Raw genomic sequence first — 144179 nt, 5'->3', positions numbered from 1 at the left:
TCTCCACGATGAGCATCCTGAATCCCCCTGTTACACGTTCTAAACCCAGTCCGTCTTCAGCTCTCCCTCCCTCCTCCCCACCCCTTACCTGCCCCTCACCTCCGTGAGATCGGCAAGCACTTAGTAGACTCCCGCTAGGCTTCACAGCTCTTCACGCAAGCTTTCCTCCCTCTCACGGTATCTTCCACCACCTTGCCCCTCTGTAATCGTATTCAACCCCCCAAATCCCCAGTTCTGAAGGAATCCAAGTGTCTGCTCCACTGTGCCCACCTCCCCGTGGCTGAGAGCTTCTGGGGAACGTCCCACAATCTCTGGCTGGCAGCATATAACCCCATGGATGCAACTCAGCTGGGTCCTCAATGCCGCAGGAATTCTGCCCCCAAAGTGCCACAGCAGGTCTTTGTAAACCTCTCCAAGCTCCAGCCCCGCCCCTCCCCTCACACTCTCAGCAGGTGACTTTGCCCCCACTTCTAAGGGGGGGGGAGGTCTTTCAGCATCCTGCCGACACATCATCAAATGTTAACCCCCTTCCTACATTCACTCTAAGATTGTCTGCACATACCTGGGGGCTCATATCCCCCCGTCCCTTCTGGCCCTGAGTGCCTGCCTCAGTGGACCCCTCAGCCTTACTCCCATCCCTCCTGCTGGCTGCCCCCTCCTCCCTACTCCATACCTCCCCTTTTTTGATGCCCACATAAAACCACTGTTGGGAAGAAGACTTTTCCTCTTCCAACTTGTGTCCTATGATTGGGGGCCTGCAAATTAACTGAGAAAAGCCAGACTAACAGGAGAAAAGACAAGGTTTATTTTCACACGTGAAAGCAGGAGCTCCCAGTAAAGGAAAAACTCACAAAATAGTTCAAACTAAAAGTTTATATATATATACTTAACAGAAGTGGGAGCTAGTGCTTCAGTGGGAGAGTATGGTGGGAAATTCTTCTTGGCTTTTTTTTTTTTTTGCCGTGCCGGGCAGCATGCAGGATCTTAATTCCCTGGCCAGGGATCGAACCTGTGCCCCCTGCAGTGGAAGCACGGAGTCTTAACCATTGGACCTCCAGGGAAGTCCCTCTACTGGGCTTTTTGATGCTATGGGGAATGGGCAGTTGGTCTTCTAGGCAGCTGTATATTCGTAAGAAACTCCCTGGGAGGGGATTCAGCAGCTGTGTTTTGGGGAGGCTCTACTTTAGTCAGATAAGGTTTCTTTCTACATCTTCTGTAGCTCAAATGTTTTCAATTTAAAATAATCTTTATACCAACTCTGGGGATCTGAGAGGGAAGTCATACCACTCATACAAAGCATCATGGGTATGGTGGATTTTACTGATCATTTTGGCCACCAGTGGAGTTTAGATCATAGAAGTACAAACAACCTAAAATTGAACGTTAGAATTTCCTGTTTGTAAAATTCCCTCAGTCTAATTGACTTTTGCCAATTAGAGTACGTCTCTGGGGCGCCACTCTCCCTTGCCCTCTTCTTCGCTTTTGTTCACAGCCCAGCAATGGCAACACTCCTCCCCCACTTCTTTTTCAGGGCACTGTTGCCCTCCCCAGCCTCTACACTTAAATCACCCCAGACCTCCTTTTATGTGGCCAAAGACCACATATTCAGCTAAGCAATGGGCACCTCCTGTGAGACTCTGCAGTACCCCAGTCTCTGCCAAGCTCAGGAGAAGGAGAGAAATTCCTTCCCCCTCTGACCCTCTGGTATGAGAGAGTGGTGGTGGGGAAGAAGACACAGCTGGTTTTGACTTTATTTATTAATTTATTTATTTATAACATCTTTATTGGACTATAATTGCTTTACAATGGTGTGTTAGTTTCTGCTGTATAACAAAGTGAATCAGCTATACATATACATATATCTCCATATCTCCTCCCTCTTGGGTCTCCCTCCCACCCTCCCTATCCCACCCCTCTAGGTGGTCACAAAGCACCGAGCTGATCTCCCTGTGCTATGCGGCTGCTTCCCACTAGCTATGTATTTTACATTTGGTAGTGTATATATGTCAGTGCCACTCTCTCACTTCGTCCCAGCTTACCCTTCCCCATCCCTGTGTCCTCAAGTCCATTCTCTACATCTGCGTTTTTATTCCTCTCATGCCCCTAGGTTCATCAGAACCATTTCTTTTTTTTTTTTTTTTTAGATTCCATACATGTACGTTAGCATACGGTATTTGTTTTTCTCTTTCTGACTCACTTCAATCTGTATGACGGACTCTAGGTCCATCCACCTCACTACAAATAACTCAATTTCGTTTCTTTTTATGGCTGAGTAATATTCCATTGTATATATGTACCATATCTTCTTTATCCATTCGTCTGTCGATGGACACTCAGGTGGCTTCCATGTCCTGGCTATTGTAAATAGTGCTGCAATGAACATTGTGGTACATGTCTCTTTTTGAATTATGGTATTCTCAGGGTATATGCCCAGTAGTGGGATTGCTAGGTCGTATGATAGTTCTATTTTTAGTTTTTTAAGGAACCTCCATACTGTTCTCCATAGTGGCTGTATCAATTTACATTCCCACCAACAGTGCAAGAAAGTTCCCTTTTCTCCACACCCTCTCCAGCATTTATTGTTTGTAGATTTTTTGATGGTGGCCATTCTGACTGGTGTGGGGTGATACCTTATTGTAGTTTTGATTTGCATTTCTCTGATGATTAGTAATGTTGAGCATCCTTTCATGTGTTTGTTGGCAATCTGTATATCTTCTTTGGAGAAGTGTCTATTTAGGTCTTCTGCTTATTTTTGGATTGGGTTGTTTGTTTTTCTGATATTGAGCTGCATGAGCTGCTTGCATATTTTGGAGATTAATCCTTTATCAGTTGCTTCGTTTACAAATATTTTCTCTCATTCTGAGGGTTGTTTCTTCGTCTGTTTATGGTTTCCTGTGCTGTGCAAAAGCTTTTAAGTTTCATTAGGTCCCATTTGTTTATTTTTGTTTTTATTTCCATTTCTCTAGGAGGTGGGTCAAAAAGGATCTTGCTGTGATGTATGTCATAGAGTGTTCTGCCTATGTTTTCCTCTAAGAGTTTTATAGTGTCTGGCCTTATGTTTAGGTCTTTAATCCATTTTGAGTTTATTTTTGTGTATGGTGTTAGGGAGTATTCTAGTTTCATCCTTTTACATGTAGCTGTCCAGTTTTCCCAGCCCCACTTACTGAAGAGGCTGTCTTTTTCTCCATTGCATATTCTTGCCTCCTTTATCAAAGATAAGGTGACCATATGTGCATGGGTTTATCTCTGGGCTTTCTATCCTGTTCCATTGATCTATATTTCTGTTTTTGTGCCAGTACCATACAGTCTTGATTACTGTAGCTTTGTAGTATAGTCTGAAGTCAGGGAGCCTGATTCCTCCAGCTCTGTTTTTCTTTCTCAAGACTGCTTTGACTATTCAGGGTCTTCTGTATTTCCATACAGATTGTGACATTTTTTGTTCTAGTTCTGTGAAAAATGCCATTGGTAGTTTGATAGGGATTGCATTGAATCTGTAGATTGTTTTGGGTAGTATAGTCATTTTCACAATGTTGATTCTTCCAATCCAAGAACATGGTATATCTCTCCATCTGTTTGTATTGTTTTTAATTTCTTTCATCAGTGTCTTATAGTTTTCTGCATACAGGTCTTTTGTCTCCTTAGGTAGGTTTATTCCTAGGTATTTTATTCTTTTTGTTGCAGTGGTAAATGTGAGTGTTTCCTTTATTTCTCTTTCAGCTTTTTCATCATTAGTGTATAGGAGTGTAAGTGATTTCTCTGCATTAATTTTGTATACTGCTACTTTACCAAATTCATTGATTAGGGGCTTCCCTGGTGGCGCAGTGGTTGAGAATCTGCCTGCTAATGCAGGGGACACAGGTTGGAGCCCTGGTCTGGGAAGATCCCACATGCCGTGGAGCAACTAGGCCCGTGAGCCACAACTACTGAGCCTGTGCGTCTGCAGCCTGTGCTCCACAATAAGAGAGGCCACGATAGTGAGAGGCCCGTGCACCGCGATGAAGAGTGGCTCCCACTTGCCGCAACTAGAGAAAGCCCTCGCACAGAAATGAAGACCCAACACAGCCAAAAATAAATAAATTAATTAATTAATTTAAAAAATTCATTGATTAGCTCTAGTAGTTTTCTGGTAGCATCTTTAGGATTCTCTATGTATAGTATCATGTCATCTGCAAACAGTGACAGTTTTTTTTTTTTAATTTTTATTTATTTATATTTATTTTTGGCTGTGTTGGGTCTTCGTTTCTGTGCGAGGGCCCTCTCTAGCTGCAGCAAGCGGGGGCCACTCTTCATCGCGGTGCGCGGGCCTCTCACCTTCGTGGCCTCTCCTGTTGCGGAGCACAAGCTCCAGACACGCAGGCTCAGCAATTGTGGCTCACGGGCCCAGTTGCTCCGCGGCATGTGGGATCCTCCCAGACCAGGGCTCGAACCCGTGTTCCCTGTATCGGCAGGCAGATTCTCAACCGCTGCGCCACCAGGGAAGCCCAACAGTGACAGTTTTACTTCTTCTTTTCCTATTTGGATTCCCTGTATTTCTTTTTCTTCTCTGATTGCTGTGGCTAAAACTTCCAAAACTATGTTGAATAATAGCAGTGAAAGTGGGCAACCTTGTCTTGTTCCTGATCTTAGAGGAAATGGTTTCAGTTTTTCACCATTGAGAATGATGTTGGCTGTGGGTTTGTCATATATGGCCTTTATCATGTTGAGGTAAGTTCCCTCTATACCTACCTTCTGGAGAGTTTTTATCATAAATGGGTGTTGAATTTTGTCAAAAACTTTTTCTGCATCTGTTGAGATTATCATATGGTTTTTATCCTTCAATTTGTTAATATGGTGTATCACATTGATTGATTAGCATATATTGAAGAATCCTTACATTCCTGGGATAAACGCCACTTGATCATGATGTATGATCCTTTTAATGTGCTGTTGGCTTCTGTTTCCTAGTATTTTGTTGAGGATTTTTGCATCTATGTTCATCAGTGATATTGGTCTGTAGTTTTCTTTCTTTGTGACATCTTTGTCTGGTTTTGGTATCAGGGTGATGGTGGCCTTGTAGAATGAGTTTAGGAGTGTTCCTCTCTCTGCTGTATTTTGGAAGAGTTTGAGAAGGATAGGTGTTAGCTCTTCTCTAAATGTTTGATAGAACTCACCTGTGAAGCCATCTGGTCCTGAGCATTTGTTTGTTGGAAGATTTTTAATCACAGTTTCAATTCCAGTGTTTCTGACTGGTCTGTTTTTATTTTCTATTTCTTCCTAGTTCAGTCTCAGAAGGTTGTGCTTTTCTAAGAATTTGTCCATTTCTTCCAGGTTGTCCATTTTATTGGCATATAGTTGCCTGTAGTAATCTCTCATGATCCTTTGTATTTCTGCAGTGTCACTTGTTACTTCTCCATTTTCATTTCTAATTCTGTTGATTTGAGTCTTCTCCCTTTTTTCTTGATGAGTCTGGCTAATGGTTTATCAATTTTGTTTACCTTCTCAAAGAACCAGCTTTTACTTTTATTGATCTTTGCTATTGTTTCCTTCATTTCTGTTTCACTGATTTCTGATCTGATCTTTATGATTTCTTTCCTTCTGCTAACTTTGGGGGTTTTATTGTTCTTCTTTCTCTAATTGCTTTAGGTGTAAAGTTAGGTTGTTTATTTGAGATTTTTCTTGTTTCTTGAGGTAGGATAGCATTGCTATAAACTTCCTTCTTAGAACTGCTTTTGCTGCATCCCATAGGTTTTGGGTCGTCGTGTTTTCATTGTCATTTGTTTCTAGGTATTTTTTGATTTCCTCTTTGATTTCTTCAGTAATCTCTTGGTTATTTAGCAGTGTATTGTTTAGCCTTCATGTGTTTGTATTTTTTACAGGTTTTTTTTCCCTGTAATTGATGTCTACTCTCATAGTGTTGTCGTCGGAAAAGATACTTGATACGATTTCAGTTTTCTTAAATTTACCAAGGCTTGATTTGTGACCCAAGATATGATCTATCCTGGAGAATGTTCCATGAGAGCTTGAGAAGAAAGTGTATTCTGTTGTTTTTGGTTGGAATGTCATATAAATATCAATGAAGTCCATCTTGTTTAATGTGTCATTTAAAGTTTGTGTTTCCTTATTTATTTTCATTCTGGATGATCTGTCCATTGGTGAAAGTGGGGTGTTAAAGTCCCCTACTATGATTGTGTTCCTGTCAATTTCCCCTTTTATGGCTGTTAGCATTTGCCTTATGTATCGAGGTGTTTCTATGTTGGGTGCATAAATATTTACAATTGTTATATCTTCTTCTTGGATCAATCCCTTGATCATTATGTAATGTCCTTCTTTGTCTCTTGAAATAGTCTATTTTAAAGTTTATTTTGTCTGATACGAGATTTGCTACTCCAACTTTCTTTTGATTTCCATTTGCATGGAATATCTTTTTCCATCCCCTCCCTTTCAGTCTGTATGTGTCCCTAATTCTGAAGTGGGTCTCTTGTAGACAGCATATATACGGGTCTTGTTTTTGTATCCATTCAGCCAGTCTATGTATTTTGGTTGGAGCATTTAATCCATTTACATTTAAGGTAGTTATCGATATGTATGTTCCTATTACCATTTTCATAATTGTTTTGCGTTTGTTATTGCAGGTCTTATCCTTCGCTTGTGTTTCCTGCCTAAAGAAGTTCCTTTAGCATTTGTTGTAAAGCTGGTTTGGTGGTATTGAATTCTCTTAACTTTTCCTTGTCTGTAAAGGTTTTAATTTCTCCATCTAATCTGAATGAGATCCTTGCTGGTAGAGTAATCTTGGTTGCAGGTTTTTCCGTTTCATCACTTTAAATATGTCCTGCCGCTCCCTTCTGGCTTGCAGAGTTTCTGCTGAAAGAGCAGCTGTTAACCTTATGGGGATTCCCTTGTATGCTATTTGTTGTTTTCCCTTTGCTGCTTTTAATATTTTTTCTTTGTAATTAATTTTCAGTAGTTTGATTAATATGTGTCTTGGAGTGTTTCTCCTTGGATCTATCCTGTATGGGACTCTCTGTGCTTCCTGGACTTGATTGACTATTTCCTTTCCCATGTTAGGGAAGTTTTCAACTATAATCTCTTCAAATATTTTCTCAGACCCTTTCTTTTTCTCTTCTTCTTCTGGGATCCCTATAATTTGAATGTTGGTGCATTTAATGTTGTCCCAGAGGTCTCTGAGACTGTCCTCAATTCTTTTCATTCTTTTTTCTTTATTCTGCTCTGCAGTAGTCATTTCCACTATTTTATCTTCCAGGTCATTTATCCATTCTTCTGCCTCAGTTATTCTGCTATTGATGCCTTCTAGAGAATTTTAAATTTCATTTATTGTGCTGTTCATCATTGTTTGCTCTTTAGTTCTTCCAGGTCCTTATTAAATGTTTCTTGTATTTTCTCCATTCTATTTCCAAGATTTTGGATCAAAATATTTACTATCATTACTCTGAATTCTTTTTCAGGTAGACTGCCTATTTCCTCTTCATTTGTTTGGTCTGGTGGGTTTTTGCCTTGCTCCTTCATCTGCTGCGTATTTCTCTGTCTTCTCATTTTGCTTAACTTACTGTGTTTGGGGTCTCCTTTTCACAGGCTGCAGGTTTGTAGTTCCCGTTGTTTTTGGTGTCTTCCCCCAGTGGGTAAGGTTGGTTCAGTGGGTTGTATAGGCTTCCTGGTGGAGGGGGCTGGTGTCTGTGTTCTGGTGGATGAGGCTGGATCTTGTCTTTCTGGGGGGCAGGACCACGTCCGGTGGTTTGTTTTGGGGTGTCTGTGAACTTAGTATGATTTTAGGCAGCCTCTCTGCTAATGGGGGGGGGGTTTGTTCCTGTCTTGCTGGTTGTTTGGCATGGGGCATCCAGCACTGGAGCTTGCCAGCCATTGGGTGGAGCTGGGTCTTAGCATTGAGACAGAGCTCTCTGGGAGAGCTCTCGCTGATTGATATTACATGGGGCCAGGAGGTCTCTGGTTGTCCAATGTCCTGAACTTGGCTCTCCCACCTCAGAGGCTCAGGCCTGTCACCAGGCGGGAGCACCAAGACCCTGTCAGCCACATGGTTCAACAAGGCCAATTCGAATCCTTCTCAGGGATGGATAAGGCTGCTGAAGAAGAGATGTTTTCCTCCCTTTCTGTGAGATCATATTATTTGAGGACCAGCTTATTCTACAGCTTCCAGGAGCCACTGACACCACCTGGAGATAGTCAGAGAATCGCACTTGCAGAAGAATTTTCATTAGCAAAAAATAAACGCTAGGAAAAACTGACATGACATCTTCAAAGAGCTGAAGGAATTCTATACTAGTTCAACCATCCTCCAAGAGTAAGTGTGGGGGTTCTCCATCTGGCAGTGTGGCAGACTCCAGTTTTGATTTTAGAAACCACTCCTTTCCCTGGGACACCAGTTTCCCATGTCCCGCTCCCCCAACACGCCCGCCCCCTCCCCCAGTCAGTCCCCCTCAATGGAAGAGATGCTTTTCTCCCTAGAATCAAACCACCTGAGTCTGCTGTTCTCACCCCTCCTGCCTGCTCCCTCCTCCCTCATCTATTTTTCTCCTCTTTCTCTGCGTTTGAACTACTATCTCCATTGGCTTCTTTCCATCTGGATTTAATGACTCTCAATTCTCTTTCAGTCTTTGGGGGAGAAAAAAAAAGAAAATTCCCAAACCCTCTTTAAATCTCATCTTCCATCTCCAGCTGCTGCCCTACTTTTCACCCCTAGTTCTCAGCCAAGATCTGGAAAAGTCGTCTCTGCTCACGGGACAGGCATCCCCAGTCCCAGGTCTCCCATCAGGGCGCCGCTCTCTCCAGTCCACAGAAACCTGCTCCGTTTACACCGCGGGCGACTTCTCTGCTGCGAAATCCAGCAGCCACCCCGCAGCCCCGCTCCTCTCTCTCAGCTGTGTTCCATGCTGGGAACGTGCCCTACGCTACAGACCCGGGTCCTCCGGCTCTGGGACCGTACCCTCGCCCCGCTGGCTTCCCTCCTGCGTCTCAGCTCCGGCTGCCCCTCCTCGTGGTCCTCCCTCGCCCACCCCTGAAAAGGTAGTTCTGCCCGGCTTCGTCTTCAGGAATCTTCCCACTCTGGGTGCTCTCGCTGAGCAAGGCTGGTGTCATAACCATCATTTGTCACACCACGCCTCTCCCTGGAAAGTTCTGGTTTCTTGGGGATGATGATTATAGCAGGATTGCGGGTTGCATCTATTCTCCCCTTTTTACCTAGTAACGGATACCCGATATTTACCTGGGTACGTGGTGGTCCGCAATAAAGACGGTATTTCCCAGCCTCCCCTGCATGAGGTTGTGGCCATGTGACTCGGTCCAGCTGATGTGAACGTGTTATGCGGGATTTCTAAGAAGACTACTTCAAAAAAACTCACTTCACTCGGGGTCACCTCCCGCTTTCCTCCTTTTCACAGACTGGAAGGAGATTTCATGCCTGACTCCACTGCCATCTTGGATCATGAGGCGATTTTAAGGATGGCAGTCCCGAGTGGTAGATTAAAAAGATGGGAGCAGTCTGGATAACTTGGTAGAGCCTCAACACCTGCCCTGCATGCCCACCGGGACTTCTTTTATGGGAGAGGGAAACAAACACACAGAACAGAACACTTGTGCAGTGTGTTTAAGTCCCTGTTGAATCTGTTGAGATTGGGAGTCAACAGGAATCTTGATACATCTCTCCTCCTCTTGCCCATTAAGTTGATGACCTTCTCCTATCCCAGACTTGCTCCTCCTCCTGTGTGTGTCCTCCCACCCTCCCTCCCAGCTCCCTTCCTGGCTCACCCTTTGTCCAGACTAGAAACCGTGGTGTCACGTTCAATTCCCTCCTATCTCCTTAGACCCACCCAGTGATCAAATCCTGTCATACCTGCCTTGCCAGTGCGTCTCAGGATGCACACTGCTTCTAGGCCCTGTTTCAGGCCACCGTAAACCACAGCTCCACGACCACCCACAGCTCTCGGAGTCCTGGGATGCTGGGAAACTGCTGAAGGCAGGCAGTGATCCTGGGAGCTAAGCCTGAGACGAAAGGGGAGACGGGGAGGTGAGAGTGCCTGCGAGCTACGAGGGTAGAATATATTAAAAATTACAAAAATTTGTATAGGCAAACCATTTCCTTAAGTTGATGGCCAAATGTTAAAATGTTATTTTTCATATCATTTATAATCTTGTCATAGTCTACTTAACGAAGTTTGGTTAGATTTCAGTGAAAATTATCTTGCAGAGTAGTTTTCCCCTCCCCAGGAAGCGGGGTGGTAACTTTACTATGATTAGCATATACGGTGCAGAATTCATGCAAATGAGGTGTGCCAGCAGTGTGATAATTTAAATGCATTTAAACAAAAACAAAAAAAAGGACGAATGCACAAACTTGCATGGTTGAGGGTGCCTGGAAGCTAGGCCTGGCCCGCCTGAGACAAAAGGGAGGAGGAGCCCCTGAAGGGACGTGAGGTCCCAGGGACAAGCCCCGTCTGCCCCACCACTTCTTCCAGCGCCAGCCGGCTGGGATGGTGTCACAGGCAAAGGAAGAGCCAGGCCAAATCTCAGCACTGGCTTTTTAGCTCTGCTGCAGCAGGCCCTTGCTGGGGACTTCCCTCTTTCACCCCAAAGTCACTTCCAGCCACTTCTTCCTCGGGAGACTTATTATCAACTCACAGGCTGAGTGTGTGGAGTCGGTAAAGGCAATCAAGGCCCCCGGCATTCCCGGGTTTAATCTTCCATCTACGAAGCACCTGCTGTGAGCCTGGCAGCATGCTGACAACCTCCACCACCCTTTGGGGGAGTTTTTCATGCCTATTTTGTAGGTGGGACACTGGGACTCACAGTGGTGAAGTGACTTGCCCAGGGCAGCCAGGGCAGCACAGCTCGAAAGGAATGGGCCTGAGATTGGCCCCTGGGACTGTCTGACTCCAAACCACTCCTCTTGTCCCGCTCACCAATTATCCTAAGCCTGGGTAAGGATCTCCATCACCTGCAGAGCTATTAAGAATTCTGATTCTGGAGCCAAACCCCAGAGATTCTGCTTCAGCTGTTTTAGGCTGGAGCTGGGGAGTTTGTGTTTTCACCAGGGCACCAGGTCTCCCAGGTGATCCTGACACTCAGCAGGCCCAGGACTGGCCCTGCATCAGGTCCCGCTGCCTCTAGGTGATAGAAGCTGCTGCTTCCCCAGTGCAGCAGGGAGGGGAAGCCACTTGGTTGGCCTTGATGAGGCAGCTGCTGCCCTGCACAGGGGTCTGGCCAAGTATGAAAGAAGTGTACTCAGCAGTAGGCCCAGCAGAGCCTGCTGAAAAGTGCAGGGGCCAGGAGACAGCTGTGTCCCTTTGTTATTCCTCCCCAGTACCGGGCTCAGGGATCGTTGCTTTGAGTTCTTTGTGCATCTGACCAAATCTTGTCTTTCTTCTTTCTATCCCCCCTACACAGAGATGCCAAGTTAAGCTGCTGGGCACAGCAACTGCCCATGTCAGCCCGTTTGAACATTTTCACGGGCTCCTCCCCATCCAGAGGATCCAGGTGAAGCTCCTGGCCCCCAGGTGGTCTGACCTGACCTCCTGCTCCTGCCTTCTCTCTGGCTGGTCTCCTTCAGGAAGATGCTGGACCCTTTGCTCTGCTTCCCCCTTCTCCCCCTCCCTGGCCTGGAATACCCCCTAGAACCCTTCTTCACTCTCTAGATCCCCCTCCAGCTTGAATATCCCCTCCTCCAGGGAACCCTTCATGACTGCCCTGGCCCATATTCCTTCCTGGAAGACTTGCTGTCATTTATGCCTCGGGTTCTGCTGTGTCCTGTGATCTCTACATGTTTGTGTCCTAACAACACAAGCAGAGGTCACTTATCAAGGTCATTGGCTGGATCTTGAATGTCTTCTCGACTCTGCACCTGCACTCCCCAGCTGTGCCCCAAGCCCTGGATTTTCCTAACAATCTCCTTTTCCCTCCTTCCCCGGTCCTCAAAACTGACCTTCCCTGTGGCCCTTTGTCATAAAATCAATAAGCCAGTTTGTGATAATTCAATCATATATTTAATTTTTTCTTTTTATTAGAAGAGCTAAACTTTACAGCACATCTGCCCTTTTCTAGGTGTTTGGCCTCAGTTATTTATTCATCACAAAAACTCTCTGAGGTAGGTGTAGTACCCAATTTATTGATGCAGAAAGTAACGTTCGGGAAAGCTAAACGATGTGCCCAAGGTCTCACAGCGAGTGAGAGATGGAGCCCGGGAGTGAGGTCCAGGCAAGGCCTGTTCAATCATTTCCATAACAGCACAAACTCCTTTACCGCTCTGCAGTGTTAACAAAAGCCGCTAGGTGGCGTCGCGAGGCAGTCTCGAGCTTGGCTGGCCTGCATGGCACGTTGGTGGCATGCCGAACCTGTGGTGCCCACATTTACCACTAGGGGGCAGGAGGGGGAAAGAAATGGCACATAGGGCCACACAACGGGGCGGCTTAGCCCCTAGACTATAGAACCCCCTTATCAAATGACTAGTGAACCCCATTACCTTAGGACTGGGGAAGGCCACAGGAGCTTATTGATTATTTTAGTTATTACAAACATTACAAGTTTAAAAATGTGTTAACTGAAATCTTCCTTACATATAATTGAAGCACCATAGCCTAAGCAGAACTGTAATCTTTTTTGTTGACTTAAAGGCATCAGCATGGTTGGTAGAAAGAACAGAATTCCGTCTCTGCAACTTCCTGGCTTGGCCAACAAAGGGAGTCACCATTAATTGTCTCCTGTGTGCCGGGCGCTTTACATGCTTTATCTCATTTTATCTTCACATCTTTGAGGGGTTCTGAGAGGTGAAGTAACTTGCCCAAGTTTACACAGCAGAGCCAGAATTTCAACCTCAGTGGATCCACGTTCAAAGTTTCTTAACCTCTCTGAGCCTTAATCACCTCATCTGTTAAAGGGGCATAATTATAATACCTATCCCAGTGTTGAATAAGGTAATGTACGTGAAGTGCTTCAGAGAGGGCAAAGATGTGGAGTGCTAACATGGGTGAAGTAAAAGATGCTGATTACCTGAGGTCTGTCACGTGGTGAATTCTAAAACAGGTACCCAAGCACAGTCTCCCTTCTCTAGCACCAATAGCATTAGAAATTCCAGTGGCAGGTGTTTTCATATCTGATTTACACAAAAAACTGAGGCCAAAAGGGGGATGAGATTTGGCTGAACTCTGTGAACTGGCTGGTGTTCATTAATTCTCATTGATTCACATACTTGACAATCATTTATTGAATACTTATCACGTATCAGGCCTGTGCTAGGCAGTAAGATATTGCCCCAAACTTCAGGTATTCACATTCTAGGGAAATCAGGACTATGCTCTCATCCCCACTGCATTCTGTGAAGTCACCTCACCCATACATTCATTCATAGATCCACCCACCAATTCACCCATTCAGTCACTCAGTCACCCATCCACCAACCTATCCATCCATCCATCCACCTATCTGCCCACATATTCATCCACCCATCTATCCACCCATCTATCTATCAATTCATCCACTCACCTATCAATTTATCCACTCACCCATCCATGCATCCAACCATCCATCCACGAATGTACCCATTTATCTGTACATCCATCTGAACAACTGTTTAGATGTTCCTTCCTCTGGGTGAAGGAACACCCTCTTTAGTGCTCCTACAGTCATTTGTGTTCCCTTTATCACATCACTGATCACTCTCTTATAATGGTCTATTCTCTAGCCTGTATTCCCTTCTAAACAGCGAGTTCCCTGAGAACAGGAAACTGGAGAAGGGAAACTGTAAGACATTCAGTAAATGCTTGTTAATAAAGCAGTGATGCCCAAAGCAGGAGCTGGGCTCTCAAGATTTGTCTAAGATGATCCACTGGAATGCAGGAAGACCATTTTAAAACTTCCGTTTGCATTTTAATTTTTAATTAAATAGCAAGAACATAATTAATCCTCTCCTGATATTTGATATCCAGATTGACAACGGTGTCACTGATGTACTGGGTAGTCCTGCCTCACTCCTAGTAGGTGAAGCATCCTGAGAGGAAGATGGGAGTTTTCACCTGTGGATGGACTACTGGGAACCCCTCTCTTGTTCACTAGTTTTCAAGCAATTGCAAATACAGTCATTCTTCAACTGTGGTGTCACTGATGTTAATTTATATAAGTGAGATCTTCGAGTATCAAAAACTTTGTGTGACTTCGTACAAGATATTGAGTGACTAAAATTTTTGAATTAGTTGGTGGTTAAATATGTTTAATATCATCCCCTGAATTGAATATCAAATGGCAAAACTGGGCTTTATGTTTAGCAAAACAAGGGGGTCGACCAAGAAAGGAGACATGGGATTTGGGACACAGGGCATCCCCCATAGCACAGCAGGGCAGGGGATGTCAGAATGGCTGCTGGGCATCAGGCCCAGAAAGCAGCCAGCTCAGATGGAGCTGATGGCTGGAGGACTCTGGGGAAAATGACTTGTTGGCAGGCCTGATGTTTAGTCAGGATGTGCTAGTTTAAGTACTTCTGAACTGGTTGTTAAATAGCAGCTAACACGAGCCACCCTTCTTCCACTGCCCAGCCTCTTCCCAGCAGCTGGACCTCACCACGATCCAGATCCAGACCCCAGGAGTATGCCTGGCAAAACAGGGGGCTTCTAGCATCTGCCCCAAGCTTTGGTGGCTAGTGCTTTGTCCATTCTGGTTGCTATCTGCTATGAATCATCCCCATATACTGAATTAACTTGGCTTGGTTGGTGATTAAATCTTTTCAGCATAATTCTCTGCTCATTAGAATATCTGATATGAAGGAAAGTTTGGAAACAAAAGTGAGGATATGAAATAGACAAACAGTACAAAGAAAAGAAAGGCAAGTAGAAACTCTAGGACAAACAAAAGGCTTACCAGAAAGATAGTTTGCTCATAGTATGTTACAGTAGCTGGCTGAGCCACCATCAACATTTGCCTTCTCATAATCATGTAAACATTGCTTCCCGATTTTCAATTTTTAGACTCAGCCTGTAAACAAAGAACAGAAACCTTATTTGTAGTTGTGGAACAGAACAGTAATCATGAAGAAATAAAGTAAAGCTTACCAGCGCAGGGAGGAAGGAATAGAGAGGGAAATTGATATTTTCATCTCACCAAGGGAAAGTCAAAAGACACTGGGGAAGGATGGTGGGCTTAGGAGTAGAAGTGTAAAGGTAGTATTTATACTGACAAAGTCATCCAAACAAGGAATGCATATGAGTATCTGAACTCAGGTTAATCAGGAAGCTAATAGGTAATACCTAAAATTAATAATTCTAGAAAGCATGTTAAAAATCACATTATCTTGAGACACAGAGTGAACCACCAGCAAAGCAGCTGGAAGAATTCAGAGTGGCCTCACTGGGAGCCCGGAAGGGTGACTGGGGCCTTTCCTTACAAGCTCCTTTGTGCTTCTTGACTTTTTAACCAACCATGTGCCTGTGCTAAAAATTCCAAAGCAGTAAATGGAAGTTTTTTGTGATTAAAATGTATGAGGTGAGGACTGTTTGACAATACTCCATTCCATGGCAGTTCATGAGATCTAAAATTTATTGACAGACAGCTTTGATGAGAAAGCTGTTGCCATTCAGACTCTCCCCAAAGAAACTGGGCCTCTCTCCTCTGTTGGACCTCATTGAAGGAGGCCCGAGAGAGGTGACCAGGTGGGGTCCCAGGGCTGGAAGGTTGCCGATGGGGTCAGAAGGGGACTGAGGGCTCTTCAGGTGGGGCTCCCAGGTGGGGTGTGGCAGGGAAGGAACCAGACCAGATCCCAGACAGCAGGAGCTTGGCCATCCAGGGCCCCCATGCCTCCTGCACACCCCTAACTGGGAGGGAGGACAAAGGAATGGTGGGGGGGAGGTCATTTCTGCCTGATGAACTGGGTCTCAGGGCCACTTGCCTGCTGGACCAGATGCCCCCAGCCCCTGGGCCATTCTGCATTCCTCCCCGAGGACAGATGGAGGCAGTGTTGGCTGCCAGACACATGCACAGGTGGGAGGGCAGGTCCCAGGAAGGGAGGCCTGTCCTTCTCATTCCCCTCCTCCCCCTCTGCCCCAATCTGAAGAGCTGAGAATACCGGTCTTCAGTGTACCCTCCTGCCCCTCCTACCACTCTGCTTTCTGCCCACCCCAGACCCCGCCTGGACCCCCAGATTCCTCCCACCTTGCACAGGGCCCTTGATGCCATAATAATGCACCACTCCTCTCCATCAACCCCCGACTCTCAAGGTCCTGCTCCCAACTGACCCGGATCCTTGCTACGCAAAGCGTGGTTCTTGGACCAGCAGCATGGGTGTCACCCGGAAGCTTATTGGAGATGCAGAGTCTTGGGGCTCCACTTCAGACCTCCTGCTTCGGAAGGTGCATTTAAAGAAAACTTCCAAGGAATTCACATGTGCTTTAAAGTCTGAGAGGCAGTGAGTTAGATTACACCATCTGACAAATCAATTTATCCAATACTACTAGTTGACATTAAAAAAAAAAAATCCTTCCTATGATCCAGGCTGTGTGCTAAGACTTTGCATGTCTTGTCTTATTTAACTTTCACACAACTTTACAAAGTAGGGAATCTGCTGAATCCGTTTTCCAGATGAAGAAGCTAAAGTTTGGAGAGACCAAGCCATTTGCTTACGGTCACACAGCAAAGAGCAGAAGTGGGATTTGAAGCCAGGCAATCTGGCTCCAAAAAACTCTGAGGTCTCAAGACAGAGGTCAGCAACTCTGTTATCCATCCTGGGAGGCTTTGTGTTTACTTTTAAAAAGAAAAGCAGAGGAGAGGATGTCCAAGAGCTGGGAAGAGCTAGGGACAAAGTGGGAGGGGACTTGGGTTCAAGAACCACTTTTGAAGAGGGTGACTTTGGGCCAGTCACTGAGCCTCCTCTTTGGAGTGAGAATGATAATGACGGTTTCTGCTCCTAGGCGGCTGGCTCTAGGGTGGGGGTGGGGGGATGAGGGGGCGGTATTTGATTATTCAGTGAGAAGGTATGCAAATCCCTCTCTAAACAATCTTCCAGGCCAGTGCCAGATGCCGGGGATGTAGAGATGGGCGATGACACCCTGCCCTCTGAGAGTTCAGAGCCCAGGGATGGGTGGGGTCGGGGGACTGATAGATCCGCCCATATTCAATTTCCAACAACACGGGGAGTGTCTGTTACTACATAGAAGCGCGGGGAACTGTGGGGACCAGGGGAGAGTTGTGGGATCTGCTATGAGCAAGAGGAAATGTTGCCTTCCTTGAGGTGCCCCCAGGATTGAGTTCGGAAGCAGTCAGGCTGGTGGAGGGAGGGGCACGGGGCCAGGGCTGGGATTCGCACAGGGCACTGCCCAGCAGCTAGAGGGCAGGAGGGTCTGGGGAAGGCAGTCTCCGCAGCACAGAGCAAGGCGTGAGAGGGCCGGGGATGGGTCAGAGAGCCGGTGGGCAGTTTCCCTGCCCGTCCCCGACAGATTGCCCCAAGCCCCTCCCCCACTGCCAGCCTCATCTGACTTCATGTCTCTTGGCTTCCAGGCTCTTTCTGGCTTCAGACGAAGGCTTCTGACCTTTTCACTGGCAGGAAATTGCTCTCCCCTCTCCCTGCTGCTGGGTTTGGAGACTGTGTTTTGGGCTAGCACCTCAGACCCCCACTGTTTGGCTGCCCAGCTTCCTCCTCAGCTCTGACTCAGGTCTTGGGAAAACCGTCCCCTGAGTGTTGCCACTAGCCCACAGTGTGGTTTTGTGCCTCTTCCTCCAGGCAGACACAGCCCTGAGCCAGGGTTCACAGTTAAGCAAATGGAGTGCTGACTGGACTTCAGTCCCACTTGCCTTTCATTTGGGCCCTTTGTGCAGTGCTCAACCTGCACAACCGTACATGGTGATCCTGTTGCTTAAGAAACTGCCCAGCTTTATGCTCAGACTGGTTTTGGCGGGGGCGGCGGCGGCGCACCTTGGGAACAAAGACACTGTTGTACTCATCTCTGACAGCCCAGTGTCCAGGAACAGGGCCTGGTGGGATGAGTGAGTGGCCTCACACCCATGTCCTCCAGCTCAACTGTCAAAGTAAGGGCAAGGGAAGCCAGGAGCCGCACTGCACAGCTGCATTGCACAGCCTGCCTGATGGGGCCAGGGCTACACCTTCTGTCTCTACTTCTCCTCAGCTTGGGCTCAGGGCACCCTATTTCTGCCCTCCAGTGGGACTCAGTCTAGGCAAAGTATCTGAGGCTAGAGACGGGAGTAGTCTCTGAAATTCTTTTACCCAAAGGAAGATCTGCTCCCCAAGGAGGGATAAGGGACAGGCCCTGCCATGAGGGAGTTATAACCAGGGTGGGGAGATATCACATTTATCATGAGAACAAATAATGAATAATTCAAAGCCACATTTTAGGGCCACACTCTGTGGTTCAGACCTCCCAGACTCCACCAGTGAGCGGATCCACTGAGCTCCTGCTGGGGCCCCTGGGAGTCTGGAGTGAGCCTGTACTGTCTGATACAAGCTCGAGGGCTCTTTGAAAATTACCTGTTTCATCTTAAAAATTCATGAGGATTTTGCACTCAGCTTCTGGGCTTGTTTTAACGTAATGTTGTGTGTTAAACTTCTTTCCAGGAGTAAAATAGAAGCTGCAGAAAGATGCCCGCGTTTCCCTGTGACTTCACATCCTGCCAGCACAGTCTTGGAGTGGAGACAGCTGTTGTTTATCCTGCCCTGTCTCCGTCCCTTTCTGGTACTGATGGCTCAGTTTCCCTTTGGGAGAACCATCCCTCACCACTCTCTGTCCACAGTCAGACTCTGCCCTCTGTCCCCCAGGTTGGACCCCTTAATCAGGTTACGTTCCTCTGAGCCCAGTGTTTGCTCGGGAGTGAACACGTGGACCAAGTTGAACAAATAAGCATCAACCTTAGGACTTCAGCTGCTACTACTGGGATGAGAAGGCTTATTCCTGCTAGGATGGCTAAACTGCTGCGAGATAGCCTGGAAGTTTTGGGGCCGCCTAGTAGGAAAAGCTGCCTGGGAATGAATCAATCCAAAGGATAGCAGAGCTGAAACATGGAAAGAGGCAAAGTCCCAATGGGTCATGTAAATCTCTGGATCTAGCTATACCTGAATCCACTTAATTTTGGGGTTAAACTGGTTTGCATTAGGTTTCTTTCACTTGTAACCAACAGAGTTCTGACTAATTCAACCAGTGGACACATGCCCCAGTTTAGCGGCCCAGTCTTACTGGAAAGAATTTCAGAGCTTTGGCATGGGAGCCAGAAGACTGGATTTGGGTCCCAGCTTTCCCACAAACTTGCTGTGATTTTAAGGGTTGGATTAGGTCATCTCCAGGGTTGCTTCCAACTCTAAGATCTTCCGCCTAAAAATCTTGTACAAATTTAATGAAAGGCAAATTTACCCTGGACTTGGGGTGGGATTCCTGGGCTGCAAATCTGGAGATTCTGACTCTGTGTCTGGGTGGGGCTTAGAAATCTGTATTTGTAACGCAACGTCCAGGTGGTTTTGATATGTAGCCAGGTTTGGAAACCACTCAGATTCTTAAATTCTTCTTCCTAAAGCAGCAGTTTAAAGGTGCATCTGATAGGAATTTACTGAGCACCTACTATATGTCAGGGGCACCTTTTTCTGACAATGGCCTTCTTGCTGGGCGGGGAGGGTACCCTCCATCCTCATGCTGGACTTGGTGTAAAATCCTAAAGCTGGCTCTGAGAATGAACATACCTCACTGGCGACACACTTCCTCAGTCATTCAATTGCTTCATAAATGGCATTTAAAACTTTTATTGATGAATAAGCTATTCACTCTCCACTTGGTTCTTTTATAAACAGCAAGAGGTGAACACGTGTATTTATGTCGCTGTTGCTGTTGACGTCTTGTGTAAAACCTTAACAAGACCGGGCCATGACAATGGTTAACTCCCACACTACTTGAATTCAAATGGCTTATTATCAAGATAAACATTTATTCTATGAAGGTATGCAATTTGAATGTCATATTTTATACATGGTTACTTGTAACATAGTTCAGCTCGGGGCCAACACCATATTGAATTATTTAGAACCATTTCTCCATGGGTTATTAAAAAGTTCAGTAAAATATATATTAGTGTATAAAATTTTAATGCATAGTTCTCATTGCAGTATTTGCAAATTCTTGGTCTTTAGAAGAGGAAAGCCAGGGAAGGCGCACTCCACACAGACTGTGTCTTTGAGAAGTTGCTCGACCAAACACAGCCTGAGCTTTGTCTCAGCAGAGACTTTCAGCCCCATCAGGCTCTTATACAAGTTATGGGTGAGGAGTCCACAATAAGTGGGCAGCCATCAACAGTGACCCAGAGAGGACTTTGGGTCCCCAATTTCAGTGACTTTGACCCTTGTTGACTTGGCTACAGAGAAGTGTCCACCAATTCTGTTATGTGTGACCCCTATAGCCCCTGGGTCACTTAGGTGGGCAATGAATCAGGTGTTCCCTGCACTATTGTTGACCTGTTTTGTGAGTGGTCATTTTATCATTTATCTAGAAGGGTTAGGTGGGCCTGGAGTACATGATTTTAAAACGTTCAGCCAAGTCAGAGAAGCTGGCCTCAGTCATGTCAAATGTGGGACCTGCTATGGCCAACGTCCCTTCCTTGTGGCCCAGAGCCCCCATATCAGGGCAGTAGACTCTGCTGACCAATGTCTGGTCACATCAAGGTGGGACAGGGTGACCTTCAGCTTGAGCAAGTCACTGCATTCCTCCAAGCCCCAGTTTCTCTAATAAATACCAGAGGCAGTGAGTGTAACACACAAGGTGCTCCCCAAGTGTTCATTCCCACCCACAAATGTTAATGTTCTTCTCCTGATGTCTGGGTCATCCATGCCTTCTCATTTTTCTTCTTTTTTTTAAATTAAAAAAAATTTTTATTAGAGTATAATTGCTTTACAACGTTGTGTTAGCTTCTGCTATACAACAAAATGAATCAACTATATGTACAAATATATACCCCTTCCCTCTCATTTTTCTTCTTTATCCCCCCATGGATAGCCATGGATCAGGCTGGACGTGAACTAGATGTTCAGTAAATAATTGTTCTACGGCAGGAAAATGTATTGGTTGTTCCTTTCTTATAACCTTTTTGCAGCAGGTGACTCTCCAATGGCAGAGAAGATAATTTTCCTCTCTTCTCTTGCCTCTCTGAACAGATAAGGGCAGAGTGGGTCTGGACTTCTTTGCCTCTGGAGATGTTGATGCTTTGGGGTTTCAGAGCCCAGAACTGAAACTGCCAGGAGTCTTAGGTCAGGGTCCCCAGAAGCAGACCCCAAGACAAGGATTTGAGACAATATGGGAAGCGATCCCTGGAGTCACAGGTAGGGGAGTGAAGCGAGAGCAGGAAGGAAACCACTGCCACCCCGGTCCCTCACTGGCCACCTGGGAGATCGTGGGAAACACAGCTCTGCTTTGTCCGCCCCAGGGGCCAGGCGCTGGCGGACTTATCCCCCAAGTGCTATTCATCATTGGTTGAAGTTGCTCCCAGGGCATTGGCATCTGGGCACTTCTGGCCTGCACCCTGGGCCCTGCACACTTCTGCAGCTGGAGAAGTCCTCAGGCAGAGTGTCAGGGGCTTTGTAGGAAGATGCCGTCGGCTTCCCCAGAAAGGTGAGTTCTAGGGTGAGGAGTAGAGCACCTCCAGGGACCCGGCACCCAGAAGACAGTGCCACGTGGAGGGGGTTAAGCTCGGCTCTCTCTGAGGGGGGCAAGTAGAGGCTGGAGCTGGGGTGTGACTTTAGGGGGTGAAGGGGAAGCTGGCGGCGGTGAGTGCATGCAAGGTGAGGATTAACCTTCACTTTCATGGCAGGTCCTCTGAGCGGAGGCACAGATGTTGGGGACGGGACCCTAGGGTGTGTGACATTGGGGAGCAGCAGTGAACAAAGGCTGTGCCCAAGCTAGGCAGGAGGAGGTGACACCACCCATTTTAAATGGACCACATGATCAATGAGAATCTCAGTGGTGGTTGTGATGACCCGAAGACCAGAGATATTTCCTCAAGTTTTCAGGACTGGCTTCTTGGGTGACCCTGGGGAAGAGAGGGTATCCCCAGTCATGAGTTATGTTGGGCATCTCACTGTCCTGCTAAGTCGGGGCTGAGAGCCAGATTGAACTTGAATGAAGAGAAAAGAAATTACAGTTGTCCCTCAGTATCTGAGGTGAGTGGGGGGATTATTTCCAGGGCCCTCTGCAGATACCAAGATCTGGGGATGCTCAAGTCCCTTCTATAAAATGGTGTAGCATTTGCGTATAACCTACTGCACACTTGAAACACTGTGTACTTGAAATCATCTCTAGATTACTTATACTACCTAATACAATGTAAATGCTATGTAAATAGCTGCCAGCACGTGGCAAATTCAAGTGTTGCTTTTTGGAACTTTCTGGTTTGTTTTTTTTATCTGAATGTTTGTTATCCGTGGTTGGTTGAATCTTCGGATCCGTGGATACCAAGGGCTGACTGTCACGTGGGCTTTGTTGCCCTTGAGTGTTGTGGAGCAAATGCAAACCTATTTCAGTGGTTGGAGTGAATAAAGTTTTGAAATCAGAAAGGAGAGACGCCTGAAAGGTGAGCCCTTGTACTGAAATCCTGTGTGTCCAGCACAGACACAGGGAGAAAGGTCTTTTCTACAGCAAGTAAAAATAGCGTCAAGAGGCTGGAACACAGAGCAGAGAATGATTTTTAAGAGACTGAGACCCCCCAAAATGCCTCTTCATCTTTAAAGACTCACAGAGTGTGTTGAGTCATGGAGAAGATGAAGAATAGGACTTGGGTCTTATGACAAAGTCTAGACATTCAGGGGGACTTTAAAACAGAGCAGGGGACTTCCCTGGTGGCGCAGTAGTTAAGAATCCGCCTGCCAATGCAGGGGACATGGATTCGAGCCCTGGTCCGGGAAGATCCCACATGCCGCGGAGCAACTAAGCCCATGCACCACAACTACTGAGCCCGCGTGCCACAACTACTGAAGCCTGTGTACCTAGAGCCCGTGCTCCACAACAAGAGAAGCCACCGCAATGAGAAGCCCGTGCACCACAACGAAGAGTAGCCCCTGCTCGCTGCAACTAGAGCAAGCCCGCACTCAGCAACGAAGACCCAACACAGCCAAAAATAAATAAATAAAATAAATTTATAAGAGCAGGACATCCTGTTCCCCAAAGGCAGCCTGTCACTTTGAGAGACAGCACAGGTGGCAAATGGAGACAGATTCAAGAAAGGCTAGGAGAAAGTCACACCTGACTCAGGCAGGTGCGTTACTTGGGGAATTCAAAGACTGGGGCAACTGTGCCTGATGAAAGGACTCTCCTGACCTTCCCAAAACCACCATAGCCAGCGAAGCCATAGGGACGGGCAGGCCAGAGCGTGTGGGGTGGCAAACCATTGAGCTATCATTCTACATCCACGACGAAGATATCAGTGAATACATTGAAAACAAGTTACCAGTAACTCAGACGTCTGCACTGACAGAACGTACTGTGGTCCCACTTCTGTGGAAGCACACGGCACACTGGAGGGGAAATTAAAAACACCCAGAGTGCATCCACCTAATACACATGGAACAAACATGGTTAAACTATCGAAGGGACGCCACATTTATTTATAGCCTGTGTGAGGCGCGCACATGCCTCAGGCCAGCCCTAAGGTAATAATTCTAACCTTTGAGTGATGGAGGAGGTGCCGTTATGAAATCAGGGTCTGAAAGGCATCCCTGAGTCCACCAGAAGCACAGGGGCCTCAGCTGCAGGGGGAGGTGAGAAGCAGTAGAGTCGGCAGGGGAGGGCGGGGAATACAGGCAGTTCTGTGTGGCAGGAAGTGCAAGTTGGAAGTTTCAGGACAGGAGTTGGAGACATAAACAAATGTCAGATCACGGTGGTTCCCTATAATTATAATGACCATATATTATTCTTTAAATTGGGACACTTTAAAAAAATTAAACATTTTGTTCTGAGATAATTATAGATTCACATGCAGTTGTAAGAAATAATACAGAGAGGTCCTGAGTACCCTTTACCCAGTTTCCCCCAATGGTAATGTTTTGCAAAACTATAGTACAATGTCACAGACAGGAGATTGACATTGATACAGTGAAGATACAGAGCCTCACCACCAGGATCTCTGCAGCTGCGCTTTTTAGCAACACCCAATTCTCTCCCACCTACTGTCTCTTTAACCCCTGGTAACCATTTTTCTATTTCTATGATTTTGTCATTTCAAGAGTGCTGTATAAATGAAATCATACAGTACGTAACCTTTGGAATAGTTTTTTTCCCTCAGCATCATTCTCTGGAGATTCATCCAGCTTGTCACACGTATCAATAGTTCATCCCTTTTTATTGCTGAGTAGTATTCCATGGTGTGGATGTGACACAGATTGTTTAACCACTCACCTGTTGAAGGACATTTGGATGGTTTCCAGTTTTTAATTTTTTGAGGACCCTCCATACTGTTCTCCACAGCGGCTGTACCAATTTACATTCCACTAACAGTGCACAAGCGTTCCCTTTTCTCCACATCCTTGCCAGTGGCGTTGTCCCTCATTTTTATTATATCCGTTCTGATAGGTGTGCTGTGATATTTCATTTTGGTTTCAATTTGTACTTCCCTAATGGCTAATGATGCTGAACACCTTTTCATGTGCTTATTTGCTGTTTGTATATCAGTAAAGTGTCTGTTCATGTCTTTTGCCCATTTTCTAACTGCATTGTGGTTTTTTCTTTTAACTTTTGAGTTTGAGTGTTCTTTATATATTCTAAATACTACCAGTCTTGCTGAATATGTGGTTTGCTAATATTTCTCTCACCCTGTAGCTTGTCTTTCTATCTTCCTTACTGAGTCTTTCATGGAGCAAAAGTTTTAAATTTTACTTAAATCCAATTTATCATTTTTCCCTTTTATGGATCGTGCTTTTGGTGTCAGGTCTAAGAACTTTTTGCCTAGCCTTAGATCCAAATGAGACACATCGGGAGCAAATAGAAATAACAGGAACAAACCACAACTGTACAGGGTGTCTGGTTACACTGTGTACATGTCGTGATAAATAGCTGTACTTAATCTTGTAGGTAAAGGAAAGTAACAAGATGAGATTTAGGTAGAAATGGATTGGCAGGGCTGAAACTGGAGGAGTGAGCCCCTTAAGGAGGGGCTTTTAAAATTCAAAGAACCCAGAAGGTCAGGGTGGGAAGAAGCCTCAGAAATCATCAAGTCCAACCTTCTCAATATATGGATGAAGACACTGGGGCACCAGTGACGTGTACCCCCATCAGCAGATTCTTAATCACAAATCATGGAAACCTTCAGTGGAGGAGTTGAGAATTCAGGCCACTGGGGATCTTGTTAAAATGCACATTTTGATTCAGTAGGTCTGGGGTGGGGCCTGAGAGTCTGCATTTCTAATGATTTCTCAGGTGATGCCTGTCCTGCTGGCCCATGTAGCAAAGTTTAGAGAACAGTAAATAGCTCTCAGAATTACCAGGTGAGTCAGAAAACCAGGGAAAGTGGCTTCAGGTCAGGAATAATGCTCGGATCACACGGGAAAGTAGGAACAGGCACTGCGGGGCCCTGCTGGCACTGAGACCCACACCGCTGCCACCCTTGCTGAGTGGATCCCATTGGGGCCCGTTTCTTCACATCATGAGCTTCAGAATCACAGGCTGGCATGGGGCATCTGACTGGCAGAGTGGGGTTCAGGCTGGTCTCTCGCTGCAAGGGAAGCTGGGAAAGGGAGCTCCCCTAGTCCAGCTGGCCTAACCCATACAGTGGGGTATCCCCAAGCTCAGTTCAAAGGGGATAGACAGCCAGAAAGAACGACAGTTGTCCACTACATCCCTCTCTTGGGGACAAATTCTACAATCTCCTAACAACCAATAAGGTTTAAAGTGCTGAAATCTGGGAGGCAGAACACATTAACTCAAGCATGTGAGGACCAATAATAATTTTTTATTCCTCTACCTATTAAAGAAATGAGCGGATATTTATTGTCTACTATGAGCAAAGCACTGAGGGGAAAATATCCTGTGTTCATATTTCCATCTCGTCAGGAACTAGGTTCCAAATATCTCTGCAAGTTTCTTCAGGCTTATGACTTTTCTCTGACCTGCAGAAATCACGGAATGGCCTCTCTTCAGGAAAGAGACGTTTCCCTGGCATCCATGATCCCTTTGAACCTCTGTTCAGATTTCAATTCATTTGCACTAAATTGTTAAACTCCATTTACTTATTTTACCAGCAGGCTCATGGCACATTCTTCTTCATACAGAGGGGAGAATGGGCTGTCTTTCTGGAACATTCCAAAGCATAGTTGAATGATGATGATCTTATAACAATCGGAGAGAGATATGACACACCACAGATGGAAAAAGCCTCAAGATGTTCAAAGCTTGCAAAATAACAAACGATGGAAAGGAAGGAAGATAGAAGTTGTATTTGCTAACAGATGGTCAGTATGAAAATCTGCAATCCTAATTCAAATATGCAGATATGTACATTTATGAAGAAAACTGGAAATGGTAACTAAAAGAGTAAGTCTGTAAGATTTTTTCTTCTTATTTAAATCTCATTGAAAAGATAATTGTCTAAACAACAAAAACAAACCACAATGGCTTTTGGGGGTTATAATATATATATAAGTAAAATATATGACAACAAAATCAAGAAGGCTAGAATGGGTGAAATGAAAGCATAGATTGTAAGGTTCTTATACAATATGAGTAGTGAATAAAACATCTCTTGAAAGTATAACATGATAAGTTAAAGAGGTATAAACCTTAAAGCAAACTACTAACATAACAAAACAAAGAGCTATAGCTTATAAGTCAACAAAGGAAATAAAATGCAGCATAAACAATACTCAGTTCATCCAAAAGAAGGCAGAAAAAGAATAAAAAGGGAACACAGAACAGATGGGACATGAACTCCCTTTTTTTTAAAAAAAGTATTTGTTTTAGGCAGTATAAAGTTGGGTCTTGCTTTTTTATCCACGTAGAAAAATCCAGGCACAGATGACTTGACTGATGAATTCTGCGAAACATTTAAGGAAGAAATAACATCACTTCTACCCAAACTTTTCTAGAAAATTGAAACGGAGGGAATCCTTTCCAACTCATTCTACGAGGTCAGTATTACTCTGACACCAAAACCAGACAAAAGACATTACAAGAAAAGAAAACCACAGACTATATCCATCACTAAATTGATGCAAAAATTCAAAGCAAAATGTTAGCTGATCAAATCCAACAATGTGTAAAAAGGGATTATACATCACCGGTGAGTTTATTCCAGGAGCAGGGCTGCTTTAACATGTGTCAGCTGATCAATACAATTTATCATATTAATGAACTAAAAAAGAAAAACCCTACAATCATCTCAAATATGGAGAAAAACACTTGACAAAATCCAACATCCATTCCAGACAAAAACTCACAGCAAATAGCAGTTCTTCTAAAGGAAACTTCTTCAAATTGTTGAACCACATTTATGAAAAACCTAGAGCTAACATCTTAGTTAAAGGAGAAAGACTGACTACTTAAGATCAGGAGCAAAACAAGAATGTCTGCTCTCACTGCTTCTCTTCAACATTGTACTGGTGGGTCTAGCCGATGAAAATAAGGCAAGGAAAAGAAATAAAAGACATTCAGACTGCTAATAAAGAAGAAGAGCCATCCTTATTTGCAGGCAGCATGATCTATTATGTAAAAAATCTGATGAAATCTACAAAAAAGACACTGGAACTAATAAATGAGTGTAGCAATGTTGCAGGATACAAGAACACACACATATACACAAATCAATTGTATTTCTATATACTAGCAACCAATGGTCCAAAGTAGGAAATATTTTTTAAAATGTACAACAGCAACAACAAATAATACTTAGAGGTGAATCTCACAAAATTTGTGCAAGACTTATCCACTAAAACTACTAATCACTAAAATTGATGACTGATTAAAAAAAAAACAAAACTACTAATCACTTCTGAGAGAAATTAAAGAAGACCTAAGTAAATAGAGAAATACATGTTTTACACAAGTTGGAAGACTTAATATTGTTAAGATATCATTTCTTCCCAAATTGATCTATAGATTCAATGCAATCCCTATTGAAATCCAAGCAAATTTTCTTTTGGAGAGAAATTGACAAGCTGATTCTAAAAGGTATGTCTAAGTACAGAAGACTGAGGATAGCCAAAATAAATTTCATAAAGGACAAAGTTGGATGACTAATGCTAACTGATTTCATGACTTATTATAAAGCTGCAGTAGTCAAGACTGTGTATTACTGGCATCAAGACAGACCAATAGATCAATAGAACAGAATAAAGAGTCCAGAAAAAGACCACACATATATAGACAACTGAGTTTTTACAAACGTGCAAAAGCAATTAGGTGGAGAAATGTTAGTCTTTTCAATAAACGGTGCTGGGACATTTGGGTATCTCTATGCAATAGCATGACTTTCATCAATGTCTTACAGAAAACACAAAAATTCACTCAAAGTGGATCAAAATCTCAAAGTAAAACCTAAAACTATAAAACTTCTAGAAGAAAACATAGGAGAAAATCTTTGTGAGCTTGGGTAAAGCAAAGATTTCTTTAATAAGACACCAAAAGCACAGTCTATAACAGAACAAATGAATGATTTGGACTTCACTGAAATTAAAGATACCTGCTCTTAAAGGACCCTGCTAAGAGAATGAAAAGACAAGCTACACACTGGGAGAAAATAAAGCATACATCCAAAAAAGGATATCAGATGCAGAATATGTAAAGAACTCTCAAAATTTAATAATATAAAACAAGCCACTTAAAAATGGACAAAATATTTAACAGATATTTTAGCAAAGAAGATATATTGGTGGTAAATAAGCATATGAAAAGATACTTAACAGCATTAGTCATTAGGATCTGGAAATTAAAACCTCAATGAAATACCACTTCACACCTAAACTTATAAAAAAGCTGATCCTATCAAATGTTGGCAAGGATGTGAAGGAACTAGAACTCTGACATACTGGGAAAGTAAAATGACACAACTTTGGAAACAATATGGCAATTTCTTAAAAAGTTAAACATACACCTACCATATGATCCAGCATTCTACTCCTAGGTATTTACCCAAGAGAAAAGAAAGCACATGCCCACACATGAATATTCATAGCAGCTTTATTTGTAATAACCCCAATCTAGAAGCGACTCAAATGTCCATCAGTGGTGAATGGATAAACAAATTGTGGTGTATCTATCCAATGGAACGCTACTCAGCAGTGAAAAGGAATGAACTACAGCAGCACATAAAGATATGGACGTTTCATAAAATAATTATCCTAAATGAAAGAACCTAGATTAAAAAAAAAGAGCACATAAAAATCAAATATGTTCATTAGTGATCAAAAAATGAAAATAACAAGCTATTAAACTCCAAGTTTAGACTCCAGTCAGTGAAGAAGACATTGATGATAGGAAATGATTAGTGACATGGAGATCAAATGAGGGGATTTTGTTTTCATTTTCAAATGTTGATGAGAAATGGCAAGTTGATTTCAACAATCAGAATCTCCCTGATTATTAACTCATGTGATCAGATGTAAATGTCCATCCTTCCAAATCAGTTCACCTGCAGAGAATCCGTTCTTTTTATTATTACGGACAATTTTAAACAATGAATAGAATGAACAGTATAATAAACTCTCATGTTCTCATTACTCAGCTTCAAAAATTTTCAACTCATCACCTATCTTGTTTCATCTATGTGTCCCCACCCACCCCCTGTGCCTGCAGCCCCCAACATATGCTATTTCATCTGGAAATATTTGTTTGTGTTCCTACAAGAAGAGGATTATTTTCAGTCTCTGTTTCAGATTTCTAGTAATTCAGAATGAGTGCTGGCAACTTCATCTGAAAATCTTGGAGGGGTTGGGGATGAATATTGATCACATTGACTAACCTGCCAAGAGATTTTTTTTTTTTTTTTTTAAATAAATTTATTTATGTATTTATTTTTATTTATTTATTTATTTATTTATTTATTTATTTATGGCTGCATTGGGTCTTCGTTGCCGTGTGCAGGCTTTCTTTAGTTGCATCGAGCAGGGGTTACTCTTCGTTGCGGTGTGCAGGCTTCTCATTGCGGCGCTTCTCTTGTTGCGGAGCATGGGCTCTAGGCGTGCGGGCTTCAGTAGTTGTGGCTCGCGGGCTCTAGAGCGCAGGCTCAGTAGTTGTGGCGCACGGGCTTAGTTGCTCCGCGGCATGTGGGATCTTCCCAGACCAGGGCTCGAACCCGTGTCCCCTGCATTGGCAGGCAGATTCTTAACCACTGTGCCACCAGGGAAGCCAAAGAATTTTCTTAAGAAAATTTTAAAATAAAAGATTTATCTTCTCTGTTTACAAAAAGAAGAAGAAAAAGTTGCCTTTCCTGTAGCTAGCAGGCAGTGATATCTTATTAGACTCTATGTGAAAATCCCAGGAGCTGTTGTGTAATGTGACCGTTATCCAGGAAAGCAATGTGCATTTTTACATGGAAATGTGAAATTCTAGAGCATATTCCCTGTGGGCAATGAGGCTTCTAAGGGCATCCACACTTGCTTTACAGGCGGCTACTTGATATGGGAAATCACCGAACAGATGTTGTGCTCCTGTGAGTTCTTCTGAGACATCAGCTCCCTGGAGATGATTTCACAAGACAATGAGATTCTTTGTTCTTCAAAACCTTCAAATCTCTCAGCCCCCTTTTCTTTTTTCTTTTTCTTTTTCTCTCTTTTTTTTTTTCTGCATCTCCCTTCTCAGATGCAATAGCTCTACTAGTTGCTGCCAAGGGAAATACTGCATTGAATCCAAAGTATTTCTAGTGGGAAGGAAATAACTTTGAAAACAGAAATATTAGGGATACAGCTTCTTCCCTTTTTTTTTTTGCATTTAGATATGTTATTCATAAAAGAAGTACATGAATCCTTAGCACATAGCTTGATGGATTTTTACATATGTACATATTCATGTAACTGTCACCTGGATACAAATGTGGAACTTTTCTAGGACCCCAGCAAGCTTCCTCATGTATATTCCCAAGATCAATAACACACCCCCTGCCCCCTCCAAAACAACACTCTTCTGACTTCTACAATCAGAGCTCGGTTTTGTCTGTTCTTGAACTCACCTAAATGGAGTTTTGTATTCTCTTATGTCTAGCTTCTTTTAGTCAACATTGTCATGAGATTCATCCATATTGTGTGTAGCAGTAGTTCATTCCTCTTCAAAAAAAAATTATTATGTACTATTCCATTGTATGAATATTGCCCCAATGTATTTATCTATTCTCCTGTTGATGGATATTTGGGTTGTTTCCAGTTTGGGCCTGTTAGGAATAGTAATGCACACCCTGGTCAGTTATGTGTATGGTAACCATCTTCCCCCAGACTATGCCCTTGCCTTTTCACTTTCTAATATGTCTTTTGATGAAGAATTTATTAATTTTAATGAAGTTCAATATATTTAGCTTTTTCTTTATGGTTACTGCATTGTGTGCGCTGCTAAAGAAGCCTTGCTTACCCCAAGGACGTGAAGATTTTTTCCTATGTTTTCTTCTAGAAGATTTTGTTGTTGTTGTTGTTTTACATTTCGTGTTTAGGTCTATAATCACTTTCAATTTAATTTTTGTCTGTGACATGAGATGGGGGAAAACTTGTATTTTTCCACCTGGATATACAATTGACAGAGCAATACTCGTTGAAAAGACCATCTTTCTCCCACTGAGTTCCAGTAACACAATTCGACGATGTAAGCGTGGTCTATTCTATTCTATTAGTCTAGTCTAGTCTAGTCTAGTCTGTTCATTGGTCTATTTGTTTATCCTTACACAAATCAAACTATCTTAATTATTATATCTTTATAGTAAGTCTCAGTATCTGGTAATAATTAGTTCTCCTACTTTGCTTTTCTTTTTTTAGATTGTTTATAATTATTTTAAGTCCTTTATGTTTCCAAATGAATTTAGAATCAACTTGTCAATTTCCACAGCACAACTCAGAAAAATTTTATTGTTATTGTATTGACTCTATAGATATTTGGGGAAGAATTGACATCTTAACAATATTGAACCTTTCAATGGACATGGTATATCTCTCCATTTATTTAGACCTTCTTCAGTGTCTCTTGACAATGTTTTGTAGTTTTCAGTGTAGAGGTCCTGCACATCCTTCATTAGATTTTCTTATTTTTGTTACTATAAATGGCACTGTTTTATACTTCATTTTCTAATTGTTGCTAGTATGTAGACATACAATTTTTAAAAAATGACCTTGCATCCAATGACCTTTCTAAATTCTTTTATTAGTTCTCAAATCTTCTGTAGATTCATTTCTATGTATACAATGATGTCATCTGCAAATAATGTGGGTTTCATTTCTTCTCTTCCAATTTTTAATACCTTGTAATTTCTTGTTTTTTTCTTATTGAACTGCCTAGATTTCCAATATAATGTTGCATACAAATAGTGAGAGTGGGCAATCTTTCTTGTTTGTCAATTAAGAGGAAAGCATTCAAAAATTTATCATTAAATGTGATATTAGCTACAGGTGTTTTATAGATTTCCTTTACTAGATTAAGAATGTTCCCCTCTTCTTAGTTTTCTGAAAGTTTTTTTTTTTAATCATAAACAAGTATTGCATTTTAGCAAATGCTTTTACTACATCTGAGATGATAATGTTTTTTCTCTTTTACTTGGTCACTATGATGAATTGCATCACTTTTTGATTTTTAAATCAACTCGTGAAACAAACTGACTTTCATCATGATAAACCTTTTTATATACCCCTGGATTTGCTTTGCATTTTCTTTAAGATCTTGCATTTCGATTTTGAGTAGTATCTGGAAATGTTACGTGCATCGTGAGTGCTCAAGAGTGGCATAAACTTCTGATTGTGCCTGGGTCAGACTCTGGGTCATTGCTGGAAGGGCTTCATCCAGGCGTGGTTTCCTCACTCCTGTCTACTCTAAACCACTCCTGTCTACTCTAAATCTCACTCCTGTCTACTCTAACCTCATCACTCTGCAAGGGGCACTTCAGGAAAAAGACCATTTTAATCTTAGGCCAGTCAAAATGTGCTCACATTTGGTGGATCAGAATGGCACTGGGGTAATTCCAATCCCGGCAGTCTGGTGGCATCCTGGAGCTGGCTCATAGTGGCTTGCAACAGCTGGTGGTTAAAATTTCAGGAATTTTGAAAGATGGTTATTGATTACAACAATTATTAAAAATAAATTATATAAACTTGCAATTAAGTCATATTTTTAAAAGGTAATAAATACCCTAAACTCATCACTTTTAATTATATTGCTATCATCTTTGTCCTATGGGTAATTACATTTATTGTATGTATATTGTGGAAATACTACAAAGGATTGGTCACTGATCATCTTTTCCCAACTCTGTATTTAGTGACATCACGTTGGAGCTTGAAATCAGCCGTGGTGGGAGTATCTACACTATGGAAAACAGCAAATACTACAAATCAGGGTTTTTAATTTTTCCCCAGAGAGCTGGTTGTTAAACTTTTGCAAGCCCACCACTGTAGCAACTTCCCCATCTGCTCCCTACGTCTTTTCCCTGTTTGGCAACATCCAGCGTACTCTATATTTACCAGCTTACTTGGTTTTGTACTTTTCCTACTAGAAGATAAATTCTATGAGGGTGGAGAGTTTTGTTTGTTTTCTTCACTCTAGTATCCTTAGCACCACCTGCAGTGCCTGGCACATGGCAGGTCTCAATACACAGCTGCTGAATGAATGAACGAATGGATGAGTGAATGAATGGATGGCGAGTGTCCTCCCATCTACCCCTGCCTAACTCCTGCAGGCTCCCAGTCATCAAGCCCCAAGGATGTGGGCCTTCTGCACTGGCTCTCTCTTCCCCAGCCCCTACTCCCAAGGGTCCCTGGGACCAACAGCCTTGCCCTCGACTTCCCCACCTCTACTTTCACCTGCGTGCTAAGTCCCCTTCCACAGACCCTCCAGGAAGGCTGTACAAAGATACAGACTAACCCTCATCATTCCCGCCTCAAGCCTGCTGTGATTCCTGCAACAGCATTTAAGAAGTCTAGTCCAGGCCCTGCCCCTGCTGCTTCTCGTTACTCAGAAGGATATCATTTTGACGGTAGCCTAAGGCTCCTTGGAGATGCTTCAGCCGTTTGTCCTCTGATGTTGAGGTGGGAGAGGCAGAGGGGTGGGCTTCAAAAGCACCCCCAACACACACATCTGGAACACACTGGCTTTTATCTATTTCACTAAAGTTTTGGATCTTTGCAACTATGTTTGAAAAAAGAATTTCGCAGATCTCTAGGATAAAGTCTATGGACTGTTCTCTTGACACCCATAGATCCACATTCTTCCTTCTCTGCCCTGCTCTGTAGGACTTCTAAGGACAACACCAATCAGGTTCCCTTGCCTGCTGTGCTCCCTGGGGTTTCAACCAATGGGGAGGCATGGATGGAGATGGGAGGAGGGACAAGAGATGGGTCAGAGTATTTATGCCTCGGCTCTCTCCTTGCCAGACGGTGGTTGGCACAGGCTGTGTCCCTCCATCTAAGGCCATAGCTCTCTTCCAGCTGCAGGTCCCCTTTTTCCAGTTACCGTTCCCCTCTTTTAGCCCTCTGAACCTAGTGATGTAACAACTTTCCCCTCCCACTGATGCAGGGTGCTTCACTCTCAATGGTTGGATTCCCTGAGCCCTGCCCACACCTGAGTGTGAAGCCCTTTTATTAACTCTCCTCAGCCTCCCTTTTGAGTGTGCTGGCTGTGTCCTGGAACCCCGACCCCTTCCAAGCCCTTATCCCTGAGCGTGACTTACAAGCCCTCATTCTGCATCACTGCACCCTGCCTCCACACAGCTCGTCTTCCATCACCTGGGCGTTCCCTACCACACTCTGAGCCCTTTCCCACCTCCACACATTGCTTCTGCTGGGCCTTCTCTCCTCTGGGCCCCTTGCTCACACCGTCAGCAGGCACTGGGCTTTGCACCCACCAGTTTGTGTGTCAGTCCCTCTGCTGGGGTGTGGGGTGCCCCTGGTGGCAGGAGCAAGACACCCCTTGGGGCTGGCACAAAGCCTGGCGCACAGCCAGTTGTTGACTCAAAGTGATGACTGAATGGCAGCTTTTCCTTTCAAATGCCATCCCTGTGCTGCAAATCATTAGCATATTATCTCTGCTGGATGGAAAAATCCCCAGGCACGGGGACAGTATAACTGAGGGCTCTGTGCCAGTTGGAAGAAACGGGACTCACCCTGATTCTCCCACACAGGCTGGTGGGCTGGGCACTCAGCCAATGCCAGGGATCCTCAGGAAAAGAGTCTTATTTGTTGCATAGACAAAGCAGGTAAGGACACGGTTGCCAAGCCAGAGTTGGCTTGTCACTGGCTTATTTTCTCCCAAAACCCATCAAGAAAGTGGAGGCGGCATCATTATTATTGGCCAAATGTATCATCTTGCTTAAGGAAGCAAAGTTTGGAAATATTAGGAACCAAACCACTCTTACAGCCAAGTCTCACTGTCTCAAATTCTTCTATTCAAAACCAAATCATCTTCAGTCTGTCCCATACCTTTTATTCTACAGTTATTCTGATGGACTATGGCAATGCTCTCTGAGACATTCTCCTCACACCTCCAGCCCCACAGGACAGGAGCGGGTGGGGCTAGGATCAATCTATCATGAATTGTGCAGCATCAGGGCAGAAGTGGCTGGTCCTTCCTCCCCCGTTCTGGAGAGCAACCAGGTCAACATCACTAAAGGAAGGAAGAGGATTGGGAAGGACTCCCTGCCTTTGGACTTAATCACATTGGTGACAAGCGCCATTCAAAGTCTTCTCCTCTTTGAGAATTCTGGGTGGGCTGGGGCAGCTTTCTCTAGTCTATGATATACAGTTGGCCCTTCGTATTCACTACCTCCGCATCCTCCGATACAACCAACCAGATCGATCTGCGGTTGGTTGACTCCGCGGATGTGGAACCTGTGATTACCGAGGGCCAACCGCACTATGCCATTTTATACTATAAGGAACTTGAGCATCTGAGGATTCTGGTATCCCTGGGGCATCCTGGAACCAATCCCTCGTGAATACCGAGGGACGGCTGTACCTTCTAACATCAACCGTGTCTTCACTGAGATGACGTAATTCAGCACCTTATCTAGGGGAGCTCAACCCTGGCTGCACATTGGACTCACCTGGAGAGCTTTAAAACTATCAAAGCAGGGACCCCAACCCCCAGAGGTCTTGATTCAGTTGGTCTGGGGAAGGACCTGGGCCCTGGGACGTTTTACAAAGTTCCTCAGAGGGGTTCTAATGTGCAGCCAGGCTTGCCTAATCATATCACCCAGCTCATTAACAGGAGGACCCAAGAATTCTTGTCTTTGTGCTCGAGTTCACCATCTAACCACAGGTCATCTTTGGTGTCTGGGCAGAGATCCTGGGTGTCTGTGAGCTCCTTGGACACCAGTGGCTGAGCATGTGAGGTATTTCAAAGTCAAGTCCAGAACTCCCAGACTCCCCTCCTGAAGCCTCGCTTGGTTGGGGTATGCGTGTGCGTGCTTGTGCGTGTGTGCGTGTGTGTGTGTGTTTACCAGCTGATGTATGTCCTGGTAATAGTCCAGAGAGGCGAATGCAGAAGTCTTGATCCAGACCCAGACAGTTAACGCCCGGAGAGTTAACGCCTGATGTGACTTGGGAGGGGGGGACCCAAGGGTGGATCACAGAACAGAGGCCCCTTCTCAAGGGGCTGTCACTGCTCAGCCTCTGCCAGCATCGCCATCAAGGAACGTGTGCTTGGTCTTACCCCACCTCCCTAATTTTCAAGAGGAGTCAGAGGCTTCTGGATTTTCTGTTCAATTACTTGACTTTTCTGAGTTGAGCTCAATTTTATTAAACCACACACACACACACACACACACTCTCTAAGTAGGACAACAAAACACATCTGCAGTCTGGGATGGGACCCAGGGCCCCAGAACTAGACGGAACAGCAGACCAGCTCCTCGTGTTTTGGATTAAAAGTGGAGATTTCCACTGCTTGTCAAGGACCTGAAGAGCAATGCCGCAGAGTCTCCTGTCCGTTTGCCGAGGCACAGATGTACCTTCTGTTGCAGCCAGGTCCCGGGGAGCGGGCACAGCTGTCCTGGCGCAGGTCAATCGCCACGTAACTGTGCTACTTGCCACCTGCTGCCCTTTTGGCTGTAACATCGTGAGGTGATGAAATCTGTTTCTTCGTGAAAGACAGCCCCCTAAAGTAGCCAGCGGCATGGCATGAGTGATGATGGGGAGAAAGCCAGGGAAAGAGGGACGGCTTTGATCCAGAAAGTGGGAATGTGACATTGGGGTAAAGTGTGAACGGGGGGACTCAGCAGGGCTCAGATCTGTGGGGGACCGGGCTCACCATATGCTCTTCTGCAGACCATTAAAAAGCGATTAGCAGGACTGTTTCAGCAGGTGCCGCTGTCAGGAACCTCAGAGAAGATGCCGGGGATGGGAGGGTCTGGGGCTGGGTGATGATGGGCACTGGCCCTGGAGGGTCATGAGGTGTCCAGGATGTCCGCCAGGGAAAGGCCATCAGTGTGTGTGTGTGTGTGTGTGTGAGGGTACTGATACACAAGGAACCCTGGACATACGTTGCACATACACAGGCAAACTGAACAGGAGCCTGGGCAGAGTGCAGCGCAGGGCTTTTGACCTCAGCTCAGCTCATCGGGGCACAGAACTCCCCGCTTTGAGCAGGGTGGGACAGCCGGAAGTTCCCCCTACTGAGAGAGCCCTCCACCACTGCCTTTCACGTGTTTCGCTCCGTCTTGTTTTTTCAGAACTCAGCATCTCCCCAGAGGCCTTCCTTGATCACCCTCAGTAATGGGGTCCCTCTGCCCCCTGCTCTTAGCCCCCGGCCCAGCTCATCTCTTCCCTCTGACGTCATCTCACGGTTGTTTTCTTCTGAGTCATTGTCTCCCCCTTAGAACATGAGCTCCAGAAGGGCAGGGCCACATCTCCCTCTTGTCCCCAGGCAGCGCTGGGCGCGTGCAAATGCCCAACAATACCCGTGGAATGGCCTGGGAGTCAGAGGCGTGGTGCCCCGGAGGATCCAGCAGGAATTCCTCTCTGCCCCCAGGATTTTCCTTGCAGGTTTCATGGGCACCCCAGCTATAAAGGGGGTATTTTCTCATTCCCTGCCACCGCCAGGCCTTCGCTGAGTCCACGTGTCTGGCCCCAGGGCTGTGTGGGAAGAATGGGCACCGGTCCTACTGCCCCAAGGCTCACAGCCTACTGAGCAGATGAGGCCACAGGGCAGAGAGGGGCTCCATTCCAAGTGTTTGGGTGAGGGTCCTGGGTGCCAGGGGAGGTGTCATCAGCCCAGGAGGCGTGGAGCTGGCTCTCAGAGCGGGCAGAGTTTGGTGGGTGGTGAAGGAGGGCTTCCTGGAGGAGGGTGGAGTGAGGACCGGGAGGGCACTGCTGGGGGGAGGCAATTGCATAAGCAAGGCGGATGCAGCCAAGCTGGAAAGCTGGTGCTGAAACTGGGACGCTATGAGTTGGGAGAGGAAGGGTCCTCATCCACTGGCCACCTGTAGGGTTCAGCCCCTACACTGTGTAGAGGAGGAGGTGACTTATCCAAGGTCACAGCATATAAAAAGCTGGGACTCAAACCCAGGCCTCCTGACCCTGAAGCCTGAGCCCGCGCCTATGCAGGAAGCTGCCCTTCCACAGTCCAAACCTGCCTGAGGCTGAGCCCAGGTCAGAGGTCAGAGTGGTGGAGGACACAGCCCCTGGGGGCAGGTGCGGCATGTCTGGTTCCTTTGGTCTGTTCTCACCAAGGTTGTCTTCCCTTAAAAAGCGGGTGTGAAGAGTGCTTCTTCCTCCAGGAAGCCCTCCCTTCAGGCCCTATCTTCCCCAACCCCTTCGTGAGCTCCCTATCACTTTATTAGGCTGTGCCGTAAACGTCCCCGCTGGAGATGGGATAGATCTGCTTGAGCGCTGGGTCCTCAGAGGTTGACACAGTGTGTGTCGGTGGCCTGTACTACTGAGTGGATACTGCACTAGTCCTGACCTAGACCCCAGCCTGAACTGGCTCCTCACCTCACACACTCACCCTTCAGCAACTTGCACTGCTCCTTGGTGACACCATGCACTTCCAAAGTCGCATCCAGCCCCACCTCTGGGTCACTTTGCTGGCCCTTAGGGTTTACCCTGCTTGACCCTCTGCCCCCTAAAAAGCCACCCTGTGGACATCACGGCCCTGGCATCAATAATTTGGCCTGTTTTTCCACCATGGAAGCTAGCATTATACGGCCCCAGGCCCCAGGCCCATTGTCTCCGCCGGGGCAGGCCTCTGTAAAATGACTAGAGTCTGGGATTACATGGGGACAACCAGACAGAAGAGACGGGGAGTGCCTGGAGAGAGATGCACAGTCCTGCCTTCTGAAGGTCTGGCAGCCAGGTTGATAGAAGACTCCCTCCCGGTCCCTTCCCAAAGAGCACTGAATAAACTGAAGGACTGAATGCCAAACTTTATTAGAAACGCTCTTCATTCATCGAATTCACATTGAAGTGGCAGGGGGCAGTGCCGTCTGGGGCTCTGGTGTCCCGCTGCTGTGACAATTTCCAGTTAAAAATCAGTCTGGGCAGAGAGTGTTGGAAACGCGAGAGATGCCTGGTGGTGGCAGCGGAGGCAGCAGCATTTTTCCCGGAGGGACGACAGGCTGGGGCGGGCGGAGAAGATGCCTCACATCCACCCTTCCAGTTACAAAGCTGCCCCCATGTCCCCAAGCTGATAAATAAGCAGCACATCACACACACACACACACACACACACACACACATGTGAAACAGAAACAAACTCGTACAAGTCTCCTCAAGTGAAAAAATAATTCGCTCAAATAAAGCTTTGTGGCGGCCAGGCTGCATCCTGAATGGACGGCTGCCTGGAGACCCTCAGCCCCCCCAGGAAGGCTCCCCAGCCCGAGGACATCACCCCCGTGGGTGTCACAAGGCCCCCAATTCCCCCATTAGCACCTTTGGACTAAGTACTGCCCACACCACACTCTTTTAAAATGCGACGCTACTTAAAACAATAATAAAGGATACGCTCATTCCCTGGGGTGAATTTGTCAGACTCAGCTTCCCTGAATAGAGGTGCCCTGGGCATCCAGAGACTGGGGGTCCGGGTGGGGAAGGACGGCGAGAGAGAGGGGAAGTAAACAACGTTCAGAGAGGTAAGCTGGGAGGTGTCTCAACACGGTTTTGTCCACTTGCCAATTCCGCAGCTGGGCATCCCTAGGTAACGGTCTCTCAAAGGGGTGCAAAGTCCTAAAGTGTCATGACAATCCTGCTGCCCTGGGAAGGGTGGGGAACCAGAGGGGCACGGGCATCAAGCTGCTTTCACCATGCATTATTCAGAGGCAATGTTCTCCCGGAGCTGGCCAGTTTTCCCCTGGCCCTGTCTGCAGCGGGGCACACAACAGAAAGTCTCCTGCCCAAATGTTTTATTCATTCTCTTGGATAAGGAAACAGGCTCTCGGATCAATACCGGTGGCCGCTTGGCTGCTGTGTCCCGCTCAGCGGGCAGGATCTCCACCCAGCGCAGGCTTCGGGCTCTTCCCGGCTTCCAAGGAGGTGTCTGACTTGGGAGGGCTGCTTCCAAGGCAGCAAATACTGTTGGCAACAGACATTTCATTTTCAAAGTGGGAAGATGTCCTGGCCTTTCAAAGAAGTGAATGTCCTGGGAAACCAGGGTGAGGAGGGAGACTCCTTCCTGATGTACAGCAGTGTGACCGTGAAGCGACAGGCCTGGGGCTGTGGGTGCCCTCCGCTGCCCCTCTGTCCCCGGCTCACTGGTACTGCAGATAGTTTTTGAGAGACTGAGGCAGCGGCAGGGAGCCGATGTCCTGTAGGCGCTGGCGGCCCAGGGCCAGGCGGATGCACCTCCGGCACAGGTCCATCAACGGCAGGGGCTCGGCTACAACGAGAGGGAAGAGAGTTAGAGTCTCACCAGAGCCATCCCTACACCTCTCACCCCTGCCCACCCCCTGCCCGCCTGCTCCTGAGCTACCCTTCAGGGCCCCGGGTTCCTCAGAGATGCCTTCTCTGGTTATAGTAGTTGAAGGCTTAGAGCAGGTGTCTTTCAAATTGTGGGATGCAACCAACCTGACTAAGGACACATGGAATCAATTCATTAGGTGGTGACCAGCGATTTAGAAAAAAAAAAAAAAGAAAAGAAAAGAAAGAAGAAACAGAGAGCAATGCCCACAGCAAGGGGTGAATACTGCTCCACGAAAGCTCTGTCTCTGATGTAAGTGTTCAGTGTGTCTCAATGTAAAAATTACTTTTCACTGCAGGTCGTGATAAAATGAGAGACGCTGACCTAGGGTGGATCTGCAGGGGGCTTCCTTTTAGAAACAAGTGAGGTGGCGGGGGCTGTTTGAAATGCCCTTGAACCCTCAAACTTCTCCTCTAGCCTCTTTTGATGGTGAGTGGACATTCTTCAAATGTCCAGTTCTAGAAAAAATTCATGAATTAGAATTCATAAGCCATGGAACCTCTGGACATAGGACTGAGGTTTAGTTAGGTTTATTGCAGACATACTTATGAAGCTCTTATTCTCTTCCGGGCCCTCTAATTGGACTCCGGGGATACAGAGATAATTAAGCCAAGGCCAATGGCAGCCCTGGGTGTGAAGGAAGGCTCGAGGTCTGGGAGTTTAGATATGTGAATAATTGTAGTAGAGTGTAACATATGCAATAATTCTTAAATGCACAAGGACAGAAACTGAGAAGTTCCTATATGGAAGCGTTGTTTGAAAGCTTCCAAGAGAGGATACTGGAAAGGGGTTTTGAAGGGTGAATAGGAGTTTTATGTGATGTGAGGTTGGGGAGGGTATTCTAGGCAGAGAGAACAGGTAAAAGCATGGAGGCATAAGACAGGACAGGCTGGGAGGTCTGGAGGGAGAGGAATGGTGCTGATCAGCTGGATCTGGAATGAAGAGGGTGGTGGTCACATGTTGTTTCATGCGGCTTCTGCAGCCCTAGTTTCCCCAAACCCACAGGAACATGCTAGAGGCCTGATGCTGCATCTTAGCACTTGTTTTTTTGTCAACAGAACAAGTGATGTTTTAAAAGCATTCTGTAACGTGCTAAGATACAATAAAACTGTAAGTGGTAAACACTAACACAAGAGTTGTGAGAGGAATAATATCACAAGGGAATGGAAGGAATGGGAAGGTTGTTGAGAGTGCGTTTTATAGGAATTTTTGTTTACTGGAGCTGCAGAGTTAATGAGGAGAGCCATTAAAATCAAACCCAGACTTGGCTGGTGCGTTGGAAGCCACACACAAGAGCGTACCCAGCCCTCCTTCACATGGGGCGAGGCTGCATATCCTTGCGGAGTGTTGGTGGTTTTAAACACTCCCACCTCCGTATCCTCTTTTGATCCTCATACAAACCCTTGAAGTTAGCTAGGGAGGCCTGGGCATCCCCTCTTTCCCAGGCCTAGAAAGCAGATTACTCACCCCGAGTCTTGCGGTCACATGGTCACCATGCCTAGGCCAACACCTGACACCCCCCTCTAGGTGTCCCCATCTCTCCCCTAGCAATGCCCCTGCACCCAGCTCTCCTCTCACTGTCTCCCACCTGGTTCTCATCCAAGCTTGGCACAGTCCCCCAAATTATGCCTCTGTGAACCCCTTTCCCTGCCTCCCCACCCGAATCTTCCCATCCTTGACATCTTGACCTGCCCACTGCAAGTTCCCATGATTTCCTTTTAGTTCCTATAGCACTAATGCTTGCTGCCTGTGCCACTGGATGCTGGGGAGAAAAAAACCTTAAAAGCCTTATTTAATGATCAATTGCTACTTATTTACCAGGCAACATGAGAGATGAAATATAATTGTAGCTACTGTTTATTGAAAACATATTATGTGGCCAGGTGCTGTGCTAAGCTCTTTATCTGTACCAACTCACGTGAATGTATGTATCAAACTCATATCACAGTTACCTCTTAGGGGTGGATGGACTTAGAGTCTGTCATACAGACTGAAGTAAGTCAGAAATAGAAAAACAAGTACTGTATGCTAATGCATATATATGGAATCTAAAAAAACGGTACTGATGAACCTAGTGGCAGGGCAGGAATAAAGATGCAGACGTAGAGAACGGACTGGAGGACACGGTGCGGGGGGGCAGGGGAAGCTGGGACGAAGTGAGAGAGTAACGTTGACATATATACACTACCAAACGTAAAACAGATACCTAGTGGGAAGCTGCTGCATAGCACAGGGAGATCAGCTCGATGCCTAGTGACGACCTAGAGGGGTGGGATAGGGAGGGTGGGAGGGAGATGCAAGAGGGAGGGGATATGGGGATATATGTATATGTATGGCTGATTCACTTTGTTGTATAGCAGAAACTAACACAACATTGTAAAGCAATTATACTCCAATAAAGACGTAAAAAAATAAAAAATAAAAAGGTAATACAGTAAAAAAAAAAAAAATTACCTCTTAGGGTAGGAACTATTATTATTATCCCCATTTTAAGGAGGAATAAACAGAAACACAGAGTGGGTAAGTCACTTGCCCAAGGACACACAGCTGGTAAATGGCAAAGCTGGGAATTGGACCCAGGCAGCCGGAAACTGGAAACTGTCTTATTTTTAGCCACATTTATTGAGCATCTGTTCTGTCTCTTTGCTACGTTAGGTTTACAGTTAAGTCCCCTACATATGAACAAGTTCCGTTCCGAGAGTGCGTTCGTAAGTCCAATTTGATCGTAAGTCCAACAAAGTTAGCCTAGGTACCCAACTAGCACAACTAGCACAATATGGTACTGTACTGTAATAGGTTTATAATACCTTTCACACAAATAATACATAAAAAAGAAAAAATAAATAAGCAAACATTTTTCATCTTACAGTACAGTACCTTGAAAAGTACAGTAGTACAGTACAACAGCTGGCATACAGGGGCTGGCATCGAGTGAACAGGCAAGAAGAGTTACTGACTGGAGGAGGGAGAGGAGGTGGGAGATGGTAGAGATGAAGGGTCGTCAGCAATAGGAGACGGAGGGCAAGCTGCAGTTTCACTCACGTCTGACGTTGATGGCACAGGTTCTGGTTCCTTGCTGGATTCAATTCTATCTACCCTCTTGAAAAAATGGTCCAGTGATGTCTGGGTAGTAGCTCTTTTTTTCTCGTCATAGATGACACAGCAGCACTGGATTGCATTCTGCACAGCTGCTGCAACCTCTGTGTAGCTTTTTACATCCGGGTCTGTGCCTCAGAGACGAACAGTGCCTCCTCAAATAAAGAAAATCCCCTTGCCATTTCCTGCATCGTGAATCTCTTCAGTTCTTCAGTTACTTTTTCTTCCTCTTGTCTCTCTTAGTCCTTTCTCTGGGACGAAGAGAATTCAAGAAATTCCCGGGCAGCTACCATATCTGCACTCGCTGCCTTGCCACTTACTTTTACCTTGTGAAGGTTGTCTCTAGCCTTGAACCGATGAAACCAGCCATGGCTGGCATTAAAAGATGCACCCTCTGATTCTTTGCCGTGTTTCTTCTTCAAGTCTTCATAAAAGCTTTTAGCTTTCTCTTGAATCAGCATAAAGCTGAGCAGGACTCAACGCTGACGCTGATGCTGCAACCACACGCTGAGAAGTTTCTCATTTCCTCCATCACTTTTCCACACTTCTTCAATATCACTGTCGACATCATCAGCACAGCGGACTTCACATGCTCCATTATCTTGCACTTGTTCTTTAGAATCGTGCCGATGGTTGAACCATTCATGTTATAAGAACGAGCAATGTCTAACCATCTTTTTGCCTCACTCCACTCTCCCTATTATTTTCACTTTTGTTTCCATCATTATCGCTTGGCACTCCTTAGCAGTACCAGCTACAACACCGCCACTTTTACGCTTGCTTCCGGACATCCTGGGCTTGAAATAAAGATACTGTACTACTGTACTCTAGACAGTACTGTACACAAAAGCACAACCACTTGTAGAGGATGCACGCACGTGACAATGTACGCCAGACACGTGGACTAACTTATGTGACTGGACGTGCGAATGAATGTTCGCATCTTTGAAAGTTCGCAACTTGAAGGTTCGTATGTAGGGGACTTACTGTATCTCATTTAGAGATGACTGTGTGTAGGGGACTTACTGTATCTCATTTAGAGATGCCTACTTCAGAGAAAAGGAAACAGGCTCAGAGGTGAAGGGGCTTGTCCAGAATCACACTGCCCAAAAGCCTACAGGTGGAGCTTCATGGTGCCTCCCTTAAACACCATGCAATAATGGAAGATCGCTTTAAGGTATGAAGTGAAGGAGAGGGTCACCTGTCTCCCAGGCTCACGCAGTTCCCAGGCTCTTACTCTGGCTCCGACCGCTTTCCAGTTCACCAGTGCCCACCTCTCCTGCCGTGAGGTCTGCACCCACCTAAATGGGCCGCCCTGCCACCGAGATGCCTGTTCTGCTCTCATGCCCACCCATTTCAGCGTGGACCCGGTCAGCCTCTGTCCCTTTCTTCACGGCCTTCAGACCCCTCTCCTCTGGCATATCCCAGGGATCCTCAGAAATCTGGAGTCCCTGATTTCCAGCTCCAGCTCTGCCAACTGCAAGTTTGTGCCTTTGTGAAGGGTACTCTGAGCGCTTGTTTCTTCATTTGTAAAATGGACCAACAATCCCCAGCCTGGGCCTGTCACAGGGGGATGGCCCAGAAACCATCCGTTAAATGAACGAATTGACTTGCTTCTTTGGGGCGTGTCTTCTACAGTTGTTTCAAGCTATTGAAATAAATTGTTCTTACCTGACAAGGTTGCTGTCTGAGTTCCCACTCTCCTGTAAACCCCTTGAGAACAGGGCAGGTCTTAATTGACAGGAGGCTTGTGGTGAGAGTTAAACCGAGTTAGAGAGTAGAAAGCACTTGGCACAGTGACCAGCACATAGTAGGTGTCCGACATTCAGCACTTCTAGCTATCTCGTCCCCATCCAGGCATTTGTTTGGTCACCCTTTGTGAGGATGAGCTTGGGCAGGGCTGTTAATGAGGTGGGGTCTGCTAGGAGGCCAACAGTTCTTTCTCTAAATGTCGGGAGATGGGCTCACATTCTGCATCGGGAAAATTTTGAGCTGTTAATGTTTGAGAATCATTGCCAGGGCTTAAGAACTTTTGTAATCACTTTAAAGTTCTAGGCACATACTACGTCCTCAATGTCCAAAATGCTAAGCCTGGTCAGCAAACTCAATTCCCTGTGTGTTCCCTGCCCAGGTAGGTGTTGAAGAGAAGGAAAGAGCTCTGTTTCCATTCATTCCTCTGCAGTCACTGAAATCACTCCAGAGCCCAAACTCCAAAGGAAGCGAGGGAGGGGGGAGGGGCTGGAGTGCAGAGCACACCTTTAGCTCTAAATGTGAAATATAAACCATCTTTCCCGGGGCTTCCCTGGTGGCACAGTGGTTAAGAATCCGCCTGCCAATGCAGGGGACACGGGTATGATCCCTGGTCCGGGAAGATCCCACATGCTGCAGGGCAACTAAGCCCATGTGCCACAACTACTGAGCCTGCGCTCTAGAGCCTGCAGACACAACTACTAAGCCCACGTGCCACAACTACTGAAGCCCGTGCGCCTAGAGCCAGTGCAACAAGAGAAGCCGCCGCCATGAGAAGCCCGCGCACCGCAACGAAGACCCAACGCAGCCAAAAATAAACAAATTAATCAATTAATTAAAAAAAAAGATCTTGCAATTGTTTAAAAAAAAAAAATCTCTCCTAATTTCTGAGGGAACTTTAACTGACGACTTCACAGTAACCTCAAAGCACACAGAGAAAGTAACTTCCAGAGCTCCAAGGATGTCCCGTGTGGCCTGGGCCATCCCCCAACTCCTCTTTCTAACTCCCTTTGGCTTTAGAACTGCCAAGTGTCAAGGTTTAGAAATGATCACCCAGGTGGCAAGAGAAACACAGCATCTTTCAGCCTGGAAGCCATTCTTAGAAATATTTTCTGACAAAGATAAACTTAAAAAGGAATCATTTTTGCAAAAGTGAATATCCAAATAACCAATAAATATATGAAAAAGTGCTCAACTTTAAGAACCATCAGAAAAATGCAAATTAACAGCATAATGTGACTCTGCTATATGCCAACAAGGATGGCTAAAATGAAAATAAGACAGTAGCAAGTGCTGGTGAGGATGTGGGGCAACTGGAACTCTCATATGGCTTCGGGTGGGCGTGTAAACTGTCACAACCATTTTGGAAAACTGGGAGCATCTACTAAGACTGAACCTAGGGCCCACAGTCTCCCCCTGCTGTACACATGCTCACCAAAATGCACATACACGGATGCTTAGAGAAGTGCCAAACTAGAAACAAGAATTCTACTCTCCACCATCAGTGGAATGCACACACAAACTGTGTCTCTTCTTATAGTAGAATACTAATCAGCCGTGAGAATGAAGGAACCACAATTACATGCAAAAATAACATGGATGAATCACTCAAACATAATTTTGAGTGAAAGAAGTACATTTTGTGTAACCTCATCTGTATAGAGTTCAATAGCAGGATGATGAAGTTAGGGTAGTGGTGACATTAGTGGGGAGCAGTGATTGGGGGGTGGGTATTGTTCTGCTCCTTGATTTGAGGTCTGGCAATACCAGTGTGGTCAGTTTGTAAAAATCATCAGGCTTAATCACCTGAGACTTGTACACTTTCAGCATATATGTTATACTTCAAAAACAAGTTTACATTAAAAAAAAATCAGTCACTGACTGAGTTAGGAGTGCCCTGGTTCCCTGGTGGGTAGGTGTGGATATGACACAAGCCAGGCACCTTCCCACCTGTCCCAACAGGCAAAGTGGGGGGAAGGGACTAGTTTGGAATCCCAGCTTCTGCTCCCAGGGAATTCCCTGGAGGTCCAGTGGTTAAGACTCCATGCTTCCACTGCAGGGGGCCCGGGTTTGATCCCTGGTTGGGGAACTAAGATCCTGCATGCCACGTGGCAAGGCCAAAAGAAAAAAGAATGCAGTAAACATTTATTAAAAGAAAACTATCCAGCTTCTGCTCCCACCACCAGTGGGCCAGACAGCTGGCTCACCTTCACAGAGCCACATTTTTCTCATCTGTAAAATGGGGGCAGCAACACCTCCATTCATGCCTTGTGACAATGGTATGACACAACATGCTCCTTGTTCCAAAGGCGTTCTCTCTACAGTATATCTGATTCCAGGCCATCAGCCCAAGAGGTACCTTTAAAAAATAGAACTAATTTACTTATCGTGGTCCTAAAAATGCCCCGGTACATCATCCTAATTGACAACAATGCTCTGCTCTTGATGAAGACTTACTGGAGCCAGGGCTGGATGTCTTGTTCTGTGCTAAAAATATCGCAAGGCAATCATTTCCAAAGTTCTCCAGGGAGCTGTATTTTCCATAATTCTCCACCACTCACCCCCTACATGACCCTCAGTAAGCCACAGAACTGCCCAGGGACTCTGTTTTGCTGTCAATAAAATGGGGGTGTTAGCTCATCTGGTTTTGATGGTCTATGTCTATGATGAAACAGTGGAGAGCTAGGCACTTTGTGCCTTAAACTTCTTCTCTGGGCCCCTTTAAGTCTCCTCTGCTGATGGTGAGGAGATGCCAAGACGTGAGCCATCACCCTACCCCCATTCCTGCATTTATATTTTGAAAAAGAAAGAAGATCAACATTTTTAAGGTCAAGAGGTGAAATTCTTTCGGAACAGTTTAGACAATGGTCAGCAGATGGGGGAAGCTTTCAGTGACAGCCCTGAAATCTGAACTTAAGTAGACACGGTTTTCGGGGGAAAAAAAGGAGAAGACACGCATGTGGGCAAGCACACACACTCTACGTATCAGACACTGTGCTAATCACTTTCTGCAGACCATGGTTTTGGTGTCCAAAGACTCAGAGGATTGTCTGCATGCCTCTGGGCCTCCCCTCCTGCTATTCCTTCAGCTAGAACACCCTCCCCTGTACTGCCTGCCAGAAACCTGTCTCCCCTTTCAGGACGCAAACCAAGTGTCACCTGCTCCCCAATGACATGGCTCTCCCACCTTCTGGGTCTGCACCTGTCAAGTGTCAACCCACTTAGCTAACTACACAAATGGACAAATGTGTCATTACCTGCTCACTTCTAAAATACGCCATACCTCTACCAATTGGCCCTATCATGGCCAACAGAGACCTCAGCTCATATCTAGAAAGCCCCTGGAATCTGGAGGTTTCTCTTAGCAAGCGTCACTGTTTCCCCAACAAAAAGGGTATGACTACAGCCGGGACAAAAGCAGCATCTTCAGATGAACTTGGTGCCAGCAAGCATCACGGGCACAGACACTTCCACCGGAGGACGTGCCCGAGGGGCTGGCCTGTCCACCAGCTCCCCGACACAGTACTAGACAGCAAAATATTCTCACCTAAAGACTCTGCGGTGCTCCCAGGCAAAGGGGAGCTACATGGCTGTGGAGTGAACAGCAGCTGCATTTTTAGATGTGTTCAGTGGCTCTAAAAGAAGAGCCTCTACCCACCCAGCCTGAAAGTTACTTAAGGAGTTATTCCAGCAAAATGAAAAAGGAATCCAAGAAACAGGATGGCACAAGCTTCCAGGAAAGGGGTGGGGGGAGTAAGTGGAACACAGAAGCAAAGGGAAGTAGAATGAGTGATACGAAGGTCCATTAGATTGTGATGCTTGGAAGAGCCTCCTTCCAGGGGCCGTCGTGTCTCTAAAGTGCCACACCCACAAAGCTCCGTGCCTCCTGACCTCTGACCCCAGCCCTTGGCTTCCCCACCCTCAGAGCTCCCATTGTGCCCTCTGGAAATGCCACTCCACACAGAAAACTGCAACCCAACTTCTTTTCCGAGAGCTCCCTCCACCTCCCGCCCTAACTGAACCCAGCTTCCTCTCCCAGGACACCACTGCCCTTCAGCCTTGCCCAGGCGCTGTTGGTGTCTCAGGGCCAGGAGGTGGGCAGGACCCCTCGCTCCTCTGCCACATACAAAGCTCTGCAGCCTCCGTCTGCTAGAAGAAGTCCCAGCTCCTCTGTGGCTCACACCGCTTGGCCGGGTCCTCTTCTGGTCCCTGTCAGGGCTCTGGCCTGGCTTCCCCGGTCCCTTCTCAACCCATACCTGCCACCTCCCCGATGACAGAATCCTCCACAGGCACGACCCTCCTGGGTCTGGACTGCCTCCTCCTCAGGGCCACCCTCCCCCACCTGGCTACACACATCCTGGGCCACACCACGGACTGCAGCATCGCTCCTAAATGCCCCTTCCAGGACCCCAGGGATGCTGAATCAGCCACCCCCACTGTGACCATTACTTCCCGCTCCCTTTTGCTCAGCCCATCAGCATTGCCTTTCTGCACCTCCCTCCTCACCAAGCTGACCAGTTCGCTATTCTCAGGGACAAAGCGTACGGGGGCAAGGCAGGCAGGATGGGGTGGGGGTTGGGGGGGCGGTGAGTAGCTGTGGGGTCACCAGGTTGGGGGCTGGACAATGAACTGGGGACAAGAAGCCTCTGGCATTCAGGTCGTCTGTGTTCAGTGCCACTTCAGAGCTCCTTCTCCCCGAGCCGGCCTCACAGCTGCCTGGGAAGTGGCTGAGCAGCTGGCAGTCCTGGGCTCTGGCCGGCCTCGGCCACCGTCTGGCAGAGTGGCCTCTCCAACCTCCTTGGGGCCTCAGCCTGTACCAGTGCGGCAAGTGGCTTGGCAAGAAAGCTGGGGGTCCTTTCTACCAGCTGACACTTGACAGAACAGAAGTCACGTTTAATCCTGGCAGTGGAAGGACTCTGACTGCACCCAATCAAATCAGGCTTCAACACACAAGAAAAAGTGAATGGCAAGGCCAGGGATGCCTGTGAAATACATGTTAGATGAGCCTTGGTAATCCAGGGCCGTGGCTCCCAAGCTGCTGGCACAAGCCAGGCAGGCTTCCTGGGGGAGGTGGTGCTGAGCCAGGTCCAGGGGGCTAGCTGGTTACAATCTGCTATTATATCAAAAGCAAGGCTGGCTGCTCAAAGGCTGTCCTCAGCTTTACCAGGTGAGGCTCATTTTAGCCACAGCATTGTCAGAAGGACGAGGGATCCGGTGACCTGAATCCCCTGTCCGAGGGCCTTCCATCCACCAGTACTCTCTACCCCGCTGGCCAAGATCTCGGCAGGGTTGGAGCTGCCTGTCCGCCCACCTTGCAGCCATGCCTGGCCCTGCTGAAGCCAGGGGGGTGTTAGCTGTTGCCCTCTCCCAGCTCTGAGGCTGAATGAATGGCTCCAGGTGGGCTCTGGGGCCTCCCCTCCTGGGGTGGTTTGTGGCCTTGGCCCCTACTGGGCCTTCTCAAACTCCAAGCAGATGCAGCCTGGAGAAACCTCTGTGTGCTTGGGTTGGGAAGGAGTGGGCAGAGGGAAGAGGGTCCCATCACCTGCCCAGCCTCTGAGAGCCTGGCTGGGGTGTAGGGAGCTGTGCTGGATAGGACCCCGAGCTCAGCCTCCACCCTAGTACAAGGCCAAGGCCAGTCTGTTTCAGCAGCAAACTTGAACCATGTAAGATGATTGGTGCATTCTGCAGATGGAAAAATCAAGGCACAAAAAACATCACTGTTTTGGTTAAAGGCTTCTGAAGAAGGGTTTGGAGGGATATCAGAGTTCTAATGTTGTTTTGTGGACTCTGGGGATGAAGTCTTGTCCAACTTGTGACACTCACCACACATGCGTGTATTCATCAGACTTCTACTTACAAACGTGCTTTGCAGGTCCTGAGTAGACAGCCAGGCACACAGAGGCTCACGGGGCTACAGACAGGACAGGGAGACGGAAATAAGCACAGAGGGGTCTGTGCTTAAGAGAAGGAATTGGAGGGGGAGCTGAGGGAGCCAGGAAGAAGGGCACCTAACCCAGCCAGGGGGTGTCCAGGACGGCTTCCTGGAGGAGACTGCAGCTAAGAGAAGTTTTAGAGGATGAATAAGAGTTATCTCCGCTGAGGGCTGAGAAGGATGTCTGTTGGCTCTGAAGGCATATCTCTAAGATGCGTTCAAAGAAATCTCTTTTGTGTAACATTGGGAAAAGTTCACAGTTTTCCCAGAAGACACATTGAGGAAACAATAATCAATTGTTGGAGAACGTCTAGTCTGTTAAAAAAAAAGTCAGTGTCCTTACCTCATTGGGAACAGAGGCTGTACCCTAGGTGTCTCAGCCAAGTGCCCGTGTGGGCGACTGGGAGCATTTGGGGGATGGACCCACACCATGTGACACCTTGTGCATCACCTGACGTAGTGGTGATGTCGTCTCCGTCCCTGCAGACTGTGGGCTCCCACAGGCAGGGACTGGCTCTTGTCCTCGCTGCCCAGCCCTGTGGCTCTGCTTTGGACATCGTGGGTGCTGGGCCAGTGGGAGGGTATCTGGGGGAGGGGAGACAGCTGCAATGAGCCTTCATCTCTACAAAGCAAACTATGGCCCAGCTCTTCTGGTGCAGGGAATGAATTTTAAAAGCAGCCCTTTCCTACTGCCCTAAGGCAGGTAAAGAACCCTCCAGCAAGGTTCCTGCAGGCGGACAGAATTAGCAACACGCTGTGCCGGCTCCGCGGGTCTGCTGGAGAGATGCTCCTGACTCAGCTGAAAAATTTCCCAGAAAATCTGACTGTTTTCGATTTGGAGCCCGCCCCAGGGAGCTGCACGATGGCTGGACACCCTGGCCCTGGCCGAGGACGGCCTCTGGTCACGTGGGGAGAGCCTCAGTGGGGGAGGGCCTGGCTGGCGTGCACCCTGCACCACGGATCATCCCAACACCCCTAGGAGTTATCTCTGCTGCTGCAGCCATGGGAACAACCTGGCGGCCCCTACAGACACTGAAAGAAGCACGTCCAACATAGGCAGACCAGGGAGGGGAGCAGGGTCCTTCAGAGACAGCTGGTACTCATCCCATCCAGGGCAAGGTTGGGGCCCTCAGGGATGGGACCCCCGTTCCTCATGGTGTGTCCCCTTCTAAAGGAGAAAAATGAGCGTGGGGATAGCAGAACTTGCCAGCTGGAGAGCAGGACTTACTTAAAGCCATGGCGATGAACACAGTGTGGTATTGGGAAAGGAAGAGGCAAACTCGAAAGTTCGAGAACTAAACTAAGCAAGGCATTATTTAGACACATCCTATAGGTGTCTAAAAAGTCTGCAAGGAACAGGAAACACAGAATTCAGAGGAGTGGTTGCCTTGAGGCAGAGGGGATGGGGGTGGGCAAGGCTAGACCACGGAGGCACAGAAGCGCTGGTTGTCAATTTTCTAGTCCTTGGGTTGGATGACGGATTCGTGGTGGCATTAAATTAGTAAGAAATAACTATAGGAATCAGCAAAGCAGAATAAAAGAGGGCTATGCACGGGACCAATGATGACAGTGTATTACGACCAAAGATTCTGTTTAATCCAATTCTGTGTATCAGTTAAAAACAAAAAAAGAGAAAGGGCAAAAGCGAATGAGAAGAGTCATGAGTTGCCCTTAACCTGGCTCAAATGACAGCTTGGCTAGAAGATGAATTACAGTTAAATTCTAGTTAATGGGTAATAACGCTCTTGTCTGTTGAGAATTTAGCATAGCTGCGGGGAAGGCGTCACTGGGAAGGAGAAGCACAGCCCTGGGGTGAGAAGCCATAGAGCCAGTTCTGGTCTCACAGGGCAGCTGCTTCCTCTGTAGCAGGGGAACAAGTCCCGCCTCACGGGGAGCAGGGGCAGGACGAGACGGGAGCAGAGGATAGGTACCCGGCATAGGCCCTGGCACATGTGGGCCATCGTCACATGACAGCTATTTTGTTTTCAGAGCAGGTAGTCCTTTAGGACAAAGTGCAAACAAGAGAGGCAGCTGGTGTGGTGAGCGGAGGACCTGACGCCCTGTGTGGGATGCCTGCATGTCGACAACCACAGATAATTCCGACCAGAGGTCTGAGCAGGCCAGGAGCCGTGGTCCAGCCCCAGCCCTGTGGGACCCTGATCCAGCCCTATCCCTCAGCCTCTTCTACTAAGGGGATGTTCCTTCCAATCTTTCATCGGAAGCAGAAGCATGAGGACACTCATGAGTGCTGGTAGATTTTCAAAGCCCATCTTGGTGTTCTGGGCTCTTTGGCTGGATTGCTGGCGATAATAATGATAATGATGTGAATAGTCACAGCAAGGACTTACCTAGCACTTCCTATGTCATGAGATGTTCTAAGCAGTTTATGTCTTACTGTACTTATACTTCACTATGACCCAGCGAGGTAGTTACTATCATGAAAGCCCATTTATAGACTGAGGAAACCAAGGCACAGAGTAACTCACCGAAAGCCACAGTTAAGTAGTGAAAAATGGGACTGGAATTCAGGCAGTGTGGTTTGGGGCGCATTCTGTTGCCAAACTCTCCTGGGAAGGCAGGGTGACAGTCACTGCAAAGGAAATGCAGCCCTACTGATTCTGTCCCTCAGTGACAGTGCCCCCATGCCCCGGACCCCAACCCAGCGCCATGTGGTAGCGCTAGATCACTGTCTGTGCACTAGAGGCCCCTGAATGGACTGGAGGTGGGCCCCTGACCCCACAAGGCCCAGCCCTGGCTGGCAGGTAAGCAATGAGGTGGCCTCGATGAAGGACCCTGCCTATGGGGATAGTTCCTAACGGGTTGTTCAATCCACCTGGTTCTGTCTGGGATTTGGCCTGAAGACATTGGAGAGGAGAAGGAAGCAGGTGCAGACCACGTGAGGGGTCTTCTCCTCTCCAGGGCCAACCACCAGAATCACCCATCCCTTCCCGAAGCAGCCCTGGGGCTGTGCTCCTTGCAACCACTAAGGCCAACTGGCACAGTGGACTCTTGTTTTCTAGCAAATTGCCAAGGTCAGGCCAACTTCCACTTGGGAAACGGCATCACTTTAGCCTCTTGCTAAACAGCACCAGCCCCAGGGATTTACTATGAAGGCCTTCTAATGGATTTATTGTGTTTATTTGACCTTTCCCAGTGTGAGCCCAGAAACAGGCCCAGAGGAGGATGGCAGAAGCTTGTTTTTCTTAAGCTAAGGAAAACTGATGAGTAAACTGAATTCTTGGATGGAGTCTGCTGAGTTTTCTCACCCTGGCTCCCCGCCTCCCTCAGTTACAAGATCCAATTAGACTCAAGAGGAACCCGTGTTTATGGGATAGCTCTGGAAGAGGAAAACTGTGTCTACTAAGAAGTGCTAAATGATGAGGTCTGCAGATAAATATTTTCAGTGTGTCAAGAGCCCTGATAAAGGATAATCGCTAGTATATTTAGCAATGACTGCTCTATTTTCACTTCTAGTTTCAAGGCAAATGATTTCTTGTTTTAAAATAACTTTTCAAAAAGTTAATGATCAGTGCATGAATGAAACCTCTTCTAGTATCACAAGTATGTTTGGGTTTTAGACCAGAGGCTGCAAACTCCAATGCCTAGGGGCCAGGCAGGTACCCTAAGTGACCAGCGCGGAGCAGATAAAAGCAGCGGGCAGGCGGAGAGTGGCGGGGTCCATGGACACCGGAGACACACGCTGGGGGTCATCACTCAGCTCTGGCCTCAGCTCCAAGCAGGAATGTGGGCCCCTGTTACCAGATTCCCTGCCCTTTCCAAAAAAGCCAAGAATCCAGATTTTTTTAATGTGACATTTCTGAGTTACTTTAATTTAGTATGGCCAAACAAAATATTGACATTTCTAGGCCCAGACACAGCCCTGGGCTGACAGTGTCATCTCTGTTCAGAGTGAAGCTTATCTACCACCTTGATGGGAAGTCGGAACCTGCCCACCCCACCCGGGGGGCAGCCCATCCCCCATGAACTGCCAGAAGGTCTGATCCAACCACAGAGGCACAAACTCCAGGGGATCCACGAGTTTGCTCCCCGTCCTTCCACAGCCATAACATCCACAACTACATGTGAAAACCAGAGCTTCACGAAAACCCATTGTCTCCCTTTGGTCTCCGCGTGGATTCTGAGAGTCCAGATTGAGCAAATGTCACTCGCCCGGTCACCAGACACACCCACTCCTTCTCCCCACCAGTTCTCCGTGAGTGTGCAGGGGTGAGAACACTGGGAGGAGACGGCACCGCAGAGATCCCCACAGGGGGATGGTAGTGGTACCACCACCACTGCGGCAAATACGGAGTTCGCCTGGGCAGGTGCTGTGCGAGCACTGCCCTTGGGCAGCTGGTCAGTCCTCAGCGCCTCTGCGCAGGCCCCGTGTGCCCTCACTTTAGAGACAAGGGGGCTCAGGCACAGAGAGGGGCTTCTGAGAAATGACACAGCCGTGGGCTCCAGAGTCTGTGTTCCTCACAAGACACCCCTCAACGCCCAGAACATTTCTGTATTTGGTGTAAGATGCATATAACATCCGTCTTCCCATAAAATCAGGTATCTTCTTATTTCTTATTTTACTCTGGACAAGGGGTGGCGGATGGTAGAGATTTACGGACAAAAACATATTAGCAGAGAAAAATGACAGACAGAATCAACTTTTTTGATCGTGGGAGTTGAGAAAATGCAGAAAAATCCCTTAGTTCTGGATGTGGCAAAACCAGTTTCCTAAAGGAACGTAGCTTGAGAATCCCCTTGACCTTGGATAACAGTAATAATAACCGACTAATACTGTATTATATACTTGCAAGTTGCTAGGAGAGTAGATCTTAAATGTTCCCACCACAAATAAGAAATGGTAATTATGTGAGATGACAGAGGTGTCGGTTGACACTACGGTGGCAATCATTTTGTGATATATAAGTGTATCAGATCAACACGTTTTGTCCCTTAAACTTACACAAGGTTATATGTCAACTGTATCTCAATAAAGCTGCAGAAATAAAAGGCTTATTTCCCAATTGAAATAACAATACTAATAGCCTAAGGCAAGTAGCAGCTGCCCTCCGCTGAGCCCTGCCCCTAGGCCAAGACTGGCCCGGCCAAAGGGGGGCTTAGATGCATCATGTCACTGGGCCAACACAGTGAGTGTAGACACAGCACCACGTCCCGTGTTATTTTGCAGTGAGGGAATCAAGCATCGAGACTGAGCTACTGGCACAATACTACATAGAGGCTGAGGGGTGGGCAGACCCGATGTGTATTCGCTATGTTTTTACCACCAGGAGTCCCATATTTCTTGAGGATCCGCTGTGTGCCAGGCTAGGTGCTGGGGAATCACAAAAGTCAGACACCCTCAATTTGAGAAGCACACAGCTTCCTGAGGGGCCTGGGAGGTGAAGGGTGTTTCCCCCCGTGCCATGCTCAGAGTGACTAAGTTCACCCCTCGGGTATTTCCTGCATGCCCATAGTTGCCCTGTTGATTGAAGTCTGGTGACAACTTCCTTGCACTGAATTTTATTTTTTAATTGAGGTGAAGTTTGCATAACATAAAAGGGACTTTTAAAATGCGTGATTCAGTGGCATTTGGCACATTCACAATGTTGGGCAACCATCACCTCTGTCAAGTTCCAAACCATTCTCATCATCCACAAAGGAAACCCTGTATCCATTCAGCAGTTCCTCCCCATTCCTTCAGCAACTGCTAACCTGCTTTCTATCTCTATGAACTGATCTATTCTGGATATTCCATATAAATGGGATCATACAATACATGACCTTTGTACCTGGCCTTCTTCACTCAGCATGTCTTCGAGGTTCGTCTGTGCTGTAGCATGTATCAGAATTTCATTTCTTTTAATGGCTAAGTAATACTCCATTGTATTGATATACCACATTTTGTTTATCCTTGCAGCCACCGATGGACATTTTGGGGTGTATTCCCCTTTTGGCTATTGTGATCAGTGCTTCTATGAATATTAGTGTATAAGTATCTGTTTGAGAACCTGTTTTCATTTCTCTCGGGTATACACCTAGGAGTGGAATTGCTGGGTCATGTCGATTCCATGTTTAAGTTTTTGAGGAACCTGCCAGACAGCTTTCCACAGCAGCTGCATCATTGTACATTCCCACCAGCAATTTGTCCATACCCTCACCATTTCTTATTTTCAAACACTTGACTTTAGTTGGATAAGATTCTTGAAGTGAGAGACAGAAGACACAGGTCTGGCCCTGCCACAAATTCATTGTGAGAGTAATAACATAATAACATATATATATTGATTAATAATAATAATGACAGTTAGCATTTCTAGTGAGTTTACTGCACCAGGCACTGTTTTAAGAACTTCTATAAATTAACTTATTTCATCCCCACAACCATCAACATCTTTCTTTACAGATGAGGAAAGTGAGTCACGGGGGGGTCATAATTGGCCAAGGTCACACAGCTAGTGATCTGGGATTCCAACCCAGGCAGTCTTAACCCAGGTCTAAGGGGCACACACGGCAACAGTTCTCAGCCTGTGTGACGAGGAAGGGCAGGTCCCTTTGCCAAAGCAGGAGAACCCCTTTGCCAGATGAAATTTTACGTACGACCCCAGTCTATTTAGCAGATAGAAGGGAAGCTGCTGGAAGGATGGGGTCCCAGTTTCCCACCTTAAGGTGGGGCCTTGGGGACTTCAGAGGAAGAGGGTTTTGGAACCCTCTTGCAAATTCCACGATTCTGAGTGAGATACTGAGAAGTGAGTGAGAAGACAAAATCTCGGACTCTTGCCCAATGGCAGGCAAGGGCACACCCTTCTGCTTTTAAATTTAATGTGTGAGAACAATACCTTAGCTTTACAAAGCATGTTGTCTTTTCCAAGGACCTGCACAAACATCTTATTTGCTGTCAGAGTGAACCATTCCAAAACACATTCAAGGATTTATGAGGTCCTAAAGAACCTCTGTTGACTAGGATACAGTACTCAGGAACGAGGGAGAGGCGCTGATTTCAATCACGTGCCAACTGGAGCAGCCCCACTGTTTTCCTGCTTTCGTTTCAGCTCTTGTGGGACCTATTTCCTGCCTCGTCCGTCCAACCTAGGGACCCAGAATCACCACCAATGTCTGTGCACTTACTATGTGCTGAGCCTGAGCTCAGAACTTCTTTTTTTTTTTTTTTATAAATTTATTTATTTTAGTATTTTATTTAATTTATTTATTGTTTCTGGCTGCGTTGGGTCTTTGTTGCTGCTTCATTGCTTTTCTCTAGTTGCAGCAAGCGGGGGCTACTCTTCGTTGCATTGCGTGGGCTTCTCATTACGGTGGCTTCTCGTCGTGGAGCATGGGCTCTAGGCACGCAGGCTTCAGTAGTTGTGGCTCGTGGGCTCAGCAGTTGTGGCTCGGGGGCGCTAGAGCGCAGGCTCAGTAGTTGTGGCACACGGGCTTAGTTGCTCCGAGGCATGTGGGATCTTCCCGGGCCAGGGCTAGAACCTGTGTCCCCTGCATTGGCAGGCGGCTTCTTAACCACTGCGCCACCAGGGAAGCCCACGTGCTCAGAACTTCTGACATATCATCTCCCTTCATCCTCACTACAACCCCTTGAGGGAGGTGAGACAGATCTGTGGTCCCTTATCCAAAACCCTGGGGCAGACTGTTTGGGAATTCAGAGTTCCAGAGTTTAGTAATTAGGTTGCATATGCCACGTGTTGCCTAACATCCCAGGGGTCTGGGGCAGCGTCTGCAATCACACACGTTGATATTTCTATAGCGAAACCTATGAATATTCACATTGAGTGAAATAAGTAAACGACTCAAAATAGCCTCACACCAGTTCAGGTTGATCTGGCTGCCAAAGGAGTTTGCCCCAAACTTAAGAATGAAGTTTTGTTTTTCAGAACATAGTCTTGTGCTAACATCTTCATTTGATGGAGAAATGAGGCTCTAAGAGGTGGAGTGGCTTGCCTAGTGAGGGTGACGCAACAGGTGGGTACTGGAGGTAGGATTCAAGCCGGAAGTCTGACTTGAGAGCCCATGTCTAAACATGGGAAAAGAGCACAGATATCTGGGAGAAACAACAGAGTGTTCGAATCCCTGCTCTGTCACTTTGGAGCTCTGGGATCTGGCTTCACCCTGGGACCCTCGGCTTCTGTGGAGGTTGTTAGGACTATTCTCAAATATTCCAGCTCTCACCCTCCGGGCACAGAATCACCTTGCCCTTTCCTACTCACCGAAGTTAGGTGCGGCCATAAGTCTTGCCTTGGCCAATGAGTGGAAGTGCTGTGTGTCACTTCCAACTGGAAGCTTTAGCAGCTAGCTGGTCAGGGCATTGCTGCCTTCCCTTTTCCATTAGTGACCATTAGGGGCTGATCCTAGTGACCCGGACCTGAAGTGAGGACACAAACCTTGCAGAATAGAGCCTCCAGGGGACTAGTGATGAGCATGCACCAAGGGCAAAGGCAAATCTTGGTTGTTTGAAGTCAGTGTGACTTGGGGCTTGTCTATTACTGCAGCAAGACCTGGCCCATCCTGACTGATACAGGCTCCTTCTCTATAAAGTAACTGGTGTGAAGACTGAATTAAGTGGCACATGTAAAGTTCCAGGAGAGTGCCCGGCCAATGACATTAGTTGATTCCCTTTCCCATGCTCAGCCTGAATTCCCCAGCTGTAAAGAAGGGTGGGGGAGGGAGAGTGGAGGAAGGCGGTAATAGTTACCTTGCTCCGTTTAAATAACTGAAACTACTGTTAACCCGTGAGGTATTCATGGAAAGGATTTTGTGGGTGTTTACCAATGTATTGAGTCATAGGTGTCCCTCATCCCACCCTAGCATTGACGGAGAGGCTGGGTGGAGGTGGAGGGAGGTTGGGGACAGAACGTCAGCCCTGAGACAAACAGCTGCCCAAGGACTTCAGGTTCCTGATGGAAGTGACAGCTGTGGACCCAATATCCCCAAAGGCGGGACTGCAAAGGGCCCGCTTGTGTCAGGAGGAGGTTAGGAGGGCCAGGCAGCCTGCTGACAGCTGCTGAGCACGGGGGAGGCACCACTTCCTCTGAGAGGGGCGCCAGATGCAGGGAGCGAGGCTGCGTGGAGGATATTCTCCGTGATGAGAATGTGCAGTTGCCAGGGGACTGGCATTAAGACCCCATTTAGCAACACCGATTAAGGAGCTATAAATAGCACCTGAGCTCTTTCACAGGCCATAAAACATACTTCCCTGCATTGCTCCGAGCCAGCAGCCTGACCTGCTTAATTGGGGCTCATAATAAAATACCTGGGATGGCACTTCTGGATGGAAGGCCCGTGTTGTCATAGGGACCAGCTGCTGGGCTAGGGATGGGGCAGAGGCTGGACACAGGGCTCTACTGCCGCTAAGGTGGGAAGGAGGAGGAGGAGAGAGAAAGGGGAGGGGAGGGCACGTGTCTGAAGGCGACTGTGGAAGTCTGGAGCCATACCACAAGAGGTGGTGCTACATCAGCTGACGGCCTGCAACGACCACCCAAAACGGCAGCCTCACCCCTCACCTTTTCCAACCGCTGGTCTGACAAATGAGGACCACCAAGGCAGGGAAGTGGGCCTGGTTGGCCCTGGGTAGATGTGAGGGCAGAAGACTAGTGTTTCGGTCCTGGCTCAGTCACTGGACAGCTGGGAGACCTGCGTGGGGGGCTCCCCACTTTCCCTGGGTCTCTGGGCTTTTCCACTGCAACACGAGGGCGGCATGAGAGGTCTCTAAACTCTAGATGCTCAGCGTGGGGCGCTACCTCGGAACTCCCACCAACATCAAGAAGAAGGAAGAAGCCCATTGTATGCTGAGTAACCTCTAAGGTCCAGGAAGTGGAGAAAGAAGGGTGTGGGACTTCCTGGTGGCTCAGTGGTTAAGAATCCACCTGCCAATGCAGGGGACACGGGTTCGAGCCCTGGTCCGGGAGGATCCCACATGCCGCAGAGCAACTAAGCCTGTGAGCCACAACTACTGAGCCTGTGCTCTAGAGCCCGCGAGCCACAACTACTGAGCCCGTGTGCCACAACTACTGAAGCCCACGCGCCTAGAGCCCGTGCTCTGCAACGAGAGAAGCCACCGCAATGAGAAGCCCACGCACCGTAATGAAGAGTAGCCCCCACTCGCCGCAGCTAGAGAAAGCCCGCGCGCAGCAACGAAGACCCAACAGAGCCAAAAATTAATTAATTAATTAATTTTAAAAAAAAGAAGAAGAAGGGTGCATGTCAGCAGGGAGGGGAATACTGCTGTTTGTGTATTTTCGAAAGGTATCTTAGAAGAAAATGGGAGAATCTGACAGCACTGGTTGCTTCTGGGGAGGGTGGCTGGAAACAGGGGTAGGCAGGGAACTTATAACTGTTATTTTAAATAAACCTTATGAATGTATTTAGTGTAAATAAAATCTAAATTTAAAAAATACGGGACTTCAGAAGGCCCAGGTTTTAACGAATGAATAAATGACTAACTAGACCAGTGGGGTCTCTTTCCATGAACTAGTCTCTTTGCTACTACTCTCTGCCTCATGTGCTCCTCAACTTGGCTGTGTGTTTTAAGCCTCTGTGCCTTTGCACATGCTGTGCCCACCCCTGAAATGCCTTTCTCAGCAGGGCCCAGGTCTGATTCTAGGGTGTATACTGGGACCTGGCACAGAGTGCCACTCAGTACAACACTCTGGGTCTCTGAGGACTCACGCACACACACAGAGCATTCATTACCGATGATCCCCTTGTGGTTTATCTGCAGAAAATCAAGTCTCTGCTCTCACACCACCTCCTCCCTTGGCCTCATCTGAATGTGCTGGGAAAGTTAATTTGTAACATTGGCCTGAGCAAAATACAATTAGGAAGGGATGCCCTGTAGCAACAAGTACTTGCAATAGAGGTGCCAGCAATGCCACGGTGAGGGGCCTGCCTACTGCCTGACTGGGGATAACTGATTTTGTGGATTATTCATGGCAAAGTTGTCGTCTGGGCCTTCACCTCGGCTGCCTTCCTGCCTGCCAGCTCAGGAATCCCATGGTAACGAGACACCCCTGGAGAAGGGGCTGCCAAGCAGAGTGTCTTGGCTCTGCAGTTTAACTGGCTGGAGGAACTCAGCAAGGTCCTGACCCTCACTCGTCCCATCCACTGCCTGGGGGGCTTGGACCAGGTCCCTAAAGCCCTCCCTATTTGGAACTCTATCTGGAATTTTAAACATCAGCCAAGCAGGGCAGAACAGTGAGAGAAGCCCACTCTAGATAAATAAGTAAACTCTCGCATTGAACATCAGAGACAAGAGGAGGGGATGTAAGGAAGCCCCAATAGTTACAGGAAGATAGTCACATGCAAGGCACACGCCCATGTGTAAACCCCGAACCCTAAGGAAATACCTCTCTTCTTTCAGGTCTCTGAATGGAAGTCACCACTGAAATGTGTCCTCAGCGTGACTGTCCTCTGTGGATGGTAGCATGGTAGGACAGGACACGGTTGCTAACAAATGAAACTTCCCAGGGGCAATGAAGTGACGCTATCGGAAGGATGGCCTTATCACCCTGATTTAACTGAAAGATCAGTCATTTATAAACTTCCATTCTACTAACCCTTATGTTAGTTGCTAATGGATTCCTAATGGTTTTGCCTCCAGCATCCTCTGCTTCCTTTTTTAGTAAAACATCTTTGGATTCCCTTGTGGAGGGTGTTTGTTTCGAGACTTTGCCCCCTCCCACCTTCAGGGGTGGAGCCTGTGACAGGGGCTGAGCCAGTCAGCACATTCCAATCCAGTGGCCACGGTGATTGGTTGGGGGGCGGGGCGGGGGGCGGGGAATGTGACCCAAATTGATTGTGACCAATCAGAATGCATCCAGGACCTGTGCTAGGCAAAGCTGGCGCAAGCATGCTGGCTCCTGCTGGATAAGGAGGGAAGGGGTGCCCCCAGGGGCTCCTGCAGTCATTTTGGGACCCTAGAAAGAAGAAGACCCCAACCATGGGGCCTCCATCCAGAATGTGTGTGTGTTGGAGGCGCTTAGGGATGGTGCTCTGTGGGATGGGAGATCTAGAGATCAGTGTGGAATCACTGTCTTTACTTAGATTGTGTCTTTTCATGTAGGTTGAGAGGATGAGGACCTAAAGGCCCATAAGACACCCCTAAGGCACCACTAGGCTTGAAGGAAGAAGGTCTGAGACATAGAGAGAAACCAGATCTAGATCCTGGCAACGGTGTCTGAACCCTGGATACAGGTGAAGTTGAAGCCAGATTTACCCCAGAACTAAAAAGCACATACATTCCCTTTATCAACGTAAGGCAGTTCGGGTCAGGTTTCCAGTTCCTTACAAGTGAATACAACTAATAACCTCCCCCACTGTGCTAAGTCTTCGCTAGATCCTGAACTTAAGTTCTTGGGCTACGATCAGAGGTCATTCCTGGTGGAAACACCCTAGTGTGTGGAAGAGGATCTCTGGTCCCCTGAAGAAAGACAGGGGGCGAGAACTGACCTTACGCACCTGGAGTCTGAGAGTATCCCAGAGAGAGAGTGAGAACCCACAGTGGGCCAAGCCGCCCACTTGCAGGAGAAGGTGCTACCTTCACACAGTGGCCTGAGGGCTCCGGAAAGCCCTCCTTGCCCAACCCCACTTCCCCCTGTGGTGCCTCAAAATCTACCTGCACAATTTTCCCAAGTTCAATGCAACATAAGAGAGACAACGAAGAGTCAGGGAACGTCTGTTAGAAGGGATCTCCAGGAAGAATACCAATCGATGCCGGAGCTGCACAATCAAGGATCTGCTGTCCAGAGAGCTGAAGCGGCTGACTCAGGGCCAGCGGGGTGGGTCTAGGGCAGGGCACAGACTGGAGCCCCTAGGTTCTCACTTCCAACAGAGTCCCTCCCATTGGCCACAGCTGCTCTCTGGTTAAGTCTTTTTTTTTTTTTTTTTAACATCTTTATTGGAGTATAATTGCGTTACAATGGTGTGTTAGTTTCTGCTTTATAACAAAGTGAATCAGTTATACATATACATATGTCCCCATATCTCTTCCCTCTTGCATCTCCCTCCCTCCCACCCTCTCTATCCCACCCCTCTAGGTGGTCACAAAGCACCGAGCTGATCTCCCTGTGCTATGCGGCTGCTTCCCACTAGCTATCTATTTTACGTTTGGTAGTGTATATATGTCCACGCCACTCTCTCACTTCGTCCCAGCTGACCCTGGTTAGTCTTTGCTCTTCTCTTTTAAATCTCTCTCCCCTGCTATGTATGCAAAGACTCTGCCACCAGGTGGCAATATGGAGTTACCGCATTCGGTGTGGAATTCAGTGGGCCTTATAGATTTGCTTTTACATAAAAATGTATCTTTATTCACCTCAAAAGCGAATTGGCATATAAAGCTATGATTAATTTGAATAAAACCTCGAGGAAAAACCACAAGATTATAATAGGGTTACACACATTGTCTCTTCTTTACTAATTACTTGCCTCTTTCTAACCCTGCTGAGGAGGGCGCGGAGAGAAGCCAAGCTTTGAAGTCAGACTGGCCTGGCTGTGAAACCCAGCTCTGCTTAGCTGTGTGTTAGCTGTATGTGTCTTAGCTGTAGGTCTTAGCTGTATGTCTTCGAAAGTCACTCCTCTTTGAGCTCCACACCTCCGTCCATCTGTAACAATGGGTCCACTACTACTCTGGACAGGGCTGTCGTGAAGGAGAACTTCCTTGTTGCATCCCCAGGGCTAGCATACAGCAGGTGCTGATTAGGTCTCAGTTGAAGCAATGAATGCCGCACCTACTGAAGTGTTTGGCATAATACAGCAAGTATTCTATAAATGACACTTCTTATCAGAAGCAGAAGGGAAGCAGGTCCACCAGTGAAATTACAGGTCATGGGCAGTTTAAAAAAAAAAAAAAGGGAGGGGGGTTTGTAGGGGATGTGAGAACTCACCGGACGCCAGAAATCACAGTGTGTCCATGGCTGCCCACGAGCTTACTGCATAAGGTTGATGCTTTTCAACCTCAGCGCACATCATCCCCCCTCACCATGCACCTCGGCTCTGAAACCCTTCTGGAATCCTCTCTGCCTCGTGAGGAGGGTCTGCAGGACAATTCCCATTCAACTCTCTCCGTGAGCTCCCTGGCCTCACCTGTGGGCAGGGGGCTAACGGTCCCCAGAGCATGGTGTTAAAGAAGATTCTCGGGGAACAGGGTCTCCTCATCTAACACCGGCTCGAGGGCTGACTTCCCAGGCTCAGGGCCTCATTCTCTCCCTCTGCAAAACCTGCAGCTGGCTTGGCTGGTGCCCACGTCCCCTCCAGAGGGAACACCCCTCCCCCTTGGGCTGACTGGCCTTCCCAGGGGCACAGAATTCGCTTAACTTCAAACCTTCTCAACTCTAAAGGAGCAAATTTTGTGACACCTTATTTTTCCCAGGTTGAACGGGCAGAGCTAGCACCTCATAAAGTGACCGGGAAAATATCTGGCTGGTTTTGTAAGCCGGGGCCACAAAGGCTCACTTGTGATGGGTGGCCCTGCCCAGGTCTGGGCAGCGAGGTCCGCAGACAACCACTGCCCGCTTGACACCGGCCACCTGCGTGCAGAGGCCTGGCAGCCTCTCAGCCCCGCCAGGCCATCTCCTCCCACACCCTTCCAGACCCTGAGCTGCCAAAAACAACACCAGCCATCGGCCCTGCAGGGGGGGTCCTCGGGGGGCAGGGAGGCCCTCAAAGAAGCTTCTGTGGACTCATCAGTGGCAGCCACCCAGGAGAGGTCTGCAGTGTGTCTGGGTCATGGTCTGGCCCCAGGAGGGCTCCCCTCAAGGAATCCACCCTCGTGCTTCCCAGCCTCCCTGCCTTTGCTCCCGCCATCCCCCCTGCCTGAACCACCTCTCCCTGTCCTCTCCACCCACGCCTTCCCAGCCCTGCCCAGCATCCCCCTCTCAGCCCAGTGCCTCTGTCACTCTGGGCCCATAGGGACTGTTCCTTTGCACGAGCAGACAGCACTCACTGCCTGTGCCTCTCATGAGGTAATGAATCACACCCTTCTTGGGGTGCCTCTTATTACTTAATGCTGGGATTATTTATTTCACTGACACCTCATTTATTTGAAACTTAGGGAAAGAGCTTTGTCAACATCAGTGAATTTTTCTGATAAATTATCCTTGTAAGCACCAACTTACTTTCAGCTTGATCTCTTTGGGTGGGAATTTTTCTAAAATGCATTATGCCTTCATTTTTTTTAAATTTTATGTTTTCCGTTTAATATATATATATAATATATATAATTGATATAATTGATACATGATACATGACACTGTATAAGTTTAAGGTGTACCACAATAATCTGATATATGCATATACTGCAAAAGGGTATTATGTCCTCCTCTTAAATGAATTATCCCTAGATGGAATGGAATCCATTTTTGAGCATGCAGAATTAGAAAAGAAAATGCCACTTCTGGTACCGTGACCTTGCTCTGTTCGGCTCCCGAGCTGGGGGCTGTGTGCTCCTTTGCTGACTGGCCCCAGATGGCTATGCTTTGGGAGCTCACGCGTGCTGTCGCTGTTCTGTGTCCCTCCACGTGGGTAGGTGGTCCATGCTGCGGGGGATGCAGTTGGTGTGCTTGCCTCTGGCCTCACCTACCCCCTACGCTCCCATCTGCTGTTTCTATTCTGTGAAGGGAGGGGGACGCAGATAACAAAGCCTGTGTCAATGCCAGTAGGATGTAGATGAACAGCAAACAGTATCTGAGAAGGGTTCCTTTCAAGGCCCCAAGTGCGTCTTCCTGTTCGCTCTCAGGGTTGGGGTTGTGTAGAGCTGAGGGTGCCACATAAGGGCATTGTTCCTACGCTGATGCATCCGTGGGGTGATGAGTGGGGTCCCCTGTGCCCATACAGAGCCTGACCCAGGGTAGCTCAGAGACAGGACCCAGCTGACTTGCTTTGGGATGTGTGACCTGGATGTGGCTCATCCCAGAGCTCCATCATCAGCTCTTACTTTAGAATCAACTGCATCCTAAAAGGGCAGCTGGGCCTGCAGGTGGAGCTGGCTCAGCCTCATCACGGGCTCCCAGGGGCCGTGGCTTCAGGTCGCTGGCGGCTGCCGTCTCCAAAGGATGTGGCTTTGGGACGGGTAAAGATTTCTAAAGCCTTGTTGCAAACAATCGCTGCATCTGATCTGTGGTTCTTGGGAAAACAGAGATGTCCAACAACTTTATGCAGCACACAGGACAGGCATGGCCACTTAGGAACCATCTGGTTTCTTGTAAGTTACCACAGCTGGTTCGGGCTGCAGTAAATCCTCTTTTAAGCCCGGGGAACAGAGGGGCTGGACAAAGGGCAAGCTGGGTGCAGTGACTACACTGCACTGTCAGGGTCCAGGGACGGGGGAAGAAAGGGCCTAGGAGGGCCCTGGAGACCAGGTCGGGTGTGGAGGCAGAGATGTGGCCTCTCTCCTCCAGGTAGGGTGGCCCTGCTGCCCTGAGGTTGATGAGCTCTGCCGGGCAGCGTGTTCCCCCCTGGCGATGTTGCTTTCCTCGAGCGGCTACTTTGACCACGAGGCATCTCGAAGGTACCCCTTGGCCACCTGGCCTTGGGCACTGTTAGTGAGCTTGTAATCTCGCCCATACCCCAAATTATCCTCACTCAGAATTCTTATGTACACAAAGCTTTACTTCCTGCTTGCTTCCTTTGACCTTTTTTTTTTTTTTTTGGCTGCACTGCCCAGAACGCAGGATCTTAGTACCCCGACCAGGGATTGAACCCGTGCCCCCTGCAGTGGAAGCATGGATTCCTAACCACTGGACCGCCAGGGAAGTCCAACTTCCTTTAACCTTTGTGAGACCCTGCCTGCCCCCCACTGCTAGCTTTGTTTCCTGCCATGCTCCATGTGTGCCACCTGCCATCTCCATTCCTAAACTGTACCAGACTCCTTCCCGCCTCAGGGCCTTTGCACATGCTGCTCCTTCTGCCTGGAACACCCTTTTCTTCACTCTCACCCCATAGCAGACACTTTACTAGTTTGTTCATTTTTCCTCTCAGCTTACAGGGTCCCTAGATTGTTCTTCTCTGATGCCCAAGACAGACCAGGCCCCTCACACACTCTCTCAGCACCCTCTGCTTCCCCAGTGTGACGCCTAACACAATAGGAACCACAGGATAATCTCTGTACTTGGCTGTGACATGTCTCCCTGTGGACTTATAAGTTCCATGGGGTGGGGTCCCCAGCTGCCTGTTCATGGCCTTATCTCCAGCACCTAGCACAGGGCCTGGCACATAGTTCACAGTCAGTAAATACTTGTTATTAATCAATCAACACACCCTTCTCTCCAACTCGAGCCATGCCGAGCTGCCCCCAGACCGCAAGCCCTCTCATAACTCTAATCCCTTGCTCTTTCTGCCTGGATATACCTTTCTTGCCTAAGTAATTCCTGCTCTTTGATGAAGGAAGGAATAAATCAATGAAAGCATGAACCAATAAACAAACTATCAGAATGTCAGAGAATTTATAATTCTCTGAGGCCCTCCACTGCACAACTGAAAAGGCACCAAATGTGTGGCAAGAGAAGCATTCACGGAGGAAAAGGCCCTTGCGTGGGAGTACTGCCCACAACAAAGCTCAACGAATGCACAAGCATCCTTCTAAAATGCTTTTGGGAAATCCTAAAGTCTCTGGTGAGCAAGGGCTGGTGAGTGGAAATGAGTAGTGCGGAACGTACTATGATGAATTTGAGATGCGCATGCGTCATCAGTGCATCTTGAACTTCGTGTGCTGTCTGTTGTTCAGCTTAAGGAAGGGGAAAACATTCATAAGGTGGAAAGAACCTAGGTGTCCGTCATCTGGAGAATATTATGCAGGTAGTAATAAGAGCTACCTGGCAGTGATCATGTCAGCATGCCAGCACTGTGCTGGGCAGTTTGTATGCCTTATATTATTGAATCCTCGAGAGAACTTTGAAAGGCGGGAGTTATGTCCATGTTGCAGATGAGAAGACGGGGGTTCGGAGAGGTTGAGTAGCTCGGCCAAGGTCACAGAACTCGCTGCGGCAGAGGTGGGCTTTACCCCAAGCAGCTGGACTCCCAAGTCTCTGCCCCGGCTACAGAACGAGGTGCTGGTCAGGGGTCTCCAGGCAGGCGTCCCCCAAGCTGAAGGTGAAGTGCTGCCATGGAAACAAGGTTCCCAGCTTCCGGCCCTGCCAGGTCTGCTTCCCGAGTCTTTAACCAGGTCTCCTGCAGCCTCCCAGCCTGGGGGTCTGCAGTGGCCAGGCAGGAGGGGAAGGGCAGCCCTCAGACCCTTGGGCCAGGCCACTAGGGCACATGGGGCCAGCCTGTGGTGGGGTGGCGGTGGCCATTTCCAAGGGGATGGCAGTCGGGCTCTAAGGTCCCCGTCCTTCTCCACAGGGAGCTCCTCCATTGCCGGCCTTGCACAGTCTGGGGGGCACGGTTAAGGGCAGACCCATTCACCTCCCACCTGTCCTTCCGTAACTGCCGAGCTGCAGGTCTCATAAGGCCCATCCTCGGCCTCCTGGAAGTTACATCCCTGCGTGGTCACCATGTATCTCCACCACCAGAGGAGCAGCTAGTTGGCTTGGGCCCTGGAAAGGGGGACCTCTGAGCCGTTCACAGGAACTCCTTGTCAGGTGCATGCAAGAAGCATTCCCCAGAGAGCTACTGTGCGGTTAACGCTCTGGGCACCGAGGGCACCCTTGCCTTCTCTCTCTAGGCTCCAGGCTCAAGCCCAGGGCAGCCAGGTCCTGGGAGGCAGGGTGTCTCCTATACAGGCTCTAGTCCCCTCCGTCCCTCTCTACCTGTTCAAGCCATCCTGAGGCATCATTCCTGAGCAAACGGAGACCTGTGTTGAGCAGATGAGACTTTACCCTCTGTACTAGTTAGCTAGGACTGCCGCTGTAAAGGGCCACAGAAATGTATTGTCTCACAGTTCCGGAGGCAGGAAGGCCAAGATCCAGGTGTCGGCAGGGTTGGTTCCTTTGGAGGCTGAGAGAGAGAGTCTGTTCCAGGCCTCTCCCCTAGCTTCTGGTGGCGTGCCAGCTATCTCTGGTGGTCCTTGGCTCGTAGACACAGCACACTGATCTCCGCCTTCATGTTCACGTGGCATTCTCCCAGCAGCTGTGTCTCTGTGTCCAGATTTCCCCTTTTTATAAGGACACCGGTCGTATTAGATTAGGGCCCACTCTCATGACCCCATCTTAACTTATTACATCTTATTTCCAAGTGAGGTCACCTTCTGAGGTACTGGGAGTTAGGACTTCAACAAATGAATTTTAGGGGGACACAGTTCAACCCATAACACTCTGTTTACTTTATGCCAGGGGAGACCAGGGTGATAGGGAAGAATGATGCAGCCCAGCAGCTGACTATAGCGTAGCTGGGTTGACAAGAGCCCCCAGAACACCACTGGAGAGCCACGAAAGAAAGTGAGACTTTGTGCAGAAGGCAGCACAGGGTGGGCAGAGCCATGGCAGCCAGAGCAGGGGGCCACGTGGCCGCCGCGGGGCCATAACAACCACTGCCGCAGACCCGTGGTTGCCCAGTCAGGCCAGGGCAAGACCAGTCAAGACAACGCCGCAGCACACGTCTGAGGGCTGCACAGTCTACGACAGCCCCGAACAGAGGGGATTCTCAGAAGGTAAACATAAGCCATGTTGGACTTTAGGTCAGGGGGCCCCAAGAGGCCGGACAACCTCAGCACCAGCCTATTCTGATGCCCCAATCTCTTGTTCTTAACTAAATCTGAGTTCACAATAAAATGCCTTCCCGACAGGACTAACAACCAAGCTCACTTAACATGAATTCCCTCTAAGGAAATGGTGCCCACCCCCCCAACCCCTGGCCCTGGTCCTGAGACTGTGCGAGGCACTAACCAAAAGTCTGAAGCTTCAAAATATACATGTTAGTTTAATTAATTAGAGAATTCTTTCCTGGAAAATCAGTTGGCACTCAGTATCAGCAATCTCAAAAACGAGCCATTATTTTTACTCCTAACAATCTACCATGAGCCATTATTTTTACTCCTAACAATCTACCATGCTGATCGAAATAAAAAGGACAGCAATTATAAGCAGAAGCATTCACTGAAACATTATGTGCAAAAGGGAAAAATTGGAAACAACCTAAACGTACAGAAGTGAGGATGGTTAATTACATGACGATATAACCAAATGGTGACATATTATTTACTCATTAACAATTAAATTATCCTACCAACACCACCACTACTTAGCACTCTTCTAGAAGTACTGGCCAAATAATTAGTAAGAGAAAGAAAGAAAAATTGTCATTATCTGCAGACAATATGCTTGTATACCTACAATACCCAAGAGAACCAGAAGGGAACCTACTAGAGAAATATGAATTCAGTGAAGCAGAAAATCACTGGTAATCAAAAATCAGCAGCTTCCCACTAGACACAGAACCAGCTAGGAAATATAACGGAAGATAGGATTCCTTCCATAATAACTACAAAGAAAATGAAATACCTAGGGCTAAACATAACAAGATATGCGTAAGACTTGTAAGAATAAAAATTTAAATCAGACTAAAGGACATGACAGAAAACTTGAATAAATGGAAAGGCATTTTATGTTTGCAGAGGAGTACTCAATAACTCAAAAACGCCAATTATCCCCTAAAATAACCTATAAATGCAGTATGATCTCAATTAAAATACCTTCAGGTTTTGGGGGACCTTACCAAAATGATTAACTAAGGTTTGTCTGGAAAAGTAAACACAAAAGAAGAAACAGAAAAACACTAAAATAAAGAATAATGAGGCAGGAGCAGTCCTACGGGCTATTAAAAGATTTTTAATCATAGCGCTACAGTAATTAAAACCATGTGGTCCTGGTGAAGGCCTAGACGGATGGATCAATGGAATGCTGCATTTCTCCAAGAATCGGCAAAAAGCTGCTGCTTGTAAGAAAGTGGTCTGGTGGAGAAGGAAGGGCATGGATTTGAGAGCCAGACAGACCTGGGCTGTCCTCCCAGCCTGTGTGGCCTTGGACGCCTGTGGCTTCTGTTCTGAGCCTGTTTTTGTTTCATGTGAGTATTGTGAGAACTTAAGAAGGTTATGTATGTAAAGTGCTCAGAACAGGGTCTCAAATGTACTCACTGAAAGGTCACTATTACTAACAATAATTTATTATCAATATTATTTTTATTTTAAAATTAATTTAGGACTTCCCTGGTGGCGCAGTGGTTAAGAATCCGCCTGCCAATGCAGGAGACACGGGTTCGAGCCCTGGTCCGGGAAGATCTCACATGCCGTGGAGCAACTAAGCCTGTGAGCCACAACTACTGAGCCTGTGCACCACAACTACTGAAGCCCGTGCACCCTAGAGCCCACGTGCTGCAACTACTGAGCCTGTGTGCTGCAACTACTGAAGCCCACGTGCCTAGAGCCTGTGCTCTACAACAAGAGAAGCCACCGCAATGAGAAGCCCGTGCACCGCAACGAAGAATAGCCCCTGCTCGCCACAACTAGAGAAAGCCCATGCGCAGCAACAAAGACCCAATGCAGCCAAAAAAAAAGTAAAATTAATTTAACTACTGAATATTACCACTCTGCCACCCAATCAGAGGCCCCCTGGCCTTGTGTTCTGTGGCACTAGCCACACCCCAGCTCCCCATCTGGTCCTCCCTCCCTAATAGAGCTGCCTGCAGATCCCCGACCCATCCCTCCTCGCCTAACAGAGAGAGGCCAGTCCACGTCCTTCATGGGAGACAAGCAGAAAGTCCAAGTGAAGAGACCTTAAGAGATGCTCCCAAGAAAGGATCAAGACTTTGGGAAATGTGAGTCTTCCGAGAGATGGTGGTCAGCCTCGGAAACACAGTCTCTCTTGTTTAAAAGCCTTGGTCGTGGGCCCAGGATGGTACCATTGAAGCTCTTCCCCTTCTCAGGGTGGGTGAGAACAGCAGTGGAGGAGATGGAGGAATCGGCATCGTGGGCCCAGGAGTCAACGAAGGCCCTGGCCTGACTTCAAGGATGGCCTGCGTTAGGGCAGAGGGTCACTGGGTCACACAGGGGCTGGGAGCTAGTGATGGAGAGTCCCCCCTGCAGGCTGAGTGGTCTGGCCTCGTTCTGGCCACCAACACAGACTTTCAAGAAAGAATGGAACAAAAAGAAATGGTATTTCAGGGTGATAAGCTGGAAGCCATGTACCAAAGACACCAGGTTGAGGACAGAGGACCCAGAGACAGGAAGGTCAGCCAGGACACTGATGCAGCTGACCAGGAAAGAGGGGAGAAGACAATGGGCCTGTTTCAACCATGGGGCATGTCAGGCACAAGGCTCTGGACCACAGTTTTTCAAGGGCCTTAAAAAATGTTTGAGAACTAGGGTGAATGTATTGATTCAAAAGCTACTGAAAGAAAGTTGCAAAATTAAAATTAATACATGTTAATTAAATATTTACCAAAAAAAAAAAGCATTGTGTCAAGAAGTCAAGTGCAACTCAGCTGACAGTTACACCTTCGTTATATTTAATGTAGGATGTTGTGCATTTTTAACATGTTTGTTATGATGATGTTACCACCTGTGTAAGCAGCACAAGCTGGAAATGATAGATAATACCGAGCAGGGAATTAGAAACCCAAATGCCCTCCACAGTCTATGAAACTATCTGGCATAGTGCCATAGGATGGAACCCATCAGGGATTCCTATAAAGTCCTGCTATTAGCCCTTGGAAGTAAATCTGGCTGGCAGGACATATTATTCTGTGACAATAATATTCTGTGACAATATTATTCTGTGACATAATATTCCGCGAAAGAGAGTCACAAGCTCCCTGAGGCTGGACAATGAGAGCTGCCTGCTCAGTTAGCTAAGACTAACAGAGGCCACATCAAAAGAAGTATGAGGTCCAAATGAAAGGAGGCGAGGTCCCACTGTAACTTGGGTTGGAGAGGCCCTGACTATGCATCATACCATCTACCTCCTTTGGCCACTAAACTCACTTGCTGTCTTATTAACCTACTTAGCTGCTTCCACCTCTGGCCCTGGGTGATCATCACATCCTAGGTTTTCTTCCAGAGGAAAGCATATAAGAAGCTTCTGACTGAGGCAGAAGATGCCTCCAGTTCTTTTGCCTCGGGTGTTATTTCTACCCCGTCGATGCTCTTCTTATAGATTCCTGAATCCAGGCACAGACTCAGCCCAGACTTGCTTGCAAGGGTCTCCTGGCTGCCCACCAGTCTGAACTCAAGATCTCTCATAGTGCCACATCTGCTCCCTGGTCCTTCCCCATCCTGTGAGAGTCTCTCTGTCCACAGTGCCAGCCCTGGGTTACGCACACCCCCACCCCCGGCCCCGCCCAGCCTTCTAAGCCGAAAGCACTGGGGCAGATTACCTAAAATGTTCCAGGGGGACAGGGCACCGAGGGTTCCGTGCCATTCCAGCATGCCAGGTCCCAGCTGCTTCCCAGGAAGTCTGGGTAGGCATGGGCCCTCCCCAGTCACTCCCCTCACAGAGAAAAGTGAAAATTCCCTCCTTCCTCCTGATGTCTGGGGCCTTGCAGTCAACAGAGCCAGATGACATTAGGATTTATATGAGTTTTGACAACATCAAGTCCCAGCACAGTCTCAGGGGAGCCGGGGAAGGGAGCAGCTGGGGGAGCAAGGAATGAAAAAGTCTGTTCTGAGCCCCAGGACAGCCCCTTCCATGATGCATTTGTATTCATCCTGTAGCCATGGTGCTCCAGGCAGCAGCCCAAACAATACAGAGGACACAGCTGTTGAGGAGCTTACAGTCTCAAATTTTCCGCCTCGGAGTAGCCCGGAAATCCCTTCCTGAACATGCCCTCTGCAGTCTGCCGTGGAGCAGGTCCCTCCCGGGGCACTGCAGGGGCTGCAGGATCGCCCGCACACCTAGCATCACTCGGGGCAGCGGTCCCCGCCTGCCCGGGCCTCCCTCCCCCCTGCCACGTCCAGGCAGGCCCAAGACAGGGGCCGGGGGCGCTCTTCAAGTGGGGACAGGCTGGTCACGCCCTGTCGGGCAGCAAGAATATATAGTTAGATAGTCAAGACTTTATCTGACACACTTTCTCGTAAAATGCTTCCCTGGTGCCCTGTGAGGACGCTGCTAGATCCCCCCTGTTCTCTGAGAAGGAAAGTGCAGCTGCAGAGAAAAAGTGTCGGGTCGGGGACAAGAGAGTCACGGGCAGGAGGGTGGAGGTGACACCAGGAGGGGAGGGCCCTTACTGCAGCTACTGCCGTGAGCGCCGGGGGCATAGCCCCACTCAGGGTGACCCCACCTGAGGGGCGAGGGAACTGGGGCGTTCACAACCCCCCTCTAGAGAGTGACTGCAGCTGCTCCAGGGCAGTGGGTGGCCAGCCGGGGCCCACGGCCAGAGGGAGGTTTCAGCGCTGGGGCAGGCGCAGAGGTCAGGTCACGGGGCCCGGAGGGTCGGCCGAGAGTGACGGGGCCTCCTCCAGTCTCAGCCCTACCAGGTGAGTGGTTTCCACTTGTTTGTTGCAGGACTTTTGGGGTGGGCTAAACAAAAGGCCAGGAGCAAGTGCAAGATCCAACCCGTGTTCTCCTCAGGCCGACTCAAAAATTGCCTCCTCCGAGAAGCCTGCCCTGCTCTGCTCGCCCTTCCCTGGGCTCAGGGCAGAGTGTGTGCAAGGAGCAGCTGTGCAGCTCCACCGCCTCCGAGGAGGCTCCCCGAATCCAGGCACAGACTCAGCCCAGACTTGCCTGCAAGGGTCTCCTGGCTGCCCACCGGTTTGAACTCAAGATCTCTAATAATGCCACATCTGCTCCGGCACTGTGGGCAGAGGGACCCTCACAAGATGAGGCAGGACCAGGGAGCAGCTGGGCGGCTGCCCCGTTGGCCACGTTGGTCTGGTGAACGCCGGCAGAGTCGCTCCTCGGGATGCGCTGTGCGAGCCAGCACAGACCTGCCCGGGGCCAGAGCACAAATTCCGTGATTCACCAAGTCCCAAGCACCTACTGTGTGCAGCGCCGCGGTGGAGAGAGGGGTGGACAGCGCCCAGTCAGCGTGGGGACGCCCGGGCGGGACAACAGGGGCTGCCGGTGGGACCACAGGAGGAGGAGGAAGATGGGCACGAGCTGTGCCAGTTGCAGAGGGTGCCCACTGGACTCCACCGGGCCCCGGGCAGCCAGTCTCCTGCAGACACTGCTCTAGAAACAGCACGAGCATGCCCAGCTACCAGTAACTAAAGGGAACCAGGCCAGGCCGGGTGGCATTTGTTCAACGTCCACGGCATGCCGGACACTTGGCTGCCTTTTTTTAAAGACACCACCACACTAAAGCCCCCCGACATCCCAGGGGGGAGGTGTCGCTACCTCCCACTTCTCAGAAGAGGAAACTGAGGCCCAGAACATGGCCAAGACTGCCCAAGGTCACACAGGAGGGTTATGTGGTATTAGGGGAAGGGGCTGTTTGGCCCGAGTTCAGCAAGGCGTGGTTCAGGCTCTGGATGGCTGAGGAAGTAGGCACATGGCTCTTCATACCCAGCTGGTAAGAAGGACCCTTGGCTTCCTGTCTGGGCCCTCTTGCAGAGGTTGAGCTGCTTCATGAAAATGTGTATGTGTGTGATCGATGTGTGTGGGAGGAGGGGGGAGGGGAGGACGCAGCTGGGCCTGGCAGCTGGCACACAGCTCTCCTCCAGCACCGCAGGGCGGCAAGGTGGCTCTGGAGATCCGGAAGCTTCCCCAGCTGTGACTAATCCACTGGGGCCTCGAGCGCGGGTTAACCTCTCTGGGCCTCCTCTTTGTCACCTAAGGTGGAATCTTCTGATGAATTAAATTACACCTCAGTTAGTGTAGCAGAATAAGCATGTTTTGGGAATGAGAGAGACTCTGGTTTGGATCCTGGCTCTGCCACTTATTGGCTGGGTGACCTTGGGCGAGTTAAGTAACCTCTCTGAGCCCAATTACCTCATTTACAAAGTAGAAAAGGAAGTAACATCCGCTCAGCAGATTGCTGGGAAGATTTACACTATGAAAAGTGCTTACCACAATATATGGCATGACTACATATTTTATCATTGTTGTTGTTGTCATTATGTCCAGCTGGCATTTTTAGCTTTAAGTTCCAAGAAGCCTTGATTTCTCCCTACAGACTCTATTATGAAAAGGAACCACTTCATCTCCCTGCGTGACCTCTGCAAATGTTCCCGCATCCGCGGGGCTGCCCAGACTCCTGACCTCCTCTCCCGCCTCTGAGTGGGGATCCTGGCACCTTTCATCTCCAGGCAGGTCAGGCTCAGCACCCCACGCCACCCCTCTGCTCAGAGCCACAGTGCGGCCCACAGCCCCTGCTGAGCAGGGCCGAGGGAGGGAGACGGAGGAGGAGGAGCCCAAGCCCGAGCATCAGACTGTCCTGGAAACAGCCCAAGCATTAAGTTCCTTTACCTCTCTGAGCCTCTTAATAAGGGAGAGCAGCCCCTCCCTGCAGTGGAGCACGGGTGAAGGAGTTGATAAGACAGCCAGTGTATGTTGGCACAGGGAGGGGCTCCCTCCGGGGGGAGGGGGCAATGCCTCCTCTCTCTCCCTGCCTTGGGTCGGTGCCGGGCTGCTCACCCAGCCTGTTTTCCTCCCTGCTCTTCCTGTTCCGGGGAGCTGAGGGCTGGACGATCACCCCAAGCAGTCAGCAAGCTTGGGAGGCCACTGGAGATGCTGCGAACCCCACAGCAGGGGACTGAGCCCTCTTGCCAGCCATTCCTCCAGAGGACCAACTCATGGGCGATGCATGGCAAAGCCGGCAGCTGCCTGGGCTGCCCCAGCAGAGTCTTGCTGCGTCCCAGCCTCAAGCCTCACTCCTGGTGCACAGGGGCCCGCAGAGGTGCTAACTGTAACGGTGATGAAGGCCTTCAGGGCACTATGTCCTAATCACCCCTCCGTGATGGTCGAGAACGGAAGATGTGGTTAGTGAGGGAGCAGGGCTTGGTTGGGCACAGGTTGACTTCACCCTGGAAGTCTTCCTTTTGTTTGCCCATAGTGATATCATCTATTAGTTATCCAGTCCTGTTTTGCACCACATACTTTACTTCCAGTTCATGAATGATGCTAAGAATCAAGCTCCCCGCCCCACCTTGCAGAAGAAGAAGCTGAAGCTCAAAGAGGTGAAATACCCTGCACCAGGGCTCCCAGCTGGGGACAAAGGAAGCTGAGATGTGAACCCCGCTCAGCTTGACTCAAAGCCACCCCAGGCCCCTCGTCCCCATACTGCTAACTCTGGGTTCATGGCTTCTTGCAAAGTTTGTTTCCTGCTGGGTCGGACGACACACTGACCACTGAGACAAGCAGCAGCTGGGTGGGCCGGCTCCAGTGAATGCCAGTTTTGCTGAATTAGCTAGGATGTGAATGAGCCCTACCTCTGCAGCTGCTTTTCAAAAGGAAGTTCTCCAACAAAAGGAGGTTGTCCTGCCCTGTCACTATCGCTGTAGGTTTCAGCCTGTGTCCCCTGGCCTTTCAGCATGAACCTGGGCCCCTGGCACTACCTGCGGTGGGCACTGCCATGGGAGCTTGTCCCAAGCAGAGCTGGCGTCCACATTCTGGAGGGCAAGCAGCACCTGCTCTGCTTAATTAAGTCGTTTGTCAGCATTAACAGGCTGTGGCAGAAAGATCAGAGAAGCAGGAGTCTGGGGTCTGCACTCGAGCCCTGGCTCTGTCACTAACGTGCAGGGGAGAGCGGAGCACCTCCCTTAAAACTCTCTGAACCCCAGGCTTCTCACTTGCCAGATGGGGCTAAGTATGTCCTGTCTTATTACTCAGGACACTTTGGAGGGTCAAAAACCATAGAAAGTGGATTTAAAAGTTGAAAATCACCTGTAAGAGGCATTATGCTTGCTGAGACAATAATTTCTATCATTAATAACAACGCTTGTTTATGGTACTTTTACTCTATGCCATTTATTATTAGAGACTTTACATGCACCATCTCACATAGTCTCCACAACAGCCCCTAGGAGGTAATTATGGTTTTCATCCCTGTTTTACAGAAGGAGAAATTGAGGCTTGGTTTCTAAGCATTACGGTGCCCCAGGGCTTGGTCCTGATACCTCTTCTCTTTAGTAGCTACATCCATTCCCCCAGGGATTTCACACTGTGTCATAGTTACAAAAGCCATCTATATGCTGGACCTCTCCCCTGCACTCCATATCCAACTGCACCTCTTCTTGGATGCCCGATGGGCATCCCAACCCTTACATGTCCCAAGTCCAGCTCCTGACGACCACCCCCAACCTGCAGTCTTGCCCATCTTGGATAAAGGCACCTTCATCCTTCTAGTTGCCTGGGCCCCAAACCTGGGGATCGTCCTTGACTCTTTGACTTTTTTCTTTCTCTCGAAAAGAGAAAGTGTTGGTTCCACTTTCAGAATACATCCAGCATCAGCTACCTTTCATCACCACCATTACCATCCTGATCCCAGCCACTAGCGTCTCTCATTTGTATTGAAACAGCCTCCTAAATGGCCTCCCTGCTTTTACCCTCACCCCCCCAAAAAATTTATTCCCAAGACTGCAATTAAAGTGATGGCTGAAACCTAAGGCAAGTCAGGTCACTCCTCTTCCCCAAATTCTGTAGTGACTCCCCATCTCGTTCAGAGAGAAAACTGAAGGTCATACTTGGTCTGCCTCCCCCCACCGCCTGGTTCCTCTCTGGCCTCACCCCCTGTGCCTCTTCCCTTCATCTTTCAGTTCCAGCACATGTGACCATGTGACTCAGGGCCTTTGCACCTGCTGTTAGTTCTGCCTGGAGAGCTCTTCCCAGATACACCCACATGGCTCATTCCCGCTCCTCTTTCAAGTTCTTTGCTCAAATGTCACTTTCTCAACAAGGCCTTCCTCAGCCACCTTATTTAAAAATCACAAACTCCGACTTCCCCCAACACACTCTAGCCCCGTCCCTGCTTCATTTTTCTCCATAGCACATATCACCAGCTAACAGTTTACTATTCACTTATTGGCTGATTGTCTATCTCCTCCTACTAAAACATATGCTTCATAAGGACAGGGATTTTTGTCTGTTTTGTCCCTGAAGTTCTGTATCCCCAGTGCATGGGATAGTAGGAGGTGCTCAATTAATATGTGCAGAATGAATTTTTAAAAAATTACTTGCCCAGGGTCCCATGGTAGTAGAACTGGGGTCTAAATTCTGGGCTGACCCTATGTATATTCCCAATCTGGGAGGCAGTGAAGGGGGAGGGAGAGAGAGAGAGAAAGTGTTCTGCTTAGTATTCCCCTCAATTTATAAACAGTCTAGAAGGGCAGCAGGAGCAGAAAAAAGGGGTGGGTGGCCAGCATCACCCAAGACTGGTGTTCATGAATGCCCCCGTCCCTCCCACAGTAGATATACCTACATCTCACTTGCTGCTTTGAAGAAACAAAAAGCGCAGTTCCAAGCAGGTTCTAAAGTGACTTGCCCCAGGTCAGCCAGCTGATTAGTGGCAGAGCTGTCAACATCCACAAATTCTGAAAAGATTTCTGTGAAATCCCTGAAAATTGGTTTTTCAAAGATAACTAGCTTTTGGCAAATTCCCTACGGAATAAGGTAAGGGCTTCTGTCCAAGTGCATTCATCATCTCATCTGGCTCCTGACCCTGAGGCCGCTGGCACACACAGACCTGCTTGTGAAAGTCTGCGTAAAGAAGTCATTGCAATCGAGGAAAATGACAGGGTCAGTTGTTAGAAACACCCCATGTGCTCACCGTCCTACTCTCCCTCCCTCCCCCCACCCCGTCTTTCACACCTCTACACCTTCGCTCTAGCAGCCCCCAAGGCCTGCCTTGCTCCTTCAGGCTCTACCCAACCTGGCAGAAGTCCCTTCCTCTGCAGAGCCCTCCCTGATTGGATATCTGCGTCCCCTGTGTGCCCTCTGTCCCTGTCTGATGACTGTGGGAACCTGGGGCTCCTACTAGACTGTCCTACTCTTGCTGGACATACGGACTGGACCATGTCAGCCCATCTTCGCAGCTGCCCAGGTCTGGCCTGCTGGGGGAGGTAGAGAAGGCTCAGCCAGTGTTTGGACAGTGCATACTGACCGGCTGGACGAAGAGGAGGATTTGTCCCACACTCCCTTTCCTTGAGGACCAGTAACCTCTAGCTGGGGTTGGTCCCACTCTTGGGGGATGTGGATGCCCCCATAAACAGGATCGAGGTTGCCAGGAAGGGCTCCTAGGTGCACCGACCGGCACCTGAAATCCCCCTGAGTGTCTCATCCAGTCACAAAGGAAGCACGTTGCAGAATGGTCCCATTTGTGGATTTTTTTTTTTTTTAGTTTATTCAGTAAATTTATTGAGTAGATGGAATAAGCATAAAGAGAACAAGATAGGAATCTGGAAATCAGTATTTGGATACGGATACAGATGCACTTGTGTATGCCTAGAACACATCTGAGATGCTCTCCAAGAAAGTGGTCAGAGTGGGCCTGTCTTAGTTGGGGTTCCCCTGAGACGAGGCTTTGGGTGCCGGTAGTTTTGCGGGGAGGCAATGTCAGGAAATAAAAGTGAGGGAGAGGGGAGAGTGAAACAGGAAAGGGAGGAAGACTAGAGAGGGTGTGTTAATGAGTGGACACAGCCGGGGGCTCGTGCTCGGACCTTCTGAGCAGCTGTGTAGAATGCGCCTCAGAGCTGCCCCACTGGAGGCTGGGGAGCCAGGGCACTTATCCGCTGACCCCTGTGCTCCCAATGGTTGAGAGGAGCCCTCAAGGTTGTACCTGTGCCCAGCTGCGTGGCCACCTGCAGCTCAGGGGAGAGCACAGCGGATGGTGCTGCCCTGCAGGAAGCACCAGGCCTGGGACTGCCCACCAGTGGGGTGGAGGGGATGGGGGGTGGGCACCCCAGGAATCAAATGGGAAATGGGGATGGTTAGAAAGCGTTAGACTTTCCACAGTTCTATCCTTTTGTAAGTGTTGATTTGGAAAGGACATTAAGCACAAAGAAGCAGGAAATTCACCTCTTCTCCCGCCACCTAGATAACCTGCTTGGAGCACAGCCTTCCAGCATTATTTTTATAGTGCGTGTCAATGCGGTCCCTGTAACTTTGTGCCCTCTTTGTGTGTCCCCATGTAGCACGGGGGACGCCTCCCCTTGGAGCTGGTGCTAACAGCTCAGCTGTCCAGGGCAGGGGGATGGCCGGCCGCCGGCCCACTTCCAAGCCAGGCTTGGGAAGGAGCTTGAGGCCCAGATGGAACTCAGAGGGGAGGGCGGCCCCCCATCCCACGGCACAGAGCGGATTTATCGCCGACACCACCGCCTCCGTCCCAGCTATTAAACATGGTGCTGCCCAAGGGGCCAACAGGGCCTTAAATCTCTGCCCCGGGGTCACTTCCATTTTCCTGCTCACTGAGCACGACCAAACTTTGGCTTCCTAAAGAAAAGTCTATCCTTTAAGGTTGTAAGCGCAGAAGTATCCCAGCACCCGGGTCCCCGCCACAGACAAGGCAGGGACTCCTCAAGGAGGTGGCTGGGGACACTCACCATCCCTCCCCCCCACCCCCCCACCCCCGCCAGCCTCGGCAGGTGGGCTTGGCACTCGGCTCTGGGCCCAGGTCCAGCTCTGCTGCCCCCGGCCAGCCCTGGCAAGCCCCTTCGCCTCTGGAGCCTCTGCTTCCTTACCTGGAAAATGGGTACGTCACACCTGCTCCCCAGGACAATTTGGGGATCAAACAAGGACATGGATGTGAAGCAGCTGCCACGGTGCCTGACATTGTTGGGACCCCAAAACTGGGGGCCCCGAGAGCACACCCGGGACTTTTCGCCTCCTGCTGGGTCCCTCCCCTGGGCCCACCTCCCTACGTGGCCTACCTCCCTCCGCCATCTGCTGGCGTCCTGTCTGCCCCCCGTCCACAATACCCCCCCCCACCCCGCTAACGCGGAATCCTCTGGAAACCTGGCTTTCACATGCTCCTCCAGCCCCTCCCTCGCCTCCCACTGTCTACCTGCGGATCTCAACTCTGAGGGAGCGAGCCGCACGCCTGCTGCCCCACCGCCGTCCACACTGCCTGCCACGGGAGTCCCATGAGGCCAGCCCTTTTTCGAGACAGGCCCAGAGAGCTCGTGCTCCGAGCAAGGGTCAGGGTCCTGCAGGCGAATTTGACCACAAGGGCTCAGAAGCCCTGGTCCTCTGTGTCGCGTGGCACCTCTGGGGCAGCTGTCCCTGAAGCTCTGGGCAACCTCCACGCCCAGCCCTTCCCCCCCTTAAACCCAAGGCCTGCTCCTCTTCAGGACCAACGTTCCCACGTAAGACAGCGCGGGCTGCGGGTCAGCTGACCCGGGAGGTCAAAGCTCGGCTTCATTTTTCACCAGCTGTGTGACCCTGGGCAAGTCCCTAGGCCTCACTTTCCCCAGGAGGAATGTCACTAGCAACCTAGCTGTCTAGTGTCCTTATGGGGAAAAGATGCTGATAACAGAGCCTGGGACACGGTCTCATTATTATAATTGCCACCATAGTGCTGACTCGTTGAGTGTGTCCTATGTGTCACTTTACAGCTATTCTGTCACTAATCCTCACCCTGCAAGGCAGGTCCTATTAGCCTTGTTTTACAAATGAGGAAACTAAGACCCAGAGGAGTAATTTACCCAGAATCCTAGCCCACACCTGCCTGGTCACAAAGACTGTGCTCTTCAGAGCCATTACCTCTTACACGCACATACCGTGTGCCAGACGTGTAAGCCCTTTATGTGTATATTATGACACGTATGGGCCTTACAACAGCCCTTCAAGGTAGGTACTATTATTATCATCATCACCATTTCACAGATAAGGAGACAAAGGAACTGAGAGGTTAAGTTATCACACACAAGGTTACACAAGGTTAAGTAACATATACCAGCAGCAAGGTCAGAATTGGAACCCAGGCAGTTTGAGGCCAGAGCCTGTGCTCCTAACTGCTATCCTCTGTGTCTCTTCCCTGCTTTGCCTTCCTTTGTTATATGCGATCCTTCCAGCAACCCCTGAAGACAGGTAGTATTAACCCCATTTCACAGCTAAGGAAACTGGGGCTCTGACACACAGCAGGTGTGAAATTAAACCAGGAGACAATGCATTTCCAGCTGTGAAATAAAATGGCTCAGAACTTTCCTCAAATTCTTTCTCTATTATTACCTTCTGGAAAAGCTCTCACTGGGGGATGAGGCTGCAGTTACCTTAGTGACACTGTATTCCTTTCTTGTCCTCCAAGTCCATGCTCTAACGGCACGGCCCATTCTGCAGACTCTAGGCTTGCCGAAGCGCAATGGATGCCTTAAGGACGCTGTAGATCAGACACAAAATCAGACTGCAAAGCACCAAGAAACCCTTCACCCAGAATTCTGCTCAGCTCTGGGGCTTTGGAGAGTGGCTGGCCATGTGCCTGGCTCTGTTTGCAGGAATTGCACCAAACACCTTGGGAATCCCTGGGGAGAGGAGCTTCTGGCGGCAGACCAGCAAGACAAACACTGGGATGCATCTTGTTGGCTCCATGCCCGCAGTGAAGGCAGACATCATTAATCGAGCAGTGTTCTTTCCCACAGAGGCAAGGCAGGGCCTTTGGATCCTTTGCAGAACAATGTTCTAGTCAGCACCTATTGGTCAGAACTACATTTCTCAGCTTCCTTGCAGCTAAGAGTGGTATGTGATGTTTTAACCACTGAGCTATAAGCAGAAGCATAGTAGGGTATTTCTGAGACATCCTTTTAAAGAGAGACAGTGTGCCCTCCTGCTCTTTTCCCATCCTACTTCCTGGAATGTAGGTGCCAAGGCTGGAGGTCTGGCAGCCATTTGAGACGATGAGGTAACTTAGAGAATGAAAATCACAAGCCGGGAAGCTAGAGCAGCAGGCAGGTGGAGCCTGAGGTGCTGATCACCTCCTGGAGCCCCACAATATCCTTGGATTGCCTGTTTCCAGACTTGTCTTAAGTGAGAGAGAAATGAACCTCTACTCGTGTTTAAGCCTATTATTAGGGATTTGGGGTTGCACACAATCAAACCTAATTCATACTGATATACCTCTAACCCTCAATCATCCTCCAGGTGTACTTCTGGCATGCTCTCCAATTTGCAGGCCCCTGAATCTATCAAGCTGCTTTGCACCCCGAGCCAGTACCTGCCGCATGCCGTTCTTCTGTCTGAAACACACTCTCCCCCTCCTCTAGTTGGCAAACTCCAACTCATCCTTCAAGACAGCTCAAGTGCTCCTCCTAGAGAAGCTGTCCTGGATTCCCAGGCTATAGTGCATCCACCTTCTGAGTTCTTATGGTGCTCTGGGTGCCCTGCTCACCCTGTCCTGTAATTATCTATAGCTGTCTCGGGGGGCTCCTGGTAGCAAGGCAATGTCCAAGCGTCCCCATGGGCCCAGGCAAGGAAGCACAGTGAAAGGCTGTAGACAGAATGAACAGTGTCTGAATGAGTGTCTGGAGGGTCAGACAGGCTCTGCTACAGAAGCTCCAGCAGTGGCTCTAACCAGGGAAGACTTCCAGGAGGAGGAGGCAGACAGTGGCACAGAGCATACCAACTCAGGCTATTGGGCCAGGCTACTGCCTGTGGCACAGAAAGTAGACACCACAAACCCTCAAGAGATCTTTATATATGGCTTAATGGAATGTCTCCAAGACAGTCTCTTAAGCGTCTCTCTGAGGTCATGGCCCCCAGCTGCTGCCAGGCCTGGATCACCAATTGGTAGTGATTGACAGGGCAGCTGCCTAAAGAATCTCCAAGGCCCCAGGTCAGGCGGTGGGGGGGGGGGGGGTCAGGCATTGTTGGAAGCTGAGCCTACTCTGTGCTGGCGTTGTACAGCCATCTGGTGTGGGTCAGAGGTCTCCAGGGACAGGTTTGATTTATAGGCCGGTGCAGCCGCCCGGGCGGCATGGAGGGAGGGCACAGGGAGGCCAGGGCAGGGGTGTGGGGGGAGGAGGAGGGAAGGGCCAGGCAGGGGCCCCCTCAGAGGCTGAGCGAGCACCGTGCTTCTGCTCTCAGCCTCGAGCACCTCAGGGTGCTTTTAACAGAGAAACATCGCAAAAGAAAGTATTGGAAGAGCCAAGAAGTCTTTATTGTGTGCCCACTGTCTACTCAGGGCTGTATCTCAGGCTGTTCCTATCTGGGAGAGGAAGGGAATCCACGTGAGCGCCTTCCAGGGCAGCCCCCCTCCAGCGCTGAGTTGGGCTTGCCAAGCTGACAGGTTCCCTGCCCTCTCTCTGCCACCCTCCAGCACGGCCATCGTTAGCCGCCCTTTGCAGGTGATGACACCAAAGGGGAAGCACAGAGAGGCCGCAGCCCGGAATGGCGGAGCTAGGATTCAAACCCGGGCCTTCTGCCTGACTTCAGAGCCTTTCCCTCTACTCTGCAGGGACCCCAGAGGATTCCGGAGTTCAGAGGAGGAGAGGTAAGCGGGGGGCCCAGAGTCTAAGGAAGAGGAGCCACGGAGAGAGGCGTCGGAGGGCTGGTCACTAAGAATGTGGTCGTGCCTTCAAGTTTTCTGAGTTGTAAAGCCCCGCACACCCTCCATCCACCCCAGTGCGCTCCAGCAGCACAGAGCACAGCTGTCAGCATGGACTGAGGTCATTAGGGAGCGCTTTACAAACGAAGCTGGCATCTCTCTGAGCCTTGAGAAAGGAAAGCTCTGGGCAGATGGAGATGGAGAAGACGGCATCCAGGCAGGACGCACAACACAGGCAAGAGAGGAGGTGAAATCTGCCTGGTGAGATGTGAATGCTGGCCTGAGCACTGGGGGCCCACTCTTGTGACAGAGGTGCTGAGAAGCCGGCTCTGGTGAGGGAGGCCACATACAAGGTCCATCTCCTTGGGTCTGCCCCGAGAAAGGGGTGCAACTAAGAGCCCTCACTTCCCAGGGCAGAGTCAGCTGTGCTCTCAGAAGGCTGAGAACACGGGGCCCACGCGGGGCTGATGCCTTTCCCATGTCCTCTGCTGGACACGTCCTGGGATCAAGAGAGGCACCACCAGGGTCCTACCGGGGGTGGTAAGGGTGGGTAGCATGGGGACAGCAGTGACTGTCTCCTCAGAAACCACGGAGCACAGTCCCCCTGGGCCCCTCCATGTACCTGGCACCCCACCACTCCAGTTTCTTGGATATGTGAGGTGCACCCACTGCCTAGTGAGGGCACCTGGGGCTCAGAGGGGTTCTGTGGCTGGCCCAGGTCACACAGCTCTGCAAAACCTGGCCCTAAGCCCACACCTAGAGAAGTTCAGATCATCACGCTGAGGCTAAACAATGAGAGCAGGGAGCATTTCAGGTGTTGAAAAACCTCAGTGTGATCAGATGGAAGATACCAGAGGCAAGAAGGAGACTTTCAGGACATTTGAACCTGGAAATCAGAGAGACTAGGGTCCACATTCCAGTTCTGACCCTGTGACCATTTGGCCTCTCACAGCCTCAGTTTCCTTATCCATGAAATGGGGATGTTAACATGACTCACCAAAAAGGATTTAATGGAATTGCATATATATAAAGCACTTAGTTTGGGGCAGGGAAGTGTTTAGCAAACGGTTCCTTTGACTTATCTTCACAGCCACTTCTGTGGGAAAGCCCACCAACCATATGGTGGGACAGGTGGCTCTGGTGGGGATCAACTCCCCTTTCTATGTTCTGCGTGTCCTGGTAGGGACTTCATGAAAAGCCGGAGCCAGACCTGAGCCATGAACCCATCCAGGGCTGGGGTGCAGCAGGCAATCCATCGTCCACAGTCAGCCAGTCAAGTCACCTCCCAGCGAGGAATGCAGATGAAAGCCCATTTCATCATGAAACTAGACACCAGGCTACTTCCTGCCAAGTGCACCCCTTGCGAGATGCCAGCAAAGCCCCGCTCTGGCCTTTGACCTCTGCCCTTGGTTTGTTTATACACGGCGGGGCTGGGGTCAGAAAATGACAACCAGACCCAGGCAGACACACACATGTGTCAGGGACAAGGAAAGTGTTGGACAACTCCCGGGGCATGAGTACGCGCCGGCGAAGGGCCACCAGGTCAGGAGGAAGGAGGAAGAGCCAGCGGCCCCCGCATGGCGGCCACCAGTGCCGTTCTGTTCAGCTGCAGTGGGACAGAACGGACGGAAGCCGCCTGCGTGCCCAGGGCTGCAGGGACATGGGAAGAACACACCCACCGCTTCTCCAAAGAGCCTACTGACCAGATGGAGAGACAGGACAGACACCCCAGAACCTTAAAGTCACCACTGAGGGCAGCTACGATCACAAGTCAAAACAAACACTCAGCCGTGCCTTGTGAAGCAGTCTCTACCGCGATCCGGGTCACCATTTACGAAGGGCTCTCAAGGGTGTGGTTTTATTTCATCTCTGTAACAAGCCTCTTTCTCATTCCTCCCCTTTCACCCACGAGGAGGTGGAGGCCCCGCGGGCTCAGGGATGCTCCCAAGGACACAGACCAGCGAAGGGGTTCTGCTGCTTCCCCACCCTGCGGCTGGGTGTACCTGGGCTCCTGCTTCTCTGGTGCAGCTGCCCCTCCCCCCTACCTGGGCTCCTGACCCCTGCTGTCCCCCAGGCCCTCCTCCTCGCATTCCTGGCATACCTCCTGTGTTGCCCCCCTCCTGGCTCTCCCCACCCAGGACCTTCAACGTTCTCCAAGGATTCCTGGTCGTGTGCTGCCCAACTCTCCTTGCGCAGGCGTCTGTGCTGAATCTTCTTCCTGACCCACCATCCTTGAGCTGGGCCCTAGAATAACTAACTCATGGGAGAGCTGAACCTCCTTGCAGCCCCAGATGGAAAGAGCCCCATGACGGAAACAGTGGCCAACGCCCTCTCCGTGGGGCTCCCCAGCCCTCCCAGTGGCTCTAAAGCAGCACTGTCCACTAGAGTTTTGGGCGAGGATGGAAATGTTCTACATCTGCCCTGTCCGATATGGTAGCCACCAGCCACACGCGGCTACGGAGTACTCGAATGTGGCTACCGCAACTGAAAAACTGGATTTTTAACTTTATTTTCATTAAACTTAAATGTAAATAGCCACACGTGGCTAGTGGCTACTGTATTGCACAGCACAGCTGTATAAAGTTTGTCATCCAAAAAATCAGACGTGCAGACAGCCTCTGGATATTAGATACCAATGAATAATGGACTCTTCCGGGCCATCTTGTCTAATCCCTTCCTTCCTGTGATGGAGAAACAGAGGCACAGAGAGGCGAGGTGATTCGCCCAAGGTCACACAGCCAGTTGCCCAGCTGGAGGGGCCCAGCCAGGTTTCCTGGCTCCTAGTACAGTGCTCCTTCAAGGACCTATCCCCCCCACCTTTTCCAAGCACCTCCCAACAACTAGTACCTGTAAACCTGGGACATCTCTGCTTAGCCACCAGAGACAGCCAGAATCTGTGTTTCTCCCACTCTCCCTAAGGGTCGCTGAGGTCCAGGCAAGTGTGCCAAGTGACCAGCTCCAGGATTCCCCACAACTAAGGGAACCAGCAGGTAGGACCCGACCCAGAGGCACCAATCAGAGGGCAGGTGGGAAACTCTGTCTGCACCTGAGAAGCGCTGACCCATCAGAGACGCTCAGGACTTTAAACCAAGACCTGGGAAAACAACGTGCCAGCTAACAGCGAGGCGGAAGCGGTCAGGGACCAAGGAGGGGTCAGGGCCCTGGTGAGCTAACCCCAAGGGATACCCAAATTATGAGGGAACAGAGATGACATAGGAGAGGTGGGACACAGGTGGACGGGAGGGGGTCTGGGGCAGACGTGCAGCGGAGGCAGCAGTGGGGTGCCTGAGAGCAACTCATTCCTGGACCCACCCACTACACATGCAACCTTACGCTCACCCCTTCCCTCAGGCAACTTGGATCTCCTGGGGTCTGGATTTCCAAGGGAGCCTCAACTAAACGTCCCTCCCCTTTTCTCGATTGCTTGGCCCCTGGGTGAGCTTTGTGAGTGGCCCTGGGCTGTGACTCTGGCCCCTCACCCCAGAGGTAGCCCCGCTCAGGGAGAAGACCGGGATCCCACTGGCACCCCCAGCAGGGCCCAGACCACAAGCCGCGAGCTGTCCACCTCAGTAAACACTAGGGCAAAACTGCCCTCACCCTGGGACACCATCGTGGATGCATTTTGAGGGAGAAACCTCAACAATTGGGACAAGATCTGGAATGCCGCTACGGCTCCAAATGGATTGACTCAAATGGTTCCAAATGGGTCAACGCTTCTACTTAAGTGACTCCAAAGCCAGACGGCCATGTCTCTGCTGGCAGCTCTGGCCCTCAGTGCTCCCTGGTGAGGTCATGGGCCTTGGAGGTGTGAGAGATGGGGGCCTCAGGTGCCTTGTCAAGTGGGGCCCCAGGGCCCCAGGATGGGGCAGCCTGTACCCGTTGGGGTTCCCAGCAGGCAGGTCACGAAGCGGGGCTCGCAGCTCTATTTATAGAAAGCAGCTGCTGCGGAGGATGAAGAACTGGGGAGAACCGGCTCGGCAGTGTTTTCCAAGCTCACGCTGTCTTGGCTTAATTTCATCCCAAGCAAATAAATCATTAAGGAGGCACCAAGTCCTGGAAGATCTGATGAAGAAGGGCCATTAAACGGCACAGCCTTAACTTGAATTATGGAAGGCCTCAGACAAGCAGCCTTATTAGTGTCTGGGTTAGGCCATAACTCATGCTAACCGCCCCCTGGCCTTAACCAAGTGAGGAGACAGAATCAGCCGGCTCCCTGGCCGCAGGCATAGCCCAGCAGGCTGTCTGCTCTCCCAGCGGTTTAAACACCCTCCTGCAAATGTGTTTTGCTCCGTGCGTTGCCTTCCCAGCAGCACCCACTCCCACGGGCAGGGGTGAGGACGGATGATCCGGCTGTGCGGTATTTAAGGGTGTTCACAGGCTGTGGCAGTGGGAGCTGCCGGTACCAGCGTCGGGAAGCCCTTCTGCGGAGCACAGGAAAGCCGAGGCCTGGGACCACCCACAGAGCCACGGCAGACTCACGTGACCCCGAGCGGCACGGAGGTGAGAGGCGTGGGTTCAAGGTTGCCGGATGGTTGCCTGCCAAGCTCCTGCCATGAGCGGGCTCTTCGTCGCCCCTCAGCCTCAGTCTCCTCACGAGTGACGTGGGAGAGCGGTGCCTTGTCGTCCGTGGATGGAACGAGATAACATGCACAGAACGCTCACTGGCGTTTGCATGGGGCTGTGGCAGGTTAGATCAGATGGCGCACGCGCCGTGCTGAGCAGCGCCTGGCCTCTTGTTAAGTGCTCACGCGATGACTGTTTAACACAGAGCTGTTTCTATTTGCGGTAATCCCTTCCCAAATGAAGTCGCCCTCGCGGGAAATTCATGGATAACAGTATGGATTCACTTGGGTACCCCTCGCCAGCAACTGTGAGAACTTGGGTCCCATAAAATGAGTCCAGGGCTGGTTGGGAAAGCTGAGAACATGAGGGAAGTGGGGCTGGATGGGAAAGGGAGGGGATGTAGAAGGCACAGCTGGGCCGCTGAGGGACAGGACTTGCCCTCCCATCAGCCAGGTGGGAGGGGCGGAGGGCAGGGCCAGGCTAGGCCACCCTGGGCCTTGCCTGGGGGGTGGGGGTGGGGGTGGGGGCGGGAAGCAGGCCATTTCCAATAAAGAGGTCGGCACAGGCCCAGGCAGATCAGCTGGGCTGCAGGATCAGAGTGGGGCTAGGCAGGGGAGATGGTGGGGAGTGGGCGACGAGCTGCCGTGGAGGCCTTGCCCTATGCCCCCTCCCAGCGGCACCCCCGCCAGTCCCGCCGACGCCCATCGGCAGGAGTGAGAACGAATGGTCTGGCTGTGCTGTATTTAAGGGTGTTTCCATGCAGTGGCAGTGCCGACACCAGCTTCGGGAAACCCTTCGGCTAAACAGACGGCCTGATGCCTCAACAGGCTGCATCGTTAGCATCCTCAGGAGCTGGTCAGAAACGCAGTCTGGGGCCCTCCCCAGACCTGCTAAGTCAGAACCTGCTTTTAACAAGATCCCCAGCTGACGTGAGTGGCACATGAAAGTCTGAGGTGCGCAGCCGACAGCAAGTCTATGGGGAAGTCCCAGCATCACACCCACTGTACAGGACGGAGAAGTTAAGAAACCTATGCCCAGGTCATCAAGGTAGTAAATGGAGAGATCAGTTATGTCTGGTTCTGACGGCGCTGAACCCCCCTAGTTCTGTGGTCTGAGCAGGAGGGGGGTATCTGACACGTGGGAGGCACTGAGAGGCCATGGAAGGTCTTCCCATGTGTGGATGTGAGAGTGGGGAGCACCTATTCTAAATTCCACCCGAGCTCCAAAGGCCCTTCCACCCTCACCCATCATTCTCCTCCTGAACTCCTACGTCCTCCTTCACCTATGTCGGGCTTTTCAATATGGACTCATAAACTGCACTGAATTCTTACTCTCTTGTTTCTGGCAAGGTGCACTGTCAAGGAGGGATTGGAGGCCTGGGTTTTAGTCTGGTTCTGCCGCTATTTAGCGGGTGACCTTGGGCAAGTCCTCCCGGCTCTCTAGTCCATTCAGCGCCCACCTGTAAAATGTGGGTCTTGCACAGGCTGCTGAATGGCACGTTCCAGCCCTAAAGCCTGGGGCCTGCCTTCAACCCCTGCTAGTCCCAGAAAGATGGAGACCGGCCGTCTCTTCCTCACTCCCTTTCCTCCAAGGTCCAGTAGCGGCCAGCCCGCAGCCAGGCCTAGCAACCATCTGTTCAGCGGCAGATGCTGCTCCTCAGGCCCACCACCGCAACAGCCCATCCCTGCTGAACACACACGTGGGCACAGCTGGTGAGGACACCACTTGCTTGGACATCCGTGCTGAACACACGCTCACCAGGCAACTCACCACCGGGAGCTACAGAGTGCTTGAGCCAGACCTTTAGCTGGAAGCCTTTAAAACTGCTCACAGGGAAGGCTGAGCGCTCCCAGCTCATTTGTGACAAACTCACAGTGGCCTCTGAACCTCAGGTGTCATTTCCTTCACGTATCCTAAAGAGGAAAGAGTCAAAAACCTCCCCAAACCAATGTATTCCCTTGTGTGGAATCCCTCAGAGTTCACAATGTGGACCCAAATTTAATAACAATAATTATTTCCACATCTAATAACACTAAGTAACTTTAACAACCTACGGGAGCTGTAATAGTTACAACCGGCAATTTTTAAACCTACCTTTTTCAGTACCTTCTATGTGCCAGGCACCAGCCTAGTCACTTTCTATATATGACCCACGATCCTGATGGCTCGTGGCAAAGTAAATTTCTATTACTATTACAGATGAGGAAACCGGCTCAGGGGTGAAGTGACTCGCTCAAGGTCACAGCTAACTAGCAGCCAAGTCGGGACTGAGCCCGGGGCTGGGAGACCCCTGAGCCGCAGTTCTTCCCGTGACACCAGGCTGTGACCCTCTGAGAAAGATGGCAGCAGCTCTGCGGTGGCCCACGGTGACACCTGTCCCAAACACGCCTGCGTTTCAAAGCTCCCTTCTGCAGGCAGGACTTCCTGGACTGAACCTACTCGTGACTGTGTTAAATGTGGGAAAAAAACCCTCAAAGCAGGGCCACAGCGTCTGAGCGAAACCTTTTTTCAGCTGCAAGTCTGTTCCTTTTTAGTGGGAAACAAAGGGTAGGGGCCAGTTTCTGAATGCTGAGATCCTGAATTGAATTGCTGGGCCATCATGCAGCCTCTGCTTGGCCCGGGTGTGGGGACAGACGTGCTGTGCACGGTGCACAATGAGGGGTGGAAGTGGATCACTCCGGGGTCAGGCTTCCAGGGGGTGACAGCTCAGAGCCAGCCTCACTTCGTTCCAGGCAACTATGACTCCAGTCCCGCTGCGATGGAGAAAACATGCGCTTATTGAGCACTTACTATGTACTCTGCTATGAGGGTGGCTGAGGAGGTTAGGATGCAGTCCCACCTCAAAGAACTGCCACCCTCAGCAGTAGCAGCAGCAGCAATAACAAAACAGCAAAACACACCTCTTATGAACCTGCTCTGTGCAAGTAAGGGGTCCAGGGGTCTCACTGTGCTGAGGTCCATGTAAGGACTGACTGAATTATATATCTCAAATGAGTGTAGTCCCACAATGAGTCTGAAGCCGTCTTAATTGCAAATTAATGTGATTGTGCCGTATTTTAAATCAGAAACCAAATCTTTCACAAGCATTCATCGGATGCCCAAGACGAGCTCAGCAGTGGGCATAGCACAATCAATAATGCAGGCTAAGTGTGTGATATCAACAGCTCCCCTCCACCCGGCACCTCACGTGAGCCACATGCTGGACCACGCTGCGTTTCTGCATCAATCTTAATACTCACCAACTCTGCAAGGTACGTATAATTATTCCCACTGCACAGATGGCAAAACAAAGGCTTGAGGATGTCAATTAGCCAGCAGGGGGCAGAAATAAAATTCAAATCAGGATCAAAAGTTTATTCTCAAAGACTGGAAACTGCCTACATGTCCAAAAATAAGGGTCTGGATGATCCAATTATGATACAACCATACCATGGAAACCCATGCAGCTGTTAATAAGGAATGAGGCAGCTCTACGTTAATCATATGAAACAATCACCAAGATCTATTAAGGGGGAAAACGAGATGCAGAGCAACGTTCACAGTATGATCACATTTGCCTGAAACTTCTCTGTCATAAAATTCTGGAAGGACGTAGGAGAAAGTGATAATGGGGGTTACCAGCAGGAAGAGAGGCTGGGGAGCTTCGGGGTGGAGGTACTTCACCAGGCACGCTTTTGTAGCGCTGCTCTTTGTTGCCACATGCATCATTTACCTTTCAAAAGTATTTTAAAGTCCCCAGTCTGCCCGCTTCCCCACACATGCCTCCTGGCTGACCACCTGTGCCCTGGGGAACTGCACACCCACCTGGGGAAAGAAGGCATACACATGTGGAAAAGTGAGTGACTGGGGCAAAGCGGCGATTGGGGGGGTGGGGTAGGAGGAGGACTCAGCCTTGAATTGGGGGTGCAGGGGACAGAGCCCTGGGCTGAGGGCTGTGGTGAGCCGGAGTCAGGGCAGAATGATAGGGTGCGGGGCAAAGGGGAGACCAGGCCTGGACCTGGCTCAGGAGGGAGGGGGAGCAGAGTCCAGAGGGTGGTGTCACCCAGGAGACACGGGGGAGCTGGGCAGGAAGGTCGTGAGTGCAGTGCAGACAGCTCTGGCAAGGCGACGGTGTGCTTGCAGCCATCCCGGCAGAAAACTCTCTCTGGCCTTCGGCAGTACCAGAAGCCTTGGCTGGACGCCAGCCTCCTCTGCTGAGCTGATACGCCAATAAATGCTTGTTGGCAGATCAATTACACCATCTAGGAATGACGTCTGGAACGACAGTTTCCCTGGCTCGAAGCAGGTGGAGAAGGCTTCCCTGCCCCCTGGGCCTGAGATCCTGGGGTCCCGCTCCCTAACCCCCGCTGAGTCAGCCCTGGGCTCGGACACCTGCTCCTTGGAATCGGCGGGCAGAGTGGAGGCAGCAGGGCCGGCCCAGGTAGCAGGAGGCACGGGAGTGGTCACGACGCCCTGGGTTTCAGGGCAGCTCTGCCACTGGCTAGCCGTGCGGCCTTGGGCTAACTCTTCACCTCTCCAAGAGTCAGTTTCCTCGTCTATAAGATGGGTTTAATAACAATTACATTGCCTCAAGGTTTATTGCGTGGGCTGAAAAAAAAAGAAAATGAGTACAACACTTGGCCCAGGGCACAGAACTTGGGTGGATTCCCCCAAACGTATAATTATTATGACCCTCAAATCAAAGCTGCTCCGTCCGGGGTCCCCTCTCCTCTTCCTGTGTCACTCGCGTACTACTCACTACCACAAGAACTCCAAGACAGGAGACAAAGCCGCTCTGTCAGCCCTCCTGGCCGCCAGCATGTGGAAGGAGGAGCCAGGGGCTGGGGGGCAATTCCGGAAACCAGCCCGGAGCCGATTCCAAAGGCCTGGCCCACCCCACGGGCCACCCTCACAGCAGTTGGGACATTTTCAGTGACATTCTCCTGTTAGCGACCAAAGGATGCCTGATTCACAGCCCCCGCTGGGACTGTCTGTACTCAACTAGCTTTTCAGAACGCCCCGCGGAGTGCTGTGCTCAGCCAAGAGCTTTGAGGCCTGGAGGTGAAACCGGGGGGAGGGACAGCATCTCGGGGCTTCCTCCAAACTCACCGCTGAAGGAAAGGGTCCAGTCCTTTGCTAAGTGGCCGCCCAGCCCGGTGGAGCAGCCTCTCCTATTCCTTCTCTTCCTGCCTGGTCTATAAACATCTCCACAAGGGACCCACTAAGCCAGTGTGCCTCAGTTTGATCCAGTTATTAGCTGTGTGACCTTGAGCAAATTACTCAAGCTCTCTGGGCTTCAATTTCTTCATCGGAAAATGAAGATGCTAATAAAGGTATTAGCTCAAAGAGTTGTTACAAGGATTAAATGAACTAAAATTTGTAAAGTGCTTAGAATCTAGCCCAGCACAGACTAAGTATCAGAGAAGTGTTCGTTAGTGTGGTGCTGTTATTATTTGACCCGGGACCCAGTCATCCGGAGCCAGCTGGCCTGTTTGCCTGGCCTCGGTTCTGCACTTCCCAGCTCACTCAGATGGCAGAGACCCTGGGCGTCCTGCAGCTCTTTACTGTAAACTCCCCAAGATTCTGAGCTGTTTCGTTCCATGGTGTAGCCAAAGAACACATTCGTAATAGGAAAATGCACTTCCAGGAGCTCTTGTCCTCCACAGACACACACTTCAGAGTTACAGGCAGTTAGCTCTTTCTAAGTCTTGCTTTCATAGTCATAAAAATCAAAAATTGAGAAAACCATGCCCATTAACTTCCTTCCTACCCATTAGAAGGGAAGCCTCTTATTGAGGCCACTTTTGTTTTTATCCATAGGTGAAGCCCCGGACCTGGCCCAGCTCACCTAGTTAGTCAAAGCAGCGAGCACCAGTCGCTGTGGGCCTGCTCTGTGCTGGCGAGCTTTATCATGCCTGTTTTACAAAGGAGAACACTAAGGTCCAGAGCGAGGAGGTAATCATCGTCCAGGGCCTCCTGGTGAGTCCTGGGACCACACTCTAACCCCATCTGTTCTACCCCCCATGGCCTTGTGGGGAAGCAACCCCAGAGAGCAGCCCTGCCTTTCTGCTCTAGAACCTGTCTCTAAATGTGGTCCCCTAACCCCCTTGCTGGGTCTGAATTTGGGGACCGACCGACCGTGTCCACAACCAGCGTTGGCTCAGAATTCTTTTCATGCACAGAATTCCACCTTGGGTCACCCTACCTGCCCAGGGACTCCCTAGGGCCAAACCCTTCTCGGTGTCCAGGGATCCACTGGACTTCAGCCCAGGTCACTAGCTACAGGCATCACACAGTCCCTTCCCAACCAGCCCGTCAGACTCCCCTCAGCCTGTTCTTTGGTGGCTCACCCTGTAGTCAGGGCTTGTTCAAAAAAGCTGAGCTCCCCCTTTCTGCAATCACACCCTGCCCAAGATAGAGAACATCACTCCTATCTGGAGAAGGGGCCAGCACCATAGCACTCAAGCCAATCCTGTCACCCAACAGGAGATGCCACAGGCTCGCATCATATGACATCCTGGCCTTGCCTCCCCTTGCCTCCTGGATGGGCTTTCTAGCCTCAGCCAACCTGAAAAAATCACTGCCAACAGGGAGGATAGAATGCTCCAAGTTTCAGTCTCACCAAGCGTCTCCGGCCACCTGAAGGATCCAAGAGCTCAAAATGCTCTGATCACGACTGTCCTCTCCCACCCAGCCTCTATCCTCAGCAGCACACCAAGCAGAACACCATGGCTTGAATGCTCTTGATCCTATCCTTCGTTGGGGAGCCACTGGCTGCAACCTTGTTAGCACCTTAGTTTTGTGCCAGTAAACCAAGCAACAGACAATAATCCAAGTGTGAATCAATACCCAAGAGGAAGCCCACCTTGGGACCCCAATGGTTGGCTCAGGTAATTCCTCTGGGTATCAGTGCCAGCCTTTAATCCCAGCTACCATATTATTGGTGCCGTCACACAAGATCTCACAGCAGCTGTGAAAGGGACCTGATACTGTCCCATTTTACAGATGAGTAAAACGAGCCCTAAAGCATTAGAGTGACTCACCAAAGACACAAAACCACTGAGCATTGGGGATGCAGTGGGAAATGAGGCATGTCAGACCCCAGAGCCTTGGTACACCAAGGCCATCCTTGTAGTCCAGTGATCAGTTCTGGCAAGTAAATTTTCCAATTCCATTTAAAAAGAGCGTTTGTTGTTGCCGTTGGTTTTCTAAGCACTGGGGTTTGCCTGGTCGTCATGTCTTTGAGGGTTCTTGACATTCTCCACAAGGCACTGCGGTGACTAAACTAGCCCGATTCAGGACACACTCACCTCTCTTTACGTAACCAGTTAATCAGAGAAAACAGGCCACTTTGCCATTCAATGGCCACCCGAGTCCAACAACCATGGAAATGAAATATGAGCAAAAGTGTCGCCAATGATACCACAGAGTGGAGCACACCAGCCCCTTTCTGGTGGTCTGTCACCCTTGAAAATGGTCAACCCACGCTAACCTGAGTCAATGTCAATTTTTACTTGAGTAAAATCTTGTTCTTGACCTCTTTTCTGGAGTGTCACTCTCAGCCCCTCAGCTAAAGGTGGGTGCATGGGAAAAGAGTGGGCTTCGGAGGCTGACAGACCTGGGGAGGTCCGGGTTCTGGTTCTCCGTAGCTCTGCTCTTCAGTTTCTCCCCTCTGAAGGGGGGGCAACTATATCTCTCATTCAAAATGAATACGCTGGAATTCTGGCTTTAAGCGCCCACCTCTGGGAGCTTCGTCAGGGGTGTGGCAGGAAGTCTGTTTGGATGAGGTGTGCGCAAGCTCACAGGTGACTGACTCCAGGCCCCACTCGGCTGGGATTCAACACGGGACAGGCGGCCACATGCACCTGTGGTCCAGAGGCCACCCTACCTCCCTAAGTGACTCCCTCCTAAAACCAGTAACTATTTTCGTTACTAGGATTTTTAAGCTGCCTCACAGGATGGTTGTGTATATTAAATGAGAGGAGGCCTTAGAGTTGTCAGCAGTCAAACACAGCAGCCTGTGGGCTTATGTGCAACCTGCGAGGGCGTTTTGTGTGTCCACACGGTGTCTTAAGCAGCTGCCAACGTTAAAAATTGGAATAGTTCACACAAAATCTAGATTTCTGGGTCCTCGTGAAAGAAATCAGAAGATTCTACAACTCGTGGCTCTCATTCCCATGAGGCAATAATCAGCTAGATGCCCCCTTTAACAGAGAGTTCAGCAGGAAGACCTAGATTTCAGTGTTCAGCCCCTGCATCCAGTAGGTGTTCAATAAATGATAGTTATCACTACTTATTATTTATCAGTAACTCGAGTGCATGGGATTCAAGTACAGGGACTGTGTCTTCTACTTGTCACTCTCCTCCCACTGTGAACTTGAAGCCAGGAACACAGGAGACATCGTTTTGCACAACCCTTACAGAGACTGAAACGTTCGTAATTAGCATCAACACCCAAATCACTTATTAGGCGCCAGTTCTAAGCACTGTCCTAAGCACTTCACATATATTATTATCTTATTTGATTTCTCACAACAACGCAGACCTAGATTACTATCATTGAGCCACTTTTGCAGAAAGGGAAACTGAGGCACACGCCAAGATCACCCAGCGAGCAAAAAAGAGTCAAGGTCCAAACCCAGGAGCCTGGCCTCAGAGTCCACGTCCTCACCACGAGTTCACACCGCAGGATTATCCCAAGTGCTGATGGAGGATGGGGCCTCACCTGATTTCCCCCGCCTCCCCCCTGAGTTCTGCCTGGGACAGGCAGCCTCCGGACCCACCCCTGCCCACCCCTTCCCCCCTCAGCAGGCTGCACTTACGGTCAAGGCCATTGATGTAGCGCATGGTGACTTCACAGTGGCCCCACACGGCACTCACCACCGGGTAAAGCTTCTTGCCCTTGAGGCCACGGAAGGCCACGCCCAGGTACTGGCCGTCCACGACGAAGCTGAGTGTGCCTTCGTCCATGTCCAGCACCACGAGCAGCGAGTCGGGCAGCGCGAAAGCCTCCTCGGGCCCCAGGAAGGCGGGGTAGGCCACGCCGGGTCGGTTCTTGCCGTCGTGGTAGAGGCGGCTGCGGCCCAGATCCCAGCCCCAGGACTCGGCGTCGCTGCCCACCAGCGCCGTGTAGCCCACCGAGTGCAGCGGGGCCCGCGCCGTGGCCACGCCCACCACAGCGTGTGTGCCCCGCTGCCGCGCCGGCCAGTGGATCTGCCAGGCGTGCAGGCCGCGGGCGTGGCCCACCTTGCCGCGGATGCCGTCCGTGCTCTGCGCCACCGGGTGCCGGTGGAAGGTGAGCCGGTCGTCATCCTTGACGAAGACGTTGAGCGAGCGGTCCTCGGGGTTCCACGCGTGGCGCAGCTGCACCGCCAGCCCCGCCGCCGGCATGTCCAGCAGCTGGTCCAGCCGCGCCGGCCGCCCCGGCTCCGCTCCCCGCAGCTCGCGCTTGGCCGGCCGCAGCGCCGGCTCTCGCACCTCCACCGACTTGAGGCTCCCCGAGAGCTTCTGGCCCATGGCTCGCTGCTGGGACGGGGCCGCTGCGGGCCACCGCTACCTCGTGGGTGCTTCCGCTCCCCGCAGCCAGGGATGGGCCACGGGGCTGGAAACCAGGCTTCCGGACCGTACACGTCCACAGCCTCTGCGGGGCTGGGGCAGGGGCCCAAGCTCCTGGAAGGAAGCAAAGGACGCGGGTTACTACAGCAACCTCGACAGCCACTTATGCCCATGCCTTGGCTGGGCCCTGGGCATGCATTAATAATAATAACTAATGAATCGAATGATATCTGGCACTTATCTAGAACTTGCCATATGCCAGACACTGTTTTAAGTGATTCATATTTATTAGCTCATTTAATCCTTAAGACCTCCCTATAAGACATTCATTATTATTCCCATTTTATAGATGAGAAAAGTAAAGAGCATAGAGGAGATAAGTAATTAACCAACGCCCCACGGTTAAGAAGGGGCTGAGCCCAGATTCACACTGAGCCCATCTGGCTTCAGAGTCCGTGTTCGGCTCTTAGAGCAGTCACAGGCAATTTTATTTTAGAAATAAGGACTGAGCCCAGAGAAATTGTGATTTGCTCAAGATCACAGAACATAGAGAACCCCAATGCATTTGGTCCCAAGAAACAAGCCCTGTGCCAAGGCTGGGGGGACAGAGTGCCCAAGACAGGGGGTCAAAGATGTTTAGGGTGTGGCCCATTGGTTCCCATCCCTGGCTGCTCTGGGGAGCTTAAACAGCATTTAAAGTGCAGCCAGGCTTGAGAAGCCAGACACTGAGCAAGGATCCACCAAGGTCACCCAGGGACGTGGACATGGACATAAGATAACCATCTGAGGATGGGGTGTGGGTCTCCATGAGAAGTTGAGTTGGAGGCAGGGGGATGAGAGAGTTGATGTCCAGACTCTGGAGCCAGCGAGAAGTATATGCAAATCCCTCTCTCCATCTCTTAGCTGTGTGTCCACAGGAAGGTCTCTTAGCCTCTCTAAGACTCCAGTTTCCTCATTTGTTAAATGGGGATAAAATGCTCCCTCCAGGTGGTGTGGGAAGCTAAGAGACAATACCAAAAGTCAAGCCTGAGATTCTGCGGGCAGGTTTTCCTCTCTGGCTCTATCTTCTGGGTATCCTGCATATACACCTTCCCTTTGGATGGGCAAGCTCTTTCTTTAGGCATATAAACATAGTTAACAGCATTGACCCTGGGCAGCCTCCTCTGAGACAAGATCCTGGTTTTCAGGACTTGGCCACCATCACTAAGAGACTAGCCAGAATCCAGGGTGCTTGGGCTGTTTGGATGGGCCCCGGGTGTGGGGAGAGATGGAGAGCTGAGCCCTGCAACCTGTCCAGAGCAGAGGTGTGTGTCCTCCCCTCCCTGGTCTGAGAGCTCCTAGGCTTTCCCTGAGATAGACCAGGAGGCAGATGTTTTTCATGCCCTGCTCTGCCTGGCCATGACCTCCCACCCAAATAGTGGCACAATCCCAGCCAAAGTGCCATACAGCACAGGCAGCAATAGTATGCATTGCTTTTTTAACCCTCGAATTTTATTCTCGACTCCTATTTTCTTTCCTTTCTACTGTCAGACCCCAGCTTCAGCTCATGCTGACCCTATCCAGAGAGTTCTGGCTAATGTTTAAGGAAATACCAGAATACATAAAACTTTACAACACTAGACAGTTCTAAGATAGCAGAATAGTTACTCCTTTTCATATCCAAAATCACCCAAAATAAAGGAGAAAGAGAGGAATGCAAATTTTGTCTTCAGCAAAACTAGAACACATTTGTAATCCAACCACAACTTATAAAGAAAGGCTGCCAAAAAATGGTCAAGGGCTGCCAAAACCAGTGAAGATCAAACGAGGTGTGAGAAAACACCTACAGAAGACACCTGTGGCTGCAGATCTCAGTTGAAGATGGCAGAGCCAGCCAATAGCTGGCACTCCCTGAAGGAGAAAACCAATGATTCCTAATCAGGAACAATGGGAACAGGGTATGCGGTCTAGCAGTGGGAGCTGCCTCTGACACTGTGGGGAAAGAGGAGGGCAGGGCTAATAGAGAAAACTTTACAGGTCTGCCATCTTCACAGGAAGCAGTGTGCTGCTGAGGCAGAGCGGGAGAAGCGCCTGAACTGGGGGAAGCCCAGGGCTGCAGATCTCTGCTGACTGGGTAGAAGCTAAAAGAAATCACTGCCACAGTCCTGTGAACAGAGTTACCAGGAACCAGGGAGCAATCCTGCTCTCCTAAAATACCTCCTGGTATCTCCTCTACACACATCCCCTGCAAAATGCTGATCCAGGAAGGTTCGCCTCTTCCAACTAGGAACCAGCACACGATGTAGTCAAAGATGCTGGAAAAGAAATAGAGGAGGAACAGAACAGGAAAAAATATGGTAAGCCAAGAAAACTCACCAGAAGAAAAAGCTGTCACAAAGCAGATAAAAATTATGAGCAAATTTGTAAACTAATTTTGTGATCACTTATTTCAGAAGGGAGCCAACTAGTACAGCCTAAAAAAAAAAAAAAAAAAAGGATTAAATACATTTTTACATAGTTACAAAGGCAACCTCCAGAAGAACTCCAGAAGAATAAAATACAGATCTTCCAAATTGTCAAAAAGAACACAAAATAAAACAGACCATACTGAAAGATTTTGCTTTAAGAAGCAATAGAAACTAGGAACCAAGATGGTGGAGTAGAAGGACGTGCTCTCACTCCCTCTTGTGAGAACACCAGAATCACAACTAGCTGTTGGACAATCATCAACAGGAAGACACTGGAACTCACCAAAAAAGATACCCCACATCCAAAGACAAAGGAGAAGCCACAATGAGACGGTAGGAGGGGCACAATCACTGTAAAATCAAATCTCATAACTGCTGGGTGGGTGACTCACAGACTGGAGAACACTTATACCACAGAAGTCCACTCACTGAAGTGAAGGTTCTCAGCCCCATGTCAGGCTTCCCAACCTGGGGGTCCAGCAACGAGAGGAGGAATTCCTAGAGAATCAGACTTTGAAGCCTAGTGGGATTTGATTGCAGGACTTCGACAGGACTGGGGGAAACAGAGACTCCACTCATGAAGGGCACAAAGTAGTGTGTGCATCAGGACCCAGGGGAAGGAGCAGTGACCCCAGGGGAGATTGAACCAGACCTACCTGCTAGTGTTGGAGGGTCTCCTGCAGAGGCAGGGGGTGGCTGTGGCTCACTGTGGGGACAAGGACACTGGCAGCAGAAGTTCTGGTAAGTACTCCTTGGCGTGAGCCCTCCCAGAGTCCACCATTAGCCCCACCAAAGAGCCCAGGTAGGCTCCAGTGTTGGGCTGCCTCAGGCCAAACAACCAACAGGGAGGGAACCCAGCCCCACCCATCAGCAGTCAAGCGGATTAAAGTTTTACTGAGCTCTGTCCACCAGAGCAACAGTCAGCTCTACCCACCACCAGTCCCTCCCATCAGGAAACTTACACAAGCCTCTTAGATAGCCTCATCCACCAGAGGGCAGACAGCAGAAGCAAGAAGAACTACAATCCTGCAGCCTGTGGAACAGAAACCACATTCACAGAGAGACAAGATGAAAAGGCAGAGGGCTATGTACCAGATGAAGGAACAAGATAAAACCCCAGAAAAACAACTAAATGAAGTGGAGATAGGCAACCTTCCAGAAAAAGAATTCAGAATAATGATAGTGAAGATGATCCAGGACCTCGGAAAAAGAATGGAGGCAAAGATCAAGAAGATGCAAGAAATGTTTAACAAAGACCTAGAAGAATTAAAGAACAAACAGAGATGAACAATACAATAACTGAAATGAAAACTACACTAGAAGGAATCAATAGCAGAACAACTGAGGCAGAAGAACGGATAAGTGACCTGGAAGACAGAATGGTGGAATCCACGGCTGCGGAACAGAATAAAGAAAAAAGAATGAAAATAAATGAAGACAGCCTAAGAGACCTCTGGGAAAACATTAAACGCAACAACATTCCCATTATGGGGGTCCCAGAAGGAGAAGAGAGAGAGAAAGGACCAGAGAAAATATTTGAAGAGATTATAGTCGAAAACTTCCCTAACATGGGAAAGGAAATATCCACCCAAGTCCAGGAAGTGCAGCGAGTCCCATACAGGATAAACCCAAGGAGAAACAGGCCGAGACACATAGTAATCAAACTGTCAAAAATTAAAAACAAAGAAAAATTATTGAAAGCAGCAAGGGAAAAATGACAAATAACATACAAAGGAACACCCATAAGGTTAACAGCTGATTTCGCAGCAGAAACTCTAAAAGCCAGACGGGAGTGGCATGATATACTCAAAGTGATGACAGGGAAGAACCTACAACCAAGATTACTCTACCCAGCAAGGATCTCATTCAGATTTGATGGAGAAATCAAAAGCTTTACAGAGAAGAAAAAGCCAAGAGAATTCAGCGCCACCAAACCAGCTCTACAACAAATGCTAAAGGAACTTCTCTAAGTGGGAAACACAAGAGAAGAAAAGGACCTACAAAAGCAAACCCAAAACAATTAAGAAAATGGTCATAGGAACATACATATCGATAATTACCTTAAACATGAATGGATTAAATGCTCCAACCAAAAGACACAGGCTTGCTGAATGGATACAAAAACAAGACCCATATATATGCTGTCTACAAGAGACTGACTTCAGACCTAGGGACACATACAGACTGAAAGTGAGGGCATGGAAAAAGATACTCCATGCAAATGGAAATCAAAAGAAAGCTGGTGTAGCAATTCTCATATCAGACAAAATAGACTTTAAAATAAAGACTATTACAAGAGACAAAGAAGGACACTACATAATGATCAAGGGATCGATCCAAGAAGAAGATATAACAATTGTAAATATTTATGCACCCAACATAGGAGCACCTCAATACATAAGGCAAATACTAACAGCCATAAAAGGGGAAATCGACAGTAACACAATCATAGTAGGGGACTTTAACACCTCACTTTCACCAATGGACAGATCATCCAAAATGAAAATAAATAAGGAAATACAAGCTTTAAATGATACATTAAACAAGATAGACTTAATTGATATTTATAGGACATTCCATCCTAAAACAACAGAATACACATTTTTCTCAAGTGCTCATGGAACATTCTCCAGGATAGATCATATCTTCGGTCACAAATCAAGCCTTGGTAAATTTAAGAAAATTGAAATCATATCAAGTATCTTTTCCGACCACAACGCTATGAGACTAGATATCAATTACAGGAAAATATATGCAAAAAATACAAACACATGGAGGCTACACAATACACTATTTAATAACGAAGTGATCACTGAAGAAATCAAAGGGAAAATCAAAAAATACCTAGAAACAAATGACAATGGAGACACGACGACCCAAAACCTATGGGATGCAGAAAAAGCAGTTCTAAGAGGGAAGTTTATAGCAATACAAGCCTACCTCAAGAAACAGGAAACATCTCGAATAAACAACCTAACCTTGCACCTAAAGCAATTAGAGAAAGAAGAACAAAAAAACCCCAAAGCTAGCAGAAGGAAAGAAATCATAAAGATCAGATCAGAAATAAATGAAAAAGAAATGAAGGAAACAATAGCAAAGATCAATAAAACTAAAAGCTGGTTCTTTGAGAAGATAAACAAAATTGATAAAACAATAGCCACACTCATCAAGAAAAAAAGGGAGAAGACTCAAATCTATAGAATTAGAAATGAAAAAGGAGAAGTAACAACTGACACTGCAGAAATACAAACGATCATGAGAGATTACTATAAGCAACTATATGCCGATAAAATGGACAACCTGGAAGAAATGGACAAATTCTTAGAAATGCACAACCTGCCGAGACTGAACCAGGAAGAAATAGAAAATATGAACAGACCAATCACAAGCACTGAAATTGAAACTGTGATTAAAAATCTTCCAACAAACAAAAGCCCAGGACCTGATGGCTTCACAGGCAAAATCTATCAAACATTTAGAGAAGAGCTAACACCTATCCTTCTCAAACTCTTCCAAAATATTGCAGCAGGAGGAACACTCCCCAGCTCATTCTACGAGGCCACCATCACCCTGATACCAAAACCAGACAAAGATGTCACAAAGAAAGAAAACTACAGGCCAATATCACTGATGAACATAGATGCAAAAATCCTCAACAAAATGCTAGCAAACAGAATCCAACAGCACATTAAAAGGATCACACACCATGATCAACTGGGGTTTATTCCAGGAATGCAAGAATTCTTCAATATATGCAAATCAATCAACATGATACACCATATTGACAAATTGAAGAATACAAACCATATGATCATCTCAATAGATGCAGAGAAAGCTTTTGGCAAAATTCAACACCGATTTATGATAAAAGCCCTGCAGAAAGTAGGCATAGAGGGAACTTTCCTCGACATAATAAAGGCCATATATGAAAAACCCACAGCCAACATTGTCCTCAATGGTGAAAAACTGAAACCATTTCCACTAAGATCAGGAACAAGACAAGGTTGCCCACTCTCACCACTATTATTCAACATAGTTTTGGAAGTGTTAGCCACAGCAATCAGAGAAGAAAAAGAAATAAAAGGAATCCAAATCGGAAAAGAAGAAGTAAAGCTGTCACTGTTTGCAGATGACATGATACTATACATAGAGAATCCGAAAGATGCTACCAGAAAACTACTAGAGCTAATCAATGAATTTGGTAAAGTTGCAGGATACAAAATTAATGCACAGAAATCTCTTGCATTCCGATACACTAATGATGAAAAATCTGAAAGTGAAATTAAGAAAACACTCCCGTTTACCATTGCAACAAAAAGAATAAAATATCTAGGAATAAACCTACTTAAGGAGACAAAAGACCTGTATGAAGAAAATTATAAGACACTTATGAAAGAAACTAAAGATGATACAAATAGATGGAGAGATATACCAAGTTCTTGGATTGGAAGAATCAACATTGTGAAAATGACTCTACTACCCAAAGCAATCTACAGATTCAATGCAATCCCTATCAAACTACCACTGGCATTTTTCACAGAACTAGAACAAAAAATTTCACAATTTGTATGGAAACACAAAAGACCCCAAATAGCCAAAGCAATCTTGAGAAAGAAAAACGGAGCTGGAAGAATCAGGCTCCCTGACTTCAGACTATACTACAAAGCTACAGTAATCAAGACAGTATGGTACTGGCACAAAAACAGAAATATAGATCAATGGAACAGGATAGAAAGCCCAGAGATAAACCCACACACATATGGTCATCTTATCTTTGGTAAAGGAGGCAAGCATATACAATGGAGAAAAGACAGCCTCTTCAGTAAGTGGTGCTGGGAAAACTCAACAACTACATGAAAAAGGATGAAACTAGAATACTCCCTAACACCGTACACAAAAATAAACTCAAAATGGATTAAAGACCTAAATGTAAGGCCAGACACTATCAAACTCTTAGAGGAAAACATAGGAAGAACACTCTATGACATAAATCACAGCAAGATCCTTTTTGACCCAACTCCTAGAGAAATGGAAATAAAAACAAAAATAAACAAATGGGACCTAATGAAACTTCAAAGCTTTTGCACAGCAAAGGAAACCATAAACAAGACCAAAAGACAACCCTCAGAATGGGAGAAAATATTTGCAAATGAAGCAACTGACAAAGGATTAATCTCTAAGATTTACAAGCAGCTCATGCAGCTCAATAACAAAAAAACAAACAACCCAATCCAAAAATGCGCAGAAGACCTAAATAGACATTTCTCCAAAGAAGATATACAGATTTCCAACAGACACATGAAAGAATGCTCAACATCATTAATCATTAGAGAAATGCAAATCAAAACTACAATGAGATATCATCTCACACCGGTCACAATGGCCATCATCAAAAAATCTAGAAACAATAAATGCTGGAGAGGGTGTGGAGAAAAGGGAACACTCTTGCACTGTTGGTGGGAATGTAAATTGATACAGCCACTATGGAGAACAGTATGGAGGTTCCTTAAAAAACTACAAATAGAACTACCATACGACCCAGCAATCCCACTACTGGGCATATACCCTGAGAAAACCATAATTCAAAAAGAGTCATGTACTAAAATGTTCATTGCAGCTCTATTTACAATAGCCAGGACATGGAAACAACCTAAATGTCCATCATCGGATGAATGGATAAAGAAGATGTGGCACATATATACAATGGAATATTACTGAGCCATAAAAAGAAACGAAATAGAGTTATTTGTAGTGAGGTGGATGGAGTTAGAGTCCATCATACAGAGTGAAGTAAGTTAGAAAGAGAAAATCAAACACAGTATGCTAACACATATATATGGAATCTAAGGGAAAAAAAAAAAAAAGGTCATGAAGAACCTAGTGGCAAGACGGGAATAAAGACACAGACCTACTAAAGAATGGACTTGAGGATATGGGGAGGGGGAAGTGTAAGATGTGACAAAGAGAGAGAGTGGCATGGACATATATACACTACCAAACGTAAAATAGATAGCTAGTGGGAAGCAACCGCATAGCACACGGAGATCAGCTCTGTACTTTGTGACCACCCAGAGGTGTGGGATAGGGAGGGTGGGAGGGAGGGAGATGCAAGAGGGAAGAGATATGGGAACATATGTATATGTATAACTGATTCACTTTGTTATAAAGCAGAAACTAACACACCATTGTAAAGCAATTATACTCCAATAAAGATGTTTAAAAAAAAAAAGAAAGAAAGAAAGCTGGAGTAGCAATACTCATATCAGATAAAATAGACTTTAAAATAAAGAATGTTACAAGAGACAAAGAAGGACACTACATAATGATCAAGGGATCAATCCAAGAAGAAGATATAACAATTATAAATATATATGCACCCAACATAGGAGCACCTCAATACATAAGGCGACTGCTAACAGCTATAAAAGAGGAAATCGACAGTAACACAATAATAGTGGGGGACTTTAACACCTCACTTACACCAATGGACAGATCATCCAAAATGAAAATAAATAAGGAAACAGAAGCTTTAAATGACACAATAGACCAGATAGATTTAATTGATATTTATAGGACATTCCATCCAAAAACAGCAGATTACACTTTCTTCTCAAGTGCGCATGGAACATTCTCCAGGATAGATCACATCTTGGGTCACAAATCAAGCCTCAGTAAATTTAAGAAATTGAAATGATATCAAGCATCTTTTTTGACCACAACGCTATGAGATTAGAAATGAATTACCAGGAAAAAAACGTAAAAAACACAAACACGTGGAGGCTAAACAATACGTTACTAAATAACCAAGAGATCACTGAAGAAATCAAAGAGGAAATCAAAAAATACCTAGAGACAACTGACAATGAAAACACAATGATCCAAAACCTATGGGATACAGCAAAAGCAGTTCTAAGAGGGAAGTTTATAGCTATACAAGCCTACCTCCAGAAACAAGAAAAATCTCAAGTAAACAATCTAACCTTACACCTAAAGGAACTAGAGAAGGAAGAACAAACAAAACCCAAAGTTAGCAGAAGGAAAGAAATCATAAAGATCAGAGCAGAAATAAATGAAATAGAAAGAAAGAAAACAATAGCAAAGATCAATAAAACTAAAAGCTGGTTCTTTGAGAAGATAAACAAAATTGATAAACCATTAGCCAGACTCATCAAGAAACAGGGCGAGAGGACTCAAATCAATAAAATTAGAAATGAGAAAGGGTAAGTTACAACAGACACTGCAGAAATACAAAGCATCCTAAGAGACTACTACAAGCAACTCTATGCCAATAAAATGGACAACCTGGAAGAAATGGACAAATTCTTAGAAAGGTATAAACTTCCAAGACTGAACCAGGAAGAAATAGAAAACATGAACAGACCAATCACAAGTAATGAAATTGAAACTGTGATTAAAAATCTTCCAACAAACAAAAGTCCAGGACCAGATGGCTTCACAGGTGAATTCTATCAAACATTTAGAGAAGAGCTAACACCCATCTTTCTCAAACTCTTCCAAAATATTGCAGAGGAAGGAACACTCCCAAACACATTCTATGATGCCACCATCACCCTGATACCAAAACCAGACAAAGATAGTACAAAAAAAGAAAATTACAGACCAATATCACTGATGAATATAGATGCAAAAATCCTCAACAAAACACTAGCAAACAGAATGCAACAAGATATTAAAAGGATCATACACCATGATCAAGTGGGATTTACCCAGGGATGCAAGGATTCTTCACTATATGCAAATCAATCAATGTGATACACCATATTAACAAATTGAAGAATACAAACCATATGATCATCTCAATAGATGCAGAAAAAGCTTTGGACAAAATTCAACACAATTTATGATAAAAACTCTCCTGAAAGTGGGCATAGAGGGAACCTACCTCAACATAATAAAGGCCATATACGACAAACCCACAGCAAACATCATTCTCAATGGTGAAAAACGGAAAGCATTTCCTCTAAGATCAGGAACAAGACAAGGATGTCCACTCTCACCACTATTATTCAACATAGTTTTGGAAGTCCTAGCCACGGCAATCAGAGAAGAAAAAGAAATAAAAGGAATCCAAATCGGAAAAGAAGAAGTAAAACTGTCACTGTTTGCAGATGACATGATACTATACATAGAGAATCCTAAAAATGCCATCAGAAAACTACTAGAGCTAATCAATGAATTTGGTAAAGTTGCAGGATAGAAAATTAATGCACAGAAATCTCTCGCATTCCTATACACTAATGATGAAAAATCTGAAAGAGAAATTAAGGAAACACTCCCATTTACCACTGCAACAAAAAGAATAAAATACCTAGGAATAAACCTACCTAGGGAGACAAAAGACCTGTATGCAGAAAACTATAAGACACTGATGAAAGAAATTAAAGATGATACCAACAGATGGAGAGATATACCATGTTCTTGGATTGGAAGAATCAATATTGTGAAAATGACTATACTACCCAAAGCAATCTACAGATTCAGTGCAATCCCTATCAAATTACCAATGGCATTTTTTACGGAACTAGAACAAAAAATCTTAAAATTTGTATGGAGACACAAAAGATCCCGAATAGCCAAAGCAGTCCTGAGGGAAAAAAACAGAGTGGGAGGAATCAGACTCCCTGACTTCAGACAAAGCTACAGTAATCAAGACAATATGGTACTGGCACAAAAACAGAAACATAGATCAATGGAACAAGATAGAAAGCCCAGAGATAAACCCAAGCACCTATGGTCAACTAATCTATGACAAAGGAGGCAAGGATATACAATGGAGAAAACACAGTCTCTTCAATAAGTGGTGCTGGGAAAACTGGACAGCTACATGTAAAAGAATGAAATTAGAACACTCCCTAACACCATACACAAAAATAAACTCAAAATGGATTCAAGACCTAAATTTAAGACTGGACACTATAAAACTCTTAGAGGAAAACATAGGAAGAACCCTCTTTGACATAAATCACAGGAAGATCTTTTTTGATCCACCTCCTAGAAGAATGGAAATAAAAACAAAAATAAACAAATGGGACCTAATGAAACTTCAAAGCTTTTGCACAGCAAAGGAGACCGTAAACAAGACGAAAAGACAACCCTCAGAATGGGAGAAAATATTTGCAAACGAGTCAACGGACAAAGGATTAATCTCCAAAATATATAAACAGCTCATGCAGCTCAATAACAAAAAAACAAACAACCCAATCCAAAAATGGGCAGAAGACCTAAATAGACATTTCTCCAAAGAAGACATACAGATGGCCAAGAGGCACATGAAAAGCTGCTCAACATCACTAATTATTAGAGAAATGCAAATCAAAACTACAATGAGGTATCACCTCACACCAGTCAGAATGGCCATCATCAGAAAATCTACAAACAACAAATACTGGAGAGGGTGTGGAGAAAAGGGAACCCTCTTGCACTGTTGGTGGGAATGTAAATGGATACAGCCACTATGGAGAACAGTATGGAGGTTCCTTATAAAACTAAAAATAGAATTACCATATGATCCAGCAATCCCACTACTGGGCATATACCTGGAGAAAACCATAATTCAAAAAGACACATGCACCCCAATGTTCATCACAGCACTATTTACAATAGCCAGGTCATGGAAGCAACCTAAATGCCCATTGACAGACGAATGGATAAAGAAGATGTGGTACATATATACAATGGAATATAACTCAGCCATAAAAAGGAACGAAATTGGGTCATTTGTTGAGATGTGGATGGATCTAGAGACTGTCATACAGAGTGAAGTAAGTCAGAAAGAGAAAAACAAATATCGTATATTAACACATGTATGTGGAACCTAGAAAAATCGTACAGATGAACCGGTTTGCAGGGCAGAAGTTGAGACACAGATGTAGAGAAGAAATGTATGGACAGCAAGGGGGGGAAAGCCGCGGAGGGGTGGGGATGGTGGTGTGATGAATTGGGCGATTGGGATTGACATGTATACACTGATGTGTATAAAATTGATGACTAATAAGAACCTGTTGTATAAAAAAATAGATAAAATAAAATTCAAAAATTACCAAAAAAAGAAGCAATAGAAACAAAAACACAGAGACATAAAGTATGATAGTAAAACTATGACCAAAATACTAGCTATGTTAATGAATGGCCATAGTGAATTACTAAAAAGAAAAGATTGTAAGGTTGGGGAACAAGACAAAACTCTCACTGTATGGCATATTTAAGAGATATCCCCAAAGCAAAGTAATTCAACAATGTTGAAAAAATAGGAAGGGTAAATATATATCAGGTAAGGGCTACATCAAACTAAGCAGGTACAGTAACCTTAATATGAGGCAAGTAAGGTTGAATTCAGGGCAAACGATATTAAGTGAGACAAAGAACTCTTTATAACAATAAAGAATATAATCCACAATTGAAGATCGAACACACCAAATAACAGCACCAAAATTCAAAGCAAAAGCTACAGGAAATACAAGAAAGGTCAGACAGATACACAGTAGAGGCAGATAATTCACCTCTTTCAGCTCATGACAGATCAATGGACCAAATTAAGTAAAGACATAGAAAAACCAAAATTGCATAAGTAATGACATTTAATTGATGTATATGTATTTCTAAAAATTGCCCATATATTAGGCCACAAATAAAACCTCACCAAAAAAGCAGACATAATACAGAACCTGGTAACAGAGAAGAAAAACTAGAAATTAATCACAAAATTATGGATCACAAAATCCTATCACTTGGACGTTTTTGAAAACTCTCTTTTAAATAACTCGGATCAAAAAAGAGACCTATATAGAAATTGTAGAGTATCTAGAAAATAAGAATATCAAAAAACATTCCATATATTGGAACCTGTGGGATCCCGTTAAAGTAGAGCTCAGAGGAAGTCATGGCTGGTGTACTTATATTAGTAAATGCAAAAGAGTGAAAATATACAAATTAAGCATAATAAAATAGAAAAATAAAAGATCTAATCAGCACAGCTGCCGGGGAGCCCAACGCGCCACTCCGCGTCCTGCCCCGTCTGTCCCCTGGAGTTGCCGCCCGCCGTCACCGCGCCATGACCACCCAGCAAATAGTCCTCCAGGGCCCAGGACCGTGGGGCTTCTGCCTTGTGTTGGGCAAGGACTTCGAGCAGCCTCTCACCATCTCCCGGGTCACTCCCAGAAGCAAGGCTGCTATAGCTAATTTATGTGTTGGAGAGGTAATCACAGCCATCAATGGGAAAAATACCAGCAACATGACGCACCTGGAAGCTCAGGACAAAATCAAGGGCTGCACAGACAACATGACTCTCACAGTAACCAGATCTCAACAGAAAATCTGGTCTCCTCTGGTGACAGAGGAAGGGAAACATCATCCGTACAAGATGAATTTAGCCTCTGAACCACAAGAGGTCCTACACAGAGGAAGCGCCCACAACCAGAGCGCCCTGCCTCTTACTGCCTCACCTGCCTCCACTTCTGCCCCAGGGTCATCACAAACCAGTACAACAGCCCAGCTGGCCTCTACTCCTCTGAAAACATCTCCAACTTCAACAGTGCCTTGGAGTCAAAGATGGCAGCCAACGGGCAGGAGACGAATGGCAGAGCATTAGACCATTCTCAGCTTCCAAGCGGACTCGTCATTGATAAAAATCTGACGTTTACAAGATGCCTCAGGAGAAACAAGAGTTAAATGAGCCTCCGAAACAGTCCACTTCATTCCTGGTTTTGCAGGAAATCCTGGAGTCTGAGGAGAAAGGGGATCCCAACAAGCCCTCAGGATTCAGAAGAGTTAAGGCTCCAGTCACCAAAGTGGCTGCATAGATTGGAAATGCCCAGAAGCTGTCCATGTGTGACAAATGTGGCACCAGCATTGTCGGCATGTTTGTGAAGCGGCGGGACCGTCACCGCCACCCTGAGTGTTATGTGTGCACCGAGTGTGGCAACAACCTGAAACAGAAGGGCCATTTCTTTGTGGAGGATCAGATCTACTGTGAAAAGCACGCCCGGGAGCGGGTCACTCCACCCGAGGGCTACGATGTGATCACCGTGTTCCCTAAGTGAGCCGGCAGCTCTGCACCCAACACTGCTCTCCAGCGAGCCCCTGCTGCATCTTGTCCTCTGAAAGCTCTGGCCTCTCTTTCCTTGAAAGTTCTCGCTTACTCTGGTTTTATCCCTGCTCGTTAGCTAACTGACTCACGCTGGCTGTGTGATGCCCGCTTTTATAATTAACAGAAGATGGTTTTGTTTCAGTGTCCCCTTACCAGCATCACTGTGTCTTCTCTTCTCCTCCATTCATCTCTGCTGCAAATGGACATCAGCCAAATTTGAACCAAACTGAATTTAATATGTCTGACAATGATTTTTTTACTCAATAAATTAATAGACTTCAAAACAAAAAACAAGATCTAATCAAAAAACAGAACAGGGCCTCTCACGGTGCTGACTGCAAGCAGTTCTGTGGCCCACACGGGACATTTCTTAGGGACATTGCTTTATCCTTGTGCACACCATGCCAACTTTGGAGCTGTTGAAAGACACCTGTAACATATTTGAAAGCAGCGGCCAAGCAGCAGCCCCAGAGGAGACCATGCTGGGTCATGGAGGGCACGGTGCTTTCCCTTCTGGCCTCCCGGCCTCTGCCCCATCAGTGGCAGGCGGGGGCCTCAAAAGCTGCCCACCCTGGCGATGATGGAGTGGACACACAGCAGCCCTTTGCTACTCCCCCCAAGACAGGACCCAGAATGGAGTGCTCATGTCCACTAATGGCCATCCACTAAGGAAAATTAGTGACAGCACCATATAACGAAGGGCAGGATTTGAATCCCTTCCTGTCCATTGGGCCCTGGCAAGGGCTTACCCTCTCTGAGACTCATCTGAAAAGTGCTCTAACTATGTGCTAAGCTTGCCTGTCTTTGCAAGGATCAGGGGAGACATCTGTAAAGTCTGAAATGGCACAGGGCACCTGGGAGGCACCGAGTAAATGTTAAGTGCTCCTTTAAACTGTGTATGTCCTCCGACATTGCCATTTCAGCACCTGAATGCATCCTAAAGAAACACCAGGGCGTGCACTAGGATTCAGCTACAGAAGCAAAGGGCAGCATGGTTCATAGAACCAAAAGGTGGAGATCAATGTAAATGCTCACAATAGGGGGCTATAACTTTTTCATGGGGTCCCCAGCTTCCAGCCAGATCTACTCTGCCTGCACCCAGCTGGGACGTTGCCTCTGCAGTCCTCGCCCCAGAGAAGTTCCAGCTCCTATGGTCTCCTGCAACTGTGACTGAACTAACAAATGAATAAAAGACGGGCTAAGGGGCTTCCCTGGTGGTGCAGTGGTTGAGAATCTGCCTGCTAATGCAGGGCACACGGGTTCGAGCCCTGGTCTGGGAAGATCCCACATGCCGCGGAGCAGCTAAGCCCGTGAGCCACAATTACTGAGCCTGCGCGTCTGGAGCCTGTGCTCCGCAACAAGAGAGGCCACGACAGTGAGAGGCCCGTGCACAGCGATGAAGAGTCGCCCCCGCTCGCTGCAACTGGAGAAAGCCCTCGCACAGAAACAAAGACCCAACACAGCCAAAAAAAATATATAAATAAATTAATTAATTAAAAAAAAAAAAGACGGGCTAAGCAACTTGGTTTTACTCCCCATGGAACCTGTCAAAGGCAGTGGTCAGGATCAGAAGCCAGAGCTGGGAGACAGGGAGTTACTAATGCAGATTCCCAACCCCTAAACCGGAGTCACAGGTCAATCTTCATGTCTTTGTCCAGGCAGTTGGGACCCCCCAGTCCTTCCTTCCTCACCTCCCCAATTCAGCCTGAGAGCCCCACCTCCTCCAGGAAGCCCGCCCTGATCCCCCAGGGTCTCTAGGTGCCTGCCTCACACTTTTGTCACCCCTGAGCCAGCCACGACTTTCTGGTCCACTGATGTGCATTTTTCTACCTTGAGGGGCATTCCTCTGGGGACAGGAAGCTCTCCCCTGGGCTTCTTCACCACCCCCCACCCAACCCCACCTAGCACATATAATACAAACAAGCATGGTGCTTTGGAAGACAGGGCAGAATACATGTATGGATGTGAAGAGGAGATTCTGGGCTTCAGTAAGTTCTCACGTTCTGCTCTCTCTAGAGGATTCAGCAGGGAAAGGGCCGGGGCTGGAGTCAGGAGATGAGAGCACGGGTCCCAGTTCTCCACTAACACAGTCACTGCCTCTGAGCCGCTGACCCTGAGCTGTATCCAGTCTGCCCCTTGTTATATACTGCTGTGCACCCTTCCTGCTCCCAGCCTCATTTATTCTTTCAACAAACACTTGGTGGATGGCTGTCACGTGCCAGGCTCTGTGAGGCTGAGAGCTAGGGACACGCAGCCGTGGACAAGTCAGGCTCAGCCCCTGCCCTCTCTCTCCAGACAGAGGGAGCGGGTACTGGTCACCTTTCTCCTCTTGTCTCCACCACAGCTCTTGGCGCTGGGCCAGGCACAGAGGAGATACCACAGAGTCTAACTTCCTGGTAGGAATAACATTGTCTCTCAACCCAGCAAGCAGAGAGCATACTGAACAATGCCTCCATCACATTTCCTCAAACCAAACTTAATTTCTTAGGCCATGCTTAGATGGGGATGCTTAATGACATTATCTGGAAGGATCCGCCCCAGGGCTTCAGTGATGGCTGAGCAAGGAAACAAAAACTCAGATTGCCAATTGCCCTTCCCAGGATGCTGGTGGGTATTGCAACCTGACAGGGGAAATGAGGAGACACGAAGCGTGGATGTGGCACTTCTTAAGGAGCCTCAACGGTTTGCAAGGTGTGACACTCAGTCTTCAGAGGCCCAGGACCCAAAATCCCATTCTCGAAGTCTTGTCTGCTGGACTCAGCCAGGCACGGGGTCTGCCAGGAGACAGGACTGCCGCAGGATTGATAATGACTCGGTGAAATGCCCTCCATTCAATGCGGCCTGTGGCTTTGGACTTGCTGGGGTAGGGGTTGGGGGCGGATTTCATTCCTTCATTGAACCAGCAGTAACGGTGCCTCCCTGGGGATCTGAGGCTACAGGAAAGTGTAAGACCCGATCACTTCCCTCCTGGGAGAGCTCACGCCAAAGGGGTCAGACCCAGCGACAGGTCTGAATAATGACAAGGACTGTAAAAAGCAGTGCACTTTGATACCACTTGAATTCCTATAATAGACTGCATATTGGTTTCAACTATATACGACACCACTTGTAAAAATGCAAAGCTGACCTAATCACGCTCCCTGCTTAAAATCCTTCACAGGCTCTCCACAGCTTTCAGGATAAAGTACACACTCCTAGCCCTAACCCTCCCCAAATGCTCCCTGATGCTTCCCTGGCCCATCTCCCTCTGTGAAGCCCTTCACGGCATCCCCACTAACCTGCGTGTCCTGACCCTCTGCTGCCTTCACCCCTTCCCCCTCCCTTGCACACCCCTCCACATACACACACCTGGGGAATTCATTCTACTCGGGTATCAGTGCCCCTGGGGAGCTCCCCATCCCATGCCCTCAGAGCCCCTGCACCTGTCTCCATCACAGACTTATCACGAGGGGCCCTAATGTCTCCTCAGCTGCCTCCCTCCCACCAGACGGGGGACAATGCAAGAACAGGGGCTGGGTCTCCTCACCGGAGTCCCCAGGACTCTGCAGGGCTCTGGCTCAGAGAAAGTGGTGGATGCACAAGCACGAGCAAAGAAATAAAAGCAACCTGCCACTTTAGAAAGAACCTCCACCGAGGCATGACTAGGAGAGCAGAGCTCCCTGAGCTCGGGCAACTCATTTGCATTTTCAGCCCTCAATTTTCACCTCTGTGCAATGGTGCCAACGGTACCCACTTGGACCTGGTTCGGCTGGGATGTTTCTAAGATTTTCTTCGTGCAAATATTAAGTAGAGAGGCTATTCTACTAAAAGATGCTGATTCAGAATGAACCTGTCAGTGGTGAATGAGCTAAAGAACCTCCAAGCTTTTATTCACAGGCGTCCATTAACTTTGCTCTCTGTACACATGCATGGAGCTCGTACGACACTAGGCTGGGCAGGCCCTTTCTTCCCAGGAGAGCTATCTGTCCAGCTCCAGGTGGAACCATCTCACGCCCATCTTCCTGGAGTGTGAATCAATGAGGCTTCCCCGTGCCTCTCCTTCTTGTGGGGTTTCCATGGGAATCTTCCCACGCGTGACTGAGCCAGGAGCCCCCAGGGCGGAAGCTCAGGCTGTCAGCCAGCAAGGAACGCAGGGGATGGGATGGAGGAGGTGTGCTGGGCGGTGACCAAGCCAGCGTGCTCTGCCAAGTCATTTGAAAGAGACACACCTCCAAGGCAGGAAGGCCAGAGGCCCTATTTCCACGTGCATTCCTGGCGGGTCTGGTCATCGCTCCAGCTGCCCCTGTGCCCTGTGCCCCAAGCACACGTGGGTAGTTCTGCAGGACAGCTGGCCTCTGTGAGACCCAGCATGGCTCAGGCTGGAGCAGAGCTAGGAGAAAGGGGCCAGGGTGGGTGCTGCATGACGGGACCCTCTTGGATCAACTTCTATGAAGAAAACACAATGATCTTCATGTCTGGCCCATCATTTATCTCATGAGCCGAACTTTGCCCACTTAGTATAACTGGTTGTCTGAAAACTCGGGATGCCTGAATGAAAAGGGAAACTCAGGCTTGGTCTAGGAGACCATAGTAGGAACCTGCTGGGATATCTGCAGGTCCCTCTGTTAAGCTTCAGCTGTCTCTGGGAGCATTTTTGCGATACCAGGGTGGGGGAGGGGCGGGGGGGCATTGTTGGAGAGGAAGAGGGGATGGAGAGGAAGTGGGGAGACAGGGAGACCCAGAGAGAGAGAGAGGAGAGGGAGGGAGCCCCAGGGAGCAGAGAGCCACTCTGGCCCCGGGAATCTGTGTGACCTGCGCATCTCACAGAATGCGGCTGACAGGTGAGAGGCCTCTGCGGACTCAGCCCCACTATTTTCTGGAGAAGTCAGAGCTCCAGGCTCACTCATAAGTGACTTTTCACAGCACTGAAAGCCAGGTGGGATACTTGGGAACTGCTCTGGGCCTCCCCCTCTGCACACACCAGCACATGGAGGTGTAGCGCTCGGGGCAGTCTCCCGCCACCTCTCGGCTCTGAGGTCCCCCTGGCTGGCCTCATAAACGGGGCACACCCACTGCCGCACCTTCAGGGCCTGCTGCTCCCTCCCTGCGTGCATCTTCTCTTACAACCGGCATTTCCAGCCCTCTGTGGATCCTCGCAAACTGAGCCTCCAGCCCCGCTTTCTCTCCTCAGCACCAGACCCACCTATCCCAAGGCCTCTGGCCACACCAGACGAGGGGCTCCTTCAAACGACCTTGTAAAGCCAGCTGGTCTCTTTCCCCTTGGACACGCCCACCCACTCTAGATATCACACGTGGGGTTTCGGGGGCCACTGGCACCTCAGAATCTACACGCCCAGGACTGAAAGCAGCCTCTCCCCTCTCCGGCAAACCAGGTTCCTCTCTCGTCCCCATTTCTGCCATGGATCCCCCTGTCTCTCAGTCTCCCTCAATGCTTTCAGCTCTCCCTCAATTCAGATCTTGCCTGGATTACTACAATGGTCTCCCATTGGGGCTCCCTGACTCCAGTCTGTGGCCCCCAAACCACCCTCCATGCTGCCACAGGGTAAATCTGACCAAGGCACACACACACCTTTTGTTCAACTCTCCAGGTGGCTTCTCCAGGGAGAAGCCGCACCCCTTAGCTTGACATATAAGAGTCCTTAAGACCTGTTCTTGCTTACTTCTCCCACGCCTAGTCTCCCAGCACGGCCCCCATCAGACCAGTCATAGCAGACTGCCCTGAGAGACCATATCCTGCCCATACCTTGGCCTCCGGGGGCCTTCCCACCTTCCCTTGCCTGGCTGACAGTCATTCATTCTCCTCCCACCCGCATGCGGGGCCGGGCACTCTCTGTGGCGTCCCTCCATCCCCCTTCGGCCTCGTCCTGCATCCACAGCTGTCTTCTGCACCCCGTGCTACATTTCTTGCTGGCGAGGTCAGCACCCAGCCAGTCTCTATCTCCTACCAGCACCGTACCGGCATCTGCTACCTCTGTCTGCATTAGAAAGCACTTCTCAGACTGAAGAAGAAACTTCCACTCCACACCTCTTGTATAGTTTGCATTTTTAACAACAAACATTTTTCTTTCGTAACTTTTCTTTCATTTTTCTTTCATAACATTTTAAATGGGGGTTAACTCAATATGCGTAGCAAAAAATCACATGCAATCAACACTGCCCTGGAAAGTTCTTCTGAACAAGGTTCATGATACCCAATTTGGGTCTGCCATCCTCTTTCCCAAGGGGTTCTGCACAGACAACTCTTTTTCCTCCAGCTTCAGAACGGATACAGCCAGTGAGACTTATTTAGGGACCACATTTTATTTAAAATATTTTATTTAAAATGGGGACTTCCCTGATGGTCCAGTGGTTAAGACTCTGCACTTCCACTGCAGTTGGGCGTGGGTTCGTTCCCTGGTTGGGGAACTAAGATCCCGCATGCCACGCGACGTGGCCAAAAATAAAATAAAATGTGTTGCTGTTTTATTTAACTTTTTTGTTGTTGATCTTTCTTGCCAAGTATGTTTGGTTATGTTCACATAAGTTAAGTGCATGTATTTATGTACTTATTTTTTTAAATGACTCAGGCAGAGACTTCTGGTAGCTTTGCTCCAGGTACCTTCACACCCCCTGATCTTCTACACCGAGTGGCCTGTTCTACCTGCCGGGCTGCCTGAGACCCTTCATTCCTGTCCCAATAGAGAAGGGGCCTTTCAAGAACCTGGCTATGTTACAACAGGTCAGGCAACTCGGGGAGAATCAATTAGCCCCCATATGGTGAATGGTACTAGGTCTTTTCCCAGAGGAATGGGGAGCTCTGCACTGGCCCAGGTCTCGGCCACTTTCTGGGGTAGAAGCAAAGCCTCCCAAGGACAGGCCTGTCTAAATGAGGAGAAGGAGCCAGTCTTAAAAAAGCCAAGGGAAAAAGTCCTTGGAGTGTTGGAGCAAAACCAAAAAGGCCAGGGTGTGGAGGGTAATGAGAGAGGCAAACAGTGAGAAAGGGGTGAAGGAAGCAGTAACCAGACCCAGAGGGCCCTGGGGGCACCTAGATTTTACACCCTGGCAACCTCGAGGACGTTCTAAGACTGGGAGGGATTTGATCTATTTTATATTTTTAAAAGATGTTTCTGATAAATTATTATTATTTGCTAATCTGATATGTGAAAAATTGTACCTTATTGTAGTTTTAATTTACATCTTTCTTACTGAGTGAGGTAGAGCAGCTTGTCTTATGTTTGTTATTTCAATTTTATTTTGTGCATGTGAACTGTTAATGGTCTTTGTCTGTTTTTGCTCTTTTTCTTCTTGACTTGAGAACATTTTTACACATTAAAGAGATGAGTCCTTTGTGACAGGAGTGACGATTCTCTCCCCAGTTTGTCATATGTCTTTTAACTGTTTCTGGTGATGTCCCTGTAGATTTTCTTTTTATATAATTGAGTTTATCAGTCTTTGAAATAAAATAGAAATACAGACTGGAGAGATATTTGAGTGGAATGGCCAGCAAGTTGAATTTTGTTTGCTGTTTGCCAAAAGTGGCTTAAATTCCTTTTATTAGTACTTTTAAAGGAAGTTTAAAAAATGGAATCAATCAGAGGGTATGTATCTCAAGAGGATTATGCCCTTGTGTCAAGCACGTTCATATCATGTTACTGACACCGTCTTTCTACAAACTCCATTAATCAGTAGCCCTTTTTGAAAAATGAAGGTGTGGGAGAAGAGGAGGGATTCCCCCATCAGCCTCAGTGACAGAGGCTGCAGGATTTTGTTGGAGGATAGAGGCACCAAGGTGGGAAAACAGAGGGAGAGACGGGAGAGGGGAGAGACGTAGTGCACTGATGCTTCTTCCCTCGGTGCGATGACCTCCTGGAAGGGGGGAGGGGCAACTCCTGGATTCTCCTTTTAATAGCGTTTTTCTGAGGCTCAGGCACGCCTTCCTGATTTATGCTCATCGATTGCAGGAGGACAGAAGGTGCATGGAGGAGGGAGGCTCAGATTCCTAGAGAGGAGAGAACTCCTACCTTCACCCCCCCAAACTCCCCCAGGAGGAGGATGGGGCAGACGAGGAAACTGAGCTGGGAGAGATGAGAGTACTTGCCCAAGGTCACACCGCGGGCTGGTGATGGAGGCGGAATTCGAACTCAAGCCTTACTCCAGAGCCGAGAGCTCCCCAACTCCTAGCGCTGGCGGCCCAGAAGTGCCCTCCTCTCCTTTCCAGTCCGCAACAGCCCACGCTCCGCCATCCGGGAGGCGGGAGCAGCCACTCCCCCCCGCTTCTCCCGCCAGGGAGAGGTCCTGGGCTCGCGTCCCCTCCTGGCTCCGAGCCCGTGGCGCGTCTTGCGCTACCCGGGCGGACACATTTACCGCGCTCCAAGCTCTGGCCTCCTCCCTCCTTCCCAGACCCCACCCCCACCCCCTGCCCGTGACTCACGCAGCACGCGACCCCCTCCCTTCCTAAGCATCGCCAAGTTTGTCTCCAAGCGAGGCCTGGAACTGGCCCCAAGCAGCGACAGGACCGGGCGACAAGCCTCACTATCCAGCGTCAAGAGTAAACGATAACAGCCACCACTTCACCAGCGCCCACTGCGTGCCGGGCGCTTGATTTCCACCGCTCCGAACCGCCCCCGCCCCCCACCAACCCAGATGAACAGACCCCTGGAAATTACTGTCCCCAATACATACACGAGAGAGCTGCTGCAGCTCTGGAAAGTTGGATAACACGCTTGGGCTCACACAGCTAATAATAATGCTGGCTAACATTTGATCGAGTATTTCCTATGTGCCAGGAACAGGTCCACGTACATTACGAGGACCACCCCACAGATCTTACCAATAGCCCTGTTAAAAGGGTACCATTATCATCCCCATCCTATGGATGAGGAAATCGAGGTTTGGCGCCTTGCCCAAGGTCACCCAGCCAGTGAATGACAGATCATGGACCCAAACCCAGGCAGGGTGACTGGGGGGCGGGGGTAGTTTTTTGTGCTGTCTCCATTACGCAGAAAAGCAGCGGGCTTCGAACCTATGGCACCAGGGGCCGGCCCTCAACGCCCCAAGGCTGCGCGCAAACCAACCAGGTCGGACTGCCACAGCCCGCAGAGAGGAATTCCCGGGGACCTGGACAGGACCCACGCCAGGAGCGCCGGCTGTGGCGAGTGCCGGCCCGCACGAGGTCCGCGCGGCCAGATCTCGGCTCCCGCGCGCCCCTCACCAGAAGATGGAGAATACTCACCATAAAAGAGAGGGCAAGCGCCTGCCCTGGAGGAATCGCCAGCGCTGGCAGGTCCTGGACTGCCGGGGGAGGCGTCTGCAGCCGCTGCCGCCCACTCAGGGGCGCCCGAGCGACCCCGAAGATGCCGGCTGGCCCCCCGGGGCCAGGGGCGCGTCCTCACGGCCCGTGCCCAGGAGCAGCGCCCCTTCTGCCCAGCAGGGTGGCCTGGAGTTGGAGCTTTCTTGGGAAGTTGGCGCTCCGGCGCGGCGGGAGGGCGCAGGAGGCTGGGTGGGAGTGGGGAAGCGCCTTTCTGCGCGGATCCCGGGGGCGCGCCAAGGCCCGCGCTCCAGCGGTTTCTAAGCTCCGCGCCAGACCCGGAGGGCGGCGAGTCCTGAGCTCAGGGCGCACGGGCCGCGCCTCGGCCTCCGGCCCCTGGCGCGCCCTGCGACTTCCCCCGCGCCCTGGGCGCACGCATTGGTGGTTGGAGCTGGGGCCCGGGACCGGGCTACGGTGCGCTCATCGCCCTCCCCAGGGGCTGGGCGCCTTTGTGCGCGGGGCGCGTCGGCCGCCGCGGCCAGCTCTGGATGCTGCAGCCGCCGCCGCCTCCCCCTCTTCCTCCGCCGCCGCCCGCTCCCCGCCTTCCCGGCCGGCCCGGAGGCTGCAGCTGAAAGCCGATCCGGCTGAGCTCATCCCTGAAGGCCACTAATCCAATAGCCGCGGAAGGCGCGGCCGCCGGGAACGCCCCTTCCCCCACCATCCCGCGTCCCGGCCCGTCCCAGCTCGGGCCGCTGCCTGCGCCGCCACCTTCCCGAGGCCACCAGCTGGCGGGAGAGGGAAGTGGAGCCCGCGCCCGCGTCCCCGTGCCGAGTCGGCGCGGTCGCCATTCACCAGCCCGCTAGCCCGCGCACTCCCTCACTCACGCACTCATTCATGCGCGCCCCTCCCTATTCATTCAAGAGCTCCGGGAGCGCCGGGGTGGGTACCCCTGAGCTGGAAGGGACACACACACAGTCACTCGGCAGCTTTGCTGTCTTTACCCAATGCATGTGGGAAATAGCAGCCGGGGAAAGGTCGTGGTTTAATAACCTCTTGCTCAGACACGTGTCCACACTTTATTTTTTAAGATCAGGATCCAACTCATCTTCTAAAGTCCAATTTCATACCGCACCTGCTTCACGGAGCCTTCCCCGCCCACCCGAGGCGCAAGTAGGTGGGTCTCTCTACTCTGCCTGCTACCAGCGCTGAAGGTGGGCAGCCTCTTTGCCAGCAGGCGCAGAGAGATAAGGAAGAGGGCGTGGCCAGAGCGGAGGCCAAGCGAGTGCTTGTAGCATCAGTGCTTCCTTGGGGATATTGAAAGTTACTGGTCTGGGTGCCTTCGTCTCTGCTCCCAGAGTTGACCTCAGTTCATTCCACAGTCATTTGGTCTGACCCCAGCCCTCTCTGTGCCAGGTACCAAAGAGCCTCGATGCAGAGCGCCCATTCATCTGGGACACAGGCAAGTAAAGGCAATCCAACCTAGTGCGAGAAATGTTTTGATGGCGGCTCTGGGGCTCCTTTCCCAGACTGGGAAGGGCAGTCTGGAATTAGCTCCTGGAGGGAGAGGGATGGGATGGTCACCTGGCTAGGTTCCTATCACAGCACAGAGCCTATGGTATGACTGGAATGTAAACAATAAGGTAAGATGTAGCTGGAGGGATGGACAGTGGCTAGGGTCTTAGGAGCCATCCAAAGAGTTTGACCGTTCCCCCAAGATTAGTTGAGGCCTTTAACCAGGGTAATATTTTGTCAGATTTGCATTCTATAAAGATCTCTCAGTAGCAGAGTGGGTGGATGGAGGAAATCAGCTTGGAAGCTACTGAAATAGTCCAAGCAAAAGATGATGCCTCATAAACCAGGGTAGCCGTGGTGGGATGGCCAAAGGGTGTATTGATCAAGAATTTGTTGCACTTATCCTATTGTTTTGTCATTGCCTGTCTGTATGTCTGTCTCCCTCCTAAGGCTGTGAACCCCCTCAAAGGGCAAGAATACATTTTATACATCTCTGGATTCCCTGTACCCAGCACAGAACAGACATTGAGTAAATATGATTTGAACTGACCCGAGTGGCAGTTCTGACGTACATTCACACTTACTGTATTTTGGGGGTCTCCACAGCAGGCCTTTCTAACCCCCATCAGGAAACTCTTGCAGCACCTACTCTGCAAGTTACTAAGGGGGCTATGGACACAGGTTGGGGACAAGAAAAGAAAATCTGGGGAAAAAAGATACAGAAGCAAAGGGGAATTGAAAGAAGACTTTCAGTGGTTTCTCCACCTGAACCTAATCTGGCTGACGGGGTCGGGGAGGGGGATGCCCATCACTTGCCCTCTTTGCTGGAAACATGACAACAGCTTCAAGGACAAGATGCTGAAGGAGAAATAGCCACAATTTGAGAAACTAACTTCCCTCTCCCTTGGGGGCTCCAGATAGGTTCACCGTACTGACTCTTCCAAATATGCCTTAGGCCCAAAGGAGTGGCCACAAGAGCACCCCAAGCGTCCCTGCAGGCCCTAAAATACTCCAGCCCCTGGATACCAGGTGAAGCAATTTGTCATTTTGGGAGAAGCCAGAATAACCTGGCTATTAAAACTCTTCACATTGAAGTAAGCAGCCTCTAAGATGTCTCCAGCAATCTCTGCCTCTTGGTTTCACACCTTTGTGTGACCCCTCCTCTTAGGTGTGGGCTGGCCTCATGCACTTGCTTCTCACCAAGAGAATAATGTGGAAGTGATGGATGACCCATCCAAGATTAGGTTATAAAAAGACTGTGGCTTCTACTTTGAGCATTCTCTCTCTCTGTCTCTCTCTCTCTCTCTCTCTCACTTACTTTTGAATTAGCTCTCTGGGAGAAGCAAGCTGCTATATGCTGAAGCAGCCTTGTGGAGAGGCCCATGTGGTGGGGACAGAGGCCTGCCAACAACTCACTTCAACTTCTAAGTGAGCGAACTTAGGAGCAGATCTCAGCCCCCAGTCCCAGCTGAGCCTTCATATGAGACTGCAGCCCTTGTCTGACACCTTGACTGCAAGTTCATGAGAAACCTTGAATCAGAGACATTCAGCTACACTGTGCCCAGATTCCTGACCACAGAAACTGTAAAAGAATAAATGTTTATTGTATTAAGCTGCTCATTTGGGGGGTAATTTCTTGTGCAGCAATAGATAACTCATGCAAGATGTTCTTAACTGTCCAAGGTTGATTCAAAAAATAAACCCTCAAAGAACTAGCCAGTGTCACTCCAAAGAAAACACAATATTTCATGGGTATGGCCAGGCAGCCTTTGGGTTTAATTTCAATTCAGACTCTTTGGGTCTTAGCTTTCTCATTGTAAAATGGGGACAGAAGAATTTCCTGAGTATGATTGTGTTGTAGCACGTTACGTACATAGTAGCTGCTCAGTAAGTCTTTTTCTCCTACTTATGAGCAGTAGGTGAAGACCTGCAGCATTCTTGGAGTTCTTGGGCTAAGGCGAAGTCATGCCTAGAGCAGAAGGTCCACTGGGGGCTGCTACAGTCAGGGGTCCAGAACCTCTGTTTGTAATGCAAAGCTGTGAACCCCACCATTTGCTTGCCTCTTCTCCCAAGCGGCTTAGAATCTACTTACCAGGTTTCAGCAACCTTGGTCTCCTTCTCAGTCTTCCAAAAGTATCAACTGTAGTTTAATAGAAGGTGAGGAAAAACCGTCAGTACTGAGAAATTCTGGCACTTGAGGCTTGCTCCGAGGAGATGCATGCCAGGGAGGAGAAGGGTGATGTGTGCTGTCGGCACATCTTCTGCCCTCCCTCAGAGGAAACCCCATTTGAGCCCAGCCTACAGTGTGGGGTTGCCCATAAGGGGCCCTCCTCTCTGGTCCTCTCTACAGCTCACTCACCACCATCTCTATCCCCAACTGCTGCAGCGCCTCCTTACTTCTTTTTTTTTTTTTTTTTAACAATTTTTTTTTTTTTTTAATGGGAATTATTTATTTATTTATTTATGGCTGTGTTGGGTTTTCGTTTACTGTGCGAGGGCTTTCTCTAGTTGCGGCAAGTGGGGGCCACTCTTCATCGCAGTGCGCGGGCCTCTCACTATCGCGGCCTCTCCCGTTGCGGAGCACAGGCTCCAGACGCGCAGGCTCAGCAACTGTGGCTCACGGACCTAGTTGCTCCGCGGCATGTGGGATCCTCCCAGACCAGGGCTCGAACCCGTGTCCCCTGCATTGGCAGGCAGATTCTCAACCACTGCGCCACCAGGGAAGCCCAACGCCTCCTTACTTCTGCTCCACAGCTAGAGCTGGCTTCTCAAAGTGAAAGTCACCCCTGCCGCCCCCTTCAGAGAATGGCCCACAGGGTGGTTTTCCCACTTCTTAGCTGATTCTGGCTCCTGCGTGCTAGTCTCATTTTCCTGCACCCTTGCTCTGGGCCAGGCCACCTCTGAGCAACTCCAGGGAACCAAGCTTCCTCCCTGACATCATCCTTCACACACACTGACCTTTCCCCCTGGCACAGACTTTGCCCAGGTAACTCCAATTCTCTGCCTGTATGCATGCCCCCTCCTCCAGGAAGCCTTCCTGAAAGCCTAGTCTCGGTGTACCCCCTCCTGTGTGTGCCCTCTGGCCTGTGTCCTCTCTCAGGGCCCCAATTCCACTGTTGCTGCTGCCTCTTTTCTTTCCATCCTCCCCTCCCACAAGATGTGAGCACTTCCAGGGCTGAGCTGTCTTTTTCTTCTTTACAGCTTTTGCACTCCCACCTCCATTTCCAACTCACTAATTTCTCTAAGCTCTACAGCCCTCCCCAGCAGCCCCAGGTGGGTTAGGGAACCCAACAGCAGCTTGTTGTCTTACCTCTGTCACAGCACTTCGCAAACCCTTTGGGAACTCTCAGACACCCACAGCAGACAGCAGCTCTCTTAAGGGCACGACTGTGTCTGTTTCACCTCAGTGCTCCTGGCACCCAGCCTAGGGCCAGGTATGCAGTAGACAGCCAATAAAAGGTCATGGAATAAATGATTGAAGGCAGGGCAGAAGGAAGGAAAGACAAAGGTTGGGAGGAAGAAGATCTCTATCTCCATTACCCCCTCCCTCCCTCCCTCTCTTCCTTCTGACATCAATGCTGAGAATTGGATTAATCATAGTCCTTGGTTCATGACACACTGTCATCATTAACCTATGCATGGCCCTTATATAGTTATGTATTTATTCATAATATAGTAAATACCTATGAGTCGACCATCCAACCCAAGGCACCTGCATCTCCCATGTGCTCCTTTTCTAGCCCATCTTTTTGCCTCCCCATTACATAAAACCACTCTCCTGATTGTTAAGATTTATCATTTCTTTAGATTATTTTTTTCAGATATCTATACAGTTGACCCTTGAACAACCCCAGGAATTAGGGGTGCCAATCCCCACGCAGTTTAAAATCCTTGTATAACTTTAGAGTTGGCCCTCTGACCCTCTGTATCCGAGGTTCTACATCCAGGGATTCAGCCAACCACAGATTGTGTAGAACCGTAGGACATATTTATTGAAAACCATCCGTGTGTAAGTAGACTTGTGTGGTTCAAACCCAAGGGTCAACTGTGTGTGTATGTGTGTGTGTGTTTTTGCATGTGTGTATATATATACACACACACATATATATATAATGTATATGCTTAAACATTATTTTATTTAGTTTTACTTGTTTTTTGAACTTTATTAAAAGATGTTATACTGTATGTAGTTTTCTAGGACTTGCTCTCTGGACTCAACAAGATTCATCCATATTAACGCATGCAACTGTAGCTCATTCATTTTCATGGCTATAATAGCTTATTGGGTGAACAAACACAATGTTAAAAAATTATTCCTGACATTTGTTAAAGATGGTAAGGAAAACTCTTCCATGGGGGTGGGGCGGGGAGGTGCAGGGGAGAGCTATCAGGTTCAACTCTGAATACAACAAAGACAAGTGGGGATTTATAGCCAAGGAGCAAGGTTGGGGGTCAAGGGATGGAAAATTACTAAGAGCAAACACAGGGGTAAGGAGGGTTCTTGCTAGACTGACTCATCAGGGTCCTTGCTGAAGGCAGGCCAGCATGAGGGATGAGAGATTCGATCAGATGTTAGAGGGTGGTCAGATACCAAAGGGTGGGAGAGTTTTGCTAAACTGACTTAGCAGGATTCCTGCTCAAACTGGATTCTAGGGGAACAGAGAGGGAAGCCCAAGGTCAGGCCTGGATGAGCAGAGGAAACATTAAAGTTTGGTCAAAAGAAAGAGTCTTTGCCAGCAATTCATTTTTCCATGGTCCTTTCAAGGAGTGTTGGGGTTGATTCTAGTTTGGGGCTATTATGAACAGTGCTGCTATGGACATTCTTGAACAGGTTCCCTACTGCATCTGTGCTAATGTTTTCTTGTGCCTATTCGTAGGAGTGGACTTGTTGATTCACTGTCTAGCATGGGTCAGCCTATCCAAAGATATGCTAAAAACTGTTTCGATCCTCCACATCAGATGTCATCAGGGAAATGCAAGTCAAAACAACGAGATACCACTACACACCTGTTAGGATGGGCAAAATCCAGAATACTGACAGCATCAAACACTGACGAGGATGTGGAGCAACAGGAACTCTCAAACATTGCTGGTGGGAATGCAAAATTGTGCAGCCACTTTGGAAGACAGTTTGGCAGACTCCTAGAGGAGTTGAAAACCTATGTTTACACAAAAATCTGCACATGGATGTTTATAGCAGCTTTATTCATAACTGCCCAAATTTGGAAGCAACCAAGATGTCCTTTGTAGGTGAATGGATAAATAAACTGTGTACATCCATACAATATTATTCAGGACTAAAAAGAAATGAACTCTCAAGCCAGGAAAAGACACGGAGGAAACTTAAATGTATGTTTCTTACTAAGTGAAAGAAGCCAATCTAAAAAGGCTACTTATAGTATGATTCCAACTATATGACACTCTGGAAAAGGCAAAAAAGTATGGAGACAGTAAGAAGATCATTGGTTGCCAAGGGTTAGGAGGGAGGAAGGGATGAATAGGTGCAGCGCAGGTTTTTAGAGCAGTGAAACTACTCTGTGTGATGCTATAATGGTGGATACATTAGACATTTGTCGAAACCCACAGCATGTACACCAAGCACGACCCTAAGACAAACTATGGACTTTGAGTGCTAATGATGTGTCAGTGCAGGTTCATCAATTGTAACAAATGTATCACTCTGGTGGGGGATGCTGATTATGGGGGAGGCTGTGCATGTGTCAGAGCAGTGGGTGTATGGGAACTCTCTGTACCTTCCACTCCGTTTTGCTGTGTCCCTAAAACTACTCTAAAAATGAAGTCTATTTTTTTTTTTTAAACTGTTTCAGTCCAGCTACAAAACATGGAGGGTTAAAGGCACCAAAAATAATTTGCATCATTCACAGGACACAAAAATGATTGACCCAGGGATCCCCAACGCTATTTCCTTGGAATCATTTGCATACAAATGATTTGCATACCAACATAGCTGCGGATCCCAGGTTATTCCATTCCCCTTCCTGTTGCCCTTTACTTCCTAAATGAGCAGAGCTAATGGGGCCCTGAGGTCTGAGCACCCCAGGAGGACTCTGGAATACACCCGAGTTAGCCTGTAGTAAGAAAGAAGACAGGTGAGACTCAGTGACAGAGACCCCCAAATTCATCCAGTGAACACTGAACTTGATGCAGGACAAGATATTAAGGATACACACACACACACCTACACCCAGAGTCCTGGGGAGTTCTGTGGTCATAAAACACCTTGGTACAGTGGGATGAGGTGGCGGGATGGAGGGCAGAACACGGCAGGGTCACACCACAGAATTTTTAGCCTTTAATGGATTTCTATAATCCTCATTTTTCTCTTATATAAAATGGGAGAGATACTATCTACCACATAGAGTTGTAGGGATTAGAGGAGGTGCCGTCTATAAGGGCTTGGCCAATGTTTGTTCTTCAAATTGTGATCTTGCACAAGTTACCAAATGTCTGGGAAGCTCAGTTTCCAATCTGTGAACTAATAAATGTACCTTTCTCTAGTGGCATTTGTCACATTGGGACACTGAGTGGCTGAACCACCTTTCTAAGCCTGAGGAGCTCCCCTCCGCATGCATCCAGGTAGGAAGCAGAGTCGCTTCCTGCTGATGGACAAAAAGCCCAGCACCCAGTCATGGCTCTCAAATCTCTTGCAAACCCTCTTTGCATTTTATTTTTGGTAAAATCAAACAAATAAACCCCCTTCATGGGACTTCCCTGGTGGCGCAGTGGTTAGAAATCCTCCTGCCAATGCAGGGGACACGGGTTTGAGCCCTGGTCCGGGAAGATCCCACATGCCACGAAGCAACTAAGCCTGTGCGCCACAGCTACTGAGCCTGTGCTCTAGAGCCTGCAAGACATAACTAATGAGCCCATGTGCCACAACTACTGAAGCCTGTGCGCCTAGAGCCTATGCATCGCAACGAAGAGTAGCCCCCGCTCGCCACAACTAGAGAAAGCACGCACACAGCAGCAAAAACCCAACGCAGCCAAAAATAAATAAAGAAATTTATAAAAACAAAAACCCCTTCATGTCCTAGCCTCCCTTTCCCTGGATGGGGGTGTGATCTGGATTCTACCAGACAAATATACCAGTCAGATTCAGAAGTTTGCTACTTCAGGAAATTCTCTAGGACTACGGCGTTAGTTCTGGCTGGTACTTCTGGGGAAGTAGAGGCAGCTCTTTTCTGGGATCAGGGTAAGAGTGGCAGCTTCCTCATCTCAGTTGTGGCAGAAGCTCCCTTACCAGGCCTGTTCTGCAGTGTAGACAGAAGTATTTTCCAGAAAGCTCGGTCCAGAGCCTAATTTTCAGCAATCTGAATGATTCCATAAGCTATTTAATCTGTTTTACTAAGTCCCACCTGCATGAAGTAGGTGGAGTGGATTCTATTGTTGGCAACTAAGAACCCCTTCTGTTGCCCTCCCTTTTCCAGTATTCCTGACAGCTTGGCCAATCAGAACCTCCCTCCTGGGTTTTCAAAGCTGAAATCAGCTATTCCAAAAAAGCAAAGATTGTGGAGAATTCATTCTGATGGAGGCACTGGCAGCAGCAACATCCAGATCCCAGGGATGCCATTAGCAGTGGTTCCCACTCCCGTGTGCAGTGAGCAGTGCTGGGAATGGCAGCTCGGTAGTTTGGGTTTGGGGTGTGATTCCAGCTGTATTTCTGCTGCCCTGCATTTGTTGTTGATTTTATTTTTGTTGTTGTTTCTCCTGCCTGTTTTTTTTCTGGATCTTGCTCTCCAGCCTTCCCAGGCATTCTGTGATTTCCCAATTTCCTTTCTTTTTAAATCTAGTCATACAGTGAATTACAGTGATTGAGTTTTGAATGTGGAACTAGCTTTGCATTCCTGGAATAAATCCCACTTGGCCACGGTATATTATCCTTTTAATACATTGTTGGATCCCATTAGCATATATGTTCATGAGGAATACAGTCTGTGCTTTTCTTTTCTTGTAATATCTTTTGCCTGGCTTTGGCACCAAACTAATGCTGGCTTTCAAGAATGAGTTAACAATGTTCCTTTTTCTTCTAAGAAAAAAGAAGAGTTTATATAGAATTTGTATTATTTCCTCCTTAAATGTTTCATAGAATTCACCAGTGAAGTAATCTGGCCCTGGAGTTTTCCTTTTCTTTTTTTCTTTTTTCTTTTATTATTATTATTTTTTTGCCTGCGTTGAGTCTCTGTTGTGGTGCCCGGGCTTCTCTTTAGTTGTGGCGTGCAGGTTCTCTCTCTAGTTGTGGTGCGTGGGCTCCAAGGCGCATGGGCTCAGTAGTTGTGGTGCACGGGCTTAGTTGCCCCACAGCCTGTGGGATCTTAGTTCCCTGACCAGGGATCGAACCCCTGTCCCCGGCATTAGGAGGCGGATTCTCTACCAGTGGACCACCAGGGAAATTCTAGGAGTTTTCTTTATGGGGAGAGTTTTAAATAGAAATTCAATTACTTTAAAATAGATATAGAGCCATTCTGTTTATCTGTTTCTTTTTGAATGAACTATAGTAGTTTATATCTTTCAAGACATTTGTCATTTCATCTAATTATTGTATATATTGACATTAAGTTGTTCATAATTTTTCCTTATCGTCCTTTTATTACATGAAAAATCTGTAGTGATATCACCTCTCTTGTTTCTGATACTGGTAACCTGGGTCTTTTCTCTCCTTTTTTTGCCTGTTCAGTCTGGCTAGCAGTTTATCAATTTTATTGATGGTCTCAAATAATCAGCTTTTGGTTTCATTTATTTTCTCTATTTTTTTGTCTGTTTTTGTTTGTTTATTTTTTGGCTCTATTTCCTTTCTTCTGCTTACTTTTGGCATCCATTTGCTCTTTCACTAGTTTCTTAAGGTGGAAGCTGAGATCATTGATTTTAGACCATTTTTCTTGGCTAATATAGGCCTTTAGTGCCATAAATTGTTTTCCAAGTACCACATCTCACAAATTTTGCAACGTAGCATTTTCATTTACATTCAGTTCAAAATACTTTGTAACGTAATTTTTTTTTCTTTTTGATGCGTAGCTTACTTAGAATTGTGTTATTTTGTTTCCAAATATTTGAAGATTTTCCAGACATCATTCCAGTATTGATTTCTAATTTATTTCTATTGTGGTCAGAGAACATTCTTGGTATAACTTAAATAGTTTTAAATTTACTGAAACATTTCATGGCTCAGAATATAGTTGAACTTTCTAAATGTTTTGGGTGCACTTGAAAAGAACGTGTATTCTGCTGTTGTTGGGTGGAGTGTTCTGGAAATACCAATGAGGTCAGGTTGGTTGTGTTATTCAAGTCTTCTCTATTCCTACTGATTTTCTATCTATCTGTTCTGTCAGTCGTTAAGAGAAGGATGTATGGCTATACCTGTGGATCTATCTGCTTCTTGCAGTTCTATCACTTTTTGTTTCATGTGTTTTGAAGCTTTGTTTTAGGTGCATATACCTTTGGGTTGTTATATCCCTTTATGAAATGACTCTCTTTGTGCCTGCTAATACTCACTGCCCTGAAATCTGTTTTGTTTGATATCGCTATATCTGCTCTCACTTCTTTTTAAAATTAGTGTTAGCACAATGCATCTTTTCCATCCTTTTACTTTTTAAACTATGTGGGTCTTATAGAGCAGGTCTGATGGTAATGAGTTCTTGAAGCTTTTGTATATCTGAAAAAGCCTTGTTGGGCCTCACTTTTGAAAGCTTTTCCTCTTGGTAAAGAATTCTAGGTTGATGGATTGTTTTTCTTTCATTGCTTTAAAGATGTTGCTTCATGGTCTTTTAGCTTGAATTGTTTCTGACAAAAAATTTGCTGTCATCCTCTTTGTTCCTCTGTATGTAATGTGTTTCCTCCTTTCCTCTAGCTACTTTCAACATTTTTTCTTTATGAGTGGCTTTAATCAATTCAATTATGATGTGCCTCAGTGTCATTTTCTTTATGTGTCTTGTGTTTGAGTTTCTTTAAGCGTTTTAGATCTGTGGGTTTAGAGTTTTCTTCATATTGGGAAATTTGGGTGCTGTTATTTCTTCAAATATTTTTCTGCTCCTCCATTTCCTTCAAGGACCCCTACTCCACATGCCCAGGCTGCCTGAAGTTGTCACACAGCTTGCTGTTATTCTGTTCATGTTTTTCATCTGTTTCCTCTGTGTGTTTCATTTTCAACAGTTTCTATATTTTTATGTCCTCAATTTCACTAACTCTTCCTTCTACCATGTCTAATCTGTGATTAATCCCACCCAGTGGGATTTCATCTCAAACACTGTAGGTTTGTTTCTAGAAATTCAACTTGGCCTTTTTTTTTTCTATATCTCCCATGTCTTTATTTAACAGATTTGGTATCTCAAATAGTATCTCAAATGTATGGGATACAGTCATAGTACTTTTTAAAATGTCCTTGGGACTTCCTTGGTGGCGCAGTGGTTAAGAATCTGCCTGCCAATGCAGGGGATATGGGTTCGATTCCCTGGTCTGGGAAGATCCCACATGCCACGGAGCAACTAAGCCCGTGCACCACAACTACTGAGCTTGCGCTCTAGAACCCGTGACCCACAACTACTGAGCCCATGTGCCACAACTACTGAAGCCCACGTGCCTAGAGCCTGTGCTCCACAACAAGAGAAGTCACCGCGATGAGAAGACCGCGCACCACAATGAAGAGTAGCCCCCGCTCACCGCAACTAGAGAAAGCCTGCGTGCAGCAGCGAAGACCCAATGCAACCAAAAATAAATAAATAATTTTAAAAAATAAATAAATAAATAAAATAAAATGTCCTTGTCCACTAATTCTATTATCTGGGTCATTTCTGGGTTAGTTTCAATGGATTGATTTTTCTCCTCACATTGGGTTGCATGTACCTGCTTTTTTGCATGTCTGGTAATTTTTTCCCACTGTGGAGCAAGACCCTTTTCTTACTTTGCCTGATGTCCACTCTGGCTGGTAGGGAGAGATGCTATTTCTAGTCCTAGGTGAGCTCCAGAGATTGTTCCCTCTAGTTTTACTGGTAGTTACTTTCCATGCCTTGGATAGTTTCCTCTTGTGCACGCCCTGATCTGTGCTCAGCTGAATCTTCTAGGGGGACCCTTTGCAAATCTCCATGGTCCTCTCTCTGTGTAGCTTTCTCTTTTCCAGTGTTCTGCCCTGCAAATTTTAGTTGCCTTGGCCTCCTTGCTCTCAGCTCCATATTCCCAAACCAAGGAGAATACCAAGCTCTGCCAGTCTTCCCCTTTTTTTGCAAACGCCCATATCTCAGAGCTTACTGTCCTTCACTGCCCATTATACAATATCTTAAAAACCATTGTTTAAAAAAAAAACAAACATTGTTTTATATATTTCACTGACTTTTTAGTTCTTTCAGGTGGGAGGGCACATCCAGCCTGTGTTTTTCTATCTTGGCTGGAAGCAGAAGCCTTCCTTTTGTACTTCCCTTTGTACACAGGCAGAGTAATTTTCTGATGTTTACCATGGAGAACACTGGATGAAACTCTATCTTGCAAGATTAATGTGAAGATTAAATGAGAGAACACATATAATTGCTCAGGACAACGCCAGCACGGAACAAGTGTTCAGTTAATGTTGATGTACTTGTCAGCCTTTGCCGTGGCAACAAACAACCTCCACACTTCAGTGATTTACAATAACAAACACCTCTAGCTCATGGGTGTTCTGGTTTATTGGTCTTTACCCGTCATGACTCAGCTGTGCTTAGCTCACCTTGAGCACCAGGCTTTCTCATTCTGGGACCCAGATTGACAGTAGGATCATCTGAGAAGACAAGAGCATGAGGCCAAATAAATCACTGAAATGCATTTAATGTTTTTGCTTTGATGTGGTGCCTGTTGCATGCTCTCATATCCCATTGGCCATCCTGAAAATCAATGGGAGACCCCTATACTCCATCCTCAGAGAGTCCTGGCAGAGAAAGGATGTATGATTCTCTTACAGAAGAGGGAGCTGATAATTGGGAACAAAACATAATTTACAACAGCTGGTGATTGTTATTAACATCTTCTGCAAGTAAGTTTCCCTGTATGTTTTTGTTCAAAGCTATACTTCGTAAAGAGTATTGGGGTGAACACATCTCTGTCCATTAGCATTTCCTTTATCTGGGGTATATATCTGTCCTTCACTTGGTTTGTTATTGCCCAGAGGACTCTGATGACTGCAGGAGTTGGAACGATTCATTCACAGTGGGCCCAAAGGCCACTGAGACAGATGGATGGTGAGAACTGGCAATTCAAGGACAAACAGTATCAGTGGTCTGGGTATTGGGTGGATAACTTAATGACTTTCTTCAGTCTTCAGTGTGCCACTCCTATCTTAGGCATCCAAGTCTTTATTCATTATCGTTGGTGCAGGAAACAAGGCTCCCATGATGCACCTGAGAAAATCAGCCCATCCGTGGTGGATGCCAGTCACTTCCCTTCTTCATGTAAGAATCTACTCCACCCACCTCCGCCCGAATGGTTCTCTCCTCCACCGAGCTCCAAGAGCCTTTATTTCAGGGCATCTCACTTGCCAGTTACTCACAGGCAATTTTGTAACAGGTCTCCTGTTACATTATTTAACTACCACGTGGTTTGAAGACAAAGGAACTCGGATTTTCTCAGGGCCTACTTTGTGCCAGGTCCCTTACACGTAGCAGCTATTCTAAACCTCGTGATGACCTGACCAGGTAGGTATTGGTGGCTCTGTTTCACAGGTGAGGAAATAGAGGTACAGAGAGGTTAAGTGACTGTTCAAGGTCACATAGCTAGTAAGTGGCAGAGCTGGGATTTGAACCCAGGTCTGTGTGCTTTGCATTGTAATTATTTTGGGTCCTTAGTGGGATTTTATGTTCCTGGAAAACAAGGACTACTTCTTATACTTCTTCGTGTCATCTGCAAAAATCCAATACAGAGACTGAGCACTGGTTAGGTATTTAAAAACGTTATTAAATGTCTTCATAAAGAGAGAAGCAGGTGACTTAATGCTCCTTGAGTCCTGGAAGAAATACCGGGTGTGGTGTAGCAGGAAGTATTGCTCCCGTCTGCTCTCATTCCTTGGTGGTCTAATCCTCAGAGCTGGCTGAGGCCATTGTGTGACTGAGAGGATGTATAGATAAGAGGGCTCTGTCAGGGCACAGAAGTAAATCCGTGAAGTTGCAGAGGTACAGTAGAAGAGAACTCACACTTACAATGTGTCTCTCTACTGGGCTTTCATCATTTATTATCTCAGCAAAGGCACATAATATCTTATAGGGTCATGTTTCTTAACCCCATTTAACACCTCAGTATCAGACAGCAATAAATAACAGAGCTGGACTCTGAATACAGGTCTGGCTGACTCCAGAGCCCCAACTGCTGCCTCTACACCCCACTACTGACACAGATAGCACACCCTCTGTGGAGAGGAAGCCTGGTCAAGCCATCACTGAGGATGGCCGGCCTTGAGCAAATGGGGAATTAATAACTCAGAATACATTCCACCCACACAACTGAAAGTTACCCGCTCCACGCTACCTGATCTATTGTCACTGGAGACTTTTTTTTTTTATCAGCTATTACCTGTGTGGTAGTCAAGCATTTCATTGTTTTCACTGAATTATCTCATTATGTTCTTGACATAGTCTCTCATTCCCTCTGAAAATAAAGTGGTTTAAGATGAAAACTGCTATTACAGCGCCATCTATTAAAAGGACCTGGGATTCCTGCAGCGTTAAAAGGAATATGTAATTGCCGATTAAAGAAAAGTGTGCTATTGGTCCAAACCATTGATTAGAAGTAAATTTGGGAAAATTCTCTGTGCAACATCATGGACAAGCCCACACCCTTTCTGGTAGAGCCAGCGTGACCAGTGTGAGGCTCAGAGAGGTTAATAAGTCGTCCAAGGTCACACAGCTAGTATTCTCCTGACACTGGAGGATGCACATTTGAAATGTATTATCCAGGGACTTGGTACAGACTAGAGTGTGAAGATTCCAGAAGGGCTCAGCTGATTTCACGGGCAATGTGCCCCTGGTAGACTTCCCTGGTTCAGGCCTTTATCATCTCTCCCCTGGATCTTGGCAGTTTAGACTCTTCTTTCCCATCTCACTTCCTAGTGGTCTCCAAATAACACCCAGAGTGATTGTGGCAATTATTATTGGTTGCCACTGAAAAGGCTCCCCTATACCTTTTACATTACCAGAACAATAGTTTTAATCCAGTAGCAATATATCCAGCCTCAGGGATGAATCTCGATGGGTTTCAGCCATTCCTGGCAATTACATACATAAATAAATAAGTCTTGTATTTTATTTAATAGATTTGGTTTTCTGTAGTAGTATGAGTACAAGAATTCTGAAACTATTTTCTATATTTTGAGATCTGAACAAATAAATGAATATACTAATGTTGTCGGGAATCAGAGTTCTCACTGTGGAAGAAAGGTGACACAACCCTGAAACAGGGCAAAGCAAGCAAATCCCTACAGAGTTCGATGGGAATTAGAGATATCAGTATTTCTAGCTTTGTCCAGTGAAAGGGCCTAGAAGCGTTGACATGACTGGCACTGAGCACAGTACAGCACACAGTTTTTGGTTTCTAAAAAGCATTCTTGGGCTTCCCTGGTGGCGCAGTGGTTGAGAGTCTGCCTGCTAATGCAGGGGACACGGGTTCGAGCCCTGGTCTGGGAAGATCCCACATGCCGCGGAGCAGCTGGGCCCGTGAGCCACAACTACTGAGCCTGCGCGTCTGGAGCCTGTGCCCCGCAACGGGAGGGGCCGCGATAGTGAAAGGCCCGCGCACCGCGATGAAGAGCGGTCCCTGCACCGCGATGAAGAGCGGTCCCCGCACCGCGATGAAGAGTGGCCCCCACTTGCCGTAGCCGGAGAAAGCCCTCGCACGAACCGAAGACCCAACACAGCCAAAAATAAATAAATAAATAAATAAAGTAGCTATTAAAAAAATAAATAAATAAATAAAAAGCATTCTTTGTTAAAAGGAACCAGGGATCCCTGAAGAAATGGCTGATTCAAGGACTGGGGCAGGGCAAGTACAAGATGAGTCTGGAACATCAGACTGTGACAGAAAATAAGAAATAATAGGGATAGATCAAAAGTACAAGGAGACACCCAAAGGCAGTAAACATCCGAATATATGACAGTTATGGGTTATAACCAATTGAGTATAATAAGAATCCATAAGTTCATCCAAGTCTGTACACACATACCTAAAGGACAGCTCTTCCTTACTGTAGAATGCCAACTAATAAATGCAGAAGAAATGATGGTATTAGGAAACCACCATTTTGCTACCATCCTAGTAAAAGAGCCAGGCAAAAATCATCAAGGGATGCTAAAACATATGTTGAAAGTCTACTGAGGAACAAGATATTTACAGTCTCAACGAATCTCTCCACAAAAGTAATTATTAATTAGAAAAGGAAAAATAGGAACTTGAAGGCACCATTTTAACAAAATGATCAAAGTTAATACCGCTGGGCTTCCCTGGTGGTGCAATGGTTGAGAGTCCTCCTGCCAATGCAGGGGACACGGGTTTGAGCCCTGGTCCGGGAAGATCCCACATGCCTCAGAGCAACTAAGCCCGTGTGCCACAGCTACTGAGCCTGTGTTCTAGAGCCCTTGAGCCACAACTACTGAGCCCTCGAGCCATAACTACTGAGCCCATGAGCCACAACTACTGAAGCTCGCACACCTAGAGCCCGTGCTCTGCAACATGAGAAGCCACGTTAATGAGAGGCCTGCGCACCACAACGTAGAGTAGCCCCCGCTCGCCACAACCAAAAAACAAAAGAAAGCCCATGCACAGCAACAAAGACCCAATGCAGCCAAAAATAAATAAATAAATAAATTTATAAAATTTAAAAAAAGTTAATACCACCAATAATGGGACAAATCAACATCACTGCCTCCTGATATGTTGCACTGAGAAGAACACTACATACTTCTGTGGTGTTCTGGCCCAAAGTATAATACATAACCTAAAACTAATAACAAGGAAATATCAGACAAACCTAAATATCAGACAAACCTAAACCTAAAATATCAGACAAACCTAAATAACAAGGAAATATCAGACAAACCTAAATTAAGGGACATTCTACAAAACAATTGGCATGACTCTTAAAAATGTCAAAGTTGGGCTTCCCTGGTGGCGCAGTGGTTGAGAATCTGCCTGCCAATGCAGGGGACACGGGTTTGAGCCCTGGTCTGGGAAGATCCCACATGCCGCGGAGCAACTAGGCCCGTGAGCCACAATTGCTGAGCCTGCGCGTCTGGAGCCTGTGCTCCGCGGCAAGAGAGGCCGCGATAGTGAGAGACCCGCACACCGTGATGAAGAGTGGCCCCCACTTGCTACATCTAGAGAAAGCCCTCGCACAGAAACGAAGACCCAACACAGCCAAAAATAAATAAATAACTAAATAAAAACATGTCAATTCATTAAAACAAAAACAAAAACAAAAATGTCAAAGTTATAAAAGAAAAAGAAAGGATGAGGAATCCTTCCAGATTAAAGAAGGCTAAAGAGACCTGATAACTAAATGTAATATATGACCCTGGATTGGATCCTGGGCCAGAAAAAAAAATTTTTGCTATAAATTATATTATTTGAACTATTACAATGTGGACTATAGATTAGATAATAGTAGTTTTCAATGTTAAAATCCCTACTGTACTGTGGATATGTCAAAGGATTCTTTGTTTTTAGGAAATATATAAGGAAATATTTAGGGGTCAAGGAGCATGATGTATGCAACTTACTCTCAACTAGTTCAGAGAGAAGAATGACGACACAAATATGGCAAGATAACAATTGGTGAATTGTGGTACAGTAGAGATGGTCACAAACTTATTGTGACTCTTCTGATTGGGAGACAGACTAATTCCTGTCTTTAAATCTGAGCTGGTCTTAGTGACTTGTTAGACCACTAGACTGTGGGGGAAGTGATGCTCTGGGACTTCCTTGATTACGTCATGAGAAGCTTTGACCTTTCGATCTGGGCTACTTCGAAAGCTTTCTCCAGGGGCCTTGATCTGCTATAAGACATCCAGCTCCCTGAGAGCACCGTACTGAAGAGGCCCTGCATAGGTGCTCCTGTCGACACTCCCAGCTCAGCTCAGCGTTGCAGCCATCTTCACCAAGGTGCCGGACTTGCGAGTGAAGCTCTCCTGGCTTCTCCAGATCATTCTATCCACTAGCTGAAGAGCATTCCATGACCTCTGTCAACACCACATGGAACAGAGATCACTCACCTGAGCTCTGCCCAAATTCTGGACTCAGAAAATCATGATACATCCTATAATGGTTGTTGTTTTAAGCCATTAAGTTTGGGGGCAGGTTTTTTTTACACAAAAATAGATAACCTGCACTAGGTAGATTGATTTTTTACAAGGGCATTCTTTGTGCTATTCTTGCAACTTTTCTGTATGTTTGATATTAATTTTAAGTGTAAAAAAAAATTAGGGCCATCAATTCACGGTTAAGATGGGTGTGTATTTTTGCTTAAACCAAAAGCTCTTTTTTTTCAGCAGGAAAAACATTTAGCAATTCCTTAAATCTATGCCAACCTCTAGACCCAAGTTGAACTTTTTGAGTGAAACCTGGTGAGTCAATACCACAAAGGGGGGACTTCCCTGGTGGTGCAGTGCTTGAGACTCCGCCTGCCAATTCAAGGGACACGGGT

The 144179-nt window shown here is 48.0% G+C and overlaps 1 protein-coding gene and 1 pseudogene across 1 annotated transcript; one reads left to right on the top strand and one right to left on the bottom strand.

Annotated features, from left to right (window-relative positions):
• Window positions 1-39479: 39479 nt before the first annotated feature.
• SPSB4 (splA/ryanodine receptor domain and SOCS box containing 4) lies at window positions 39480-125610 on the bottom strand. Its single transcript, XM_057544860.1, has 3 exons — window positions 124988-125610; window positions 100491-101337; window positions 39480-40937 (listed from the first exon to the last, which is right to left on the bottom strand). The coding sequence occupies exons 2-3, from the start codon at window positions 101182-101184 to the stop codon at window positions 40810-40812; spliced, it is 822 nt and encodes a 273-aa protein (XP_057400843.1). The 5' UTR covers window positions 101185-101337; window positions 124988-125610; the 3' UTR covers window positions 39480-40809.
• On the top strand, window positions 114742-115729 carry LOC103008964 (PDZ and LIM domain protein 1-like; annotated as a pseudogene).
• Window positions 125611-144179: the final 18569 nt, after the last annotated feature.

The sequence above is a fragment of the Balaenoptera acutorostrata genome, chromosome 4 (assembly GCF_949987535.1).
Source record: "Balaenoptera acutorostrata chromosome 4, mBalAcu1.1, whole genome shotgun sequence".
Classification (NCBI taxonomy): Eukaryota; Metazoa; Chordata; class Mammalia; order Artiodactyla; family Balaenopteridae; genus Balaenoptera; species Balaenoptera acutorostrata.
This window is presented reverse-complemented; position numbering and strand designations above follow the sequence as displayed.

Bases quoted from the DNA above. Each gene is read 5' to 3' on its own strand.
- SPSB4 (XM_057544860.1), bottom strand. From the start codon at position 101,184: ATGGGCCAGAAGCTCTCGGGGAGCCTCAAGTCGGTGGAGGTGCGAGAG. The intron at 40,938-100,490 runs GTAAGTGCAGCC...CTCTCGTTGTAG, and splicing joins CTACATCAATGGCCTTGACC to CCGAGCCCCTGCCGTTGATG.